We start from the raw sequence: 142,205 nt of genomic DNA on the forward strand, positions 1-142,205 counted from the left end.
TTTATAAAATAAACTTAAGAAAAGGGTCAGGCGCTCAATACCTTGGCCCTGACCTCGGCCGCAGCTTTCTCCGCAAGCTCTTTGCGGATGGCCGCAAAAGACCGCTTGGGAGTTTTCTCCGTCTGCAGCATGTTCAATGCTTCTTCTGCAAAAAGAAAGAAATTGGTCAACATCATAAATCAATACCGATAGAAAAATACTACAGACGGTATGAACTCAGGTGCATACGTTTATTAAACATGTGCCCTAGCCCGCAGGCGGCTAAGAAACATTCATCCCTGAACCAGGCGCTCTTGGGAATCCAATTCTTAGGGACTTTTATTGTTTCCCCGGTTGACAGAGTTGCGTCTGTGAGGCCGAAAAAGTCTGCCTCAATTATTTTGTCAAAGTCTTCCTCTGGGATCCGGGGAAGAGCGCACTTCCTGCCCAACAAGTCAGGCTTCTTATTGTACAGACGGATATCATAGTTTTCCCGTCTGGTTGGGGCTGACATCAGGTAGAACCTGTGTTTCCAGTCATCGAATTTGGAGACCTTGTCCAAGGTCATCATATATTGCGGCTGCGTGGTTAGAGTGTACCACGCCCTCCAGCCGCCTGGGCTCCTACTGAGGTAGTGCATGCTTGCAAAATCCTCCCAGCCGGGGTTAAGCCCTTGGAACTCGCAGGCGGCAACATACCCCAGAATGTTGGTCCAGGAGTTGGGGGTAAGTTGCCAGAGCCCCAGGCCGTAGCCTCTCAAAATTGCCTTCACCGCCTGGTGAAGGGGGAGGCGAAGGCCGGCTTTGAACGCCGCCTCATAACAGCCAAAATAGCTGTTGGCGTTCTCTTGATCATCCCCCCAAGCGATGGTGCCCAGCTCAGGCGGCACCCGGATCTTATACCCGTCTCCAAGCGGGTGCATTTTCTTAAAGTTCTCTAAGTTTTCCCCCATTTGGATCCGGTCTTTGGAGGAGACGTGGATGCTGAAGGGATCGTCCTTCTCACTCCACTTTTTCCTTTCTTCCTCCTCGCTATCCGGAAGAGGGGGCAAGTCATCGCTGCTCTCAGAGGTAGAGGCGGAGCTGTCGCTCTCCGTCTCCCCCTCACTTTGGTCCATGGGGGCAGAGGCGGCCTCGTCGCCGCCTTGGTCACACTCTTCCAAGAAAGAGTCAGCAGGGGTTGAAGGGGCGCGCGGAGGGGATCTCTCCAGAGCCGTCTGGTCTCCCTGACCAGACGTTTCTCCCTCAGGCGTTCGGCCGCCTGAGCCTTCGCTTCTGTAATTTGGATCAGTGGCCGTCTGCATTGTCCGAGCCATGGTGTCCTGCACAGACACATAACTGGTCGGAATCCATGGCAAAGGGTGGTCCCAACACCCCGAGCCGGCACTCCCAGTCCTAGACTCAGCCGTCCCTGGTGACCGGCTGGACTCTAACCTAGGCTGTGCCGTGTGTGTTGGTGATGCATCCATTTATTGCAAGAAATATGTACAAGCGGTGAAAAAAGAAAAGAGCTGAGAGAGACAGAGACGGTACCTTTGGATTTGATATCTGAAGGAAGGCGGGTCCGGCTGGGTTGCGGAAGAACAAAGTTTCTTGCTCGCGCCTGACTCAAACGGATGACTTCTGCTCTCTCAAAGTTTTTCTCTCTAGAAATTTTTTGTAAACGTACAAAATTATGAGGGTAAAACGGCTATATATAGAGGGTAAATATGGGGGCATTTCCGTAATTTACCTGGAAGGTGAACGGTTACTCTGTAACGGTAAAATTACCGCCAACCGGAGCGTGACATGTGTCACAGATGCCACGTGGCGTGCCACGTCACATCTGTGAGGGGCAAATGTTTAGGGTAATTTTACCCCACCACGTGGTCCCATCAGAGGATGACACGTGTCAGCCTCAGGATGGCCCAAAGTGGACCAATCCCTGCTCGACACGTGTCATTTCAGATAATTAGGGAAAAAGGCGGCCTTCAGGCCCAAATCCCGAGAACGCCGAAAAACGGCGCAGCCCACCAATGATTAGGGTTCAGAGACCTAATCAGGGGAAATTCCCAAAGACCCTATAAATAGGGAGATGTCTCTCATTTAGAGGACACGTTTTACCATTTATTACACCTGCATTCTCTTACATCAGAGAAACACCTGAGCTTGGAATCCAAGCAGATTCCCACCTAAATTTCTGTACTCTTTATTCCTTTTCAAGTTACTAACTTGATCGTTGGAGGCGGAGCACCACCCAACAGGTGTCTCCGTTTGTTTTGCAGGTACAGCTCACCCCAGATCAGTCTTCGTGTTGTAACTCTCCCGAGGGACAAAAACACCCAAAACATATCCCCTCTATTCTTATAGAGAGCACTCTGCATGACTTAATTTTTACCACAACTTGAATTCTTTCATATTGATGACTTACCTTTAATCCTTCGCTAACACCATTAATTGTTTAACCACTTTAAGTTAACCAGCTTATTTAAAGGTCGTTATGTAACTACATACCTTAAACTTTTCTCCTACCAATTGATTACATGAACAATAAATGAGAAGATATTTTAAAAAATGAATTTAGCGATCCGAGTAGTTTGATTCTGACTCTTTACATCAACGTTAATTAAACCAAAATTACCTATAGTAAATTTAGATGATAATAAAGTCTAAGGTGAAAAAAACAGAACAAAAGATGATAAAAGCCAAATATACTTGTATCATTGTATGACATAGAAGGTGGTAAGTATTACAATAATCAATTATATATAATAGAAAAATGTACAGTATAGTCCTAGCATTCACTCTCATTCGAAATCTTTTCTTACAAAACTTTCCTTTAGTAAATTTTGATATTCCAAATTTCCAAAAGGCTTCATTTTTAGAAGCACTACACGTACTACACTTGATAAACCAATGCACAAAAATCTGCATTACTATTTGCAATTTCGCATCAACATTTTTTTTTTCACTACCGAACCTTAATTTTTAACTCCTTTCTACTGTTATGATTTTCATCCACATCACCACGTGACCTTGATCGATTTCAGTCTTTTCAGATTGAGTATTTAATATGAGCTAGGATCGGATGATTTTCAGGTTAATTTCCGTTTGAGTCAATAGTCCCTTGACCATGACTTAAAATGTGTTTAATTAGCTTTTAGTTGATCCAATAGGTCAAGGGTACTAGCCCTGTTTTGTTGTTTGGAAAAAGTTATACAGAGTACTATGTTACCAAGTGTTTGGGTCCAATTTATCCAATTGGGCCTAGTCATTAAATGATCCAATGTTCCAAGGTCAAGGCCCAATCCTCCAATCAAGCCAAGTCAGCCGTGAGTCATTTGGTCCAAATTGCTATGGTCAGCCCATGATTATTTAAGGGCCCAATTACTCTCCTCTCCTCATATGCAAAGGTATAAAAGCCTTCAATTCATTCATTTATGTCATATATACTAAAGCCTCAAGCATTAAATCTCTTGCATAGCTTCCTCTCTAAATACACTGTTTGACTTCGGCATCGGAGGGGTCTTCCTCGGATCCACCCCGAGGCCAGTTTACGTGTGTCTTGCTGTGCAGGAAACCTTCGGCCCAGCATCTATTGGACCGGAAAAGTCTTCATCCACTTCATTGGACCTTCGGCAAGGTCCCATTGTTTCATCCGAAACAATTTGGCGCTGACTGTGGGGAAGACTTTCGAAAAATCTTTAAGCCAATCAAAATCATCTTGCAATCATCTTAGTAGCAATGGCTAAGAACCGCAAGAACAAAAGCCTACGTCAAGGAGCGGGCGAAAGGCCTAAAATTCCTACACCATCGCCTTCGCCGGACAGGAACTCTTCGAAGGGTGCCAGTTCGGGGGGAGGATCATACCGGGAGGATTCCCTTTCTCCCGTAATTCACAATTCTCATCATAAATCGAGTCCACCTCGATCTAACAGAAGTCATTCCGATCATGGGAATCATTCAGTGCCCCAAAGTCAACCTTTGACCATCCGCTCTCACTCTCACACTCAGCCGAGGACTCCTTTGACGGGGCCCAGCTCGGAAGAAGTGGCGAGAGCGCTGGAGGTGCTCATGGAGGCAATGAGGGCACAAAATATGCCTCCACCCCGTGATCGAACTCCTCCGCATACCAGGCATCAGCGGAGGAAGCTAGACCATGATGGGGGGAAGCCTCCCTCCTTCCGGGAGCTGGAAGAGTGGAAAGAGGATACTTGGAGAACTGAAAGAGAGAGAAAAAAGAACCCTCAATTTTTCAAAGGATCCTCAACCTCTCGGCCAGAAACGCACAAGAGCAGCAGCTCAGCCTCTCGGCCGGAATCTGCCCACCGAGAGCGACCTGAGACTGTTCGCCGAAGCGTACTCGACCGACTCGGCGGCAGGGAGCCGAGCGTGCACAGCCGCCTCTCGTTCCCTGTAGCCGAGGCCCAAACTTCCCAGCCAGGGACGAAAACCACTCCTACCTCTCTAAGAGGGCGGAGCGCGGTCCCTTCGGCCAGGAACAAAGGCAAGGCCGTTATGCTACCCACCAGTTCCCCATTCGAGCAATGGATTCTGGAAGAGCATGTGCCTACGGTTAAAATACCGTCACATATTACATATGATGGGACTTCAGATCCGAAGGACCATATCGCCTCCTACGAGGGGCACATGCATCTCTGCCCAAGGTCCGAAGCGACCTGGTGCAAATATTTTCCCACCACTCTCAAGGGGGTCGCGCAAGCGTGGACCTCCAAGGGAGTAAAGGAAGGATCTATAACAGGGTGGGACGACCTGTCCACCAAGTTTAAGAGCAAATTCTCCACGGCAAACCGCCGAGAGAATACCACTGCTGAGCTCATGGGCCTGCAGCAAGGGGAGACCGAGAGTCTCTGGGACTACCTGACCCGTTTCAGCAACGAGTCATCCAGCGTTTCTCAGTTGGACCAAGGGCTAGCTATTTTTACAATGCAGAATGGCCTTCAGCCCGGGAAATTCCTAGACTTCATGGTCATGCACACCTCGCAGACCTTGGAGGAAGCTCTGAACGCCTCGGATAAGTTCATCCGAGCCGAGGAGTGGAACAAAACAAAATCCAAACCCCAATCTGGGAATGGGAAACAAAAACAATCGTCCGAAGGCCAAGGCCAGAAGACGAAAGGAAAGGCGAAAGCCTCGGAACAATCTTCGGCCAACGAGCCGAAGAAGGAAAAATCTGCCCCATTCACAGGCAGATATGAGTCCTACACTCCGTTAGCCCTTCCACGCGCTAAGATCTACAGCGTGACGAAGGAAGAGCATTGTTATAGGAAGCCGAGACCACTCCCCGAGTGGTATCAGCGCAAAAATAAAAATCAGTGGTGTGAGTTCCACGAATCCCCGGGACACAACACTGAAGAGTGTATCCAGTTGAAGGACCAGATCGAAGACATGGTCCGGAAGGGATACTTGAAAAAATACATCGCGGATCACCGCGAGAAAAAAGAGGCCGAGAAGTCTGAAAAGGACTCTCGGCAGGACCTTGACTTCCCCCGGAAGAACAGTAAAAATGCGGAGGGAAAATTCCCTCCAATCAATGTTATCTCGGGAGGAATATGTTCTCGGAGGGAACACAAGCGACACCTTAGGGCTCTGACCCACCAGGTGAACAACGCTAGCATGCAGCTTCCTCAGTCGCCGGTGCCGAACATGACGTTCACAGCCGCCGACTGCCGGGGGGTAACGTTCCCTCATGAGGACCCGTTGGTGATCATCGCCACGATGGCCAACCACGACGTCAGCAAAGTTCTAATTGACGGTGGTAGCGGAGCAAATATTTTGTTCCGAAAGGCCTGTAATCAAATCAAGTTGAAGCCTAAACACCTCACGCCGGTATCCTACCCAGTATCCGGATTCAATGGGGCTTCAACTTATCCTGATGGGAAGGTGCTGCTTCCTGTCACCATCGGCTGCGATGAAGCAGCTAGGAACGTCATGACTGAATTTTTTGTCATCGACGCTCCTTCAGTGTACAACGTGATCTTGGGGAGACCCATAATTCACGATATCCAAGGGGTCGTCTCAACATATCATCAGCTGATGATCTACAATTCAGACGCCGGCTTCCCCGAAAGGATCCAGGGCAGCCAAAAGGAGGCCCGAAGGTGAAACTACCTCAAGCCATCCACTAGTCGCCCAGATGACGACGATGAGGATGAGGAGGAGAAAGAAAAAGAAAGAGAGCCGAGTACCAAAAAAACCGAAAGGTTTAAGTGCTTCGGCCCAAGGTTCTGTGCCCAGAGAAAAAGGGCCAGAAAAAGAAAGGGCTAGCTCTTCATCTGAGCCGAAAGACTCAGAGAGCCAGCCGAAGAAGAAAAAGTCTGGGGCGCCTGCTGACATAGACAACAGGCCAGATTGTGAAGAGTCCAGCCCATTAACAATGGACCTAGACCAGCAGACTGAAACGGTTGAGTTGACCGAAGGAGATGCTGAAAAATGTGTAACAATCGGGATGGACCTTGATCCGAGCACCCGTTGTGAACTTATTCAACTCCTTCGGGACAACAGAGATGTGTTTGCTTTCTCGGCAGCTGATATGCCTGGGATAAGTCCAGACCTCATCTCCCATAAGCTCAACGTCGACCCAACGTGTCAGCCAGTTAAGCAAAAGAAGCGGAGTTACTCCGCAAATAAGAACCGAGACATCGCAGCCGAGGTCAAAAAGTTGCTGGATGCGGGCTTCATCGAGCCCTGTCAATATCCAGAATGGCTGGCAAATGTGGTGATGGTTCAGAAGGCCAATGGTACCTGGAGAATGTGCGTTGACTTCACGGACCTAAATAAGGCTTGTCCGAAGGATTTCTATCCCTTGCCGAGGATCGATCAGCTAGTTGATTCGACTAGTGGCCATGCCTTGCTTAGTTTCATGGACGCATTCTCGGGGTATCATCAGATCTTCATGCACCCCGACGACCGAGCAAAGACGACATTCGTCACGAACGCCGGGGTGTACAATTATAAAATGACGCCCTTCGGATTGAAAAATTCGGGGGCAACTTACCAAAGGTTGGTGGATCAAGTTTTTTCCGATCAAAAAGGCCGAAACATGGAAGTTTATGTTGACGATTCAATCGTCAAAAGCAAAAAATCTGAAGACCATGTTAAGGACCTGGCTGAAACCTTCGCCACCTTAAGAAAACATCAAATGAAGCTGAATCTGAAGAAGTGTGCCTTCGGCGTGAAGTCAGGGAAATTCCTTGGGTTCATGGTCAGCAAGAGGGGGATTGATGCCAATCCCTCCAAAGTCAAAGCAGCGCTCGATCTTCATGAGCCGAAAACAAAGCGGGATGTTCAGCGGCTCACCGGAAGAATGGCAGCCCTCTCGAGGTTCATTTCCAGAGCTTCGGACAAGGGGTTACCTTTCTTCAAAGCGCCGAAACTCCCAAAAACAAAAGAGCTCATTTGGGAAGAAGAGCAAAAAGAAGCCTTCAAGCAGCTTCGGGAGCATCTGGCTCAACTCCCAACACTGGCTAGCCCAGCAGAGGGAGAAACTTTGTATCTGTACGTGGCTGTCAGCCCAGCCACCGTCAGTGCAGTGCTGCTGAGGGAAGAAAATAAAATTCAGCAACCGATCTACTTCTTCAGTCACACTCTGACGGATGCCGAGACTCGCTACCCTCTACTCGAGAAAGTCGCCTTCGCAGTAGTGGTAGCTGCTCGGAAGCTGAGGCCCTATTTTGATTGCCATCAGATAGTGGTCTTAACTGATCAGCCGCTGGAAAAAGTTCTCGGCAAAGTTGAAAAATCTGGTAGGCTGGCCAAGTGGGCTTTCGAGCTCACCGAATTCAGCATCAGCTACCAGCCGAGAGCAGCCATCAAGGCTCAAGCTCTAGCGGAATTCTTGGCCGAATGCTCGTACCAAGAGACGCTAGACGATGAGAAGAAAATCTGGACCGTGTTTACGGATGGATCCTCCACCGTAAATGGTTCGGGGGCAGGGGTAGTGATAATCTCCCCCGAAGGAAAATCCTTTGAGTATGCACTAAAATTTTCTTTCAAGGCTTCGAACAACGAAGCTGAATATGAGGCAGCAATCGCTGGCCTAGAATTATGCATCTCTCTGGAATTCGAGCATGTCTGCCTGAAAACAGACTCTCAGCTAGTTGCATATCAGATCGGTGGCAGCTACGAGGCCAAAGAGCCCTCCATGATAGCCTATCTTGCCAAGATCAAATCAGTCATTGCAAAGCTGAGAACTTTTGAAGTTCAGCTGATCCCAAGCGGTCAGAATGCTCAAGTCGACGCACTCTCCAAACTTGCCAGTTCAACTCTCACTGAGCTGAACAGATCTGTATATGTGGAAGTGCGCCGAGAGAGAAGTGTCGACGAAGCACCTGAAGTGTGCTGTGCCGACCCAGAGCCCAGCTGGATGGATCCCATCCTAGCTTTCAAGCTTCGGGGAGAAATTCCCGAAGATAGAATTTTGGCCTCCAAACTGAAGAGAACCTGCTCAAGGTTCATCGTCTTCAGAGGAGAGCTTCTGAAAAAGTCCTTCTCAGCCCCATTGCTGAAATGCGTGGGACCGACAGATGCCGATTACATCCTTCGGGAAATTCACCTCGGCATCTGTGGAAACCACATCGGGGGAAGGACCTTGGCCCACAAAGCACTAAGGGCAGGGTACTATTGGCCCACCATGATCTCAGACGCTAAGGAGCTGGTCAAAAAATGCGAAAAATGCCAGAAATTCGCACCAGTCATCCATCAGCCGGCCCAAGAGCTTCAGTCTGTGCTGAACCCACTTCCATTCGCCCAGTAGGGACTGGATATCTTGGGCCCATTTCCGGATGCCGTATACCAGAAAAAATGACTGATAGTCGGTGTCGACTATTTCAGTAAATGGATCGAGGCCGAAGCAGCCTCGAACATTACAGAACAAACTGTCAGAAAATTCATCTGGCAGAACATTATCACTCGTTTCGGCATCCCGAAAGTATTTGACTTCGATCATGGGAGGCAGTTCGATAACTTGCCGCTGAAGTGGTATACGGATCAGTTCGGCATCAAACTGGCATATTCAGCGGTATGCCACCCGCAAAGTAACGGACAAGCCGAAGATGCAAATAAGCAGATCCTGAACGCCCTCAAAAAGAGGGTGGAGGATCAGAAGTCCAAATGGCTGGAGGAGCTTCCAGGAACCCTCTGGTCCCTTCGGACAACCGAAAAAGAGGCAACAGGCCACACACCCTTCGAATTGGTGTATGGCGCCGAAGTCGTTCTCCCCGTGGAGATCGGTACAGAAAGCCTGCGAGTGCACCACTTCTCGGCTGAGAATGAAGACCTTATGAGGGAATCCCTAGATTTCCTCGATGAAGTGAGAGACTCAGCCCGAGTCAGAATGGCTGCATACAAGCAGAGAATCAGCAAATTTTACAACCGAAGAGTCCAAGCGAGACCTCTCAAAATTGGAGACCTCGTCCTTCGGAATGCTGCTGCAGTGCAGAAAAACAGAATTCACGGGAAACTCTCAACGGCCTGGGAGGGACCCTATGAAGTCTATGATGAGCTTCAGCTAGGAACATACCGACTTCGGCAGTTGGATGGAACTGAGTTGAAAAATCACTGGAATGCTGATGTACTTAAAAAATATCATGTGTAAACCCTTCGGGGCAGAACAATCTTTGTAAGTACATTTTGAATCATTAATGAAAGGCCTCAGAGCCACCATTTCTATAATTATTTGCAACTTTTTATTCTTTCAAGTTTTCTTTATTTTATCTACTCTTTAAGGGTTTTTATTCAGCCTCGTCTGAAACCTTCGCCTCTGGGTAACTGGGTTTCAGATTGCTGACAAAACTCGTCTTTTTAAAGAACTCTGGTCTTTCAGCTGAAGTCAAATTTCAGTAAGACTTGTTCTCTAAAGACATGAGTCCATGGACAAGTCTGGGATATTGCCTTAACTGAGCTTTATATCCCAAAAATCCATTATCTGAAGCATTGCCTTCAGTTGGCCTTGTGTTTCAGATATCCATTTTTAAAGATAGACAGAAAATCAAGGATAACAGCAACTGTTAGAAATTTTTTATTCAGCTTAGTCTGAAAGTTAAAGAAACAAAACCCAACTAAGCAATCCAAAGACTTGAGTCTTCAGATTTCTGGGGGGGGGGGCAAGAGGCGCTATCAGTGCAAGTTTATCTTCAGCAGAATTCTTCAAGCTGAAAGCTTTGTACTTAACAAATTTTTGCGAAATTTCTCAAGTTCAGAAACAGTAAAGCATTCAAAATAAGACAAAGCAATTGAAGAAAAAAGCATCAGATTAATGAAATCATGCTCGTATAACGAGCCACAAAGTTTAAGTGCTCAAATAAACTAAAAGATTATATCGGCAGCCGCCCACAAGCGGAAAATAACAGCTGCCGAAATATGTACAGAAACAAAAATAAACTGTTTGTACATCAAGGCAAGATGAAGCAAAAATAAGGCAAAAAGAGATTCAGAAAGCGGCAAGTCTGAAGTTAAGCACATGTTGATCCGCAAGACTCTGAAGACGACTGCCCGATTTCCTATGCTTCAGCCGGAGGATCAGGCTGGTCAGCTGGGTCTAGCCCCGGGGCAGCCTCGGTTCCAGCAGCAGAGGAGGAAGGTTGGGCCCTTGCCTGAGCTTCAGCGGCTCGCTGTTCAGCCTCCAACTCCTGCCGCTCAGCTTCCTCCTCGGCTTGTTCAGCCTGAAGGAGTTCATGCTCAGCAGGAGTGGCATACAACATGTGCGGATCCTCGGGGTCCTGAGCCCAAAGCGCACACTTAGCCCAATCCAGCGAAGGCTCAGCATGGAAAGCCAACCTCCGAGCCACCTTAAACCCATTTATGTAGCCCATTTCGTACTCTTCCTGGGTATAAAGGCGGACCTGGAGCAAGGCTTCAGCGTCAGCCAACCTCTTTCGACTCTCCTCCAAATCCTTTTTAGATTTTTCTAACTCTTCTGAGAGTTTGGAGGAGGAAGTCTTCTACTCATTAAGCTCCAGCTGGACGTTGGAAGTCTCGGCCTTGGCCTGGGTCAGCTCATCTCCCTTAACCTTCAGCTGATCTTCTAATTCCTTCAGCCTCTGGTCCTGGCTTTCAGCAGCAGCTTGAGCAGCAGAAAGGTGAGCATCCCTAGCCTGTTGAGCCTCTTCAGCAGCCATCCTGCTGGACTCCAGACCCTCCAGCCTCTGCTCCATCTCCCGAACTTGGCCAGCAGCCTCGGCAGCGATTCGGCGAGAGATAGCCGCCCTGAAACTGGGGATGTCAAAAGCCCCCAACTCGTTGATGACGCTTTCCCCGGCCATCAGAGTAGGGAAAACCTCAGTTTCCATGGCGTGGCAGAAGGTCCGAAGGGCCTCAGCAGCCTGTTTCTCATATTTTTCGGCCGCTGCCTGCCTCTCTTCAGCAGCCTGCTGTTTCAGCTCAGCCAGCTTCGCCTCCTCCTGGGCAATCTTCGCATCCTCCCAGGCATGCTCCAACTTGTCTTGAAGGGTGTCAATCAGCTCTACAGTGAGAGTCTGATTGTGCACAACCTGTTTACAGGGGCACATCAGAAAAAAGGAGAAGGAGAAGAGCTGAATAAAAGCAAAACAAATTAGCTAAACGGTTAAGTACCTGCATCAGCAAGCGCTGGTTGTCTCTTGCGGGGTCAGGGACCCTTCGGCTGGACTCTCCCATTCCAGCTGTGGCCTTCAGCGACCACACCCTTGCTCGGTCCACCTCCGACATACCAGATAGGTTGCCGAAGTAACCTGCAGCCCCTTCACGGTTCTGGCCCCAAATTCGTTCCCAAACAGGTTCTGGGACTGTGATGCGGGGGGCCGAGAAACCCAAATCTCCAGAGTTCAGCGTCTGGAATGATGGGAAGGAAGAAGAGAGAACCTCCTGAGCTTTCTCGGGCTCAGCATGTTCTTCCCTTTCGGCGGAGCCCAGCTGGTCTCCACCAGGGTCAGCAGCAAGGACCTCCTCAGCTTCCTCCCCCAGATCAGGTTGATGAAGTAGAGCGTCAACCTCCCTATCAATATCTTCTGAGAAACCTTCAGCGATTGGTTTCTCAGAGTCTTCAGCAGGGCGTCCCTGAACCCCCCCTTCGGATCAGGAGTTCGTTGGTCCACCTCCATCTCTTGAGTTTCGGGAGGTGGAGGGGGGGTTTGAGGACGCGGAGCTTCCGGCGGAGGGGGAGCCCTCGGCGAACGTCTACCTTCATCAGGCTCCCTTATTTGGATGCCCCCGGTAGGCCTCATCCCCGTCTGAAACTGACGAGGCCCCAGCACTGCTAACCTCCTCCTCCTCTTTGCTAAGGGCTGCTCGTCCATTTCTTCAGATTCTGACGAAGATGGATCCTCAGAACGAGCAGGCGCTTTCCCTTCTCTCCTTCCGCTCCCTTCCTCAGACTGCAGAAAGGGGGGGGGGGGGGGGCAGCAAAGTGTGAGTAAAAAAAAAAAAAAAAAAAAAAAAAAAAAAAAAAAAAAACCAGCAAGTCAGGAACTTACCGGAACCCTCGGCTGAGCTCTAGTTGCAGGGATATCCCTCTCAGCGGCACCAGATGTCCCAACACCTCCTTCCAAGGAGTCGATTGCTCGGGACACGTCCTCAGCTGTCTGAGCAGCCTGTGCTTCCTCGGGTAATAAAGGCCTGAGGGGATCTCGCTTCTCCCACCAAGGCTTCTGCTTGGTGTAATCGGCGGCAGCCTCAATCTGAAGGCCCGTTTCGTGCAGATGCAACGGACGGTTCTTCGGAGCCGTGATCGCCGGAGCCCGATCTAGAATGACTCGTTCGGCGTTCACCCCAAGCCGATTATAGTCAATACCCGAAGTAGCCTCGCTCAGCTCTGAAAAGAACAAACGAAGGTTAGACTGAGGGAATAAGCATAAAAAATAAGCAGAAAATTAAACAAGTCAAAGTCCTCGACCCCAGCCGAACATACTTACCATCCCTGTACTTTCGGCTGAGGCCGACAACCGCCAACATCTTCTCTTGGAAGACGTAATGGTTATCCGGAAGCCATCTGGCCGGGAGAAATCTCATTCGGCCAACTCCCCCAGGGTTATTCTGCTTCCCGAAGAAGCTCATTTTCTCGTAGCTGGGGTGACGAGCGGCATCAGGGTCCTCAGGGCCCAGATCCTGCATGTTCGGATTAGGCCTGGAGAGATATCGGGGAGCTCCAAAAAAATAAGGGTGCTCCGGATCAGCGGGAACTCTCACCCAGACCCATTGACCTCTCCAATCCTTATCCGAAGAATCGTTCGGCCACATAGTCAGATATTGGGGGCGGCTCTCTATTCGCCACCATCCTGAAGACCCGTGTTGGCCGTACACGCTCTGGATGTTCTGCATCAGCTGATGCATCCTCTGGAAGTAGTGCAAATTCGGCTCAACAGCAAAAAACCGGCACACCCAGAGATAAGTCATCACCTGCCGAATACTAACGGGTGTTAATTGGCACAGGGAAATCCTGTACTTTATTAAAATATCCCTGACGAAGGGATCCAAAGGGAACCGAAGCCCATATTGTAATTGCCGAGTGTACACCCCTATATATCCAGGAGGGGGACGGTGAATCCTGTCAGTCGGCGAGGGCATTCGGAACCAATACCCATCCTCTTCGAAAATGCCGCAGTGCAACTCTATTTGCTCGGCGAACCGGTAGGTTTCGGCATGCCGAACCCACCACGAGTAAGGGGCATTTCTCACCATGGCGTCCTGAGCCTCGGCGTCTTGCCATTCGGCATGCCCAGGGAGAAATTCCCAGAGCACAGGGGGCAAATCTTTAGCCTGCCCAGCCCGTTCTCTCTGCTCAGGCTGCCCCGCCTCGCCGGCCCCGGCGTCCTGCTGAGGCGGCGCGACATTTAAAGGAACGGCCGGAATTCCCCTCTCCGGGTCTTCCCCGACTCGTTCCCCGTTCCAAATATCGGCGCGGTCACGGGGATCCCCAGCCTGGCCCCGTCGACCCGGTTGACGCCCTCTTCCTCGAGCCATAACCAAATTCGAAGAAGAAAAGTAGGGAGAAGAAGATTTCTCTCAAAAAGGCAAGAAAATCAAAAGAACTCGAAGAAATTTACCTTCAAATAGGCCAGAATGCGCTGGTCAAGTCAGTGGGAGCGACGGATTTGAGTGTCGAACTCGGATTCGGGGATATTGCGCTAGAAATTCGAAGCGAAAGTGGGTTTATGCGAGAATTCGAGTGTAAGTTGGTGAAGAAGCGAGGCGAAAATGCGAATCAGACCTTATAATTCCAGGAAGGAGAATCCCAAAGGTCGAAAAGTTCAAATTTCTCTTAAATGCCTCCTTAATTAACCGTTAAACACTTTCTCACTTGATTAACCGCCCATTATCCACTCCACTTCCCATTAATTATCCAAATTACAGTTATTTAATTAATATCTGTTTAAAAATTTAAATCTTTGGATTCAATTAAATCATTTACTTCCCTCCATTTTTATTGGATTCAAACCCGACCCGTCATCCTTCCAAATCGGGTCTTGGGGGCAAGTTGTTTGGGTCCAATTTATCCAATTAGGCCTAGTCATTAAATGATCCAATGTTCCAAGGTCAAGGCCCAATCCTCCAATCAAGCCAAGTCAGCCGTGAGTCATTTGGTCCAAATTGCTATGGTCAGCCCATGATTATTTAAGGGCCCAATTACTCTCCTCTCCTCATATGCAAAGGTATAAAAGCTTTCAATTCATTCATTTATGTCATATACACTAAAGCCTCAAGCATTAAATCTCTTGCATAACTTCCTCTCTAAATACTCTGTTTGACTTCGGCATCGGAGGGGTCTTCCTCGGATCCACCCCCGAGGCCAGTTTACGTGTGTCTTGCTGTGCAGGAAACCTTCGGCCCAGCATCTATTGGACCGGACAAGTCTTCATCCACTTCATTGGACCTTCGGCAAGGTCCCATTGTTTCATCCGAAACACCAAGTATTAAAAAATTATCGATCAATTTGAATTTAGAATCGAACATACAATAAACAAAGAGAGGAGAGTGTATAGTGGGAGCATTAAAGAGGACAAGACACACATATAAGGGGGGTTTTTTTTTTAATAAAAAAATAAACGTAGAATTTGTTTTTTCTTATCAAGTTTAGAATTTTTTTTATTATTTTTTTTTGGAAAATTTGTAAATTACCACCCAAAAAGAGGTCCTGTTTTGATATTACCACCCATTAAAAAAGTTATTTTAAATTACCACCCATTAAATTTGAACAATTTTCAGATTACCACCTTTTTTGGATTTCCGGTGGAAATTCCGTTTGAGGGCCCCACATAACGGCTATAAACGGATAATTTCACTATTTTGACTCCCTTTCTCCCCGATTTCTGTTGTTTAAAAATTGTACAACTTCAAGTCACAAATTTTGCCCCAAATTTCATTCAAAATTCCTCAAATTTCAACTGCTACTGTGAGAAGAAGTTATCTACTGAAGATCGTACACTCAATTTGCATCAAAGGTATGATTCCACTACTTCATAATTTAGGTTTTTTTCGCCAATTTAGGAATTAGGGTTCATGAGTCAATTAAATTGGGGGTTTTTTGCAATTAGGCTATCTGTTTGCAATTAATTGTGCGATTTTGTTAGAATTCTGCTAATTGGAGTTGATGTTGTCCAAATTTGTAGAATGATTGTTTACTATGTTGAATAATTGTATCTTATGTGTTGTGTTTTGCGATTGAAAGAATTGAATGATTCATAGTTGCATGAAGTTGTAAGCTTGTTCTTTTTCTTTTTTTTTTGTTTTTGGATTTTGTTTTGCAGAAATGGAGGAGTCGCCATTGACATTAGCAATTGACAGAAGCTTCAACTATATGCATATGCCTCTGGTCCCATAGAACACTTCGAGATGGCGCAATCAACATTACATGCAAGTACAACCAAAGCATTCAATTTGCAGAAAAAAAAGTAGAGTTAGGGTTTTGATTCAATCCTAAATGGGTAGTTGAGAATTTGACAGAGAATTAAAGGAAGAAAGAGGAAAAAAAATTGATGATTTTGGAAGAATTAAGTGAAGGAATTGAGGAGAGATGAAGTTTTTAGAGTTTAATGTAACAGTCAGAATGTTAGGTCGAAGAAAAGAAGAAAAAAAAGGAGGGAAGTTAATAAGGTGGGGCCCACAATCGGAAATTCCACCGGAAAACATAAGGTGGTAATCTGAAAATTGTTTTAATTTAATGGTTGGTTATTTAAAATAAAATTTTTAATGGGTGGTAATTTCAAATTAGGACCCCTTTTTGGGTGGTAATTTACAAATTTTCCTTTTTTTTTGGAAAAGAATATTTTTTTGCATGTCTAAGATATTGATGTTTACATATCGAGTATATGGTTAGCTACATAAGAAACTAAGCTTGGCCTAATTAAAAGGAAAGTGAATTCACATTTAAGGTGGTACAATCTCCGCTTTGGGATAATTTGGGAGAGGAGATTTCCTTACCACGTACACCTCTACCATCCCACGATTTATGTTTTCGATATGGTGATAATCTTTTGGAATAGAATATTTATTTAACCGAATCCATCACACTTCAAGGCCATCTTGAATAATTTATTGGCCCGGCATGAAATTTAAAAAAAAGATCGAGGTCCTTAACAATAGAGTCGTATTTCATAAATAATACATCAGCAAAATAATTCATAAATTTTGAATTAAAAAGAAAGTCCATCAAAATTCTTCGTATCAAAAAGGTTTTTTTTTTTAAATTTTTTTATTTAACTTTTATAAATCAAATTATGAAAATAATTTTTTTAAAAAAATAGTAAAGGAATGGGGGCCAAAACTGTTGCTCAAGGTGCTCATGCTTATAGCCGATACCACATCACTTGTAATCTTTTATGTTTTCCTTTGAGGTACTCGACCATTTGCCTTATTTCAAATATTTCGATGTATTACAATGAGATAATTTTAGCAAGATCCAATATCACTATATTTTTTAATTTTTTTTCTTGTAAATTTGTGAGAATTCGTGGTTAAATTTTAAACTCTTGAACCAAGATTAGAATAAATATTTTTTTTCTTATATTATTTACCTCATACATTTTATCTTTCTATTTGGGTTCTACTTTTTACTTGACTTGTGGACTAAGTCAACTAACTATATAAAATCATAACTTGGGCAATTGGCATCCCAAAGTCAATGTTTGAAGTGGCCACATCAATACATCATGTTTGTCCACCAATCTCCAACCCACAACTAAGGTGCATGTATGATTTTAGCCCTTGTAGGCTTGTTAGAGACATAGTGGTAGACAATATAAATCCTTAAAACATGATATAATTATACCACTTGGAATTAACATACAAAATAAGCTAATAACGGTTCTACAAACCAAGTCATTGATCCGGGAATAAAATGAACTTTCTATTTGTGGACTGTCAACTAGTAGAAAAATATTGAAATTATTTTGACGACTTATTATGACCTTTTAGTGAAATGCACGTTATTTTAATTCGGAACAATTCGTACGTGCATACATGTATCAAAAACTTGGTCACGTCGTCCAGCCAAGCGTTACATCATGCTAAGTTCGTTACTACTTAGAAGATTTTCTCTATAAATACGAATCATTATTTCTGTTACATCATAATAATAACAAACACAAATATAAAAAATATTAAAAATATTTTCTTTTATTAAAAAAAAAAAAGAAAAAAAAATGGCTAGGGCTAGAACAAGTTCTTCCTCTACCGCGACACTAGCCATTGTTCTTCTCTGTATGACCCTGGTCGGTCAGTGTTATGGTCAGCTGAAGCAAGGTTACTACACCGGAAAATGTAGTGCCAATGTTGAGAGTGTTATTTTCGATATAGTTTCAAAAGCTTACCAAACTGATAAATCCATTGTTGCTGCTCTTCTTCGAATGCAGTTTCATGATTGCTTTGTTAGGGTATGTAATTTTATGCAATGTTACTTAACATGCATATTTATGTACACTAATATTATGAAGTGTTAAATTATTATTATAAATGATAGATTAACAAGTATTTCATTTTTGTTGAACAGGGATGTGATGCATCCATCTTGTTAGATGGAAGCACCGCGGAGAAAAATGCACCATCAAATGGCAGTGTTCGAGGTTATGAACTTATCGATGCTATCAAAACAAGATTGGAGCAATTGTGTCCTCAACTTGTCTCTTGTGCAGACATCATTGTCGTAGCAACTAGAGTTGCGGTTGCCTTGGTATGCATTACACACATTTGATTTAATAAATATGTTACAGCATATATTTAACATGATGATTTAATCCTGCCGGTAAGCTAAGACATAAACCAAGCAAAGCTTGGTAGAGTTGGTGGGGAACTCACCTTGTGACTTTGAGGTCATAAGTTCGAGCCCCATCAACTAGACAATGCTTGGGAGTAAGGGGATTCCCTTACCTTCCCCCTCTATTCTAAAGCATTGACTTGCGGAGCTGCTAGAATTACCGGTTCAGTAGGGTCTTTCATCTTACCTTTAAAAAAAAATTACGAGCTAAGACATAATATGTGGAATGAATCTTGTAGGCTCAAGGAAATTGGTACAATGTTGAAACTGGAAGGAAAGATGGATCATTTTCATCATCAACTGAAGCTGAAAATAACCTTCCTTCACCCTCAATCTCAGTTACAAATGCAATTAGACTATTCAATAGCAAGGGATTGAGCGCCAATGATTTTGTGCTTCTCTTAGGTATAGATATACTATCCAATGAAATACTTTAATTAATAAAATCAATTCAATTATTTCATATACATACAAACTATATAGCATGCATAATATTTATTAACTTATAATTAAAACGAGTTTTATATATACAACAGGAGGTGGTCACACCGTTGGAGTCATTCACTGTAGCAAATTCCTAGACCGGTTGTACAACTACCAAAACACCGGTAGAGCTGATCCATCAATGAACTCAGCAACTCTTACGTCGTTTCAACAAAGATGTCCTCGCAGTGGATCAAACAACTTTGTTTACGCGGACCAAACTGTAGGAAGTGAATTCAAGGTGGACAATGGATTCTACAAGGCAATTTCCCAAGGCAAGGGTGTGCTCGAAATTGATCAACGTATTGCAAGCGATTCACTAACCAAGAATTCAGTGAGTAGGTTGGCTTGGACTGGGGACTTTGCCACCCAATTTGGTACCGCTATGATCAATCTTGGTAGGGTTGGAGTCCTTACCCAGGGTCCGGTCAGGAGGAACTGCCGTCGTAACAACTAATACCACATATGTGTGTACCACAATATGCATGGTCGTTGTTCCTGGTGTTACTTTAATTGAATTTGACGGCTTAACTATCATTCTTTCAGTTCAAGCTATTATGAACTTGTTCGTTTTTTCATTACATTTCTTCATTTGTTTTTGATTTATATGTGATTTTGAGTATTATTAAGAGTGTTTGAATTATCTATGGAACTATATAAGTTCCAATCAACTTTCCTTGTTTTGTATTAACAAAAGGCTTATAATACAATGGGAATTATTACGAGTATTTTTATTTATATAATAATCTCTATTTCATCCCCTTTTTTTTTTTTTTTTTTGACAAGTCTCTATTTCATCCCTTTGTTTTTCATTAGTTCTCAAACAAATTCAAATAGTTAATGTACTCGTACAAAATACAAGTTTACATACAGAAATATGGGGAGGAATATGTCCTCATTAATTATACTCGTATCTACTTTCTCTCTTTCCAAATTTCCTCATTATTCTAGCTATTTGTTCAGTTTTCAAAAAAAATTATAAAAAAAATACTCCGTAATAAAAAAGACATCATCAATTAAACATATTTATTAGTTCATTATATTATAAGATTAATAAATATAAATTAAATTATTCAAATTTCAATAGTTAAATAGTTAATTCTATTCGAAAATAATCTCCAACTTGCATCTGATCATGCCTTAACTTTATGCCTCAAAAAAAAAAAAAAAAAAAAAAAAAAAGGGAAAAAAAATCATGCCTTAACTTTAGATTTTAAAAAATAGATCATTTTACTCTATCAATTGTTAGGACTTAAGATAATAAGTTCCCAAATTTTGCATGATGAATTCAAACTGTATTATTATTAATTAAAATTGACACATATTAATCAAGATTAAACAAGTAGTTGTACAGTTATTAATCAAAATTAAATTGAAGCTAGGATGATACATGTACGCGTACACTTTGGACGTACTTATCCATTGGATTGGACAAAAATAATAATCTAATTGAAGGGATGAATCATATAATGGTGTGACACAATAATGTTGGCTGTAGTTCACGTTTAGTTATGATTATGGAATGATTGATGATGCTAATTGAACATTTTGTTTATGTTTTAGTATATCCGCGTTATTTTAATACATTTGATAGATTATTAACTTTTAGTAATTCTTCTTTCGGTTATTATTCTATAGTTTTGCATAACACTGTCAAACAGCTTTTCCGCAATGTATTAAGGAGACAAGTCATATTATTGCAATCATGATCTGGTCTTAAATTATATACGGAGTATTCTACAAAGTTTTAATATATTGTTGCATTATTTTTATTAATCCAATAGTTGGAATTGATATGTTGGGATGACATTAATTTGTTGCAGAGCATCAAATCTCTAACTTTTAGATAATGTTAATCACTTATTAATTAATATAATCAAACATTAAGTAAATCAACCATCCAAATACATTAACAACATAAAAGAAAAAAAAAAATTTAACGCGTTTTGTGTGCGACTGGGCATATACCATATGGCCGCTTGTAAAAGAACAAAGTAACTCTATAACACTAACAAAGAAACCCTTTTAATACAGACCAAGTAACCTATAAAACACTAACTGAGTAATCCCTATAACACTGACCGAGTAACCCCTATACACTAATGATGTAACTCCCGCGATGGCTGGTTATAGGCCAGTGTGACCAGCCAAATATAAGAATTTATAAATAAAAAATTAGTTGAAATGAATTTCAAAATGTTTATTATATATATATATATAATTTAAATTCTCGAGCTAAAATAAAGCTTAGAATCTCCTCCAGCTTACATTGCTTATTTTTTAAGAAGAGACTCAATTAAAAATATTAAATATATAAATAACATTACAATTATGACAAAAAAATAACAAAGTAAATTATACAAGTATTTGTTAGAGATATGAGATATCGGAAAATATATCATACATATATTTTCCGATATCTCATATCTCTAACAAAATGAACAAAAAGAATTAAGAACTGCTTATTCCTCTAAAACAAAACGACAGGAATTTGCAATGTCGTCAATGTTTGTGGTGGTTAACAGCACCGCAGTATTTCCTAACCTCTCCTTGCTTTCCGGTGAGAACACCGATTCGGCCCATGTTAACCATGGCCGGGCCAAATCTACTCTCGAAGTAACCAGGAGCATAAGCTAGCTTTTTAACAAGGCTGTTGGTTAATGGAGAATTAGCAATGTTTGAATCGATCTCAAGAATTCCTTGGTTTACCAATAGGTTCTTGTAGTAAGTGTTGTCCATGCGATAATGAGTCTTGGGGTTGTTTTTGAAATAAACTTGGTTTTTACTCCTCCTTGGACATGTCTTCTTCAAGGCGTAGAGCATGTTGGAATTCATTTTTGCATCTGGTTTACCGGTGTTGTGGTAATTGTATAGACGGCTTTCAAACTTGTCACAGTGTGTAGCTCCAACAGTATGTCCTCCTGTATGAACAAACGACATTGTTATTATTATATATAGATGTACATGAGATTGTTGTACTAAGCTTGTTATATTTATATTGTGGATTAAATTGGTAAAGTTTAGTATGCACATACCTAGAAGAACAACAAAGTCCTCCTTACTTAGTCCTCTTGAAGCAAAAAGGTGGACGGCGTCACGTACTTGCATGTTTTCTGATGGAAGATTTGCAATGGCTTCACTTTGATGTGATTCAAAACCATCACGTCTTCCTGTTTCTACGAAATACCATTTACCTCCGGCCTAGTTTTGAATGTATGGGATAAGATTAGTTAATTATTTAAAATTCATTCAAAAATTATTGAATTAATTTGGTGTTGATAAACTAATTTTATGTTAATTAATTTCTTGTTTAAAGAGGTACACTATATTGTTACTTTACTTAAATAAATATATTTAGATATTTTGTATTATATATAAAAATTGATTAAAAATATCATGTTAATTTGATAAGTATGTGTTATGTTACTCACCAAAAAGACAGCACTTCTAGCAGCAATATTGAGTACATCAGCACAAGAGACAATTCCTGGACAAGCTTTCTCTAGAGCCGCCTTTGCGGCATCCACGACATAAAATCCCTTAAGGCTAAGATTGGGTGATGCTGTTTTCTCCGTTTTTGGTCCATTAAGTAGGACTGATGCATCACATCCCTATCAATAAGAAATAAACACAACATTAGTTTATCACCAAATCATTTAAACCAAATCAATTCAGGTTATTACTTACCCTAACAATGCAATCATGGAACTGTAATCGAATGAGACCAGCAACAATAGTTGGATCCCTAGCAAATTTAGCCTTAACTACGTTGAAAACAATCTCTTCGACATTGTAGTTCCAACATTTCCCGTTATAGTAACCAACTTGTAGTTTTTGCCCATAACCTTGGCTAACAAGGGTCACAAGAATGAGCCCTAGAGCTAAAGCTACAGAAGAAGAAGTACACCTCATCATTTTTTGTAATTAGCTTATTTAGAGATAAAGAAAAATGATCGAGATGATTATTGTGATCAATCAAGTGATGATGAGAATTGCTAGAAACTTTCCCTTATTTATAGTGAAGCTAAATATAATACTTAAAAGTAAAATTGTAGCAATTGGATTTAAATAATATGCTTATTAGTACTATAATTGGCTAATTTTATACATAGTTGAATAATGTTATGAACGTGAATTCTATTATCCCCTCATCAACTACTTATCATTATAGCTTAATTATCTTTAGAAAGAATAATTTTGGCTTATATCATGCCAAAAGTATGATTGGTACATCCAAAAACAGACATGCTTATTGACTTGACGAGTTTATTTAGCTATATTTCATTTGTTGGGTTAAGTTCATTGATCTTGTATTAGAGAGTTGACACGAATTTACTGTTTTTCCAAGTCAAATTATAATCTTAAAAATAATATAATTAGCAATTAGGCTTATGTGGAAGGGCAATGGCACATGGATTTGTGACAATATGTGAATTATTTTGTATATTATATGGTTTTATATCATTATATGAAAAGTACTTGGGTTACGAGTAATCATTATTGTACGTGTTTGAACGGTTCAACGGCTTCAACCCAGCACATATGATCTGCTAAGAATGTTTTTAACTTTTTCCTTTTATAATATTATCAGATAAAAAATTAATAATTTGGGTAAATTATACGTATTTTAGTTTATATCTAGCTTAGCTGGCTCAAAATTTACCTTGATTATTTATATATATGCGCATGTATAAAGTATCTATAGCTTGACTTTTCTAATCAAACTTTTTAATAAATTTGAGAGTTTTCCTATTGTACGTAAATTTGAGTAGTAGTTTAATTTCAACAGAGGTTTTTCAGTGCGGCAAGCCACATGGTGCGGCACGGGTTACTTGTATTTTAGGGTTACTTGTATTCTGGGGTTACTTGTAGGGTGTTGCTTGTATTCTGGGGTTACTTGTATGGGTTACTTGTATTATGAGGTTACTTATATGTGTTACTTGTATCATGGGGTTACTTGTATTCTGAGTAACTCCTATAAGTAACTCAAGACCAAAATCTCATACCAAACCAGTAATACCCTACAAGTAACCCCTGATCAAAACCAGTAACAGCCATACAAGCTACCCTATAATACAAATAACACATATAAGTAGCTCCTGACAAAACCAGTAACACCCTACAAGTAATCCCGACCAAAACCAGTAACACCCATACAAGTAACCCCAGAATACAAGTAACACATACAAGTAACCCCTGACAAAACCAGTAACACCCATACAAGTAACCCCAGAATACAAGTAACACCTACAAGTAACCCCTGACAAAACCAGTAACACCCTACAAGTAACCCCGACCAAAACCAGTAACACTCATACAAGTAACTCCAGATTACAAGTAACACCTGACAAAACCAGTAACACCCTACAAGTAACTCTTGCCGCACCATGTGGCCAGCCACATACAAAAATTTGTATAATTCCAAATATATAATGCATGGAAGTTGCAAAGAATGAATTTTAGCTAGTTCGTTGCCATATTATATCTAAACCTAACAAAATTAGCTCGGTGATATTTGACTATCAAAACCTAAATTCTTGAAATTGACTCGAAGTGAATTCAATCCGATCCTAAAGTCATATATATATAGCCTAACACAACGAATAATGTTTTAATTAATGTGTACGATTTTAACCTTAAAATGACACCTCCGCAATTTCATCATTTTCATTAAGACAACACGTAAAGCATTCTTAGGTGAATAGTAATATATACCCAATACATGCATTTTATTTGACACATATATATACCAAAAAAGAAAAAGAAAAAAAGGACTTAAGGACATGCATTACTACGACTCTAAAGTCCAAACAAATAAACGGCTCCACCTCTAAGCTGCGCCCCACTTAAATCCAAGATTATATCTCGAATAATAATCATCGTATATATGTATATATATATATATATATATATATATATATATAATATGCTTGAAAAATGAAATTAATTATTTCACGTAAATCATTATCAACGTAACTAACCTGTCTAGTGGTGTCTTCTAGCTTCACGTACTACTTGTCTTATTTCATAGCTTCACATGCATCGATAGATATCTCTAGCTTCTTATTTCATTTCTATTATGGACTATGACTTCTGAAAACACAATTATATTGAGTGCTTCACCGACACGGTTGCTATATACTTCGTATTATTAACCTAGGTAAATTATATCACTTTTCACTTTAATTTCTTCCTCGAACAATACGTGTTTTTTTATTCATTTTGACTTTTGACACAATTTATACGCTTGTATTTGACCATATGTTTTCACAAATATATATAAACATATGTTTAGTATGAATGTATTGTTGAGTTGGCTATAATAAATAATTTCAAATGTCTTATACAAAGACATTTTTGCTGGCTACATATCTTAGGGCCTGTTCACATTTACAGAACTGAGATGAACTGAACTGATTGGAGCTGAACTGAACTAAACTAAACTGAACTGAATTGAGCTGAAATGAATATTTTATGAGAGAGGGAAATTAGGAGTTGAACTGAAATGACTGATTGGAGCTGAACTGAACTGATTAGAGCTGAATTGAACTGGAATTAAGTAAATGTGAACAGACCCTTAGATAATTAATTTTGTTAATGATCAAGTATGTGTTTTAGTATATATGTGGCAGACCAAAATTGGTAATTAAGGTATCTTGAAAAGAGGGAGGCCACTTCTTTACAACATGTACGAGAATGAGATGTATTTATTTAGTTATAGTCGATTCATGTAGATGATGCTTTGGCTGTTTGGCTTAGGTCCCCAGTCACTATCAAATTCTTAATGTAATTTCTAGTAATCATGAATGGCACATGTAATAATTAATCTAAAATTGTGAAGATAAATTTTAATTTCAAAATTTGTTAATACTAATCTTCTACGGAGTATGTGCGTATTAAAAAGTGTTCCTAAACAGTTATATTCTAACTAATATTTGCGTAGCGACGTAGCGTCTTCTTTGGTAAAATTGGGAAGATTATTACAAAAATAACTATTATTAATACAGTATTAACTAGTTTTGTAACGCCTTTTTGCGTGCGTGTGACATGTTAATAGAGATATTTGCTTATAATTATTTTTAGGAGGCATCTCAATAAATAATTTAAAGTAAGGTTAGGGCGTAGGCTAATAATACTGTGATTGAATTGTCGATTCAAGAATTCTAATTAAATCATAATATCAAATGACATAATAAAACGTACATTTTTTTGAGGGAGTTGGAATGCAATTAAGATTAGAAAAGGAGAGCAAAAGGCAAAACACTATTTGTTTGTGTCGCGTACTTACGTACAAGCAAACACAATTTTAAAACTTTTTTTGATTATTCCATAGAATAATAATGGCACTTATAAAGGTTAACAAAATATGTCCCTACTTTTTTTTTTTCTAGGTAATGCAATGATGAATGAATCTAATTCAGCGCATTACCACATGGAGTTTCCCATGCATATCAACTTGCTACGACCCACCTTCTATTGATACAACAACGACAACCACAACAACAACAAATAATAACAAATAGCAAATGACAAAAATTAAAATTGGATTGAGAAATTAAACTAATTGACGGAACCACAAGATTTTCTTATCTCCCCTTGGTTGCCTGTGAGAACTCCAATCCTAGCCATCTTGACCATGGCCGGACCGAATTGGTCTAGGAATTGATTAGGGCTTTTGGCTAGTCCGATAACTAGGCCTCTAGTAGAGGGATTTGATGCCAAGTTTTGATCAATCTCCATTACGCCGTTGTGTGCTAGAATTTGCTTGTAGTAAGCATTGTCAATCTTGAAGTGGCTATTTGTTGTTTGGTCTAGGAATGTTTCATTGTCAATTTTACTATTTAGAGGACATATCTTTTGCAAAAGTTGGAGAAGAGATGGGCTAATAGTACAGTCTGGTTTTTTGGTATTTCGAAAATTATATAAACGCTCTTTGAATGAGTGACAATGTGCAGTTCCAACAGTATGTCCACCTGTAAGTAAAATGTATACAAAATTAACCATAAAAACAACTTCATTTTGATATAATAATTTTCAATTAGATCATACAAATGATAGTTTATATTTACCTAAAAGTACGACGAAATCATGCTTGTTGAGTCCTTTCTTAGCAAACAATTCAATGGCTTGAGGTACTGGCATTGTTGGTGGAGGAATGTTTGCTTGTGCTTCATCTTTACGTGAAACAACTCCGTCTCTTCTTCCGGTTTCTACTTCATACCATTTTCCTCCTGCCTACATTCACACCAAGCAAAATTATGTTGGCATGTCCTTTTATCATTATTGCTTACTTTACCCTTAGAAAGTCTAGAGCTTGAGCATCCAATTAAACATATATGAAGCAAAATCTAGGTATATATACGTACAACAACTAAACAAGTAATCCTTTATTAACTTACCAAGGAAATTGCAGCTCTAGCACCTATAACAAGAACATCTGTACAAGAGACGACTCCTGGACAAACCTTCTCAACTGCTTCCTTAATATCACTAACAGTCTTGATACCACCAAGCCCTTTATTAATTGGCGCTGTTTGTTCTGTATCTTTTCCATTGAGCAATATCGATCCATCACATCCCTTTATAATTGAATCACACAAGTAAGTGAAACATGTTTAATAAGCTATAAATTAAAATGAACAAGATTAACCTTGTAATAGATAATTAAAAGACTGAAGTAATTATGTAAGTTATAAGAACAAACCCTAACAAAGCAATCGTGGAATGATACACGAACAAGATCAGACACTGTATCTGGATCAGCAGTAATTTTTTGCTTAACTACATCATAAATGACCTTTTCAACGTTGTGTCCACCGCACTTGCCATTATAAAAACCAACTTTAAGTTGTCCATGAGGACTATGAGCATGACAATGGGCAAGGCCAACTAGGGTCACTAATATGAGCCCTAGAAAGAGCACTGAAGATTGCGAGGTTCTCTTCATTGTCTCTAAATATGCTCACTTACCTTAGTTTGTTATTTGAATCGACACAAAAAATATATATACACTACTAAGTTTAGTAGCTTGGTATAATGAAATTGAGTGAGCAACTTATCCACATTTTATAGTGAATTAAAGTAATGTTTGGAGGTGTTTGGGTTGAATTTTCCTAAGGGAGTTGTTATACAATTATAATCACGTGCTTAGCCATCAAGATAAAGTTGTCGGCTATGAATATTTAAACGTACGTAGCATGGTAAATATCAAACACTAGACAGCCGCCACCCTATGTACTATGTTAAATTTAAACCAATATATTGCAGTTTAATAAACGTTGTAATTGTGTATTTTTAAAGGAAGTGTCTTGTAATACTTGTAAAAATTAAAATTTGAATTATTTTCATATGCTATGTGTTCCTTGGTATATCGTACAATTTTGTCATGTTCGTTTCAGTATATCGTACGATTTCTTATGACAATTCATGTTAGTCGATCCCAAATTATTTTGGGAGTAAGACTTTGTCGTTGTTGTTGATATGTTCCATGGTAGTTGCATCTAAGGAAATACTAAACCGTATAGAATTTAACATGCCAAACTAATTAATTAATGATAATAACAATTCTTATCCGCTTTAATTGAGTGTACATGAGAAAATAAAAGGCTTCATACCAAAATCATTTGGAATTAAAAGTCGCATCTTAAGCCTTTTTGTTTAGAAGAACTCTCATCCTAAACATTTTTTCAACATACGTAATATGCAAAGACATTTGGAACTCAACAAACTATTGAATTTTGAAGTGACAAGTGAAGGTATAAAAATTAGTCACTCGACAATGAGCTATGATATATGAAGTATAATATACATATATAGTGCTAATTAATTCATTAATTATAAAATAATCTTGAAAATGGGATGTGCTAATTATAAGTTAGTAGCTAGATAAAACGTACACGTCGTGATTTCTGGCTGATGCTGAGTTTCTTCCTCCTTCGTTAAAGTTTGACTTGCATGGAAAGAATGAAAGATGAATGTACTTTAGGCATCTTTAGCCATCACCTATCGATCAAGACTTACTTGTTGCACAAATAACCTAAACTTACTCATAATTATTGGATGATGGTCATGATGCAACATTTAGGGAATTTTAAAGTGCCCTACGTGATATTGTTATGTTAATTAAATAAAAGTTACTAAAATTTAGGTCCGTTCAACTCGTCTTATTTTAGCTAAACTGAAATTATTTTTACTGAAGTGAAATTAATTTTGCTGAATTTAAATTAATTATACTGAACTAAATTTATTTTTATTGATTTTCTATTATATTTCTTCATTAAATTACTGATTTTTACTGAACTGAAATTATTTTTACCGACTTGAAATTAATTTTACTGAACTAAAATTACTTTTACTGAATATTATTTTTTTAAGGTAAAGTGAACAGGGTCTTGTTTCAACTTTTTGGACTAGAAGAAACATGCTTCCACTCCTGCTACTAAATACAGAATAAATTACTTTCATTCCAAATAAAATACCTCATTTGACCATAAAATGTCCAACGAAATAATCGTTTAGGATAGAAGAAGTGAAATTTAGTGGTCAAAGTTTGTTCTTAAGAGATAAGGGCGAGTGTCATAAATCATTTGCTGCATATGCAAACAATAATTGGTTTTTTAGGCAAAACTACTACTCATATTATGGAATCACACATCAATTGATTGTAACTGTTTTTTTTTTTTTCCTACAACTTGCAAATAAAATTGGTAATATAAGCTTTTTATCAATAATTGTAGACTCTACATTGATGCTTTAACTTTTGATTGGAAAGGGCTGCAGCACGCAAATACAACCTACTTGCATTTTCGAATAATAATATTCTGTAATCCTCTTGTGTTTATCTTGTGTAAGATAAATAAATAAATATTTGAATTGGCACATTGAAATTAATAGCCTCCAATGTACGCATCTAATGTTCAATTCGTTATAGCAAGTCCTAGTAACTTTTTTTATTAATAAAATTAATCAATAAATAAAGAGTCACAAGATATGTACATAAAATCATAAATATTCGAAAAAATAATATATTGAATCAAATAAAAATTTTATGTGTGGAACATCTTTTGCTTATATGGGAAAGCTTATAATATACAACAATTTTGGAGACAGACAATCCAATGATTATTTTAGCCGTAAGGATGTTTTCATCTGACTGTTATCGATAAATTTTATAATTCATCACCAATGAAACAATTTTAAAGTATCTAAAAAGGAAAAAAAAAAAAAAGGAAATTCTCTCCTAAAAGAGGAGAAGTAAAGTAGAAAAAAAAATCTTACTCTTAGAGAAGAAAAAATTAAAATCCTGTCTTTTGAGGAAGAATAATTTCTCCTTATCTAATTATTCTAATTAGGAAGAAGAGTTTCTCCTATGTACTCCCTCCGTTCTTTTATAGGAGCCTCATTTGTCATTTCTCTTTATTATGTGAGTATTAAATATTAAAAATGAAAATTTAATAAAAAGGAGGGAGTATTATTCTAAACCAAACAAAAGCAAAGCAAAAACAAACACAAAAAAAAAAACAAAGATGATTGGGCTTTGATAGAATCCGATCCCTCTAAATTTAATTATAGAGTCTAGTGTTTTAAAAAGAGTAGATGGGAAAAAGAGGTTTTGCCTAGTAACTTATTTAATACTCTATACTCCGTACATACTCCACATAAAAATCTGTAGTAAATCTGTTTATGAAATAACTACTCATATATACTACTCAGTATTTATTTAAGAGAAATTGTCAGGGTTATTGACTTACTCATATTTCTTATGCTCATTCATCTTTTTATATTTTCATTTTTCCTTAGCTTATCTTTTAATGAAAATAATACTACTTCACTTAATTATTATGTACAATTTTAGAATAAATCATATCTCATAATTGTTATAAGTAATACTCCAAAGTTGTACATACGATAATAATTAACGGAGGTACTATATGTTATTATCTACAAAGTAAATATAATACGAGTGTCATTAATCAATATTACTAATGTATCGTTGTCCATTAATTAATTAATATGGAAAAATCATGTATTATCAATCCTTAACTAATTTCTATTCTAATAAAGAACTTTTTACTTTTCAAATATTGCCCAATAAAGAGAGTAGTTTGGTTTTCTGGGTCCTAAATCCTAGTCGATTATTGCGATAATGAAGCTGCATGTTGACTAATGCACGTTCATCCAAAGGAACGTTCCATCAATCTATGTTTTACATAATTGATTAATTGTGATTTTTTTTTTCAACCTACCTTTATCATGAATTGTACTCCACCGTTTTCTGGATTTGTATATTCCATTCATGTATCAATCAAAATAACACATGTTTCCCATTCCCCGTTTTAGATCAATGATTACTATTAGCAAAGCAAGGCTTAGAAGGGAACGTAACAATAAAAATTGTTAAGTTGTACTCCGTATTCCGTTATGTATCTTTGTTTATATGTTTATAGCAACGATTAGGTAAATAAATTTGTTTGTTTGTTCTATAGTTTTTTAAGTATCCCGATTAAATTGACGTATTTGTTAGTGCAAAACTTTTATCAATAATATATTTGATTAACAATAAGTATAAATAATAATAATAAAAAAATAAAGATATTACAAAACTATGCTTATTATTTTTTTGTTCGGAAATTACTTCCTCCGGATCCGTTCTCTTAGTATTGCAACAAAGCATTATTTTGACTTTTTAAATAATTCATATATACCTGAAGTCTTACCATATTATATACAGCGCTCCAATATGTATGAAACATACCATTACTTTAGGGTTGCATTCTTGCAAATCAGAATCCAAAAGTATCACTCTCTTTATTGTTCAAATAATTGCAAAACACTTACCACCCCTTATGTTATTAGACATTTAGCCCTATAACCATCATTATAATTGTTATTGGCTTTGATGTCCATATATCAAATATGTAACCAAAGTTATTAAGGAGTAATATAGAAGACACTGGAATCTAGTGATTACTGTTAAGGTTCATGGGTATATCCGTACATAGTAAATTTGAAAATTTTGATAGGTATATTATAAATAACGTGATAACTCAAGGTATCTTGTGTGGAAAAAAAAAAAAAAAAAAAAAAAACAGAAAGGTACTACATTTATGTCGTGGGCTTTAGTCATCATTTACAGTATTGGGCTTCTGTGATTAATGAGCCCATCACAAGCCCAAGCCCAAGCCCATTACGACACAAGTATCAATTCGGTCTAACCTCTAATGGAGGTTGAAGAACAATAGCAACCATTACTCTCCATTTTAGGTACCTTTTCTTGTTCTTTTCTTTTGTAATTTTATATTTTCATGGTTTTCCTTACATATAGTCGGATTTCATTTTCTTGGAAAAAATTGTTTATTTTGTTGATAGTAAAATACGAAATTATAGTTCTAATTTTAGGTTTCTGGGTTTGTGACTGTTGTTTAAAAGTTTGTAACTTTATGTTTAGTTGGATACTGGTCTAATCCACCCAAAAAAAAAAAAGAGGAGAAATTAGGGAACTATTGGGAATTTAATATAAATGAATTTGATCATGTAATTGGGTAATGATAATAAGTTAATAACCTTTAAAGTAGAGTTTGGTATATCTGAAATGTTACTTAGTCATTTCTTGATTTCTAGTTTCAGGGTATTTCTGTTTTGGTATCTGTTAAATGACTACTCTGATCATGAGCTACAATTTGTGTCTGATAAAACTACTTTTGGTCAATCACACTTGATTTCAGCATATGCCTACTACAGGTATTTGAAAATAATAAAGATTACTGCCCCTTTTATTTGCCGATGTCTGGTCAAGAAATTTCGATTGTAAGCTGTCACCTTTATACTAGCATATTGAACTTGTTTCGATATGTAAGTCATCTGAGCAAATAATGCAGGACATGTTGATTCTGCTCTTTTCATTTCTCTACAGCAGTCTAGCTCCAAGGGTCTTTAAGTATTTTTGCTCTAGTTTATAGCCGTTATTTGCATAATCTTTGTAATAGTCATGGACTGGTAATGAGTTGTAATGTCTAGCTACTTTTTTGTCCTCTAGCTTGTATATATTCTGCACTCTCAGACTTTGGACAAATAATGAGAAATGACCTAAATTCTCTCTGCCTCTCTGCCTCATTCTCTTACATTCTCTGCATCATAAATTTCTGAGCTAATCCTCTTGCACCTATTGCAATATTTCACTCTTCATGATATCAGAGCCATAGGTGTGACATCGGGATTGAAGAACTCAGCCTTTGTTCTATTTCTGTGGTCATTGATTTTCTCATTTGATAATATTCATAAAAATCTTCTCTTTATTGCTCCTGTGTTTTACAGAGTGATTTCCAACCTGAAAAATTGTGTCTTTATTTCTCCATCATGGCAGCAGACACTACTAGTCCTTTATATCTGCATCCAAATGATGGATCTTATTCCATTTCTGTTGATAAGCTCACAGGAGCAGCTGATTACAGGTCGTGGAGAAGGTCGATGGAAATTGCTCTCTCCTCAAAGAGAAAGCTTGGTTTCGTTACAGGCACTATGCTCAGATCTGCATACACTGATGCAGCAAAAATGGAGCAGTGGGATACATGCAACTTTATGGTAATTTCCTGGATTCACTCTTGCTTGTCAGACACAATAAAAAAATATGTTCTTTATATTAATACTGCTAGAGAAACATGGATACAACTTGAAAAACGTTTTTCAATGGCAAATGGATCTAGAAAGTATAAACTGAACAAAGATATTTACAGTCTTAAGCAGCAACATGATTCTGTAAATGTGTATTACACTAGTTTGTCAAGCTTGTGGGAAGAACTAGATGCTATGAATATACTTCCTACTATGTCTGAAAGTTCAGCTGAAGTGAGGAACTTGTTGAATACAATTTCTAAATATCAAGAAGAGAGTAAACTGTTCCAATTTTTAAATGGCCTAGATGATAGTTATAGTGCCATAAGAAGTCAAATTTTGATGCAAACTCCTCTTCCTACTGTTGAGTCTGCTTGCTCAATGTTGCAACAAGAAGAAAGTCAAAGGGATGTGCTTGAGTTTGCTGGTATTGAACCAGGAAGTTCTGCTATGTATAGCAAGCAGCAGTCTTCACAGTTTGGTCAGGGAAATGAAAAAAATCTGACTTGTGGAGCATGTGGTGGCAAGGGCCATTCTCAAAAAAGGTGTTGGACTGTTGTAGGATATCCCAAATGGCATCACAAACACAAGTCCATGCCTGCCAAACTTGCATCAAAACCTCAAGAACAAAAATGGTCTGGTATGAAATTTTCTCCTAAGGTTGCAGCAGTTGCTCACACAACTGCTGGTGGCACTGTTACTTTAACTCAAGAACAGTTTGCTCAGCTCTTGAATCATGGTTCAACATCAAATTCTGCTGTACAGCAAAAGGGAGAAGAAACTGATGAAGAATTGGAAAATTTCTTTGGGATGGTATCCTGTCTGTCTGCAGCAAAAATTTCTGAAGACTGGATTATTGACTCAGGGGCTTCAGATCACATTACCTCCTCTGTGAACAAACTGTCAAATCCTTTGCCAGTTGAGTCAAAGCTGAAAATCAATCTGCCAACAGGAGATACTTCTCTCATTTCTCATGTGGGTTCTGTTGAACTTACCAACTCTCTGGTACTGAGAAATGTTCTCTGTGTTCCAAATTTCAGACATAATTTGCTGTCTGTAAACAAGCTGGTAAAAGACTCTCAGTGTGAAGTGGCTTTCTATGGGACTCACTGTGTGATCAGAGACATAAACACAAAGAGAATCAAGGGTCTGGGAAAGATGAAAAATGGGTTGTATTACTTGATTAACAGACCATTTGATCAAGAGTTGAATGAAAATCAACTGACTGGTGACTTGAATGCTAGAGATCTTGCTGGAATCAGTCACACTTCTCTCAGTGTGACAGCAAAGACAGAAAAAGTGCCATTTGCTGTCTGGCACCACAGGTTGGGGCATGCCTTAATCAGCAAACTGAAGCACATTGACCCTGTGTTGAGTCACTTAAGGTTTTGAGTGATGACAAACAGCTGACTAGCTGGTTCTTGTTGGTTTTATATTATATCAACTGACATTTTGAACAGGAACAGCTATCCCAAGTACTTGAGGCAATATGAAGTCCTTTTGAATCAAAGCATTCAAGAAATCTGTATCAGAATGTTCTATCAAGGAAGGCCGTCAAGACTTGAAGATTATGAAGTCTCTTAGATTAGGATAGTTGATCTTTGTAGTCTTTATAATGTTAAGTGTGCATGGATGTTTGTACGTGAGCTATTTGTATCCCTTACTTAGAGTATTTAGTGTTGTAGAGATCAGGAAAAGTTGACCTGATCCCTAGGACATTAACAGGTCAGGAAACAGCTGCTTCGTAGCTTGTTTCATGAACCTGGACATTAGTTCAGTAAATATTTTCTGGAATATATATTTCCTATCCTTAGAGAATATTTACTAAACTAATTGATTCAGTTTATGCAAAGTTGGAGATGAATTATTTCGCATATAACTTAGAATATATTATTCTACCCATTTATGGAAAGTAGAATAATATCTTAGAATATCTCTTATTTACAAAATAAAAGATATTCTATTTACCTAAGTTATGATCTGAAAAGATCACGAAAGATTTCATCTCCCAACCTTATAAAAGCATAAACTCGATCAGAATTTCGAGTGAGCTTTTCTGAAAAAAATTCTCTATCTTTGAAAGCTCGAAATACACTCTAAGGGAAATAGTTAGTTCATCTCTTACAAACTATTTATGCACACAGTAAGAATTGTTTTGTAATTATCTCTTGTAAGCTTTGAGTGGAAGCATTTAGAGGGAAACAAAGGGTTTGTATTGAATCACTAAGAGGTTAGTGATTGGGTAGCATTTACGAGTGTGAGTGCAAGTGCTTCTGAGTTCAAGTGCTAAGTGACACCTAGAGTTAGGTGTGGGGATCACGAGTGTGATCATTTGTAATTGCTTTTGTTTTTCAGAGTTGATTAATAAAAGTAATTAGGGTAGTGGAGGACGTAGGCTCAGAGTTGAGCTGAACCTCGTTAAATCTTTGTGTTGATTATTTATTGTATTTTCTGTTTCCGCTGCAGGACCAGTTCATCACCTGGTCCCCCTACATAAATAGAAGAAAATCCAATAATTCCTAACACTGCCCTGTACTCAATTCAACCCCCCCCCCTTCTTGAGTACCAGCTGCACTTTCAATTGGTATCAGAGCCTCGGCTTCTTGTAAGGGTAATACCTAGAGAAGTAGATCATGAGTACTCAGGAAATGAATGCTATGGGATATGACAACAAGACACCGAAGTTCAATGGGAAGAACTATGCATGGTGGAAGAACAGAATCAAGAACATCATCATTGGCATTGATTATGAATGCTGGTTGGTTGTTAAGAATGGTCCCTTGACCATTGAGAAGTCTGATCCAGAAGGGAAGCTAGTCCCAAAGACTGAAGATGAATACATCTCCACTGATTACAAAAAGCTGGAGAAAAATGCTAAGGCTATGTCAATACTGCAACAGGCCATTGCTGAGAATGAGACAAACAGGATCTCAGCATGCACCACTGCCAAGGAGATCTGGGATACCCTTGAACTTGCCTTTGAGGGTACCAGTGAGGTAAAGAGGTCTAAAATTGATTTACTTATGTCAAAATATGAATCTTTTAATATGTTTAAGGATGAAGATATTAATACTTGTTTTGGTAGATTCATGACTATTGTAAATGATTTAAAATCTCTTGGTAAAAGCTTTACTGATGAAGATCTTGTTAGAAAGATTTTGAGAAGTTTGACAGGTGAATGGACTCCCAAGGTTACATCCATTTATGAAGCAAAGGATCTTTCAATTCTATCAGTTGAACAGCTGATAGGTTCCCTCATGACCCATGAAATGCTGGTTGGATCTAAGTCAGAGAAGGTACCAGCAAAAGGAATTGCACTAAAGGGAACAGTCGAAGATGAGGATGATGAGATAGGAATGATGGCTAGAAGGTTTGAAAGAAGTTTCAGAAACCAGAAGGGAAAATTCATCAAGGGTAAGTTTAATAATGCATCAAATAAAAAATCTAACAACTTCTCTGCAACAGGATGCTTTAAGTGTGGTGAGAAGGGACACCTTGTGAAGAATTGTCCTCAATGGAAGGACAACCAGTCCAAGGAAGCAGACAAGATGGCCTACAAAAAGGCCATGGTTGCTGCTGTCTGGGGAGATACAGACAGTGATGAAGAGGGAGATGATTCAAGTCAGTCAGATGTATGTATGACAGCAATACTGAATCAAAGTTCAGAAGAAGGTACCAGGAACAGCAGAGAAACCAGCTCAGATGTCCACTGCCTCATGGCAAAGAAGCACCCCTTGGATCAACATCAGGTAAACATTGATCAGATCAAAAAGGATATGCTCTTTTATGATAGAGAAAACTTGATGGAATGTGCTAGTAGTGCTTTAGATCAATGTTTAGAACTTGGAATTGCTTATCATGATTTTAAGAGAAAGTTTAAAGAAAAGTCTAAAGAATATGATATTGCTAATTCAAGTTGTGATCTGTTGGAAAGTGTCTGTGCTAACTTGAAGCAGGAAGTAGCTGAACTAGAGATTGCTTTAGATCAAAGCAAACTTGAAATTCAGAGAATAAAATCTGATATGGGTTTGTGTGATGACAGTGATGATGAATGTGAGAAACAGTTTACAAGTTGTGTCATTAATGTGCTTGATTATAGTGGTGATGACTTGTATGACTTTGATAGTATAAAATCTAGGGCAAGTGCTCTAAATAGGTCTAAACTGTTAGAAGGATTCAACTTGTTAGTTGATGATGTAGAGGAACTATATAAAGCATATGTCCTAGTTAAGAACAGCAAAAGTACTGGTTCTGAAACTGTTTCTAGTAATATGCATGATGAATGTGAAGCTAAAATTTGTAGCTTGCAGGTTGAGTTAGCCCAGCTTAGAAAGACTAATTCATGTGATTCTGTAGTTTTGCATGATTCAAATATTTCAAAATTGCAAGCTGAGCTTGAAAGAGCTAAGCTTGACTTTGAGATAGTTGTTGACCAGAATTTATCCCTGCATGAGAAAATGAACTTAAAGGACAGAGATTTCATAGAATTTAAGAAGAGAATGGATAAAGTCCTCCAATCCCAGAACTCATTGAACCAGTTAACTTTAACTGCTAGAAACAGTGGTAGAAGGGGACTTGGTTATACTGGGAAGGGGAACAGGAGGAACTGGTCTCCCAGAGATACTACATGGTTACAGGAATATAAGAAAGGTAAGTATGTCTTAGCAAAAGACATGCATGTATGCTATCATTGTGGCAAGAATGGCCATAAGAAATATGAGTGTAAAGACAGGAAAAGTAGATTGGATAAAAATAAGAAAAATGTTAAGCAGATTTGGGTTAGAAAAGACTTGCTTGAATCTGTTGTTGGAAAGGGACCCAAAAAGATTTGGGTTCCTAAAGCTAGTGTTTGAATTTCCTGTGCAGGCTGAAGTGAGAGACAATACCTACTGGTATTTGGACAGTGGCTGCTCAAGACACATGTCAGGGGATAGGAAACAGTTTCTCTCACTTACAGCTCATGAAGGGGGAAAGGTGACTTTTGGTGATAACAGCAAAGGTACCATTCTTGGAATTGGTAAGGTTGGTAAGTCACTTTCCCATGCTATTAGTGATGTATATTATGTTGATGGTTTACAACATAATCTCTTGAGTATTTCACAATTATGTGATAAAGGTAATAAAGTTGAGTTCAAAGACAACCTTTGTCACATAGTGAATTTGCAAACAAATGAACTTGTCTGCCAGGGATTCAGACATGAAAACGTTTACATTACTTATTTAAACCAAATCCCTGAGAACAAGTCCATCTGTTTGAGTGTTGTTTCTGATAGGGACCAGTGGCTTTGGCATAAAAGGATGGGGCATGTCAGCTTTAGACTTCTCAACAAACTCAGGTCTCAAGAATTGGTGATAGGCCTGCCTAACATCAAGTTTGAAGCAGATAGAGTTTGTGAAGAATGTGCTAAAGGGAAACAGGTCAAATCCTTTTTTAAGCCAAAGAAAACTATCAGTACCAGCAGACCTCTAGAACTTATTCATATTGATTTATGTGGACCCATGAGAGTCCAAAGTAGAAATGGTTCTAGATATGTGTGTGTCATTGTTGATGATTATTCCAGATACACATGGACTCTATTTCTGTCTTCTAAAGATGAAACTTTTGATGAGTTTATTGTGTTAGTAAAGCAGGTTCAGAACAAGATCAATCATCAACTGGCTGCCATAAGATCTGATCATGGATCAGAGTTTGATAACTCTAGCTTCATAGAGTTCTGCAGGGAACATGGAGTTTCTCACAATTTCTCTGCCCCAAGAACTCCTCAACAAAATGGGGTAGTTGAGAGGAAGAACAGGACTTTGGAAGAAATGGCAAGAACAATGCTCATTGAGAGTTGTCTCCCCAAGTCTTTTTGGGCAGAAGCTGTAAATACAGCTTGTCACATGTTAAATAGGTTGATGTTAAGGCCTCAAATGAAGAAGACTCCATATGAACTACTTATAGGAAGGAAACCAAACATAGCATACTTCAGAACCTTTGGTTGTAAGTGTTATGTGCATAATAATGGTAAGAACAGCTTGGATAAATTTGATCCAAGAAGTGATGAAGCTGTTTTCCTTGGTTATTCTTCTCACAGTAAGGCATATAAAGTATTCAATAAGAAAACTTTGTGTGCTGAAGAAAGTGTTCATGTAGTCTTTGATGAATTTAACATGTGTTGTGAGAATGTGCAGGTTGATGACTTAGATGAGATAGGACTTTTGTATTTTACAGGAGAATCAACTGTTGTTTCCTTAGAAGAACCAGGTTCACCTACTGGTTCACCAGATGCTGCTGGTGAAGGACTTGGTCACAATGAAGGAGATCCTCAACAAGTAGATACTCATGAGGATGGAGATGAAGGCCCCCAAGTAAATGGAGAAAGCAACACCTCAGGGGGAACAGAAAACTTTCAGGACAAGTTTTCCACCCAGGTAAGGGAGGTAGGGGGAACATCTCAGCATACTGGTCCATCTGTGCAAAACCAATTCGATGGCACAAATGAACCAGGGATGCATGATGGTTCTGATGGATTAAATGAGAATGCACCTAGATCTAGCATTTTTAAATATAAATCTTCTCATCCTACTGAACAAATTCTGAGTGATATCAGTAGAGGCATTCAGACTAGGAGAGCTGTTTATGAAAACTTTTGTGCATTTTTCTCATTTTTATCTAATATAGAACCAACTGACTACAAGATGGCTTTAAAAGATCCTGATTGGGTTTTGGCTATGCAAGATGAATTAAATCAATTTGAAAGAAATAAAGTGTGGCATCTTGAGCCAAGACCTGAGAACAGGTCAGTCATAGGTACCAGGTGGGTCTTCAGAAACAAATTGGATGATCTGGGTACTATAGTCAGAAACAAAGCTAGACTGGTCGTGCAAGGTTATAATCAGCAAGAAGGCATTGATTATGATGAAACCTTTGCCCCAGTAGCTAGACTTGAGGCAATAAGGATCTTGATTGCCTTTGCTGCTCATAAGAACATTAAGCTCTTTCAAATGGATGTTAAGACAGCATTTCTTAATGGTTATTTGAAAGAAGAAGTATATGTTGAGCAGCCCCCTGGCTTTGCTGATAGTCAATTCCCAAATCATGTATATAAGCTGGACAAGGCACTCTATGGTCTTAAACAAGCTCCTAGAGCTTGGTATGAAAGGCTGTCCAACTTTCTGATGGAACATGACTATAGAAGGGGAACGGTTGATAAGACCCTCTTTATCAAAACCAGGAATTTTGATTTGATTGTAGTACAGATATATGTAGATGATATAATATTTGGTGCTACTAATCAAATTTTGTGTAGTGAGTTTGCAGATCTGATGCAAAGTGAATTTGAGATGAGCATGATGGGAGAACTAGGATTCTTCCTAGGATTGCAGATCAAGCAAACAGTTGATGGGATCATGATACATCAACAGAAGTATCTAAAGGAACTAATCAAGAAGTATGGATTGCAAGACAGTAAATCATATGCAACTCCAATACCTACAAATGCAAAGCTAGACAGTGATGATAAAGGAGAGAGTGTGGAAGCTACACTGTTTAGAGGTATGATTGGTTCTCTTCTCTACTTGACAGCTAGTAGGCCAGGTATAGTGTTTTCTGTGGGATTGTGTGCACGTTTTCAAAGCAATCCCAAAGAATCTCACCTAAAGGCTGTTAAGAGAATACTTAGATACTTAGTAGGAACAGATGATCTGTACTTGTGGTACCCCAAAGGTGGTTCAATTGAACTATTAGGATACACAGATGCAGATTATGCTGGATTCCTAGTAGACAGAAAGAGCACATCTGGTATGGCACATTTCTTAGGTCCCTGCTTGATTTCATGGGGATCAAAGAAACAAAATTCTGTTGCTTTATCCACAGCAGAATCTGAATACATAGCTGCTGCAGCTTGCTGCTCCCAGCTGTTGTGGATAAGGAACCAGTTGAAAGATTTTGGTATTTTCTATGAAAATGTACCTATTTTATGTGATAATACAAGTGCTATTAACATTTCTAAGAATCCTGTGCAGCATTCCAGGACAAAGCATATTGAGATAAGACATCATTTCCTAAGAGATAATGTTGAGAAAGGTCTTGTAGAGCTGAGTTTTTGCAACAGTGAAGAACAAATTGCAGATATCTTCACTAAGCCATTGGGTAAAGAGTCTTTCTGCAAGTTTAGAGTCATGTTAGGTCTGACTAGGTCAAACTAAGAGACCTCTCTCAGCTGTTTTCCCCAATGATTGGCTAATTAAGTATTCTTTAAATGTGTGCGTGCATCATACCTTTGCAATTTGTCTATTATCTCAATGTTAATTGCTTATCTCTATGTGAGCAATATTGTAGCTAATCACTTTCAGGATTGAAGGTCATATTGAACAGATAAGCAACTGTTTCAGTAACCCTACCAGTAGAGGAAACAGCAGCAAATACGAACGGATTAATTTTGAAATTAATTTCAAATTAAACCGTGAGAAAATATTTTTTATATTCTTATTTGATTTTAAAATCTTTCAAATATGGCAGTTATTTTCCTCTGACGGCAATTTGATCTGACAGTTGCAATTATGGGCAGTTGTTCATTTATGGAAGTTATTTCCAAATTAAAATAACTTCCAAATATCTTCTGATCCTCTGATTTTATTTCTGATTGTCTCTATAATTTCTCTTGCTATATATTTGCTTCCCTTTCCTTGCTCCGTGATTATTCATCATTCATCAAAAATTCTCAACTTCTCTCTCTACACAAGATCAATTCTTCGAAGCTTAGACTAGCAACAATGGTGAGAAAGGCTGGAACTGGAAGGAAAGGAGGAAGGAAAGGAGGTTCCAAAGGAAGTTTGGCTAGTTCCCCCTCTTCAAAATCTCAAGAAACAATCAAGGATGTTCTTATGAACGTCTCTGAGCAGACTCCTTCACAAGCAACACCAGAAATCAACCCCTCTGAAACTGAACCCATCAAGGCCGTTCCCTTGAGACAAACTCCTTCAAAAGAGAATGTCTTGAAGGAAAAACCTGTTTCACCATCAAAGACTAAAACTTTAACCCCATCTCCACAAAAATCCAAATCCAAAAAGGCCCCAAAAGAAAAATCCATCGAAACCCTCACTCAAATAACTGAAACCGTTTCTTCAAACCCCAAATCACCATCTGAGGGGGAACCTGTTAAAAAGATAGCCAAGAAACTTGAAAAACAGTTAGAGGAAGTGGCTGATGAAGGATTGGATGAGGAGAAGGAGGACAAGAAGATGGAGGAGGATCTAGATGTAGTGGTGACCAAGGTGGTTGCTGGTACCACTACTGGTTCTGTAAGGAAAAGGCAGACTAGGGCTGCTTCAAAGGTCATTAAGGGCTCAGAAGAGAAGGAGACTACACCATCTGAGCCTAAGAGAGAAGAGAAAAGGAAAGCAACATCATCTGTTTCCCGTATCTCCAAGGCTGCTAAAGGTAAACAACCTGTTAACCCCAGTACTGGTGCAACTTCTTTAAGTTCTAGGACTGTGTTATCTGGTTGTGGTGTTGAGAATGAATATTTTGTAATTCCTGCTTTGAGTCAAGTTAAGGAACTTCTTGAGTTCCAAGGATGGATGTCTCTGTTTAATGATTTAAATGATGCTTTTGCTGGTCCTGTTCGTAAGTTCTTTGTTAATCTGAAGCAAAACATTGATATGTCTGTGGTATCAACTGTTTCTGGTAGTGTTGTACATGTTTCTGAGTCTGTTTTATCTGAGTTGCTGGGTATACCTAGAGATGGTTTTGGTAGATATAGCAGTGATGGGTGGCCCCTAATGGGAGGAGTAACACCTGAGGTGGTTACTCAGTTTTTGTTTGGAAAGAAGGAAGAAGCTGGTTCCCCTAGTGACTTTAGGGAGGCAATTATGTTGGTTCTGCACTCCATGTGTTTGAAGGTCTTTTTGCCCAAGGGTCAAGGCAGAGGTACTGTTAGGATCATGGACATGGTCCTGATCTATCTGATCATGAAAAAGGTTAAGGTTAATCTGCCAGCTCTAATGATGGAGCACATGCTGTACTGCCATGCTTCATCCCACAACTCCCTGCCCTACGGTTCCTTTATCTGCAAAATCATCAAGGAGCAGAATCCCAAGTTTTCTTTTTCTGGTGAGGTGGTGAGTCTTCAGTTGTTCTCCAAGAAAATACTCACTCAGAAGAAGATTGACTACTCTGGAAAGAGGCTGACTTTTGTAGGTCAAGAAAGTAGCCCAAGGGATGAAGGGAACCAGGAGGAAATCACTCCTGAGGATGTGGCAATGCTTCTTGCCAAGTTGGAAAGGCAGGATGAGAGGATAATAAAGTTGGCTGCCAGTCTAGTGCAGGCTGAAGAAGAAAGGAGGCTTGATAAGCTTATGAACAACAGGAAATTCCTCACTATTTGCAGGGTGATTGATCACCTGTTGCCCCCAGAGTCTGGGATGAAGTTTGACCCCGCACACTGTAGGATCATTGAGACGGATGATGAGGAATCCTCCAGTGAGAAGGGTCCTGATGCTGAAGAAGGAGAAGGCTCTGAGGAAGAAGAAAATGAATCTGATGAGGAAGAAGAAGAAGAGAAAGAGGAAACAGAAGAAAAGGAGAAGAAGGAAGAAGAAAAGACAGATGAGGAAGGGTCTGACTTCGAGGAGGAGATCAACCCAGAGGGTGAAGAAGAGGATGAAGATGATGATGAATGATCACTTCAGTCTCCCCCTCCCCTTCCATTAACTGCCATAATATTTGCTGTTCCCCCACACTGCTAGACTGTTTTTAATGCAGTGTGGTTTCTATTATGTTTCTAACCTTCTGGTGTGTAATCCTGAACAGTTTTAAGCTTTTTCAGTTTTATGTGATTGAATAACCTGTTTGTGCTAACCTGCAGCATTGAGATTGATCAGTGGTTGAAACTACTGATTTTTGGCTTACTTGCGATATTTTGGTGTGTAATTCTATTTTTTGAATGCTTTTTAATGATGCCAAAAGGGGGAAAAGCAGGTTGAAGTTTCTGAAAAGGCCTTGTTAGACAATTAGATTGAGTCTTTTATTTCCTTGAGTCAGATAATCACAAAAACAAGTTAAAATAGAGGGAACAGTTAGATTAACTAACTGTTTCAGTGTCTTTTTACAAAAATCCAAAAACAAGTTGTTTCTTTTAAATAAAGATGGCTATCCTGGTCAGTCATCAGTGTCATAAGTCTTTTACACAAGATATCCCTTGTGTAGAAAGTCTAGTAGAAAGTCTTGTCTTCTTAAGTGTAGATTAGAACTTTCTTTACTTTGCTGTTTCTCACTAACGTGCAGGTGCAGGAAACTTCAAAGTGTTTGTCATCATCAAAAAGGGGGAATTTGTTGAGTCACTTAAGGTTTTGAGTGATGACAAACAGCTGACTAGCTGGTTCTTGTTGGTTTTATATTATATCAACTGACATTTTGAACAGGAACAGCTATCCCAAGTACTTGAGGCAATATGAAGTCCTTTTGAATCAAAGCATTCAAGAAATCTGTATCAGAATGTTCTATCAAGGAAGGCCGTCAAGACTTGAAGATTATGAAGTCTCTTAGATTAGGATAGTTGATCTTTGTAGTCTTTATAATGTTAAGTGTGCATGGATGTTTGTACGTGAGCTATTTGTATCCCTTACTTAGAGTATTTAGTGTTGTAGAGATCAGGAAAAGTTGACCTGATCCCTAGGACATTAACAGGTCAGGAAACAGCTGCTTCGTAGCTTGTTTCATGAACCTGGACATTAGTTCAGTAAATATTTTCTGGAATATATATTTCCTATCCTTAGAGAATATTTACTAAACTAATTGATTCAGTTTATGCAAAGTTGGAGATGAATTATTTCGCATATAACTTAGAATATATTATTCTACCCATTTATGGAAAGTAGAATAATATCTTAGAATATCTCTTATTTACAAAATAAAAGATATTCTATTTACCTAAGTTATGATCTGAAAAGATCACGAAAGATTTCATCTCCCAACCTTATAAAAGCATAAACTCGATCAGAATTTCGAGTGAGCTTTTCTGAAAAAAATTCTCTATCTTTGAAAGCTCGAAATACACTCTAAGGGAAATAGTTAGTTCATCTCTTACAAACTATTTATGCACACAGTAAGAATTGTTTTGTAATTATCTCTTGTAAGCTTTGAGTGGAAGCATTTAGAGGGAAACAAAGGGTTTGTATTGAATCACTAAGAGGTTAGTGATTGGGTAGCATTTACGAGTGTGAGTGCAAGTGCTTCTGAGTTCAAGTGCTAAGTGACACCTAGAGTTAGGTGTGGGGATCACGAGTGTGATCATTTGTAATTGCTTTTGTTTTTCAGAGTTGATTAATAAAAGTAATTAGGGTAGTGGAGGACGTAGGCTCAGAGTTGAGCTGAACCTCGTTAAATCTTTGTGTTGATTATTTATTGTATTTTCTGTTTCCGCTGCAGGACCAGTTCATCACCTGGTCCCCCTACATAAATAGAAGAAAATCCAATAATTCCTAACACTGCCCTGTACTCAATTCAACCCCCCCCCTTCTTGAGTACCAGCTGCACTTTCACCCTGTGAAACAGACAATTTCCAAGAATAGCCAAGTCTGTGTAACTTGCCCATTGGCAAAGTTCACAAAACAACCATATCAGTTGAGTAACTCACATGCAAAGACACCTTTTGAACTTGTCCACATGGATATATGGGGTCCATACAAAGTGTGCACCAGGGGAAAATACAGGTATTTCTTGACCTTGGTAGATGATTTTTCCAGAATGACATGGGTATATCTGCTGCAACACAAGTCTGAAGCATTGACTCAATTCAAGGCCTTCAGTAATTATGCAAACACTCACTTTGATAAAAAAAATTAAATTCTTGAGATCAGACAATGCTCTGGAATTTGAAGATGGTCACTGCCAAGAATTCTTTGCAAATATGGGCATTATTCATCAAACCTCATGTGTTGACAAACCACAGCAAAATGCAAGAGTGGAAAGGAAGCACAGGCATATTCTTGAGATTTCAAGAGCAATTAGATTTCAAGCTGGGCTGAATCTGTCATTTTGGGGTGAGTGTGTGATGACTGCTGTCCATATAATCAATAGATTGCCAACTGAAATTCTGAAAAACAAATCTCCTTTTGAAATACTGTTCAAAAGTGTTCTTGATTACAGTCACATGAGAGTGTTTGGCTGCCTTGCTTTTGCATATACTCACTCTGTTCAAAAAGACAAGTTTCACATGAGAGGTTTGCCTTGTGTGTTTCTAGGCTATCCAGCAACTCAGAAAGGATACAGATTGCTTGATCTATCATCCAAAAAAATCTTTGTCTCAAGAGATGTAGTATTTCATGAAACAATATTTCCTTTTCAACTTCACTCAATTGACCATCTCATGAAACCTCTGCCCATACCTTTTCCACAAAATCCAACTCAAAACCAGCATTCATTTGTTGAGTGCAATGATGCCAATGATGATCAAGAGAGAACTGACCGTTCAGATCATGATACTGAGATTGATCTTGACTCTTCTCAACCTACAAACACAACACCTCAAACAACTTCTCAGCTTAGCCCACCTCAACCAACAAGACAAAGTTCAAACCAATAAAAGAGTCAACCTGGATGAAGGATTATATCCAACCAGGCAAGAAAAACAACAAACAAATTGCAAATGTAACTCTACAAGGAATCTTTCCTGAGTTTCATTGCTTTCTCACCACTCTCTCTGATACTGCTGATCCTATACATTTCAAGCATGCTGTGACAGAATCACATTGGGTGGAAGCCATGAATCAAGAGCTTAGTCAATGTGAAAAAAACAGAACTTGGGAAGTGATTCCTTTGCCACCTGGTAAAAAGGTGATAGGTTGCAAATGGATATACAAAACCAAGTTCAAGTCTGATGGCACAATTGAAAGACATAAAGCAAGGATTGTAGTTCTTGGGTGTAAACAACAATATGGGATAGACTACAAAGAGACTTTTGCCCCAGTGGCAAAAATGACAACTGTGAAAGCTATTTTAGCTATGGCTGCAATGTATGATTGGCACACCACTCAAATGAATGTGACCAATGCCTTCTTGAACGGTTCTGCTCCATGCAAAAATGGGCAACTTGTTTGCAAATTAAAAAAATCATTGTATGGTTTAAAACAAGCCCCGAGGCAATGGTTCTCAAAGCTATCTGACACAATCCTCTCATTTGGTTTTTGTCAGTCAAAAGCTGATTACAGTCTATTCACAAAGACCATTGGATCTCAATTCACAGCTATACTTGTTTATGTAGATGATCTGCTGATAACAGGTAACAGCATAGAAGAAATTGAAAAAGTCAAGTTGTTGCTCTCTTCTCAATTTCATATGAAGGATCTGGGTGATGTAAGATATTTCCTTGGCCTTGAAATAGACAGGTCTAATCATGGGATGTTTATTTCTCAAAGGAAGTACACTGCAGATTTGCTGAAAGAGTACGGCATGCTGCAAGTGAAACCATTGAAATTACCTATGGATTCTCATTTAAAGTTGAGTGCAGACAAGGGTGATCCTATTCACAATCCAGCACCATATCAACAGCTTCTTCGGAAATTGATATATCTCACTGTAACCCGACCAGATATCTCTTTCACTGTCCAAGTTCTCGGCCAATTTATGCACTCTCCTACTACTACACATATGCAAGCTGCAAAGAGACTGTTAAGATATCTTGCTGGAACCAGAAATCAAGGCATATTGCTAACTTCTTCATCTGCTGCTCAACTTACAGCTTATTGTGACAGTGATTGGGCTAGTTGTCCATTCTCTAGAAGGTCAACTACAGGTTATTGTATCCTTCTTGGAGACTCTCCAATTTCTTGGAAGTCAAAAAAACAACCTGTAGTTGCTAGATCTTCATCAGAAGTTGAATACAGAGCCATGGCTCTAACAGTGTGTGAAGTAACCTGGATTAAGGCTCTGCTGAAGGATCTCAACCTTACTCTTCTAGCCCCTACTGTTCTCAAGTGTGACAACCAGGCTGCTCTGGCAATTGCTGCAAACCCGGTGCTTCATGAACGCACCAAACATGTTGAAATAGATTGTCACTATGTGCGTGACATGATCAAGTCTGGTGATATACAAACTAAACATGTTCCCTCAAATGCTCAAGTTGCTGATGCTCTAACAAAAATCCTCACTGTCAAACAGCACTCTGATCTGCTTCTCAAGCTGGGAGTTCGATCTTCATCTCCCTCTCAGCTTGAGGGGGGGTAATGCAGGACATGCTGATTCTGCTCTTTTCATTTCTCTACAGCAGTCTAGCTCCAAGGGTCTTTAAGTATTTTTGCTCTAGTTTATAGCCGTTATTTGCATAATCTTTGTAATAGTCATGGACTGGTAATGAGCTGTAATGTCTAGCTACTTGTTTGTCCTCTAGCTTGTATATATTCTGCACTCTCAGACCTTGGACAAATAATGAGAAATGACCTAAATTCTCTCTGCCTCTCTGCCTCATTCTCTTACATTCTCTGCATCATAAATTTCTGAGCTAATCCTCTTGCACCTATTGCAATATTTCACTCTTCAACAAATGATAAAACTCAACCGACATTATTTGTATTTGGAATTTACAAGATCATAGATTCATAGATTAACATCCATGCTGCTAAATGTATCAGACATCCATAAAGCATGTGAACTTGTGTGTGAATATTTTCTATCTTGATTTGTGGAAATTCAGCTTTTTTTGCTTGCCACAAAATGCTAGCACTCTATAGAGTAAATCGATGATTAAAAATTGTTGGTGCATTCGTTTGCATTGCAAATGTTGAACTTTAGTTTCCTACATATTGTTGCTGTTTGCTGATGGTTATTCTTTACCAATTGTCAGAAAACTAGATTTAATTTGCAGAGAATGCAGGATACCAACTGGATTCTGGAGTCACCACTTTTTTCCTCTCCTTTTATTTTTCCTCTTCTGTAACGTTCAGTTGGCACAATATCATTAGCGATTTGATTATAAGCTGGCTGCATTTTTCTAATTTGATGATGTTTACAGCTTCCTAATATTTCAATTAGTGAAGTAGTATAAATTCTATGTTTTGGCAGGATCAGCATACGAATCAGCAATTGATGACATTAGAGCGACTTATCCTATGGAGGATGCAGCTTGCACTCTATGTTTCTTTGTTTTCATTTTGGTTGGTCTAGGAATTGGATGGCTGGCATGAACTCGATCATTGCCTGTTGAACTTTTTCGCCAAATGTACTGCATATTAATGCATCTGTCAAGGCACACCCATGGATACTTGATGGCAGTGTAAATTCATCCCCTCTCAATAATATTTAAGCAAATTTCTTTGTTGTATCCTCTGCATCCCATCTAAACGGAATTTTTGGTCTTTTGTTTTCAGGGACCAACAAAAAGCCACTAAATTAATGAGTTGGTTCAGTACTCTATGGAATCTGTGTTCTTCACTTGAATACTTAGTATCTATCTGTTCTCTTCACCTTAGTTACACTTATTTCATGTCTAATAAGTTTAAATGCGATAAGGTCTAATAAGTTCATATATATGAGTATTAGATAAGGTCTAATAAGTATAGAATCTTTAGATACATAAGGTAAGAGTTGATGAGTTCAGATAATAGAAGGACTGTTAAATTCAAATACTATAAGAGGTAATAAGCTCCAATCTAAAATAGTATTCTCTAGTGCCTTTTGAAGAAGCTTGCAGAATTTCTTAAGCTCTTTCTGTGTCTTTTTCTGAAATTTCTAGTCAGAACTCGAAAATATGATCTACTTCTACTTACATGGAATGTGTAAAATTTGTTACTTAGTTGTTAGTTGAAAGGGAAACTTTTTTATCTGAATGCCAGTTACTATATCTAGTTTAGATCCTCACAGTTTCCCTTGTGCCGTCTTTCTGTATTATGTTTTGCTGCATTAGTGTTATAATTCCTCCGTTCTATTAATATTGCAACAATGGACTTTTTGCACTATTCATCACTCTCGTTTGACCATATAATATGAGTTATACATTAAGCAAAATATAGTCAAGTGGGATCTTGTTAGGTTCGTCTCATAAAATACTTTCACAATATCAACTTTTTATAATTTTTACTTTTACACAATTATAGATATTTAGCATATAAAATGTGTTTTGGGATGCGGAATTTCCTCCTTGTTGCAATATTAACAGAACGGAGGAAGTATAGTTTAAAGAGTGTGCTTTCCGTGAGTCCTAATGTCGTTCTCCCTATACGAAATCTTCTTATCTTCTCATACAAGTGGAGTGTCTTCCCAGATTATGGTTTGCTTTAGGTATTATCATTTTCCTAAATTTATTTTCAAGGCTGTCTTTCAAATGGCTTTGGTCCCTGTGTCCCTGACACCCGTGACATGAGGTCACTAACTTCCTCAGTTCCTTGATATAACAGCATTAGGCTTATACATGGTGTTGGCACCGTCTTGTACTCTTAGTATTCAGTCACTCGAGCCAGATCATTTAGCTCCCCTTCTGTGACGGGCATCCATTCTCATGTGTCTTCTGATATGGCTTCACTGAGGTAAGTTATCAGTTATGCAGACATTCAAAACCAATCTTGTAAAAGGTCAAATGAGGAGATATTGTAAGTTGAAAAGTTAAAATTTGTCTTAAACTTAATGTTACTTTTCTTCTGTGCAGGTCATATTTTTTTAGCTGCCTTGATGAAAAGTTACTAAATGGGAAGATAGTACTCCATAGTTTGTAGCAATACAGATGGATCCTGAATTAGTGAAAGGTCGAAATCTGGTGCACTTGGTGTCATGGCGCGAGCTGCTCTTGAAGATATGTACAATTCATCTTAATTTTTCATGGTCAATCAATTTTTGCTGATTTAGAGGTGGTATCAATTTATGGATTATCCAATATAATCAAACACAACTAGAGCAATATACAAACATATAACCAACTAATGACTTTGTAAAAATAATTAGTGATATAGGCAATATACGGAGTATATATCTTGGATTGTTTATTTTTAATTCAGACGAAAGAACAAATTAGACCATTTCTCCCAAGTTAATTACTGTATTTTCATAGCAAACTTGTAAAATAAAATAAAGCTAGTGTTATCTACTTAGATAAGACTGAGAGCACGTCAATAGGCACTTCTATCCCACTTTCAGTAACAATCGTGTGCACAAGTTAATAACAAATAAAAAGTCCACTTCAAATTTTGAATGAAGTTTAAGGCCGCTCTTAATTTTGCTATATATACTCAAAGATTTCATTGTTTTTCTCCACACTACAATACATAATACCAATTCTAGTAGTAAAACTTTTCTAAGTAGCAAGTTATGGCAAGAGCAAAATCATCGACAATGGCGCTAGCCCTTGGGCTACTAGTGATGACCCTTGTTGGGGAGTGCTATGGCCAATGTGGTGACAATTTCAAGGTTGGTTACTACGATGGCAAGTGTGGCAAAGTCAATGTTGAGGCCATTGTTTTCCAAGTCGTCAAGAAGCATTTCAATGAAGACAAAGATACCATTGCTGATCTTATTCGCTTGCAATTTCATGATTGTTTCGTTAGGGTATGTGCTTGATCATTCTAAGTTATATTAAACCCATTTCCTAAGCTTACTCTGTTATAACTTATTTAACGAGTTTCAACTTTATATAAACAGGGATGTGACGCCTCAATTTTACTAGAAGGTGAAGACACAGAGAAAACTGCACGTAACAACCTTAGTGTTGATGGTTATGATATCATTGAAGATGCTAAAGTTGTCCTTGATAAATACTGCCCCGGCGTTGTCTCTTGTGCTGATATTATCATCCTAGCAGCAAGAGCTGCTACGTACTTGGTAAGTCTATACCCCTTTTTGTTCCACTTGACTTATAAAATTATTTCGCGTATTTTATTAACTCTTCTTTACCATGCGTATACAGGGTGGAGCAGAATGGTACGCAGTCGAAACAGGAAGAAAAGACGGTCGCACATCACTAGCAAGTGATGCCAAGCAGCTTCCAAGACGCGATATTCCAATCCCTGCTGCTGTAGATTTGTTTGCCAGTTTTGGATTAGACACACACGATTTCGTTTATCTTTTAGGTAATTAATCACTCTGAGATTGAGATTTCAATGTAAGTTAATTGCACGGTATTTTTGTAACATATAATTAACTAACTATCGGCGAATGAATATATAATACAGGTTGTCACACTGTTGGAACTGCACACTGTGAAAACATCGAAGACCGTCTATACAACTTCAATGGAGGAGCAGACCCTAGCATGAACTCTGATTTGGCCTCTTCCCTAAAAATGAAATGCCCTCGCAACGCTAACTCGACCGAGGAAGCATTCCTTGACCAAACTTATGGTAGTGAATTCGTACTAGACAATGCTTACTTCAAGAGAATAATAGAAGGCAAGGGAATTCTTAAAGTTGATCAAGAATTGGCTCTAGATCCTTTGACTAAGGACATTGTCATCCAAACGGCTGCCGACGAGACGATTTTTAGAACTAGAATTGGTCCATCTATGCGCAAAATGGGTTTAATTGGAGTTCTTACCGAAGGAGAAGTTAGAATTGGAACTTGCAAGAAGGTTCGCTAAGGAGTTTTGTTCATCACAAATTGGCTAATTGCCTAAAGTGTCACTAATTATATTAACAATCATTTGATTGATACCTTAATTACTTCATTATTATTGCATGTTAATGAGGGTTTGTTGTATTTGTTAAAGTTTCTTTTGATGTAATGTTATGTTTCTCCCATGTTGGGAATTATTGGTGTCTCCTAGGTATTAGGGGACTAAGTTATTATGGTATGTAATTGTATTTCAAAAACTAATTCCAATCACGTCTATTGTTTGATCGGGTTAACAAGTTCTTTGAAGGTAGTTTTTCAAACTAATTAAGGTGACTTTATGGAAAGGGAGAACATTTTTTTATAAAATATAAAAACCTATCTTGGCCTTAGCACATTTCATGTGCAACAGGCCACACTATATATGTGGTCATTTGTAATAACAAAGTAGGGAGAAAAACTTTTTTTCTATGAGAAATTACACTTCAATACCTTTTTTTTCTTTGGTAAGGAGAATTTTCTTACAAATAGAGAGAATAAAACTCCTCTCACAGAGGTGGAAGGAGAGTCTCAAACTAATTAGGCCAAACTTAATTCTCATCATGGTAAAAATTGTTACAAAAGATGGTTTGATGATATTTATTTTTGTCCAACGAATAAAGTATTATTAGTTACATTACATATATAGATCAGTTCAAAAGAATTTGCCAAAAATGTAGTCCAAAAGTAAAGGAAATTGATTTATTGATTATTACAAACAATAACAATCAATTTATAAGAAATGATAGAAAGGCTTTTTTTTTTTTTTTTTTTTTTTTTTTTTTTTTGAAAACTTATACTAGAAATTAAATTAGTTCATAGATCCGTGACCAAATTATGTTAAACGATCTAAAAGTTACCATCTCAATGATGACGACTTTCTAGTAATTAATCAATTATTTTTTCTGTGGAGGCGGATGCACCATGCTTGGTGCATTCAGTGTTCTTTAAAAAAAAGCGGAATGAATATTTAGCTATTGAGTAAAGAACATATAGCTATTTTGTAAAGAACATATAGCTATTTTATAAAGAACATCCAGTTTTATATTTTTTTTGTAAATCTAAAGAACATTTGTAATATTAGTAAAGAACATGATAATATTAAAGAACATTATTCATATAATAAATGTACATTTGGTATAAATGATCATGTATGTATATGAAAATGTACATTTTACTGTATTATAATGTACATTGTATTATATTCTAATGAACATATATGTTATAATGTTGGTTACATGTTATATGTACATTGTATTATTTGCATCATATAAGTATATGAAAAAAGAACATTTTACTTTATTTTAATGTACATTGTATTATTTGGATCTACAACTTTTTCTAAATTTGTCTATTTGCTTGTTTTCTTCTTCCAAAATATATTAATCGGTTGATCTTCTTCAAGAATTTCATTTTATTTCTCATTGCAACAACAAAATTATATCAAAATCGCAATTAATTTTCAATAAAATCAAATATTACAATTTTCAATCAAATTTATAAAAAACAAACACTCAAACTCAAAATAAACAAGTATGAATTAATGTAATATTACAATTTTCAATCAAATTTATAAAAAATTGAAATGATTTGTAATTAATGTATGGTAAAAAAAAATAATTATAGTACTATTTATCAATTTCATTATACAAAATTTCTTTTTAAAAAAATATATATACAAAATTGTTGCATAAAAAACTAATGCACATTATAAATGAACACTATGTTCTTTTATGTATATGTTCATGTACATTATAAATGGCTACTATGTTCTTTTATATGACCATGTTCATTAGTATATATCTGAATGTTCATTCTGCCTTTTTGTATTTTGGAGCGGATGCACCATGTGGATCGTGCATCCGCCTCCACGAACCAACTGTTATTATGAATTTGTTCCTCCAAAAAAAAAAAAAAAAAAAAAAAAGAATTTGTTATTGTAATATTGTGAAGGGTAACTAACTCCTTTCTATGAATATTACATCACTTGCTAAGTTTCACAAATATTGAAATATCTCACTGACAATTTTCAACTAATTAATTAATAGAGAATTTAGCAATACTAAAAGAATATGTAATCCTATGTTTATGCATGGATAATTAATCGAAAGTATAGCTAATAAACTTCATACACTAATCTATAATTCCTCTTTGAATGCTTATTGGTAACCCTGATTATGCATTTTAAATAATCCCAATTTTTATTGCCAACAATCATATTATTTGAACATGTCACGGCATTGAATAATGGTATGGCGTGTGGCATATAAGAATGAGTATTTCGGTATTTCCTAAAGGAAAAGTTGGTGTATAAATAAATAGTTTAAGTTAGAAAAATAAAACAAACACTTACTAAATGATCATTTTTTGTTTAATTAATCTCATATTATTGGACCTAACTCGATCGGTCTAGATGACTTAATCAATGAAAACTAAAGTAACACCCTCTTTTGGCTACCATAATGAATCATGTCCGGAGAATAATTATATTTATTTAAGACTAGGGGTATTTGTCTCTTCGGAAACATCTGATAAAATTGGAATGATATAGAGAGTTAAGACAAGGATAATTTTAAAAAAAAATAAATAAATAAATAAAAAATTCCTCATATTATCTTAGCATTGATTGATCTTTCCGATTAATAGCCGGCTAAACTATACTTCATAGAAGCATAAAAGAATTGCAAAACCAATGATGTAGATAAAATATGATCTCAATAAATCTTGAGTAGTTACATTCCAATTATGCATTTATATAAACAAAAAAAATGGGCTTTCAAAAGATAATGATATCAGAATGCCGGTCATTTCACATAAAATTATCAAGCTGACTATTCTTCTTAGCTAGGCATTAGCTATAACAGCTATGTAATTGACCAAGTAGTGCGTATCAGAACTAGAGATCTTGGAGTAGGCATTACCTTGAACCTAAATAATGCACGTTAATTGTGGTACAACTAGCCAACTCTTCATTAAACGTGACAACAAGTTACCAAATTATAAAAGCTTTAAAATTCAGCTATATTTACCCCTAGAATTCATACATTTTCTTCGCACAACAAAAAATCAAAAAAATAATAATTCTAGTTTTAGTGTTAAAAGAAGATATGGCAAGAGTGAAATCTTCAACGGTAGTACTAGCCCTTGTCCTCCTTCTAATGACCCTTGTAGGGGATTGTTATGGCGCCCTTGAAATCGGCTACTACAAGAAGAGATGTACCAAAGTCGATGCTGAGGCCATCGTCTTCTCCGTTGTTAAAAAGCATTTCGATGAAGATAAAGATACCGTTGCTGATCTTATTCGCTTGCAATTCCATGATTGTTTCGTTAGGGTAAGTGACAATGCAACTAACGTTCATTAATAATTTAAATTAATTATTACAACCCTTGTTATATTTTATGTACGTAGTATAATAATGCATGTATTGATTAAAAATAAAATGTAGGGTTGTGATGCATCAATTTTGCTTGAGGGTCAAGGGACCGAGAAAACTGCACCCCCAAACCTAAGTGTTCGTGGTTTTGAAATCGTTGAAGAGGCAAAGGTTGCTCTTGATAGAAGATGTCCTGGAATTGTCTCATGTGCTGACATTATTATCCTGGCCGCTAGAGATGCTACATTCTTGGTAAGCCACTAAGCCTTAATAATGTTAAACCTAGCTACAACATTTAATTTTACCTTGTTAAATTATATATGGCCTCTCAAATTTACAATTTGATAAACTCAAAAGTTAAACATTATACTATAAAAGACTTAAAAGTAATTACATATTGATTGTTTAATTTCCTTTGCTAATTCAATTTTACTCTACTCCAGGGTGGAGCATCTTGGTACAAGGTAGAAACTGGAAGAAAAGACGGTCGTATATCAAGATCGAGTGATGCACTTCAATTGCTTCCAAAGCCAAGCATCCCAGTCCCCCAAGCTGTTAAATTGTTTGCTCAACACGGCTTAAATACCGAGGACTTTGTATACCTTTTAGGTAATTATTCGTGTTCATAGGAGGCATGTAACACACACAAGAGTTACATAATGAACATTACACTTTCGTACGTATAGCTTAATCATATACAACGATATATAGTAATTTAATCACGTCGTGTATATATATTTGTTATACAGGTTGTCACACTGTTGGAACTTCACACTGTGACAATTTCCAAGACCGTCTATACAACTTCCACAACACTGGGAAACCAGACCCAGCCATGTCCGGTGGCTTGCTCAAATCCCTAAAGAAGACTTGTCCACGTAACACCGTGTCTAACAACGAGGCATTCCTTGATCAAACTAAGGGAAGCGAATTCGTTATGGACAATGGTTTCTTCAAGAAAATAATGAAAGGTGAAGGTATTCTAGAAGTTGATCAGCAATTAGCTATTCATCCTTTGACTAAGGACATTGTTAGAAGAGCTGCTGAGGACAATAGGGTATTTACGACGAAAATCGGTCCGGCTATGCGCAAATTGGCCTTAGTCGGAGTTAACACTAATGGTGAGGTTAGACTTGGAACATGCAAGAAGGTCCGCTAGAAATATTCGAATATTAATTAACCACATTTTTAACTTACAGTCATTTGATTGTACCTTGATTATTTCATTGTTTTGCTTCAATTTCTATAAGGAATTTTTGTTTGAATTCATTATATATGTACTCGTTCAAGTGTTTTTTCACTGTTATACTAATGCAATATTATTAATAAGTTTACTATACTTATAGTTGTGTCTTTAATTACTTCCTAGTGAATAATGTAGAATTTTAAATCTTATGATGAAAAGTTTTTTTTATCTTGCTATTGATTTTGATAGGAAATAAAACTCAAATAACAACATAGGAACATCAGTAATTAATAACGCCATTATTTCTGATGCTAATGTCCTTCCAATAGTTGAAAGAGATTGTTCGAGGATTATTGGTGGTGATGAATGTGGTCAAAACAATACTTTTCTCAATTTCCTCGAACTATAACGGACTATATCTTTTGGCAAAGGGCGTAAATGGTTTCCTAAACTATAGTCATAAATGATGACACATGAAAGCTAAGATAACATACAAATGATACAATCATGTACACTATTAATTAATAGCTACCAATTTAGCAAGTTTGGCCTAACAAGTCTAACACGGTTATTAGGCCCAAAAACATGTGATGAGTTTCAGGTTAAAGGTTGTGAAAAATCGACAAAGACAAAACAACTATTCCGTAGTACATACGACTCTGTAGAACCTTCCTATTACATACGTAGTGTAAAATTTCATGTACCTAAGAGACTTGCCCTTAGCTAGAAGGCCTCTCATGAGTCATGACTAACCTTTGGACTTCTACAGTCCATTATTATTTTACTCTATTTTAAACTTATATTTTTAAAATAAGTGAAAATAACGTGAATAAATTGTAACCTTAGAGTAGCTCGTTTATGTTATCGCCCAATACATTATTTCAAGTTTCGATCAGTTAGCAAATAAATGTGAAGCACTGGGTGAGGAAATTCTTGTATAATGACACCACAAGTCCACAACTACAGACAGAACAAGTCACATGGACTAGTTCATGAAGTATCTTCCTCAAGACAATAACCCATTTTTTTAATCTTTATTTCTTTCGTATGTTATTTGCTCAGAGTATTCAGCAATAATTTAAAGTACTTCGTTTTTTTTTGGGTATTAAATTGTACAAGTCCTTCGTACATTACTTCCTGTTTTCTTGTGGAGAATTTGTAGTGCAATTGTGCGAATACTCGGCAAAATCTGAGTCAGATTAAACAATTGAAACACCAATTCAACAATCTACTTAAATAATGGGGAGCCTATTTCAAATGTGGTCTAATTTTATTGTGCTTTTTATTTTATTTTTTTATATGCAGTACAGTACAATACATTAATTTATTATTTTATACTAAATTAATCGAAATGTACTTAAATACTACCCCCTTCCTTTCTGAATGTCTTCATGCTTTGATTTTTAGCACAACTTTAATTAGTATTTTTATGCTATTATATAAATAAAATGTTAATAAGCTAAGTAACATTTTGGATTAATCTTGTTGCACATCGTTGTAAACTTGTAATATAATGTTCATAAGAACTTATTTTTGTTCTAAATTCAACTTGGATAGCTAGCTTTTATTAACCTTTATGGCAACTTATTTATCTTTCATGATCTGAACTTATCTTGTTTATGTAAATTTATTACTCCCCTCCGTGTTTTAATAAATGTGACACTTTGATTAGAGCATAATTTTAGGCAATTTAATTAACTTAGATAAAATAAGAGGTAAATGAGATATTTTAAATATTAAAATATGGTAAAAGAAATATAATGGGGTAAGGAGCATCTACAATGGCTAGTAACACCTCCTTACAATTTTGGGCTGATACATTATTATTCTCAAACTCCATTATTTAATGTACAACGTTTATTCAATCAAAAAGATATAAATATAAATATATATAAACAGTAAAAATAGGAGAAAGTAAATGCATAAAATACACAGTATCTAATCAAAGTGGCTTTGGGTATAGTGAAATTACATAGTTTTGCAATCCTTGTACCACCACATTGGCAAGGGAGCCCCATTCATCTTCATGATAAACAAACTTTGTTTATCTAATGGCATTTTCGTAAATATATCAACAATTCACTCCAGTCAGCATGACATTTTTGTAAATAAGTTAACAACTTTTATTAATATGCGAGTCCCACAAATGTTAACTTATTTACGAGAATGCCATGCTGACTGAGATTTTTTGTTAATTTATTTACAAAAATGCCATTAGATAAACAAATTTTGTTTATCATCAAGATGAACTTGTATTTTCTCCACATTGGCTAGGCTAGCTAGTAGCTCTAACTATTAAGAAATTTCAAGCAAAGACCTCTTATCAGCCATTATGGATATTCTAATAGTTTATTGAAAATTAATGAATGTGACATGAAATAAATAATAATAATAATAATAATAATAAGTAATGAAAAGAAAGATACTCCTTCCGTCCCTATATGATTTTCCCATTGACTTTTTACGATCTCCAAGACGTGTCTAAAAACGTCTATGTCTCATTTTTTCATACGAGTAAAAACTATAAAAATTTGATGTTAATAAAATTTACAATATGACGAATTCAATAAGATCCCCATGTGATGATTTGAACATATAATCCCTTATGATTAATGAGAATTTATGGTCAAAATTTTTAAAGTTTGACCCAAATATTCAAAATGGGAAAATCATATGAGAACTAAGGGAGTACAATATTAAAATATACTCATAGGTTTTTGTAAAAAAGAAAAGAAAAAAAAAATGTAAGATGTATTATAACACTTGTTAAACACACATAGCACCTATTTTCATTTATGTTCAAATTTTACATTAATATTTTATTTTATTTTTTGACGAGAAAATTTTACATTAATATACATGTAAAAGAAAACATTTCACTTATTTAAACATAAAGGGACCAACTCAAAATCACTCGCAAAAATTAAGATATAAGGCAACAGTAAGCAACGATGTGACTAAAAGAATTACTCACACCTTGTTGATTTGAAAAAAACCAACAAAAAATGGTGGGAAAGAGGGGAAAACGAGTAAAGTTGACCCAATAAAAAAAGGGTGGCTTAAACTTTTGTATAATTTTCCGTAAGACAGGGCCAAATTCAGAAAGTGTGACAGAGGTTTTTACAAAAAGGAAACCTGATTAACCCTCTCTCTTTCTCTCTCCTCTTTCTATCTCTTCTTCCTCTGAGAATTGATTGAAGAAGAGCTTCACTTTCTATCTCCAATTTGAATGACATGCTTCTTCAATTACTTTCCAACTGATTTTGGATATTATTTCAGGTTCTTTTTCTATTTTTATTATCATTTTTTCTGCACTTTTCTCTTCTTTTTGTTATCATTATACTCTTATTCTTGTCATTATAATTACAATTATTACATTTTTTGTTTCTTTCCTTTTGGATTTATTTTTTTATATATATACATAATCCCAAAAATACCCAACATTTTTATGTTTCTTCAGGATTTAATTTCGCAATTTCAGGTTTTGTTTCACATTTTGAGAATCACCCTCTAGATTTTAGGGCGGTTGTAAGACAATGTTCTATATTTTAGGAAGAAGGGTTTTTAAATTTTGGGTAGTTTCTTTTCAATTTAGATAAAATTAATAGGGAAATTTACCAATTTATTCTTAAATTTCTGATATTTATTGTCTTTGTAATTGCACTACTCTTAATTTTCACATTTATATACAAAAGTTCTTGTCTTTAACTTTTTTTTTTTTATGAACAATTGAACATACCCTGTTCATTTACCAGATTTTTCTGGGATCGGGAATTTTATTTTTGGATATATGAACAAAAAAAATAAAAAAAAATTTAAACTTGTAGAATTAATTATGGGGTAGTTGTCATTGACAAATTCTAGGAAACCATCGCATTTCACTGGGTTGACTACTCGCACGTTCTTTTCTTGATTGAGCTTTCTTATTTTATGTATTAATCTATACTTTCGGTTTTTTTTTTAATGTTAAAGAGATTATGCATTAAGATAGAATTAGATTAAATTAGTTTAATTGTTGATGATTATCGAGTAATTTGAACACTAATTGTGGACTGACACGGTCATTAGCTACTTGTTGGAGGCCACGCATGACACATGTAGTTGCACAAATGCCTGCGGTTAACGACGTTACTTGGTTTTATTGGACCTCTTCTATACGTGTTCTATCTTGTTATTCTTATCGTATAATTTAATGTTGTTAATCGTTATTTTATTGCTCGTTGTACTCCCTCCGTCTTTATTTAGTTGTCACATTATACTATTGATTTCGGGCTGAGGAAAGGGTTAATAGACTAGTAGGGGGATGTTGTATAATGAGGGAGAAATTTCCTTTGAACTCACTAGTGGAGACCTCGGATGATTGGATGGAAATAACTAGTAGGGGGAAGCTTGATTTTACACATGCACCAAACATTAAGATGTTAGAGAGTTGATAACAATAAGAATCCTAAGGAAATTGAAGAAATAAATGGGTGTTGTATATCCACAAATGAGTTGGAGCAAAATTTATGTGTGAAGCAACCATTTACGGCAAATTATTTGTTGATATGATGAGAATTTGAGGGAGACAACAAAGGGTCTAACTGTGTGTTTTCTAGATTGTTAATAGCTACTCTTGGTTGTACCTAATAGGCTAATAGACTCTTCTGATTATCATGTTCTCGAGTCTGTAGGTGAGAGTCGCGAGACTACTATTTGCTTGGTTTACAAGTATTTTGCCGGTATTTTTCCATGTTGAAAACAACTAATGAATATGTGTGCTCGAATATTCCCTGTTTATAAGCAACAAAATAGACACAATGTATCATGACTCATGAGTATATATTATCTTTTAGTTTATATGCTCTTAATTGCTTACATGTTAGAATTTTGAGTTGAAATTTGTGAAACCTTGATCTCATCTGCTTATATATGTTTTAACAAGAAAAATTGACTCACATCACAAGCTCATGTCTAGAGCACCCTAGCTAAATGAATTAATTTAAATAGCTGAATTCTTAACTGGTCTTAATTAGTGAGGGTATAGAAGGAGTGTTGATCTGCTTCTGTTTCCCTGGTTATTTCAGTGGTTGCCGAGGGGTTTTGATTTTAGTTTCTGTTTGCCAGATTTTGGTTTTGTTGTTTGTATCCCTGCTCGTTGTTAGTGATATTGTATATCATTATAGCTTTGTGCTGCAAATTTTTTACTGGTATTCTCTTTGATAATGATGCTTTTGTGAGTGCATATCACTTCGGGTTATGAGAACTGTATTTGCAACAATATGCACATGTGGGAATATTTTTCAAAAATACCTTTGAGAAGTTAATGATACATACTCGTATTACAAACTACTTAGTATTTATTACGGAGTACTAATTAATGACAAGGGGCTCACTAAAGATTTATAACATAAAAGGAACTGCTTTTTGTTTGTGTTATGAGAGATGTAGCTACATTCTTTCCTTTCTTATTCCCTCTCTTTCTGTGTTAAGTGAAGTGTGTGATGTTAAGTTGTTGAAATGCTTATCTGCTATTAATTCTGTTTGCAGGTTAAATTTCCAATAGCACATTTCCCCTTTATTGGATCTTGTTCTCTCTAGGATAGCTAATTGAAAGAAATGGCTACTTCATCGGTAAGAAGTTATACTTTTTCTGTTTCTTATTTGGATTTTCTATGTGTCAAAATTAACAGGATTCTCTCTTACCTAATTGTGAAGGTCCTTATCTTTGCTTTCTTTTCTTGTAAAACTCTGATGTACACCATTAGGTTTATCTTTTCTATCTATGCTACTGTATTACTCATCTTCAATCACTTATTAATTTACTATTATGGGAATCTACGACATAATTATTGTCTTTTATGGTAGCGTGATAATTCAACTATTGTTTTCATCCTATGCTCTACCGTAGTGTTTCATGATACTAGAAAAGTAGAAAGTGAAACACTGTATTTATGAGAGGACCCTTCAAGATATTTAATATCTGGCCAATAAGAATTTTCTTAAAAAAAAGGACCAAGAGTATATTTTACTCTTCAGTGTAGATGTTTCATGACAGATCCACCCAATTCTCATGTGACTAGTTATGATATTGATTTGTTAATGATCTTAGGTATCTTCAAAGAGTCCTTTTAAAGGATCAGAATCAAGAAAATCAAGTTCTTGGTGGTGGGAAAGTCATGTTGGAAGGAACACAAAATGGCTTGCTGAAAATTTAGAGGGTAAGTAACTTATGCACTTGGCTTTAAGCATTTTCTTTTATCACACATTTCTTCCATCTAGTTAGCTACGACACTTGATATACCACACAATATATAATCATTGGCATTTTAGCATCTAATTCCCTATGTGGTATCAAGTTATGCTGGTAACTGAAATGCGTTGTCCGTGGAAATTGGGATTTTATGCCTCAGCATATAATGCTCTGGCAGTATATAAAGTAGCATTGTGGAAGGCCAACCAGCTCATTCCCAAGACTGATGTAGTCTAGGAGAAATGCTAGGGAAGGGATTAGTTTGCACTTTGCAGTCAAGCACCACTTTTAACCTTCCCTTCCATGAGGTTGAGATAATGATTTTTGAGTCATCATCCTCATGTTTTTAATTTTTCATATTTTTTTGCTTTCCTGAAAACCATCATGGGAAACATGTTAGCTGGATACTGTGTTGTCAATCTATTTGGATGACCGGATTGCAAACTTGCAATTGACTACTACATTCAATTTTTTGTGCTAACTTGGCTGCTTTTGCTTCTGTTTTTGAAAGACTTGTAGCATCTTAATGCTTTTGAATCGCTTTTTATAGTTTAGACCTCTTTATTTATGTCAATTCACATTATGTAATCTCAAAGGTATAGCACTTTCAATGGCATGCTTCTCGTATAAATAGATGAATTTACTAAACTGATCGATGTCTTATTGTATTGTGTCCAGTGAGTAAATAGATGAATTTACTATATTGATCTATATGCCAATGATGTAAAAGATTCCAATTTAAAGATTTTTAACTTCTGTGGATGAGTGCATTTACAACTCAGTACATGGTGAGAACTGAACAGTTAAGTCTTAAGATAGTTGTAATGATGACTTAGATCCTTTTCTGCAGAGATGGAACAACATTACAAACGTATGCAAAAGTTGATTGAAGGGGATGGAGACTCGTTAGCAAAGAAGGCTGACATGTATTATCAGAAGAGGCCTGAATTACTATCTCATGTAGAAGAGTTCTACCGGATGTACAAGTCACTTGCTGAGCGTTATGAACATTTGACTGGAGAAGTGCGGAAGAACATTCCGACTGACCTACAATCTCAGGGGTCCATTGGATCAGATGCCAGTGCTGATGTGACTTCTATATGGTCCCCTCAGGATCAAAAGTTTATCCATCGGAAATCCGGTCCTCGAGCTGCTGGCTTTGACTTTTTTCTTGGTCCTAAGAAAAGTAGCAACGATCGATCTGCAAAAGGAGATGAAACACCTTCAGTATCAGACTCCGAGACAGAATTTTCAGAATCTGATGTGTCCTCTTTATACAGCTATACTGGAATATCAGTGAACACTGGTGAAGAGGAGGTGCAGTCAAGGCCTTTGGAATCAGAAACTGAGAGTTGTGATGTGGAGAAGATACAGGTGCAGCAGCATGAGAATCGTAATGGATCCTTGAGGAAAATCAGTAGTGGCAATTTTGATGATGTGCATTCTAAGATTGCAGATTATGAAGAAGAATTGAAATTGGCAAGGCTTAAAATTTACCAATCAGAAGAAGAAATAGCTAACTTGAAAATAGAACTCCTGAAATTCACCAGCAATTCGCTGAATGAGTATCCTGGAGTGGAAAATATTGATTCCACGGAAAAGTTTGATCAGGAAACGGGTGAAAGTAATGTGCTAGAAGTAGATGTTTCTCAACCTGAACAAAAGATCCGGACACTATCTGAAGAGTTGAGAATCACAAAGGGGAGACTTCAAGCTTTAGACAAAGAGATGGCACATTTAAGAAAAGAGAACAAAGATTCTTCTGACAACATACGGAAAATGCAGGATCTGCTTAAAATGGCTCAGAAGGAAGCTGCTACATGGAAAGCGAAGATTGAATCTGAGAAACGACAGGCAGCCAAGCTGCAAGAAAGGATTGCGAGGTACAAAACTAGTTTAACAGATCGAGAAAATGAGGTCCGGGATTTGAAAGAAGTGATCTCTGATGCTAATCGTAAGTATCAGCTCCATGCTGAAATAACTAGATTGACTGACGAAAAGACTCGCTTGGAAGAGAAGCTTAGGGAATGGGAAATGAATTGTCATTCTTTAGAAACCCAGCATGGGGCGCTGGAGAAAAAATTAAATGATGAAATTGAACACCTGAAAGCGGATATTACTGATAAGACGCATAGGCTAGAAATGCTGGAAAGTGACCTTGATGCATACAGGCTAAAATATGAAAATCTATCAAGTGAAAAAGATGAGCTCAACACTGAACTGAGTGCAAGAAATGACCAAATTGCTGAAATGGAAAAGCGTCTGCAACAGCTGGTTGCTGAAAAGGAAGAAACAAGTATAGTGGTACAGGATTTAAATTTAAAAGTTGAGGAACTGCGAGAAGAGGTTGAGAGACAGAAAGCCTCGATGTTGGAAACTGCTGAAGGAAAAAGGGAGGCAATCAGGCAGCTATGTTTCTCCCTTGAGCATTACAGGAATAATTACCAGCACCTTCGACAAACTTTCACAGGGTTCAAGCGGCTTCATGCTTTTGCATCTTAATATTTTTCGCTTTCCTGGATAGAGAGATGTGAAGACCTCTTTTTTCCTGAGGGTTTGCATATAGATCTATAAGATGGATTTCCATTTCTTCATTGATTTTTGTACATATATCATCAAGGAATCGGTTTTGGTTTTCTTCTTGTTCCTTTCTTGTTGGGTTTGAAGAATCAGAACTTGTCATGAGCATGCTCACTTGTTAGGTTAGTCATGGCCGGCTTGCTGACCGTCATCTTGATGGAACTCAGTTTAGCGTGGACAAACAGCAGCTTTTACTCATTTAACTATATAAGGTTGGTGATTCTTTGTCACTGGTATATTTTGGATGTTTAATACAAAGTACTTGGTATTTCTGAGACCTTGAATTAAACTTGTTTCATTTTACAGGATGTTTCTACTCTTTGTACTCTGAACTTCTGAGAGGTGAAGTGGAGCTGTGCAGGTCCATACCCACCGATGGAGGCTGTAGAACTGGTCTCGTTCGTTTGGAGCCTCAGCAATTATATAATTTGACAATAACCTTAGCACATTGAACATCAACACTGTATATTTTTATCTACTTTCTTTGGTTTGCTCCTGTTTTTAAACGGAGGTACTTTGTTGTGTGAGATTGATGTACCTTGTAAAAAAAAATATGTTTATGAACGTTGACATAGCATGAATAGAAATGGTTCATTTCCGGTGCCCAGCCCTGCATCTTCCCTATCTGGCGTGTTAATGTGTGGAAGTGTACATGAACATTGCATGGGAAGCCTGAGCTTCTTTTTATTTTCTTTTACTTTTTTTTTTTTAAATGTGGTGAAGGCTCGTCTAAAGTTCTAAGGGCTTATTCTCTTCACCTTATTGGAGAAGGCTCTTCTAAGGGCTTGTTCTCTTCACCTTATAAAAATAAGTGTCGGGTTTATTAAGTTAGATCAGTTCAGGTTAAAGTCTAATAAGTTTAATAAGGTATAATAAGTTCATTAAGATTTAGGGTCTCTTCTGTTCAGCTTAATTTTAGTTCAGTTCAGTTCAGCTTCAATCAATTCAGTTCAATTCATTTCTTAATTTCCATCTCTCATAAACAATTCATTTTAGCTCTATTCAGTTCAGTTCATTTCTTAATTTCCATCTCTCATAAACAATTCATTTCAGCTCAATTCACTTTAGCTCCAATTAGTCAGTTCAGTTATTTTCAATAGATTATAACAAACCTTTAATAACTTCCAATAAGTTAAAGAAAGTATTATAAGTTCTAATAAGGTTTAATATGTTTTAATAAGGTTCAATAAATTCTAATAAGTGCAATAAAATCTAATAAATTTAATAAGGTATAATAAGTTCTATTAAGTTCAAATAATTTTCATAATGTTTCTCTAGCTTTTTATATCATCTCTGGCTTTTTCTCTCCCAAAACCCTACCCTTCTCGCAAAAAACTTCTTCGGCCATGAGGCTCGCCGGCGGGCGTGTGGCTCACCGCCCATGCCACATCGTCGGCGAGCTTCCGATCTACTTTCTTAGGGTGTTTTTTTCGTTTTTCGTGTTGATTTTTTGTCTGATTGGCCTAGCAACAAGCGCCGCTGCCCCTTTTCGGCCGCCTCTTATCCTCACTGGCCTTGAAGCCGGCATGCCACCGATCTTCTATTCCGCTTCCCCGCCGTTTCTCTGCTCCACCGCCTCGCTCGCCTCGCTCGTCGTCGCGACATTTTGTATGAGAATGGAGAGGGAGAGTTATCTCCCTCTGAGTCCCTCGCGTAGGGCCGTTCTAAGTCTGGTGCTTCCAGCCGTCGCTGCCGCGGTTCAGGGGTTTGTGGGGTTTGGGCCTCTCGGGCGGGTCTCTGCGGTTCGGGCCTTACTGTCCGGTGGTGTGTGGTTTGGGTTGGTGAATCTCGGAGAATTGGTGGTGGTGCTCGGATGGGCTGCGGAGTCGGTTGTTATGTTTACGTTCTTAGTTTTCTTTTTTAGGTTTTCTTCTGTTTTTTCTATTAGTGGTGTGTGCGGTTTTTGGGTCTCTTTTTTCTCTGTTTGTGTGTGTGGTTTATTCGGACTTGTTATTTTTTCTTTTTGTGTGGTGCGTTTGTGTGCTATGGGGAGTGCAGATCGATTTCCCGATCTTCTGGTGCAGGATTTGAGCCGGGTTTTTTGGCTATGGGGCTTTGGTTTGATCTTCTTTTGGTTTGGGCTTAAGGGTTATGCTTCCAAGCCAAAATCCGTGTTTGAATCGGAGATTGTTTTGTCATTGATAAATTGTACGACACCAAATTTGAATTCAGGTCGAGGAGTACAGGCTTCTGAGTCAATTAAGGTTCACGTCAGAAACTACAACTTATTGCTAGACCCCCTTGCAAGAGGCTGCATAAGACAGCGTTATATGAGACAAGGGTATTTCAAGAAGTCGATTTGCGCGTGCAATTGTAGTTTATTTTATTTCGAACTTGTAATTGGTTCAATTGTCTTAGTAATATTCGATTACGATTTCTTATGTAAGTGCCGTATGGCTTATTATTAATAAATTTTAATCTTCCCCCTCAAAAAAAAAAAAAAAAAAAAAAAAAAAAAAAAAAAATCAAATAATTTCAGTTTGGATAAGTTCATGTCCAATAAGGTGAAGTGAACACACCCTAAATTGAAATTTAACACGGAGCGTCATTGCAAACCGGACTGGATTAGTGGGCATGGTCCATGAGGGAGGAAGAACCCCTTATGGGATTTATCCCGAATTAATCAGGTTGTGTGGCGCATGGAAAGCCGTAGCTTGACAAGCTCACATTCCACGTTGGTGGGAAATTGTCTGGCTTAAGCCATAAACCGTATGTATTATGTTGCCTGTTTATTTTTGGTCCAAGTAAACATAGTCTAAAATGGCGTTGAAGATTATCTGATTATTACTACGGAGTACCTACTTCCAAAATCCAAAGACCATCGAAGAGGCTAAGACATGTCAAATACAAAGTCATTTAGATACAGCCACCTAGTAGTCCACACGTGCGTGATGGCTCGCTGACGAAGCTTAAACTTTATTAGCTGATGTTTTTATGACGTCATTCTTTTTTTATGAATGTCGTGCCGACTGCCGAGTATGAATGTCGTGCATTGTTTTAAAATTCCTACAAAAATTGTACTCTCTAATTCTATGCCTTAAATTATTTGGCCTTTTTTTTTTTCCTTCCAAACTAATGTAATCTATCTATCTATATATTATACTAAAAGACAAGCGCCTCAATGTGAGGATGACAAATGTCACTCTCTCATTGGCTTATCTTATGTATAAAATATATCTATATAATTACTGTTTACATATTCAAGCATAGTTATTTTTGTTAAATTTCAAACAATAAAAGCAAGTTTCTATACATGCATAAGATTTTCATGATTTCCTAACATAAATATTGATATAATTTTTTTTATAATAAATATATACTTTCCAATACTACAAATAATCCATAAAGTCTTTCCAATCTTTATTTATACTTTCCCAAAATAGTCTACAAGTTATCCTAAATTCAATTCAAGTAATCGGATGAATACAAAAAATTTTGATAAAAATACAAAATAGTGTAAAAATTACTTTTATCGTTTGTTGTACTCCTTGACAAATACTGAATAAGTTAAATTTATTTTCTTTAAGAATAAAAAACATCATGAATAACGTAGGCAAGATACAAATTTAACTTACATCATGACTACGTAGGCAAGATACCTTCCTTTTCTAAGGGTCTATTCTTATAACTGAACTAAACTGAGCTGAACTGAACTGAATTGAGCTGAACTAAGCTGAACTGAACTGAACTGAACTGAACTGAATTTCAACGTAAGAGAACAGGCCCTAAGTGTTTGTTTTTCTAATTAAACGTCTTAATATATCTATCTTTTATTTTATGTACAATTACCTACATACCCCCCCCCACTTCATACATACTACCTTCGTTACAGGTTATGTGCAACGATTAGACATTTTCCCTCTCTGCTTTATGTCAAATCGTTACACATAGTCTATAACGGAGGTAGTATTAATATACTCCGTACTAAACTTCTCTTAATACCTTCTAAGTTGGTACCTACATGTACTGATAAAGAAATAATTGTATAACCAACAAAATAAAGCATTTTCATTATATCTCCACTAAAAAAACAAAATATTGTACTCTTCGTGATTATCTCAATGTACTTCACGCATAATTTTATACTTCATTCATTTGCATTAAAACTCGTAAAAGATAAAAAAATATAATACACACTTAATAAAGGATTCGAGAGAGTATGTTTTTATGTTTAAGTAATACTCCATATATCAATATTCATCTAACTATTGCTGTTTTTCCAAATTTGGACTCCTTCATAAGGAATACTATTCAATTAGTACCCCTCACCTTTTTTTTTTCGGATAGGCCAGGGTCATATACTCATGTGACATCTAAGGTCATATAATTAAACAAGTTAGACTTAAGGGAAATACAAGTATAAACAAGATTTTTCTCCTTTCAATAAGTTAGGTTTATGTTTAAATTCTAAAAAAAACAACATAAATATAAATTCGAAACAGAGAAAGTATATTCAATAATTTCAAAGTTGGGAATTGAAAGCTTTAAAGGGGAACCACTCATCAATATAGTTAAAGTATGAATTGTACAAGAATGCGATGGCTTAAGTTGACTAGTGAAGTTGGGTTAGCACGGTGGTAGGAGAAAAGGCACACTCATCAAACTATAGAAAATTCGATTTAGTGGGACTACAATGCATTTTATTATATTGGCTTTATAACATAAGCTAAGATTATCATGAAAATAAAGAAATGTATTTGGATCTCTCAACAATTCTTCATGCATGTCACTATTAACGGTGGTAGGTAAGATTAAAGAAACCAAAAAATAAATCTCACTAACACTTTTCCTATCTCTTTTGTCTATGCTTGTTTTTTACCCATTATTGTCGTTTTCAATTAGAAAATTTGAAGTTTTTGATGATGAGTTAGGTTTGAATAATTTCTTTTTGGTTATGTGTTTATTACTCCGTACTATTGTATCTTTTAAAAGATAATGTTTTTATTTTCCTTATAATTTTCTCGTTTAACTAGTCAATCCCTATAAATCGAAAAGAATTAACACAAATATTAGTTTACGTCTTAAAAGACAAAATTATTGTGTTCGTCTATAGGTATAATAGAAGAGGACATAAACTCATACAAAATGAGCAAATTGTCATGTGCATTGTAATAATATTCACTCACAAGTTGATCAATTGATCATAGTTAATTAGTTACTTGCTCACATTATTATGGGAATGAAAAGAGTGAGGTGCACAACGTTGACCGATGAGGGTAGAGACGTGGCCAACGTGGAGACGTGGAGTGCATGTGAAGTGTGAATAAATAATTATGTGTTGCATTACAAAACACTTATCTAACATTAAAGTCAAAATTAAAACATAGTTTCCTAAGTAATACAAATAGACTTGTGTCACAATAAGAGAAATAGGATAATACGAGTAATAAAATTAACACTAGTTGCCCATTCTAGCTTTAGAATTCTTCTTTTGGATCGTGGATGCCAACGATTACATTGTCTCAAATTCTTCAGTTTTAGAATGTATGGTTGACTTATTTCAAAGCTTATACAGAGTATGAAGATGTACAAAAATCTTATAATAGACCAAGAAGCTATGTTCCACTTTAATTTTTTATTTTTTTTTTAAAAAAAGAGGTAATATTAGAATTTAGAAAGCTATTTACGACTATATAAAGTTATGAGTTACCATTCTTGCCATGTATGTGTCGTCAAATAGTTATGTTATGAAACAAGCTATGCTTGATCTAGTAATAAGGATTGTATATTGTAATCTTGAGGTTGAGGATTCAATTCCTGGCTTCCTGCTAAAAACACATTAAGAATGGGGATCATTTACCCTTCCCTCCTCACTCTCAAAATGTCTAATCTATACAATGCTATGCATTTTTTTTTTTGAGAGAGAATTATGCATTAATTAATACCTCATTTAGTTAGTGATAGTTTTGTCATTTCTCCTTCTAATAATTTTTTTAATTTCAATTCTATTATCTCTTTTTGAAGCATTAGGACAAAATTGCAGGTAAAAAATAACGGATTCAAAAACATTATTGTATCAAGTGGAGTTACATACAACCAATTATAGGGCTATGAATGGGGGAAACTGTCAATTTTGTTTTATAAAAATAAAAAAAAATGCAAATCTAGAGAAATCCACTATTTATATTTTCATTCAATGGGCTCAAGTGACCCCATTTTGATGTATGTGACTCTGCGGAAAACGAATCCAGAAGTAATGCAATAGGGGCCAAAATCAAGTTTATAGATTTGTATGGAGCCAATTAGTCAATTTTGTTTTAAAAATTGAAATAATGCAAATCTATGGTAAAATATCAACTATTATTCTATTATTATAATAAATGGAGGAGAAACAAAGGAGAATAGCCCAAAAGTCCACTATTAGACTACTAGTGCTCAAAGTAAGGTTTTAACCTAAAACCAATTGACAATAAAAAGTGTAGCCCGCTTGTGTTATTAGTCAAAATCTCTTTGTTTTATTTTTCGTGTGGAACAAATCATACTCACACTTACAATTAACAATCTCCCCATTGAATGTGAGTTTATACGTTCTTCCTCTTTGAACAAAAATGCACCCAGACCCTACAGAAACTAGCTTTACACTGACATATGAGTCTTATCGGCTAAGGCCTAGCACACAGTGTCTAACAGATTGTGCGATCAAACCTAGATTTTGACATATATTAGATTGTTAGACATATTGTTCTCCTAAAGAACTCAAATGATCATGATCTAACGAACCTTGCATATGCATAAACCATAGACGAATATAAAAAGTACTCCGAATAACAAATTGCGAACTGAAGCGAATAACCAATTTAAGCATTTAGTGTCGCTTGCAAATTTAACTTGTGCCACCTACAACAGTAGTAGCACGAAAGTTGTAACCACCTCCGTCCGGTCTGATTGAACAACCTTGCCCGACTTGGTGTGCCAACGAAAAGTCTGAGACTCCAGCTCAAATGTACAACTAAGTAGCTTCCCTTGCTCGCCCTGTCTTATCATGGTGAATTTAAGCAACCTGTAGGACGATCACGAGCAAAACATATTCCAAGTCCAATAATCCAATTCAAGGTTATGATTTATGAAAAATTATGGTCAAAGTCTCTAAAATTTGACTTTAAAAATTACAATAAGGCAATCTTTAAGAGACAGAAGCCTGAGTTATAATATAGCCGTATCATATCACATAAAAGTTTGTGAGAGAGGAACCAAAATCAAAGTAAATAGAACCAAACCATCTGTTTCATTGCATGACATTTAATGAAGATCATCTACCATATTTGGTATTTTCTCCTTGAATGAAACTAAAACAAACTCCATCAAAAAAATAATTTCCTTTAAATTAATTTAAGTGTTGAAAAAATAAGAGCCTTTTCTTAAGCTCACCAACCCGCTCACCTACTCCCTTGTCACTCTTCTGATTCACCACACAACCACGTCAATCCTCTCCTACCCATATAACTCTCACTCCCTCACTCAACTACAACTCTCACCGTTTTCTTTAACGCCGTTTATTATAAACGCCGTTAAGTCAACTCAACTCAACTATGGTTCCTCTTCCTCTTTTTCCCGAACCTCCCACCCACCCACCCCCACTTTCCCTTCTTCTCACGCGCCTTTTTTCTCTCACCTAACTAACCTCCTTTATTATTTTGTTTTTTTTTTTATATCCTAAGTTCCATCATAATTAATTTTTTCATCAAATTTGGTCCCACATAACATTAATCCTCTCTATAAATAACGTTCCATCTACTCATCTCACATTTCAATTTCAACCCAACTTTTCATTTGTTTGTTCATTCTCATTTTAAAAAAAACAAAGTGGTAATAATATTTTGGTGGCCCAGGGCAAAAAGAGAGGAGAGAAAGATGGATCTCCTTCTACTCCAGAAGGCATTGTATGCTATATTCTTCGCAATAATAGTTGCGATTGTGATCTCAAAGTTAAAAGGTAGGAAGTTCAAGCTTCCACCCGGCCCAATCCCAGTTCCCATTTTCGGGAACTGGTTACAGGTCGGGGATGACTTGAACCACAAGAACCTCACCGGTCTTGCCAAGAAATTCGGTGACATTTTTCTATTGAGAATGGGTCAAAGAAACTTAGTCGTCGTTTCTTCCCCCGAATTAGCCAAAGATGTTCTCCACACCCAAGGTGTCGAGTTCGGGTCACGAACCCGAAACGTCGTTTTCGACATCTTCACTGGGAAGGGTCAAGACATGGTGTTCACCGTATACGGCGAACACTGGAGGAAGATGAGGAGGATAATGACGGTACCCTTTTTCACAAACAAGGTGGTTCAGCAATACAGATTCGGGTGGGAGGCCGAGGCCGCAGCCGTTGTCGAGGATGTAAAGAAGAATCCAGAAGCTTCCACAAATGGTATTGTGTTAAGGAAACGGCTACAACTTATGATGTACAATAATATGTACAGAATTATGTTTGATCGAAGATTCGAGGGTGAAGACGATGAATTGTTTAACAAGCTTAAGGCGTTGAATGGGGAGAGGAGTCGTTTGGCTCAAAGCTTTGAGTATAATTATGGTGATTTTATCCCAATTTTGAGACCTTTTCTTAGGGGTTATTTGAAGTTGTGTAAACAAGTTAAGGACAAGAGGTTGCAGCTTTTTAAGGATTACTTTGTTGATGAACGCAAGTATGTTTCTCTCAACCTATTCTTTAATTGCTTTCTTTCGGTTTCATTTTTATTATGACTGTTTAATTGATTTTGTTTGTTGGGATTAACATTAATGGGACCAATATTGTTGGTTGATTAAATTTGACTTTTAGTTTTACTACCTCCGTTGCAAATAATATGAAATAATTAGTCGGCTCTTTATTTTTTTTTATTTAATTGATTAAGAGAGTGTTTTCAACTTAACTAATTGCTCGAGTTGAGGAAAACATGTTACACCACACTCTCTTTATCTTAATTTATTTTTACTTAGAAGGATTAATATTTTTGGTAGGGAAATCATTATCTTATAATTAGAAGCTAAATAAGCTCGAGTTTTTTTTATTAGTCAGAGTTTAATAGATTTTAAAATTCGGTTACTGTATGTAGTTTTCGTACAAGTGTCTCTGACTGATAGCAGTAGACAAATATTACCGTCCTAGAATTTAACCTTTTAGTGACAGAGATGTTACATGTGGCCGAGTATATCTGATCTGTCTTTTGGATTTTAGTACCAAAATTTTAGAACTTACCTTTACATTTGTAATTTAAGTTAGTAGTCGTAATTTTCAATGGACATGACATCATAGCTGATGAAACTTGGTGAATATTTTTTTGTTAATAAATAAAATATCATGCTCCGTAAAAGAGGAGTCATAATGTAGAATTGGATAATTAGCCTTCTAAGTTAAATATATTTGTCAGACATTAATACATATTCAGTCATTTTGTGTGTAAATTGAGGTGTTGTTTGGTTGATGTGGGAATTTAATTTTCTAAGGAATTTATACTTCATGGGAAGTTAATTCCTTAATGAAATTCCTAAGAATTTCTTAAATGTGTTTGGTTGGCAATAAGGGAAATTAGAATTCCCATGAATTTTAGTTTACCTAGGGGGGGCTAGGTAATTTACTTCTCATGTTTTGTGGGAAGTTGAAATTCCCATGAATTTTCAATTCCCCCATTTTAGAATGTCAACCAAACAAGGCCTGAGTTATAACAAAATTTGAACTCATTGATCTCGATCTCAAATTCTCAAACACGGATCCTTAAGACTTTAACTAAATAAAATTTACCTACTAATAAATTAATAAAAATAAAAAAGTGACTAGGATGAGTAATATGAAGTACATATTAGAATTTAAATTTTAAATAAAATTCAACATTAGCATTAACATTAATAATAAAACACCTTTACAAGTTGAATGACCCTACATTTATAAAGATGGATTAAAATGATATTTTCATGACTTTTAGTATAATATAAGAACAAATTGCCTAAATTGAAAATGTGCATATGCTCACCTAATAATGAACAAGATTCGTCTCATAATGCCGCCCACATGATAAATACGGGGTATATTCACTATTTTGTGATGGCTAGGTAGAGGCGGCGGTACATGCGAGGAAAATGTTTAGTTGTGCCTAAAAACAAATAAGTTCCAATCACTACACTAAGTGGCTAGAAAATCTCACGAAATAACGCTAGATATACGGTATACTTGAGTATATAATGAAAATAGTCTTTCTAACAAAGGTGAAAATGTCGACAGAAGTCTAGTTTTTGGATGACATTTTTAGAAGTGAAATTAATTGTTAACTTCTATAAATTACAATTGAATCATAATTTCTCTAGGACAAAAATTAACTTCAATAATGAATGAATGAATGAATTAATTAAATCAAAATTTATTGTTACATTTCAGGAAACTAGCAAGTACAAAGGCACCAAGCAACAATGACCTTAAATGTGCCATTGATCACATTCTGGAAGCACAAGAAAAGGGAGAAATCAATGAAGACAATGTCCTTTACATTGTTGAGAACATCAACGTTGCCGGTAAGTAATGAACCTATAATTCATTCTCGTGAAGGATTTTCTAATGTTTTTTTTCTTCTCAAATCTCACTCGTAAATGAACATTAAAATTGATTGGCACACGTAGTACACACGTCTGTTACTTATAAACACGACAAATGTCGTACATGCGTCTAAGGGGCCGGGGTGTGTACTCTCTAGTGGGAAGGCAATCCCCCGATTACAAGTTAGAATATTTTGGCAATAGTACGCTTATCATTGATATCGTAGGAGCCCACAACAAGTTGAGTTTGGCACGGGTTGACAAATTCAACGATGTTGGGATTGGGTTGATTTGACCCAATCCCCCAAGTTTGGTGGTGAATTTTTAGCTCACCTACTGGCTGCTACACTCCTCCTGTCGTTATTGTGAATCATGATGCCGATACCTTAACTTTTTCCTTTTAAAGTTTGTAGTTGATCTATCCTATTCCTCATCTTTTCATCTTTCCAACAATTTGAGATAATATTATAAATAGTGAATTGGTACTCCAACAATAATGATAAAGTTATAAAGTTGATTTTAACTTTTAATGAGTTAAAACGGGTCGGATATCTTTTGTTTTACGGGGGGTCTTATACAGTTATAGTTTCTACAATACTCCATGCTACCTTAGTTTATTTTAAAATCTCGTAATTTTCATTTTGAATTATTGTAGCTTGTGATTTTTGGGATTGTTTGCTTTCTAATTTCATTTTTCATATTTTTCCACTCTCTTACTTATTAATGATCATAGATCACGTTGTAATAGATCAATAATACCAGTAGAGTGTAACCATTAAAATAAAACAAATGGTTGTACCAAGTGTAATTAAAATAAAAAACAAGTAAGCGTACAAAGTCTACAATTCTTATGATAGTCATTTTCGGATATTGGTGTATAATATTGTGAATGATCTAGCGTGTAAAAGTAGACACCATTGTATGACTTACCAACTCCTATCACTAAAAAAAAAAAAAATTAAGAATAGTGGAGCTACCAACCCCACTGAAAATGATAGAGGTGGCTTTTGATAAATACTTTATTATAAATTTATAATATAATGTTCAATTGGTCATATACTATGTTAGGGTGCAATTCTATATTGGTACATGTTTGAATGTTACTAATGAAATTGAAATTTGAATATGTGCAGCTATTGAGACAACATTGTGGTCAATTGAATGGGGAATAGCCGAGTTGGTGAACCACCCAGAGATCCAGAGGAAGCTAAGGGACGAGCTAGACACCGTATTAGGCAAGGGTAACCAAATAACCGAGCCAGACATGCACAAGTTGCCATACCTAAACGCGGTGATCAAGGAGACCCTAAGGCTACGTATGGCCATACCCCTCCTCGTCCCCCACATGAACTTGCACGATGCCAAGCTAGGCAGCTATGACATTCCTGCCGAGAGCAAGATCCTAGTGAACGCGTGGTGGTTGGCTAATAACCCCGCACACTGGAAGAACCCTGAGGAGTACAGGCCCGAGAGGTTCTTAGAGGAGGAGTCTAAGGTTGAGGCCAATGGAAACGACTTTAGGTTCCTTCCCTTTGGAGTTGGCCGTAGGAGTTGCCCTGGCATCATCCTTGCCCTCCCTATTCTCGGCATTACTATTGGTCGTTTGGTCCAAAACTTCGAGCTTTTGCCACCACCCGGTCAGTCTAAGCTCGACACCTCCGAGAAAGGTGGTCAATTCAGTCTGCACATCCTTAAGCACTCAACAATCGTACTTAAGCCAAGGAACTAAATATAACCAACTTCTTGCAAAATAATCTTTTTGCTCTGATCTTTTTTTATTTTTATCTCTGTACTTTCACAGTTGAATTCGACTTTCGATCTCCAAACGTTTCAATCTCTCTTCTTTGATTTTGGCACTCTTGTTTTGTTAATTAGTCCAAGTGCTGTTTTTATTTATTTTTATTTTGATTACAGAATGTGTAATGTGACAAGAACAAGAATTTTCAAGCATAAAAACATTATTATAGTTTATGCGATTGTATACCTTTCTATATGGCTCCTTAATTATAATCTCTGCTTCAAAACTCTTACTGGGCTTTCTTTTGTTTCTTCATAGAGTGCAATTCAACATTTTGCAAACTTCCTTTTATAGCAAAAAGGTTACAGATTTGGCTTAAGATCAGAATATTTTTCATTCCAATTTCTGTCACTGGTAAGTGTCCTTGTCCATAATAGAATTTGTTTGAGTAAATTTTAAACCAATCATGCAACCTTAAGGATGCGTTCTTTTTACATATTTATTACGTATTTATTTTGAACATATATAACTTGTCTAAATTACACTTCAATCCTATTCTCTTCAGCTTATTTTCAGTTCAGTTCAATTCTTAATTTTTTACCCTTAATATTATATATGCCATGAACGGATGAATTTTTTTACTACGTATTTATTATTTATTTTTGCTCGTTACTCCGCCTGAAATCCTAATTAATTCCCAACATAATATAACCCATTTCAAGAATCAAAGCTTTCAAATCACATACAGAGTACTTGTTATTGGTTTAGAAGCCCAACCTACATCACCATATATTGTAATATTCTAAAAGATAAAGTTTATACCATGCATACAACCATTGGCCATTTAATACCAACAAGTAGTTTAATGGACCATAAGTAATTTATGATTGTATTAAAAGTGTTTAAATAATACTGATAAAATCCAATCCTCACCCCTATTTTTCTCTCTAACATGCATGTACATATCCTCTTGCATTAATATGTGCCCCTCTTATTTGTACAGTGTTAGTGGACCAACTCGCAACACAGGCACACCTATACCTGGTGCGAATTAATTCCACTTTGAAGGAGGGGCGGATGAGATTCGAACCCGTGACCTTTGTGTCACGCTGGCTCCGATACCATGTTAGTGGACCAACTCAACCAAAAGCTTAAGCTGATGGTTGAGGCCCATGAATATGTTTTATACTCTATCATACAGACTCTTTTTCCCAAAGCCTTTACACTTTGGCGGAGATTGATTTAATATAGACATGCTTATTTGGCTTCAAAAAAAAAAATCATTTAATATACATTTACAATAAAACGTACATTTGAAGTGAGCTTAATATTTTACCCTAATATGAGTTGTATCTTAATATATAATCTCATAACAAGGTCACTCAGCTCATCACCAAGACACCAATAAGTTATCACCCTCCTCTCTAGATTCTCATCCATCTACTACTTAACTTGTACATTATTTTTCCTTTCTAACCACCGTTACTTTTTGTGTTGCACAAAAATCATTTTTGTCTGATGATTGAAAGAGTAAAGGGGAGACAAATTAATAATGGACCATCTTCTAGTATAGGGTGGTGGTTGACCATGTCAAGATCAAAATTAATTTACTTTATCACTAAAGTTCTAGACAAGAGAATTGAAATGTTAAGAGATCGAGTAGAGGATGAGTTTAACTAAGCTAGGTTAGTTTTGGATGTGGGTTGTGAGCTCACGATGTTGCTAATATAGGGCTAGTCCATTCGAGTGTATGACATTTAACTTGATTTGGTACAAAACTAAAGATTGATGTGGTTTTTTGTTTCAAAAAAAAAAAAAAAAGATATATAAAATTTTTAATCGGATCACCATATACTTCGTATATTTGATAACAAAGCATCCATTGTAGTACTTGTTAACAAATTGTGATGATGTAAACTACACATATATGTGGTGGTACTCCATAGGCTCTTTGGTGCAGCACTATAGCTGGTTGAGTGATGCTCCGATCCTATGGTGGTGGCTTTAAGTAGGTTTGATATGATCATACCGCCGGTTATCTATAATTAATTTAATTTCTTACCTTAGTAATCGAATCTGACTTACTGTTTTATACTTAGATAATCATATCAAACATATCAGTGCGTTTCTGGTGTGGCCAACCGCACGGTGTGGCAATGTGCCACATAAGTAACCCCTCTAGTAACCCTCGAAGCAACCCCTGTCTAGTAACCCCCGAATAACCCTTGAAGTAACCCCTCTAGTAACTCCTAAATTAACCCCTGTTTAGTAGCCCTTGAAGTAACCCCTAAAGTAACCCCTCTAGTAACCCTTGAAGTAACCCCTGTCTATTAACCCCTAAAGCAACCCCTCTAGTAACCCCTATCCGACCTAGTAACCCCTAACCGGATCTAGTAACCCTTGGCCGAATCTAGTAACCCCTAATCGGATCTAGTAACCCCAGGCCGAATCTAGTAACCCCTGACCTAACCATCAATTATTCCACCGCTAAAGCCGCCACGAAACCACCAATTCCAACCACCACAACAATCATCCACCACCCATTCCAACCAAAATTACCGGAAGAAACTAACTTAATAAATAATAACCAAATAATTAAAAAGAAAAGGATCAAAACAAGTTTATGAGTTCGAAATCAACGACGACGATCTAATCTGGGTAACTATAAATCAATGCTTTTAAACGTAATTTAATGTGCCTGCCACCAAAAAATACAAATAAAGAAATGGACTAAATTATTTCACAATGTTACTGTAAATAATTGGTCAAACCAATTCAATGCTATTATCGATGGGTTGGTTTGGAGCTTTGAGGACCTTCGACAATGGCTAACACGAAAATGGTGATTTATATCTGGGTTGGTTAGGGGGCTTCGAGAACCTTCGACAACGACGGATGGCGAAAATCAGTGCTCTGGCGGAAGACGACGGTTAGAGATAGAAAGTTTGAAAGAGAAGATGAGGAGAGAGGAGAGATAGAAATTTTATTTTTATTTTAAAAAAAAAATAGAAATTGTGACTGGTAACACGGTGTAGCTAGCAACACATATGAAAGTTTGTGCATACATATACGTACCCTATTAACTCACATCACATTTATTTTTTTATTATTAAAATAATAACAATAAATAACTCAACTAAATAATGTGGGACAATGGAAATAATGAAAAATTGCTAAAACTTTTATTTATCATGCCATAATTCATTAACTTGTAAAAAATAATCTTTATTACAATACTAGTATTATATTATACACAATGCAATCACACTTTCATTGCCAACTTAATTATAAATGAAATGAAGTTTGTTTTTTTTTTTTTTTTTTTTTGATAATCTAATTGAAGTATATTGTTGGTTAAAGTTATGGAAATGGTATCCAAACTTTAAATTGAATTCCGTCTACATAATTCGCACTTTATGACTTTAAAAAAAGAAAAAATCTATTCGATTTCCCTGTATCTATTAGAAGAAGGCCGATTTTTTTTTTTTTTTTTTTTTTTTGGTGAAGCCGTGGGGCGAGCCCCCAAAAGGAATTATGCAATAGAACTTTAAAGTTTCTCAAATAATAATAGTATAGTATATCTACAATTCTACGCTAATCTTACTTTTTGAGAAAGTTTTATTAGTGAGATAGACAATTATTATTGGAGAAGTTTTTGAATTTTTAGACGGCGGGTCAAATTCGGGTATTGAAAATTTGGAAAGTTCTTAAAGATTTTGGGTTTTAAAATTTTATCTAGATATCCTCATTTTTTTTCGAACGAGGTACAAACTACAAAGACCAAGAAATAAAAATAAATAAATAAATAAATAAATAAATAAACAAACAAAGAAACACCTATTCCGTAAGTATTATCTATGTAAAAGGAATGCACTGAGCTCAAAGCTCTAATTAGTCGTCAAGGTTGGGAGGTTAGGTTGGGTCATTGCTATAGAGAAGCCAATATGGTGTCAGATTGGCTTGCTAACTATGGTATCCCTTTGGAGTAGCGAATGATTATGATTGAGGTGATCTCGAAGGATTTTCTTGCCGTTTTATTGGAGGATCTAAGTGGTGTCTCTCGGGCTCGGATAATTCCAACGATGACAGTTTAGCTAGCTAGTTTTATTTAAGTTTTTGTTTTTGCCTTTTGTTTGTGTGTTTCTTTAGTTGTTTGCGGTGTGTTTCTTCTTTTTAGGGGCTTGCACCAAAAAAAAAAAAAAAAAAAAGAAATGCACTAAGCTCAAACATATATACATAGGGTCTGTTCACATTTACTTAATTTCAGTTCAATTCAGTTAGCTCTTAATCCCTCTCTCATAAAATATTCATCATTTCAGCTCAGTTCAGTTCAACTCCAATCAGTTCAGTTCAGTAAATGTGAACAAGCTCGTATATAGTATGTATATTTTTTTAATCTTATTTGAGTGTATTGCTATATGTATTAATGTATTATGTGCCCAATATTAATGATGCAAAATCAACAAATGCATTCATGCCGAAATATATACTATGCGGTGTACCTTTATTAAGTTCAAATGGGGCACAATTGCATAAACAATAACTACGTCACATGGTCCGGCTATTTGTTGTCTTTCAACCTAATACCATTTTCTTAGAATGAAGACTCCGTAATATTTTTCTTAATTATTTGGTTACGGTGACAATATTATATATTTTATTTAATAACATGTCATAAATCAATAATAAAACATACGGCAAAGTATAAGACAAGGATTTGTCATTTGTGTGTTTCAAGTTTTTCCTAGCTTGTTATTCACGTGACACATTTTAGCACATGAAACAACATAATTTACATAAGTTCAAAAACTACCAAAAAATATGTTTCATATGTACTTTGTACTTGTAATTAAGAATATGTGTGTGTTATACATATTTTAAACGTATCTACTAAACTAATTAATAATTATATATGTATGTACTCTCTCCGTTTTGCAAACCAAAAAATAAGTAATACAGAGTATAATATAATAAATATAAAAGGGGATACTCATACATTCATAAGCGAATTCTTCCCTCTTACATCATCTTTAATTTCTAAGAATATCTTAAATGTGAAAACTTAAAAATGCACAAAAGAAAATGTTCATGATCTTTAGGTACGTATTCTTTGTGGGGTAATTGTTGTGTGCCTTGCTTAATCTTATACTTCGTATCAAAGTATCAAATAAAGACTAGTCATCCCAAACTTCCTACTTGCAAGTGTAGGTTGGTTGGAAGTCATGGAATTGAGCTACTTAGCTACATATAGAGAAATGATCTTCTTTTTTTTTTTTTTTTTTTTTTTTTTTTTTTTTTTTTTTAGGGGGGGGGGGGTGTGTTTGGGGGTTGCTAAACCTGATTGCTTATTTAAGTGGCTAACCTTAATTTTACAAAAATAACAACAAATTTAAATAATCACTAAAAAACATAGGTATTAGGGGTCTGTTCTGATTGACTGAACTGAACTGAACTAAACTAAACTGAACTTATTGGAATTGAACTGAATAATTTATGAGAGAATGAAATTAAGAGCTGAACTGAACTGAACTGAAAATAAGCTGAACAGAAACAAGCCCTTAGTGAAGAAAGATTTCAAAAGTCGACTCTTAAGGCAAAATTTTAGAGATTAAAACTGATGCTGGTTTCCTACTTTAGAGTGTGATTATAGAATAAAAGAAAATTTTTATCATATAATTTCGTTATTAGCTCATCAATACTCACTATCTTTAAATATAGATGACCAGGCTAATAAAAATAATGTTGTCAAACGATAATGAATCTTATATTCAAGGTTACACGTTAGTTGGTTACACTCTATTCATGTAGTCTTATTATTGTATTTATTACGCGATGCATATTTAAGTATTCATAAAATTAATTCTCATTTACTTTGCCTTCACATATATTGCAAGTTGACACAATATGTACTTCAAATAATCAAATATTGATCACTTAACCTTCACGGCTTCACACGTTAGACATGTATGATAGAGAACATTATGTATACAGAATTAGATGATAAAATGCATAGAGATACAATTATCTCTCATATGCAAGCATGCAATGAGCACACGTATGTAATTCAAATAATCAAATATTTTTATTCCGCTTTCACATTCCGATACAATATTTTTGATATATATGCATGTATAAAGAAACAATTGTTTCATGTTTACAAATCGATACAAGTGTGTACGTATATATTTAGATACAAATCTTGGTTAATTTACACCTGCTTTTATGTGCCAGACATTTAAAAAGAAAATTAAAAGATAAAAGCATGCATGCATAAAGATTAATAAAGATACAATTATGTCATGTGTACAAGCTAAGTTGCCACAAGCTAGTATGTATTCAGGCCAGGTTATCAAATATTATTTTATTTACTTTGTTATCACACATCTAATATTTAAAGATTAAAGATATATAAAATCATGAATGCATGTATGGGAAACAATTGTTTCATGTCTACATTACATATTGGGAAACAAGACAATTAGGTTTGGCTTTTAGGTGCCAAATATAGCCACCCACTACTTCTATTATGTACTTGTATGTTTTTTTTTGGATCGTGGACTCAAGTAGCAAATGAAGAAGTCTTACAAAAGTCATATCTTTCTCTCTCCTCTCAAAATTACTCCAATGTAAAAATTTTAAAACGGTGTGTGTGTCGTGCATGCAAATTTCCTGAGGTTGTAATTTTTTTTTGACAAGATGAGGTTGTAATCTTAATTTCTTGCTTTTGTTATAAATGGGAATTTTGATTCTCTCATAATTTCATCAAATCAAACTTTATTATAATATTATTGTATCTCAATTATTTTTATTACCATATAATACAAAGTAATAATAATAAATAATATAAATATATAGATTAAATATTTTACTCGTTTGTTAGCAATTTGCATGCACACCACGCTTTCTCTCTCTTCTATAGTTCGTCTCCCTTACCCTCTTTGCTGTTACTCGCTTTCATTTCTTGGGTAATTCTTTGAATTCTCTCTCCCCTAAATTCATGAAAAAATGATTATTAGATCTTTATTTTTATGATTTTTGTAATTTGACGACCCAGATTTAGTTTAATCTCGTCAAATTATTATAATAAATTTTTTTAATTTTTTGAATTGGGTGATTATGATTGCTCAACTTTGACTCTACTTAAATGTCACTGTGAAGAGTTACTCCGATTTGTACGGTAAAGTTGATTAATTTCTTCAATTCTTCTGTTTTTAACGTTGACATGGTTATTATTTCGAGTTTTGCGATGATTTAAGTTAGCGGTTTCAATTAAATTTATCTGGGTTTTTTTTGGGTTTTATTTGCATGAGATTTAATAGTGTAAAGTTGTTATTAATCTAAAGTTTTAATCTTTAATATTGCAGATTAATTGGAGTGGAGTTTTGGTAGTTTTTTGGGTTTTAAAATTTAATGGGGTCAAGAATTTGCATGAACACGTCTTGTGGGGCGAATTCTACAGTCCAATGGAAGAAAGGCTGGGAATTGAAATCTGGTGAAATTGCCGATCTGTGTTTCAACTGCGGGTAACTCCATTTTGCTAATCTTTAATTTGTTTAATTCTTTAATTACTGCCGTTTTTTTGCATTGATTTGTATTGTTTTCAACTAATTCAATTCATGCTTTCGTGTTGATTTCGTGTTTGTGTTCGTGTTCGGTTTGTGTCGTGTCGTGTTATTACTTTGTAATTCGGATTCTGGATAAATGGCTGCTGCTGTCCTTTGCATTTTTGGTTTTGAACAATTTGAATTTTGCTTGTTGATTTACGTTTGGAAAGTTTTGGGTTCTTGTTGAGTGTTTGGCATTATCCCAATTTCGGGTTTTGTCTTATACATTCATAATGTATTGTTGATTGTAGTTACTGACAATGTTCATTAGTGTAAAATTGGATGGTTGCTGCTGTGATGTGATGAACTGCTGATTGAGGATTTTAGTTTTGTTAAAGTTATGTTAATAGTAGTAAATAAGGAGTGGAAGTGACTTTATAAATGAGTGGAATGATGGAATTAAGCACATGTTTGTGCCAAAGTAGTAAGGTGAGTAGGGAAAGAGGAAGATAAGGCATGCTTTGGAAAGTTTATTCCTTTATATACGTAAGAAGAACTCTTTCGTACTTGAAAATTTTATTTGAGCGCAACAAAAATGTTAAGAGTTTGGTAAAACCTTTGCTGCTTTTCTATTGCCCCTAATAGATGATTGGTAAATTTTTTTAGCAGAAAAGGGATGTGTATCTAAAATTTCTGCATTTGTATCTGTATGATTAGTGTTGTCGCTATTACTCCGTGTCTTTTTGTTAACATATCTGGTCAATATTACTTACCATTGTTGCATGAAAATTTGAACTCATCAGATTGTTTAGGTTCGTTAGAGTTAAGCTATACGCGGCTTCAGTTGTCAAAAGTTTCTCATACAGGCTTGGTCTTTTGTTTTGATTGCTTTAGTTCCAATTCACATGCAGGCTAACTTCCTCCTTTTAAGTGTTTGCTTATGTTATGATATTTCTCTTGGGGATTGGCCTGAAAATATGATTTGATTTGTATGCCGAACTGTTGACTATGTCATACTTGGTATGTCTTGGTGTTCTAGGGTAAACCTTGACTTGTTTTTTTTTCATCTTGACGTGCATAACATGATATGGAGTACAGTAAAAAATTTTGATTCTGTACTCACACAGTCACAATTTTGACTGTTAATACTTGATGTGTAGATCTTCCTACGAGAAATCAGTCTACTGTGATACATTCCATCCAGAGGAAACTGGTTGGAGAGAATGTAGTTTGTGCAACAAGGTATTATCTGGTTGCCCATTGTTTTGCCTTAGGCTTTCTTGCTGCAATATATTGATATGACTCTGTTTGGATTTCTCGCTACAGCGACTCCACTGTGGTTGCAGTGCTTCAGCATCACTGATTGAGATTCAAGATTTTGGAGGTATATGGTGTATTAGCTGTGCTAAGAGTGCTTGTTGTCCTCCGGTAAGATCACTTAAATCCTAACCGAAGATTCAGATAATCCAATGTGATTATTGATTAATATTGTGCTTGATAGAATAAGTACCAAAAGTTGTTTCTGATGCGAACTGTATATTGTTCTAGTAAAATGACGCTGTCAACATCTCAGTCATGTGCCTACAATGTTATTGTGAAAAAGAAATTATTTCGGATACTTAAAGTATTTTAGTAGAAGGTCAATGTACAATCAAAACAAAATTAGATCTTGATTGTTTTCTTTAATGATTTGGCCAAGTTTTTGCTGTCAGTAAGGACAGTAACTAGCAAATTTGGTTCTTTTTGTTTTTTTTTTATCCCATTAAATTCTGCAAGCCTGTATCAGCTGTATGTTAATTAATCATATGGAAACGAGCAATCGAATGCATGGGTTCCTGGACTGAGTTCAGATGCTGGTTTTCTAGCTATAAGTTCTGAAGTCTTTTTCCCCGTCCGTTTTTTTTCCCTGGTGAGATGGTTGGTTGGGCTCTTGTCACTTTTTAATCATCAATTGATTTTTGGTGACTTTCAGCAGGTTATTGGAGTGAAACTCCAACCCCCCCCCCCCCCCCCCCCCCCCCCTTTTTTTTAAAAATTAATATAATGGACTGTTTTAAAAAGATTTAATAAATTGTCTGCACTTCATATTCGTTGCAAAGTAGCAAATGTTCGATGTATATCAGATCCTAGATCATGTATATTCTGAATTTTAATCGAATGCTAATATTATTTATATGAGTGACTAAATGAAAATTTGTTCTTCTATGTTATGCAGATCAGGAAAGATAAGTTCTCTGGTGAAGCTCAATCTTCAGAGAAGTACAGTAATGCTAATGATCTGCAGAACAATAAGCCAGAAACTAATGCCATTAGTAATGGGAATCTTTTTAGTTTGGGCAACATCATCGATACTAATATTCCTAGATTTTTGCCTCAATCTCCCCCTGCTCTCACAAATGGACCTTTTGGGCAAATCAAACCAGAGGCCAAGAATTCCTCAATTGGAGTTGCTGGCTTGGGTTTTTCAAAATTTTCTCACTCACTTACTGGACCTACCCTTTGTGCTCCACCTAATGAAGATAAAGCAAACACAGGGGCCAAGGATGTGCAAGAATCACAAATGCCATCACTGAATATAAGCTTGCGTTCGCCTTCAGAAACCTCAAACTTTGGCCTTACTTTTTCTGGTGGAGTTGAAGAAGGAGATAATAGCAGATCATCCCTCTTTCAGTCAGGGCAAAGGCCTCGACAAATATTGCCCAAGCCTCCAAAGAACAACCTTGCTAAAGTTTCTGATGCAAATAAAAGCTCGTTTTCTCCTATGCGAGTGGCAAGACCACCTGCTGAAGGCCGTCTGCGGAACCAATTGCTTCCGCGTTACTGGCCTAGAATTACAGACCAAGAGTTGCAGAAGCTATCTGGAGAGTATCCATCATATTTCGTTATTCAATCTGTGCTTTAAAGTGTTTTTGATCAATTGCCTGCATTCTACAATGCAATGGGTTGCTTTTTCTTTGACTTTATTTCTTTTTTTTTTTTTTTTTTTTTTTTTTTTTATTTATTTTTATTTTTTGTTATACTCCTTTCGTCCCTTGTCTACATGCCCGTATTCCATTTCGAGGTAACCAAAACTACATGCCTATTTCTATTTAAAGAGTGTATTTTTTAACAATATTACACTCTTTTTTATGAGTGGTCATCATTTTTCTTTAATGTTGTGTATTTTTGACATCATTTTCCAACACTTTCTCTCTCCCTTTCTTCAATAATTACCAACTACCTTTTCTTTTTCTCTATCTCTATAACTCCACATGCATATTTGTACTCCCAATCATTAGTTTTAAGAAATCTACAACTTAATATTTATGAAAAAACCCAAATAGGCATGTAGACAAGGGACGGGGACAAGATTATTTTAGCCTTATTCTTCAATATTCACCTATTGTGTGTATGTTGCTTATCTTAACTGCATCATCTTTTAGCTTGAAAACTACAATAGTTCCGCTTTTTGAGAAGATTCTGAGTGCTAGTGATGCTAGTCGAATTGGCCGCTTGGTTCTTCCCAAAGCTTGTGCTGAAGTAAGCTTCCCATCATATTCTGTAATTTACAATATGGTTAGATTTATTACTTAGCTATAATTTATGCAGAGAGTTTCTCGGTTTAAAGTTCTTTCTTTATGCAGGCATATTTTCCTACCATTAATCAATCAGAAGGTCTGCCCTTGAAAATTCAGGACATTAAGGGGAATGAGTGGACATTTCAGTTTAGATTTTGGCCTAACAATAATAGTAGGATGTATGTTTTGGAAGGAGTAACCCCTTGCATACAGTCTATGCAATTACAAGCCGGCGATACTGGTATTTCTTGAGCTTACCTGTTGCTTCAATCTCTATCACTTTGCTAAATGGAGTATTTAGGCTGTATATAAACTTTTGTGTTTAAATCTTTTCTTTTAATTAATCGTTTGAGGGATAACTTTGTGCTTCTCCGTGTTATCTCATGTTCCTGTTTTCATAAAGTCAAATCAAGCTTGAATGCTAAAATTTAGTTGCAAGGACAATTGTCCATGTTCTAGTCTTTGCGTAAAAGCTTTTTAACAGTGTAGGATATTGAGGAAATTTGTTAGATACTTGGACGGATTGTGAGTTGATTGGGGCATAAAATCAACCCATCTTTTTTAATGGTTTAACATAAGTCTAGTTGGATGGTAATCCGATGATCATACCATGTACTAATAGTGGCTTAAAAGATTGAAGCAGAATTGCAGAAGTTTGAAACCCAGATTGGAAGTTGGAGGGTTTGATACCCCAAAGTAGAAGAAAAGTAGCATTTGGATAGCTGGATAGTGTTCAAATTTACTTCGCCTATGTTGGATAGTGTTCAAATTTACTTCGCCTATAATGGATAGTGTTCAAATTAACTTAGCCAGCATTAAGTTATTGAAAGGTGAGAATCGAAGCTTTACTGTAACTCTTGGAAGCCTTCCTCTTACACATTAATCCTCGATCGAACTCAGAACCATTCTTAAGTGATACCTCTTATTCTGTTTTATAGGTTTCAACTCCTTTGTTTTCATAAAACATGCATAAAAAATGGTTTAGAATACTCCAAACCCATTCCTTGTGTATGAGGTTTAATGGTTTTTCATAATGAAATAGGCTCAACCAAAAATGTGGAGAAAACCAGGTGTGAAACTGTACAGACTCATGCATTTTCAGCCTTCGCTCACCCATTCCACTGCTGGATTTCTCATTCCCCTTTTGTTTCCATTCTTTTATCCATATTGCCCCTCTTAGTCTCTTACTGTCCACTCCCCTTGCTTCCTCTTCCCTGACCCTTTCAATTTTGTCTTCCTAAATCCAAATAAATCAATTGACCGTTGTTTATGTTGCCCTTTTGATAGTCAGATTTTTTCTTAAGTTGAAGTTTTGACTTATATTCTATGTGAAGTAGGCAAATCTTACTTGGATATCAATCCTCATCCAAATGATTATTCGACCATGGGTTCCGCCTTGCGTGTGGATTGTAGGATGCAGAGAAAGATTGAGAAGGCTGATGGGGGTGAAAATGGTAGCCACACATCAAGGAAAGAGAGATAGAGAAGTAGACGGAGGCTTGACCGCTTGAGGGAGGAGGAAGAGTAAGGGTACATAGGAGTCACTGGCCTTTCAAAGTTAATTAAGAGTATTAGAAGGAGAGAGCTAGATTGAAGGTTACTAAAGATTTTCATCCATGGAAAGAAAATGGGGGAAGGGCCGACTTTATTTGACTTTTAGCCAAGCAACCTATTGAAGCTTTTTAACTTCTAAGTAACTAACTAATTAAATGTTATCAAAATCAGAGCAGGCATGATTTCTCACACTTAATCACCACTTTATGAGGGTAGTGTTATTCATTCTATTAGTGAGATGGAAAGAGGAGGGGGAAAGAAAAAGGATAAGCTTATTTGTTTTATGAAAGTAGTCGATAGTACAGTGAATCTTAAAACTCCCTTCGTTTTTGAACTACTTCAATACCTGTCTTCCACAGTCCGACCATCAATTATTCTATTTCTGTATTTATAAAACTGGCAAACTGTTAAAGACCTTATAGTTTCAAACACACGTTATTAGTCAAAGTTGATTAATTTTGACCATCAATTCATAAAAGGGCAAGTGCTGTTAAAACGGAGGGATTATGATTTGTTAGAGTGACTCCTTGATTACATCTTAGCCTTTTGTTTCTTAGCATTTTGAAACATTTTTATTATTCCATGCTGGTCTGAAAATGAGAAGTTCATTTAGTGCTTTGTGAATTACTATGGGTATTCATGGATTTTGAGTATTCTATTTCCTTGAGCTTTGTGGTTTGTCTTTAGCCAGATAACTATCTAACTCTAATTTTGACTTCTTCTGTATAGTTACATTTAGCAGGATTGATCCTGGAGGCAAACTTGTCATTGGATATCGTAAAGCATCAAATACTCTTGAAGTACAGGTATTTCATTCTGAATTCGGTCAAAAAAAATTTGTGCTGTGTAATCATGGTGTCAGCTTATACTTTGTTCAAATACCAGGATACCCAAACATCATCAGCAAATCCTAATGGTGTTGCTCCTGGAGAAAGTTGCTACCCTGATGTGGCTGACAGCCTGTCTGCTAGAAATGACCGTAGTGGCCTGCAATCGATGGGTGGTGCCAAAGATAATCAACCAAATGTATTACCTGAACAGTCAAATTTGGTGAGTGGGAACACTTCTTGGGGCAAGAGTGAGAAGCTGAAGAACAAGCTGAAAGAGGATGTGTTGGAGCAACCTAAACCATCTGACAAGAAAAAAATGCGAAACATTGGCTCCAAAAACAAGAGGTTGCTAATAAATAATGAGGAAGCTATGGAGATTAGAGTTACATGGGACCAGGCACAGGACCTGCTTCGTCCACCACCAAATGCCAACCCAAGCGTTGTCATAGTTGACGATTTTGAATTTGAAGAATATAGTGTAAGTTGATACGAGTATATTAGGTTATTCTATTTGTCTTTGTCTCATCATTATACTTGTCGTGTAACAGAGAAGAAGCTTGTCCTCTTTAGACTCTATCCCCCGCTTTTGTTACTCTGGAATATTCAGCATACTAAATTTATAGTATCTTCTTATAAAAACCCTGGGCATATGCATTTTCTTTGTTAATTTTTTTTCCCTCCTTTTTTTCTTGGAGTAGAAAAAAGAAGAGAAGGGGGGGGGGGGGTTATCAGATCATGCAAAATGTGCCCAAATTCCTTTAGTTTTTACACCAAGTACTTTTGTAATATAGAAAAATTAGCATAATGTTCCTTTCTTTGTCCCAATAATAAGCATGGGCCATTGTACATTACCTTATAATTCAGGGTTACATGCTGATTCATTTTATTTATTTACTACGTATTTATTTATAGATGCATGATTGTGATTATCATTACTAATTTGTGTGACTTAGGAGCCCCCTGTTTTTGGAAAGAAGACATTATTTGCCACTCGACGTTCGGGGTGAGTATTATTCTATTTTTTAATTAAAAAATTCTGACAATAATTTCTGTATGTCCATTTGTGATACTATTATGCTGCCCTGCCGAGTGTTCTCTGAGTCCCAATATTTTATCTTCTTTTAGACTGAAATATAAAAAAATTGCAATGTGATTTAATTTGTGTTACACATCATCTACATCACCCCAATGCCAGTAAAGGAGCTCCGATGCTATGTGGGGTAGGAAGATGGGATGTATGCAGCCTTTCCCTATGATAAGACTTACAAGAGAGTTAGTTTCCAACTGACCCTCAATCTGATATGCAAAAACAATTTGTTACTTCGCAGAAATTAAAAGTGCAGGAAATTGAGCAAGCCATTTATATTCATAAATATGAATATATGACAGTATATGCTGTATTGCAGAACTCTCAAAGAGAATACTTTTTAGTGTGCTTACCTTTTCTTACTCTAGAATTTTGGATGCTACCAAAAACACATGCCTCATGACTTATTTGCTTATGTTGATGTCTTCTTTACTTAAGCCAAAGCATTCTCAAGTGTGAAACTCATTTTCCTTATTTTGTTTGTAATTATTCCTGAGATTGTCCACCTTACTCCCCCCCCCCCCCCCCCCCCCGGCTCTCATTATAATGGTCATTAAGGGTCAAGGATTAATGCTCTGCTTCATAACATAAATATCATTCATTTTTTATACTTGTTGAGTTATTGAAGATACACAATCTCCTTTGGTTCAGAATGATTAAAGTCTTATTTATTCAGGGCGCAAGAGCAATGGGCTCAATGTGATAATTGTTCAAAGTGGAGGAAGCTGCCCACAGAGACTTACCTGCCATCAAGATGGACATGCTCAGAGAATTTCTGGGACTCTACCAGGTTTATGACATACATTGTATTCAGTTTATCATTAGATTTGATGGAATATTGATGAAACGGTGTGTTTACTCTCATTTATTTTTATTTGCTCTTAGGGCTTTGTGTACATCACCAGAAGAGACATATCCAAAAGAACTTGATAATCTTATCAAAGGAAGTAAAGGTTTGTCAGAGAATTTCTTTCTATTTTCAGATTATTCCTTATTTCACCTTGATATGCCTTTCCAGTCACCCTGTGTAAAGATCCTATGGATAAGATGGCATTACCGAAAGATTTGCAAAGACATTTGCTAAATAAGCCTCCGGGTTGAATAAGCACACATCATACATGTACACAGATGTATTCACACATGCACACTTAGTGTGAGTGGGAGTGGGGAGGGAAGGGTTTGCATGGTTTCCCTATCTCGGATGGAATGGAAGTTTAAACTTGTTTGAATACTCTGCATTACCTACGTTCATTGGGTTGCCTTTGTTCAGCCTTCTAAAACCAAAAAACATTGCTAATCAGTTGGTGGCTTGCTCACTTGCGTGAGGGTATAGGACACCAGTATATGCAGTGTCTGTGGACTTTGAAAGATTGCCTGATAGATAAAACTTCTGAGGATTAGTGGATATTTATGTTTTATGCTACACACAAGAACTTTGCCATGTGGCTTTTATTTTCTTATAAGTCATCCAATATATTCTTACTGCTCCATACCTCGTGGTTAAAAGCAGGGTGCCAGACTACCAGGTCAACTGAGTGACAGTATGTGACACTTTTCTTTCCTTTTGTTTCAGAGTCCAGGAAGCGAAAAGCTGCAGAAAGCCCTGAGCAAAGATGTGAGCCTTCTGGCCTGGATGCTCTGGCTACTGCTGCCACCCTAGGGGACAATGACGAGCCATCAGCTGGAGCCACTACGAGGCATCCTCGACACCGTCCCGGATGTACTTGCATTGTGTGCATTCAACCCCCAAGTGGAAAAGGCAAGCACAAGCCTTCATGTGTATGCAATGTCTGCTTGACTGTGAAACGCCGATTTAAAACACTAATGATGCGCAAGAAGAAGCGCCAATGTGAACGTGAGGCTGAAATGGCACAACAAAAGAGCAATGAACTGCAAGTTAAAGGACCTCAACTTCCAAAGAAACCTGCTGCAAATGATGTAATGCTGAATAAAGATAATTTGGAGAATGAAGTTAGTCAGGAAAAAAGTCAAGAAAGAATGCAGCTAGATGAAGGCGAGAACAGTAGCAAGGGTCACATAGATCTGAATTGCCACCCTATCCGTGAGGAAGATTCAACGGCAGATGCTCAACCAAGTGCGGGCATTATGGCTCTTGCTCAAGCAGCTAGTGCTCCTGATATGTACATGGAGCCAAATGGGCTTGCAAATCTTCTGGGAAAGCAGCCGATGGACACTGATTCTTGTTTGCTGCTAAAAACCTGTGATTATGTTGACAAATGTTTGTCAACTAAGGAGGAACATCACCTGTCAGTTGCGAAGGAGCAGGAGCAATGCAAGGCAGATGGTGTGGGTTCTTCCAAGTAGCATGCTTTAGATTAGTGAAGCAATCTTATCTACTCAGTCCTCAGTTAGCTACTTCTGCTTCAGCCCTGACTCAACATTTGGTTTGTACATTCATCAGCTTCTGGTTCTTACAAGCGGCGTACACCTTTAGTTTTTTTAGTTGAGTCTTTATTTCAACAACTTGAACTACAGTTACATAAAGAGTTAGTTAAGTCATAGCGTTCGAGTCTTTTTTTGGCATGAGTTGGAAATTTGGAAGAGACATTTCCTTACTCAAAGAGGTCAATACTGCAAGTTTTATGAGCCATCTTTGACCTCTCTGTGTAGTATCTGTCATTCTGTGTTCCAAACATTGTACTGTATTATATAGGGATGCTGATGCAGAATGTCTCAAGTGTTTCTCAATTGTAAGGAACAATCATAAATCATGATTTAGCAAAAACTTATAATTTTCGTCAATTATACTAATATAGTAATATGCAACTCCTGCAATTTCCTTTGTCTCATGTAGTATTTTACAAAGAAATTTGATGATAAGCTCTTAAGAATTTTATGATTTGTTTCAATTGGTGGTTTTTGGGAGTTTCACTAACAAAAAAAAATAAAAAAAAATAAAAAAAAAAAAGGAAATTTTCTTTAATGACTGTTTAATGCTTAATGATCAAGAGGTAATTTTGTTAGTGAAGCGAAAAAAAGTTCACAAGGCCATAATATTCTTGTTCAGACAATACATCTATTATATACCATACAAAGGATTTTACAAGGAAAAAAAATAAGACTCTACTCTTCAACCTTTTTTTTTTTTTTATGTTTATTTTGTTATTAATATCAAATTCTTGTAATTTAAATTTCAACTAAAACCGATCATATAGAACAAGTACGTGCAAAATCCAAAACTTATGGATGAGAGATGGCGACCCTTGTACATCAATGATCACTTCATAATCATAATGCGTGGCCGGTGGACTTAATCACTTATTCATCCAACCAACATCTACTTCTAGTTTTACCTTTACTATCAACTTTTTTTTTTTTTTGAAAAATCTCCGATTCTTTTTTTTTTTTTTTTGGAAAAATCAAATTATAAAAATAAATAAAAACCTAAAATATTACTAACCCTTACAATGCAATAAAAAAAACAGAGGATTACTTCGTTAGTCTGTGTTACAGCGATCACTTCATCAGTGTTATTCAATTAGTATTACAAAGATCAATCAATAAGTGTTGTAAGAGCTGCTTATTCTTTTATAAAGTCCTTAGTAAGTGATTGATTAATACATGATGTTTTATAGTGATCTTGTAACATATGATGATCGTATGTGTATCAACTCTCTCGATGAAACCCAAATAAAATAGGGGCCAATGGCGTAAATATAGACAAAGAAAATGAAGGAATGAATAGAGAGCAATAAATAAATTTTGGTGTAATATTAGTGGTAATTAAGTTGCGCGTTTGTGTGTCCGTCCTTTTCTCTCTCTTGAAAAAATCTCTCTCCTAAAAATTGATTCTATCTCTATCCAATTTCCATGGCAATGAAACCAGATCCATCAACCTCCATTCCTAATCCCGACATTAATGCCAAACCTCTTTCCTCCATTTCCAATGGCATTCCCAATTCCAACCCAAACCCCAATCCTTTCAGAGGTCCCCACCATCGCCGCGCTCACTCCGAGCTCAGTTTCCGAATAACCGACGACATGGATCTCTCCTCGGATCCCTTCACCGGATCCTCCACCGAAGAGATCGGATCCGAGGACGACCTCTTCACCACCTACATTGACGTCGACAAGCTCGGTTCCGCTTCCGGATCTGCTTCTCATCCTTCCGACGACTTCCAACCCAATCCCGCCATTGCCACCACCGGCCTTGCCCTCGCCGTTGACGCCGCCGATAACAACAACAACAACAATCGTCCTCTTCATCGGTATAGTAACTCCGTCGATGCCACGTCATCTGCTTCTGCTAGCTTCGGTGAGATCATGGATGCTAAGAAAGCTATGCCTCCTGATAAACTTGCTGAGCTTTGGACCATTGACCCTAAGCGTGCTAAAAGGTTTCCATTTTTCCCTCCCTTTTTTCAATTTTATTTACTTTTTATTTTTATGAAATTATGAAATTGATTTGTAGTAGAATAGTGTAGTACTAGATCATTATCATGATAACTTTTTTTTTTTTTTTTTTTTGAGTAATTGTGATGTAGACTTTACTAGTTTAACTTGCTTATATGCCCAATTATAGTATAAAAGAGAAAAAAGGTTGCATCATTCTTTCATTTTGCCTTTGATGTTGACTGATTTTTATTTTTTTGGGTCATTCTAGATCTTGTGTAATGTGAATTATGTAATGTGGGTTTATTGCATTTTATATATCTGATTTATTAATTGTACAAAAGCTTTGTTTTTGATGTACGAAGTATTATTGGATTGGAGATGGAAATCATACCAGTTTCAGCTTGTTACATTGTCTTTGATTTATAGAAATCTGTTTTTGATTACCCTTTACATTGTCTTTGATATATAGAAATTTGTTTTGAGTATAGGTCCGGTACAGATCATCGGAAATTAGTTTTAATAGGTAAAATAAGGTGAAGTGAACGGCACCTTAGTTTTAAACTTGTGAAAATCAGTTGAGAGAAGTAAGAGTGAGTTCAAGACAGCAAGATCTTTATCATGGCCATTTGTATGTTCGTGGCATGCTTCGTATCTTATTTACTTTTCCGATTGGTAGATTGGCTTTTTAGTGACATTATTATCAATGGTTTTGGAGTGCACACTGTTACATTGTATTGCAAAGTAATGAGATGAGACTTCAGTGTTTCATGGGAATTTAACTGGTTGTTGTGGCTTTTTTTGTTGTTGGTGTTTCATATATCCAATCATTGCAATATGCACACTTTAGAGTATGTTTGCTTTATAATCATATTACTTTTGGAAAATTAGGGCCCTTAATTGGTGGTTATTATGTTGCTTTCCTTATTTAATGTACTTGTGCCTCACAGTGGTTTACTTGTTGCTGCAGGATTTTGGCAAATCGGCAGTCTGCTGCACGTTCTAAAGAGAGGAAAGCTCGATACATATTGGAGTTGGAGCGTAAAGTACAGACTCTTCAAACTGAAGCAACCACCCTTTCTGCACAACTCACCCTGTATCAGGTATTTTTGCTGATCTCACACCATCAGTAACTTAAAAGATCCGCTCTTAAATTTAGATCCACTTGTTCTTTCATTTAGATTACGGAGTACAAGGTTTTAGGATCTGGAAATTAAAGGTACTTTAAGGATTCTCTTGTGTGAACTTGTTGTGCTTACGTTTCTTTTATGAATTTATTGTTTAGAGGGACACAACTGGTTTGACATCTGAAAACACAGAACTTAAGCTTCGGTTACAAGCCATGGAACAACAAGCTCAGTTGCGAGATGGTGAGTCTCATGCCCTGTACAACATTAAACATGGATGGGATCAAAATTTAGGTTTGAACAGTTGATTTAGTTCGGAATTTAGCTGCCAATATACAAATTTAAGTTTTCAACTATCAAAATATCTTGATTTCCTTGTTTCAAGTCAAAAACAATATCACTAAATATATTGAACTTGGCTTGACAGGTCTCTTCTTTTTGAATTTTGTTGGGGTATAGATCTTTAAAATCTGCACTTGTCTGTTTATTTTTTCAGCACTCAATGAAGCATTAAAGCAGGAAGTGGAGAGGCTTAGAATGGCCACAGGCGAAATGATGGGTCCTTCAGAATCATTTAACTTAGGGATGCCTAGCATGCAATACAATCCTTCTCCCTTTTACTCGCTACCTCAGCAACATGTCTCTCAAGGCCAACATAGTATGCAAATGCCATCATTTCATCAATCTCAGGGAAATAATAATAACATGCACCATATGCATTCATCCAATTCCCAAAACCCTTCAGAATTTATGCCGAATGATCCCCTGGGAAGATTACAAGGGCTTGACATTGGCAGCAGAGGAACACCCGCTGTGAAATCTGAAGGTGCCTCGATGTCTGCCAGTGAAAGTAGCACAACATTTTGACGTGCGCTCAAGTTGCTGACTAGCTGACTTCTTCAGAAAGTGTGTGTTTGGTAGATTGTCTATAAACTGACATCATTCAATTAGATAAGGTACTATTGATTTGTTCCATTATTTATTCTATTCGTATCCTTTTCTCTGGGATCACGTCTATTTAAATTGGTCTCAAGGATGATCCCCAAAGAGGGGATCGTTGTAGGTTACTGAGTTGCTTCATCTTCCTCCCGATTTTTTTAGTTCTGCTGTGAAATGTTGTAGCATGTGCGACTGAAAGGTCATTCGGCATGCCAAGAAAGGCTTCTGTATTTTATTTTATTTTTTAATTTTTTTTTTCTAGTAACTTTTTTGTGTACTCAAAACCTGTATTATTCTTCTCAATCCATTTTTTTTTTATTGTAGCTTTCTTACACTTGTTAATGATGAAGCTAATTTGAAAGGTGGGCAATCCTGGTTGTTAGGCTAGGACCCAATGTTCTGTTAGGACCAAGATTTCTTTTATTTCCTATGATGACTCGCGCTATTTATTGTTAGCACTTCAGCATGCCAATGGCACCTAAGCTGCATGGCTGCTACTATTGAAGCATCATCATTAGCCTTTTGAATTTTTTGGTGGAGGCAAGAGGAGCATCTAAACAAAGTCAATAGCATTGTCCTTTTTAAACAACAAAGTAGCAAAGTCAATTTAACATTAAAATTATTTCTCTAAAATCAAAAAGGCGGAAAAAAAAAAAAAAAATTGCGATCAGAACCTTTAGGTTAAGGGACTATGTTTTTCAAAAGTACTTAGGTCCTCAATTGGATCTTGGAAAGGTTTGTTTAGTTATTAAGAGAGCAATGATTTGTGTACATGTGAGAGCATTTACACTCATGGGAGAGCTGAGAAGTAATGAGGAAATTTATCCTCTCACGTGGAGAATTTATGAGATTAGGAAAATTGGATTTTCTCATTAAATCAACTCATGTGCTAGTGTCAATTTGAAATAAACATATCATTAAAGTTAGAGGTGTCAAAAGCACACCCGATCCGAAAAATATCCGATTCAAATTAAGACTCACATGAACATAATAATTTAGCATGACTCAACTTTAAAAATTTACCCGACCTGACCTCGTCAGAATTCCGATCATTGTGGGTCATTGTGGCAACATTGATAGATTTTTTGGAGTTAATGGTGTTAATTGATATTCATCATCTTCTTCCTCCCACCTTCTTCCTGTACATCTTCTCTTCTTCCAACCTTCCCCTTCTTCTACATCTTGTTTTTTCTTCCTCCCACCCACTTTCATCTCCTTTTCAAGCCGTTTGACTCCGCAAACACCAATCTTTATAATGGGAAAGACTATAATTTTCTCTTTGCTTCTGGTCCTAGTGTTATTTTGTATGTCTCTCGGTGAGTGCAACCAGGCTTTCTTTTTTACTACTCGTATATAAATTGATGTAAAAGTGTGTATTATTGTGCATGAGTTTTTCTCTGAGAAATATAATACAATTAATTATTTAGCGTTAAAAAATTAAAAAAATCATGTAAAACAAAAGTATGACAACTAGACTATACTATAAGTTTTTTTTTAGTCAAAACTATTTTCATGTTTATTCTCCTACTAGATTAGTGCCCGTGCGTTGCACGATGGTTGATTAGTAATTTTTTCTATAATTTTTTTATCTTTTTTTTTGAAAGAATAATTTTTTTTTATCTTTTGTAGCTGATAACTTTCTAATATGATTTGGCTCGTTATTTTTTTTTAAAAAAAATTTGTTATATAAATATATAAAATAAAACATGTACTTAAAAAAAATTAGTTAAAAAATGATGCATCATAATGTAATATTTACTATGTTATTAAAAATATACTAAAATGATGGTCAGATTAAATATATTAATGTTGTAAATGTATAATTCATTAAGCTTATACGTTTAGAGTGGAAGCTAAATAAATGTGTATTTACTATTAAAAAAAAATAAAAAAAAATGTGTATTAATTTGTTCAAAAAAAAATGTGTATAATTAGCTAGTGTAGAGTATATACAACAATATTGATGTCAAATTCAAATTTCACGGGAAATTTTTTATAAGAGTTTGACACGTAAGCACTTTAAGAAATTAATGACATCATCAATGTTTTGTTTTAGTAATAGTTAATAGATTTATTTAATCAAAACTAAAAAGGGTAATATTGAGGGGTTTTTTTTTTCTTATTTTTTTTTATTTTTTTTATATATATTTATTTAGTAAGAGTGAATTGGCAAATCTAGCTAGTTTTCGAAAAAGTTTAATAAATTAATGGTTATAATTAACATTCTTTAACCCTTGTAATTTGTTATTTATAGAAAATGGCAAAAGCATTGGAATTGGAGCTACTATGCTCATAAACAAAAAGGTATCGATAATTCTAAGGTTGCTTTGCTAGAGTCCCATTGCGAACCAGCAAGCCCATGTAGCGATGATAGTTGCAAAGGAAATTGTATGATCCAATGATAATTCCTTAAGTTTTTTTTTGGTGCAAAACTGATAATTCCTTATGTTGTTTACATAAGGCATCATTTTTCTTATGGTGATGCATTGAGGGTGTCATTTTGATTTCGTATAGTACCGTAACCTTTAATAATAAACTCGTTCTTGTTTCTTATATTTATTAATATGATCTACTCTTTCTTTTAACATTTAGTTATTTAATCAATTATTTAACGAATATAGTAGTACACTAGTACATAATACAACAGATTAGATTAGATGGGTCAGATCATGCTAGCGAGACAGAGTGATGTATGATCACCTCTAATGGACCTACACATGCATATCTTATAAATAAAATAATACTCATAATTTTTAATGTATAAACTAATTAATTTAGAACTATACTAGAACTTCACAACTCCTTAACTAATTTCATTTATACTTTTGAAAATGTCTATTTTATTTACTTACTTACTTTTTATTTATTTACATTGTTATAGGTTGTGTAATTCATGATTGTATTAAAAGGCCTATTCTAATTAACTGAACTGAACTGAACTTATTAGAGCTGAACTGAATAGTTTTATGGGAGAATAAAATTAAAAACTGAACTAAACTGAACTTATTGGAGCTGAATTGAATAGTTGAATTGAGCTAAATGGTGAGCTACAAACTTTTATAATTTCTTATTAAGTTAAATATATCCGAGTAACCGACCTAATCTAAATCAGCCAATCAGATATCAATAATACATCAATCAAAACATAGTAGTAATAATATCCAACGCTTCAGGACGTTGGTTAGCGAGAAATGCAAGATCTTTCTAATTAACACGAGGGAAAAAAATTATTCCATGAAATAAGGGTACGCCGCAGTGGAAATTAGGAACCCTCTATTTGAAGAAAACATATTCCTGTCTAGCGGCGGCGAACCACAGTGTGCGAGAACATCTCAACCTCCATTTCCGAATCTATCGCCGACGAAATGACGGTCGGAGGTGTGACATTCTCGTCGGATAATCTTGTTAAGAAGTCGCCCAATGACAGGCGTTTATACAGATACCTTCATCTTCATAATGGTCTTTGTGCTTTGCTTGTTCATGATCCTGAGATTTATTCTACTCCTGATGTTGATGGTTCTGAGGAGGATGACGATGATGACGACGAGGAGGAGGATGATGACGAAGATTACGACGACGATGAGGAAGATGATGAGGAAGACGATGAAGAAGAGGATGAGGATGATGATGATGATGGGAGTAGGAAGGAAAAGGGGAAGAAAGCTGCTTCTCAAACTAAGAAGGTTTTAATTTGATTGAATTGAATTGGATTTTAATTTGGGTTTTTTAATTTGTTGAATGTGGGTTTTGAATTTGTTAAATGGGGATTGTTTAATTTGTGGAAATTGATGTTGCAGGCTGCTGCAGCAGTTTGTGTTGGGATGGGGAGCTTCTCTGATCCCTATGAAGCACAGGGTCTTGCTCATTTTTTAGGTATGAACTACTCCTATAAAATATTGGTATCATTTTTATGGTTTTCCTGTTGATTTTGATTGGCTGGTTGGTTTATTTATATATTTTTTTGGTTCATAGAGCACATGCTGTTCATGGGTAGTACTGAGTTTCCGGATGAAAATGAGGTATGCAAGGCCATGTGTGTTGTTGCTTAAAGTTTTTGGTTTTACGACTTGTACTGGCGTTGTCGATAGTTTGTAATTCTGTTGCTGATTTATGCCTTGTGCTTGTTGTTTAAGGCACTATAGTTTAGTGACTTACTTGTTCGATCATCTTCTAATAGGTTACTAGTTTCTGCTGGTATATCATTAGCAACCATCCAATAGTAATTTCGTTGGAGGAAAGATTGGGGAGGTCTGTGTTTAGATTGTATGGAAGATACGTTTTCTCAGTCCATTAAAAGTGCGTAGTATTATAGTAGTAAGACTTCAAAATTACAAAATCAATTTATATGACCAATTAAGCTTAAGTGATTTACTGAACTCATTCACCCTCCTTCTGTCCTTCCCGAAACTTTCTTTGTGTTCCACTTGTCAGGTTTCGGCAATGGACATTTTTACTTTTATGTAGAAACCACTGAATCTGATTTTCAACTGGTTACTGAAAAAAATCATAGGGGAGTTTGAACTTTGGAGTTCCTAATCAACATCAATAATATCTTTGCAGTCTCGTTGATGTCTGCAGCACATGGTTGCTGACAGTAGACTTCATGAATGAGAACTTGCTGACCAGCTACGTTGCCTTCCCAACTTGGCATTATTGCTGTCTTCCTAGTTCCTAACTAGGCATTATCGCTGCCTTCACAACTTGGCATTACACCTTGAAATGGTGTATTGGAAATAGATAGAATGATGGGTGTTTTTAGGAACAAGGGACATGGGGATTGTGGGTATGTTTCTTGCTATATTAGGATTCCAAAACTTCTCATTTCAGCTTAGTATATGCTAGTTAAATGGTTGATAAAAAACTTAAAATACAATGATTTTGTGTATATCCGTGCAATTTTTTGTGTCATCATTTCCGGATGGACAATCACATTGTTGCCTCATGATATACATATATGTTTAAAGTTATGCTCTACTGGAGTGCTTTTCCTATTTTTTTATTAAGCAAACAAATCTTCTCTTGTGTTTAAAATCTTGCTGCCTTTGCATTGACTTTTCCTGCCTTAGTATGATAGTTACTTGTCCAAGCACGGGGGTTCATCAAATGCGTACACAGAGGCAGAGCATACTTGCTATCATTTTGATGTCAAGCGAGAGTTTCTCAAAGATGCCTTGAGAAGGTTAGAACCCTTTGCTCTCTTATATTCCTCATTGCTGCTTTAAGTCAGCTAATTATAATTCACACTGCCTCTGAATGTTATGGGTTTAATATTCAATAAATAAATGCCGTTTGATTATTTGACTTATTATGCATGCTTGCATTGCTCAATTTATTGTATGCAAGTATGGTGAAGATTAAGGGTGCGTTCTATTCACCTGATTTTTACTTATCTGAACTGAGAAGTTATCTGATCTTATTTTATCTGAACTTATTACCCTTTGTTAGAGCTTAATCCCTCCGTCCCCGAAAGAACAACCCTTTTGGGTTAATTTTGCGGGTATTTATAAAGTTAAATAAAAAGATTTTATATGGGGAAGCTAATTTTGCACAAATATTGTTGCAAATTGGTGGGTATTTTAATGCTAATGGGTCATTCTTTTTGGGACTAAAATTAGGCCAAATGAGTCGTTCTTTCGGGGACGGAGGGAGTATTTTAGTGATAAAATAAAATTGGGCAACCCTGATTAACGCTTATCACAACTTTTCTAAACTTATTTTTCAAGAACTTATCTTATCTGAACTTATTAACCCTTATTTGACTTATTTGAATTTATTAACCCTGAAATAAGTAGAACAGGGCCTAAGTATGGAAAAAAGGTCTAGCTGTGCTTATTTATCTGACTGCTTATTAGGATTTAGGCCATTAGGGACACTTTGAGACACCTTGGTGCCTTATTATAAATGAGCAGAATTTTATTTGATGGTATCAAAGAGGGTTTACTCCTTTGTATTCTATGCATATGGATAGGAATGCAAGTATGTCTGCATGTTTGATTTTGTACAAAAGGGGGCAATTTTAGGAGAGCAAATAAACTTGCAATTATTTATTTTTGTATTCAAGATGTGTTGGTATCCAATTGTCTAACAAGAGACACTTTGGGGTCACTATGAGGGTGTCTGTGTATACTGGTATTAGTACCTAGTTGATTCCTACACAAGAAATTAGGGTTGTAGAACTTTATTCCTTTTACTGCTAACACAAAGTGACAATTTTCCTATTGTACATTGAATTGCACCTCATTTAGTAACTAATGTAGAGGTGGTTTGGTAGAGCCATAAAAATATGACTTTTAGAATATAAGTGTAAAGCTCAACCTACAAATGTTATTTTTGCGATAAATGTTTGGGACATATACAAATTATACACGTGTACAAAGGATCAGTTTTGTTTTTTTCCTCTCCAAACTTGATCTTCTTTCATGCCCATATAGACAGTCAAGTTGCCGCCAGAAATATTTGAATAAAAGACTTAGCATCATTGTGGCAAAGATAAAAAAATGGTAAGAGCAGAGGAAAGTAAGACATTGGTTGATTTTGTTCATTGATTGACTTTATTATTATTTTTTTTTCTAGCGTTATTTGTTTGATTGATTTCATCCTCCTTTCACAGTTCATATAGTGACCCACTTCAACTCTTTATTATGTCTTACATGCCTTTGTGACTTTAACTTGGTATTGGACCTCGTACATTACCCTTTCATTATCAGTTCGACATTTTCCATCAACAACATATCCATAATGGAAACTTGTAAATTGAGAGGATAATAGAAGTGGCAGTTTTGCAATATATGCTCACAAATGCGCTTGAGATAAGAATTTTATTGTTAATTAGAATTAGCAGACAAGTCTATCTATGTGTGAAAAACATATGTAGCAAGTCTTTTGAGGCCCGTTTAGTATCATTTCTAGTTTCCAGTTTTTGGGTTTTTACATTGTTAGAGTCATATAATATAAATTGTATTTTTAACTTATTATTAGTCCTACTTATACATGTATACTAATCATCTAAATTTTGAAAACCGACAACAAAAATGTGGAAACTACTTTTTTTGGGTTTCCATAACTGGAAACTAGAAACCAAAGGCGATAACAAACAGGCCTTTAGTTTTGGATTATGTTTAAAAGCCACGGGGATATTAGAACAGTGTCCCCACGTCTGAAATTTTTAACCTATATATGTGTCTACTTGCCTATACTATAACTCCCATTATGTCTAAGTGAGCAACATAGAGTTTCTCTATTACTTAAGAAAAAGATTCAGCTCTTTATATGTTTTACAAGTTGTTAACTGCTAGCCTCTGGAGTTTTCAAAAAAAAAAAAAAAAAAACTGCTAGGCTCTGGGATATTATTATTTGAAAGAAACTGATAATGTTTGCAGTATGTTATTTCTGCTTCCATGTGGGTCCTGTTTTTTAATTAGCTATTTGATTCTTGCAGTAACTCTTCTTTTGTATTCTAGATTTTCTCAGTTCTACATCTCACCATTAGTGAAAAATGAAGCCATGGAGCGAGAGGTACTGGCAGTTGATTCAGGTAAATTAGAGATTTGCCATCATTTCAAGATGTTGCAGAGTTTCTTATCTTTCTTCTATATTCATTCTCTGTGCTGCTATCACTATATTCTTTCTTGTACTTTTATTTAGAGTTTAACCAAGCTTTGCAAAGTGATACTTGTCGTCTTCAACAACTCCAGTGCCATACTTCTGTGCCGGGTCATCCTTTTAACAGGTTCTTCTGGGGTTAGTTTTTTATTCTCCCTTGCCTTTGTCTTCCTTGTCTGTGTTCCTTTCTTTTTAGTTGACATAGGTTTTATTTATTTATTTATTTTTTATTTGAGAACAGGGAACAAGAAGAGTTTGTATGATGCCATGGAAAAAGGGATTGATTTGCGACAAAGGATTATGAAGATGTATGAAGATAACTACTGTGGCGAAATTATGAAATTAGTCATCATTGGTGGAGGTAAAGCCTTTGCCTTTTCTCTCATGTAAATTATGTTTAGATCTCCTGTAAAAGCTGTAATAAAACTGAGTTAGTGTTAGGAAAAACAGAGAAACAGTGCTGCTGGTTGTCAGCTGTACTGTAGTGTTTAGTGCAGTATACAGTTATTGAGGAGAAAATTACAGGTACATCAAAGATTTATATTTTTCAGACCGTCACCAGAGGTCTTTGATTTTGGTTTATGGTACTTAATTGACCCCTAATTTTTTCATCTGATGTGTTCTGTAGTCCTTTTGTCCCTTTTAATGGAAGGAGAAGGCAAAATGGACTTATCGCCACTGTTAATATTCTTAGGTTGTCAACCTTCACGAATAGTTTATGTATCATGATCGCATTATTTTAAAATATAGAACAAAAGGGGAAAGGTTGTAATAAAACAATTGTGGTTCTTTCAAAATTTGCAACCATTTTGGTGCATAATTATTTTAAAAATACAAAATCATTAAATGATACATGGTGCAATTCCAACTCTTGACATGTCCTTTGTGCAATACAATAAGGTTACCTCATGGATTGTCCTTATTTAATATTGAGAGAATAAAAAAAATATGTTATTGAAAAATTGGAATACCCTCTCCTACGTACTGGCTTAACGACGGGCTAAAGCCCTCCCCCTCCAATGGCCTTCCAGTCCATTTGCGGGGCGCATCGGGTTTACGCGTGACCTCTCCGAGTCGTACGCTAGAACCCGCTGTCCAATCTCGTCTGTAATTATAAGGGAACATCCATTCAAGTATATCAATGTACATCTTCAACTTGGAATTAATTGTTTACCTCCAACTTGGTTATGGCTGTCTAGTCTTTATCTTGTAGAATTTTGAGGTTATATATAGGCTTTAAATATTAGGGGTATATACTGCTATAGCCTTATGCCCTTATAAGGATTAGTCTTGAGTTCTCTATCCTTGAAGAGTGCTTCTCTTGCGTAGGGTGTTACTCAACAGTCTTCTGCTTACCTAATAGAGAATTTAGGGGTAGTCTTGGGCATTTTCTTTGGGATCTGGTAATTAAGTGTGCTTCTTGGAGAATTGATGTGTGGAGAAGAGGTTTTTTTTTTAATTTGTGCCGTGGGGTCATCTAATCTTTCAGTCTTGTCTTTCTGTACAATGCTGAACTTTATCTTTTAGTACTTCACCACCCTTTTAAGGTGATTTCTTTCTAAACCAGGTTTTGTGTGACTTGGTGATTGGTGGACTATGCTGTGTGTATTAGCACTGCCTTCTTTTTTAAACCCTTGATAAGGGATAATAGGCAGATAATTCATACTCCGTGGGTGTTGTAGCAAGAAATTAAGGATATATGGGTGTATTCTCTCTCTCTCTTTCTCTCTTTTTAATTAACTATGTTTCTTTACAATGTGGCAGAGTCGCTTGATGTACTGCAGAGTTGGGTCCTTGAATTGTTTAGTGACGTGAAGAAAGGCCCTTCCTCTGGACTGGAGATTAATCATGAAGGTCCTATCTGGAATGCTGGCAAGCTATACAGACTGGAGGCTGTTAAAGATGTTCACATCCTTGAGTTATCATGGAAACTGCCATGTCTACGCAAAGACTATCTGAAGAAGTCTGAAGATTACTTGGCTCATCTAATAGGACATGGTAAGATTTTGATGTGTTATACTTTTGACTGATTATTGTGATAAGAAAATGGTTTGATTTTTTTGGTTGAACAAGTCTCTGAGCTTAAATTGCTCAGCTTGTGAAAGTTGAGATTTGTGTTGATATATTTGTTAAAAGAAATATGCTGGTATAACGTTTTATAGATCTTTTAAATCAAGATTACATCCACTCTTTTCAGCTCTTTGTTGCTTTTTTGTTGTTTTTGGCAAATTTTCCAACTGTCTTTCTAGGATATATGCCTGTTCCCCTTTCTTTCCTTGTTTTCTAGTTGCAGATGAAGATTATAAATGACTTGTTTAATCGATATATTTATTAGACATGGGATTCAGTTATATATGTCTTATTTTGTAACAGAGGGTAGTGGAAGCTTGCATTTCTTTTTGAAGAGTAAAGGATGGATAACATCCATATCAGCTGGTGTAGGAGATGATGGAATGCAACGATCTTCTCTAGCCTATATATTTGGCATGTCTATATACCTTACTGACTCTGGATTGGATAAGGTTCTGTTTTTTCTTTGCAAGTTTTAACCTTTGTCTTTGTTATGTTCTGCATCATTGGTCTTGCCATTTTATGATGTTTCCCCTTTTTCTCCTTACTTTGCATGGCAATATCAAATTAGCAGATCTATGAGATTATTGGATTTGTGTATCAATACCTCAAACTACTGCGCCAAGCTCCTCCTGAAGATTGGATATTTAAGGAACTCCAGGACATTGGAAATATGGAATTTAGATTTGCTGAGGAACAGCCTCAAGATGATTATGCTGCTGAACTTGCAGGTTTTGCTACTGGTTTTATTTTCTAATTGCTATTTATGTTTGATTTTGTATTGTAAATGTTTTTGAAGGTGTCAGTCTTTCCTTTAATCCTCCAACTTAAGAATTTACTGTCTCAACATTTGAATCCATATTTGAGGCCTACACCTTTATGTCTCTATCCATGAATCATAGACATTTTGTTTCGAGCATTCCGACAATTTTATTTTATTTTTTGAAAATTTTGGTTTAGCTAAGTTGGAATGTACTCCCCTGGCGTTTTATAGATGATATTTATCTGTTTACTTTAGTAGTGTACCATTATGTACAGGTCCATTTGTCACGTGTTATACGAGGCTCACTTCTTGAAGAACTATGAAGTGATCACATATGTGGTATTTTATCAGTTTCTTGATCCAAAGGCACATTTACAGCAAAATAAAAATAAAGTTGTGAACATTGCAATTGCGGGTATCAGTATGTGTATCTGTTATGGTCATGGTTTCCACTGTTGTCGTTTTCTTGGAAGCAACCAATTTATCATTGAACTATTTGCAGTAAACTTAACTTGCTTGACATTCCTAGAGTCTGTTAACTTTGCTTACGTCCTGACCTACCTAGATTCTTACTGTGCCGAGTGCTGTTGTTTTATGTGACTAATAACTATATGTCTTCTTTAATAAGTTCATGAGCAAGTGGGCAATTTAATTCTTCATGTATGCCATCTTTTTTTATTTTTTATTTTTATTGCAGCAAACTTGCTTGTATATCCACCGGAGCATGTTATCTATGGTGAATATGCATTTGAAGATTGGGATGCTGAAAAGATAAAATTCATTCTTAATTTCTTCGTCCCAAACAATATGAGGGTTGACATATTATCCAAGTCCTTTGGCAAATCTGGAGGTATATAGACATCCTTCCTTTAAGGACAGATGAGCGCATTCATTATTTGTACTGTTGCTCTTCTGGGATATTTTTCTGCTCATGTTTTAAAGTTTTATTGTTTGATTTTTATAATGAAAATTGAATGAAATGCTTGGTTTAAGTCGTTTAACTCTTCATTTTTTATTTTCTTGGCTGTAGATGTCTTGTGTGAGCCATGGTTTGGAGCAAGATACACTGAAGAAGATATTGCTCCATCTATGATGGATTTGTGGAGGGACCCTCCAGCAATAGATGGATCTTTGCATCTGCCTGCAAAGAATGATTTCATTCCAGTTGACTTCCCTGTGCATGCTGATAGTGTGTCTGAAGATTTTGTTGGTGGATCTTATCCAAGATGTATACTTGATGAAGTATCAATGAAACTCTGGTTCAAGCTTGATAAGACCTTTAAACTTCCACGAGCAAATACATATTTCCGTATCAATTTGAAGGGTGCTTATGCAAGTGTGCGAAGCTGTCTCTTGACCGAATTGTTTGTTCTTCTTCTGAAAGATGAGCTGAATGAAATTATTTATCAGGTTAGTCTTATTGTACTAGTGAAGTTCCGTAATGTTATTTCTGTATGAATAAATTTCACTTTCCTGGATTTTTTGAAACCCACTTTCCTGGATTGTGGTGTTCAAGTTTTCTTACGTCAAGGAAAAATTATAAGAGCTTATATTATTTATTTATCTCGTTTTTACTACTCTTTTGAAACTTGTTAAAAGTTAATTCTTGGTACTCTTTTAAAAGTCTCTTAAATTTTACTTGAATGTTCTTTCTTTTTCTCACTTTACTCACTTTTTTTTCAAACTTTTTCGATTGGTTATCTTGTTATCTCATTTTTTTTGTCGGACGGTTCCTTATGATGATTCATGTTAACCGACCCCAAATCATTTTGGGACTAAGGATTTCTTGTTGTTGCCGGGGCCCGGGGGGGGGGGGGGGGTGGGGTTTATTGCTATGCGCCTATGCATAAGAATCTCTGAGTAATATGCCTCTTAATATCTGTATATGGAAATTTCATCATCATCAATTGTATTTGTTTATTTACTCTCTGTTACAAAGGATCCATCCCTATTTTTCTTTATGGGAGCTCTGATTGCTTTGTGTTCTTTTGTTTTTTAATGTACTGGTTTCCTTGCTGTCGTCTGAGATTTTGTAGTTTTAACTTTTTAGAAGTAGTCTACAATGTTGAAGCTTGAAGTTTATTTTTACCTCTCTATTATATGACACAATGAGTATTTTTGAATATTTTTTTATATGTATTAAGCAATATGTGATATTGTATATTATCTTTCATTGAGGTTGGGAACCTTCAGGCTGAGAAGAGAGACTTTTTGATGAAAGTTTTGTCAAGGAAGTTGCAATTCTTTCAAAAATGGCAAAAAGTAGAAATGGACTAGTTTTTTTTAATAATTTTGTTTATGAAAATTGACGAGTCAAGAGTCTCAAGACTGCTTAGAGTAAGTTAGCAAATAGATATTGACTGCTTATTGTGGGTGATGTTGGTCGATAATACTGTGATGTTAGTATTTAATCTTATCAGTGAGCTAAGAAGGCCTATTAAGGAACCAATTTTATCAGTCAGCCCAGAGCGGAGAGCCACACCTATTGTGGGTTCTCTGACTATCAGACAATATTATGTGGAAGCAGCATTCTTGTTCTTGTTGGAATAGAATCTTGAAAGTCATATATGGGAGATCCTCCGTTCCAAGAGAACATGCTTGAATCTTATATATTACAGAATTATAAATAGGAGAACCTAAATGTGTGCCAAAGAGTGAATTTTTTTGACGTTCTTTACCTCTCTTCTTGTTGAACTCCACTTAACTTTGTCCTGGCAAGCTTTCCAAAATTCCAGCATACCCTACTTTGTCCTTGATGTGGGCAGATATTATGAAGATTTCAAGTGCTAATGTAGAAATTAGATAAAGAAAATTTTGAGAGATATTACCTTGAGGTGATCAGATACTTGTACGACACTGGTGGATGAGGCTTATAGGCAGACAGATAAGTTGCACACTGTAAAGGGTGTGAGCTGCCCCTTATGGTTGTTCAAGATTGTTTTACCTTTTATGCTCAAGGAAGTGAAGTGTTTGAAGTTTTTTGGGAGAGAAAGTGCGAGGCAGTAGAAATTATTGGCACAGAGAATTGATAGCGTTCTTACTCTAAATAATGTAAAAATTTCTGGAGTCATAATGTGTTTGGTATTTTTAATCAATCTAGGCCGCAAGCCCCACCAAGATTGGTTTGAGCTAGGGAACATCCTTTAGATGCACCTAGTCATTGGCTATCTTTTATCCAATATACATGCAGATGTTGCTCAGATATGGATGAGTCCTGGCTGTGTTTATCTATGCTCAGGCTGTTTAGCTAATGCAAGGTGCTCAAATTCAGCCTTTCCACAAATTTTCATGTATTTTCTTGTTAGATATTCAATGGTTATGATTTGGTCAACCAAATGAACTTATAGCTCAATGTTATGATTGCCATATTTCGTCAGAAGTCTACCTGTGCTTAGCTCCGGAGGTCAATTCTCTCCTATCTTATGCTGCGTTTTTCTGCTACTACGCTAAGGCTCGTGAAGAGAGTACTATCTTACAGCAATGAACAACAATCCTCCATGCAGCCTGCTCTCAGTTTTGGCCCATTCAAGAGTTGGATTAAGGATCGGTGTTGCCGGGGCCGGGATTCAAGTGCCGATTATAAACCACCTTGAGGACAAGGTGGAACTTTACGGGGCCGGTATTGTAATAGATTGGCTTTAGGAGGGGTAATTTGGGAAGTCTAGTATTATGATTAGGTTTGGTCAGTACTCAGTAGCTTTAGTATAAATAGAGGGAGGGTAGAAACAAGAAGGTAGGCAGAATTTTGGAGTAGTTTCTTAGGAGAGTTGTGACCTAAAGTCACTATTGGAGCTTTGTAGGCTAAACCTACTACTATCGTTGTAAAACCATTAATTTGTTTAATCAAATTTCTGAGTTTTCTCTTTCGTTGTACTGTTATTACACCGAGTAATTTCAGTTTATTACAGGAGGGTGCATTAATCTAAATGTATACTTCTGATCTGATTTTGTGAGACTTGATGCATAATGTCCTATATTTTTGTTGATGTCAGGGTTTTAACTCTTTACTTGATGGCTGTCTTGACTTGTTGAGAATTATGATTTCAGTCCTTTTGTATTTAATACAAACACGTTTTCTTTGTATGTAGGCTAGCATAGCCAAATTAGAAACTTCAATATCTGTTTACGGCGATCAACTTGAGCTAAAGGTTTACGGTTTCAGTGAAAAAGTTCCGCTTTTACTTTCAAAGATATTGGCTGTAGCAAAATCTTTTTCACCGAAAGAGGATCGATTTAAGGTGAGATCTCTGGTTCATTTACCCTACAATTAAACCCCTCCCTAAATAAAGAAAAGAGAAAAAGTCAATGCAGATTGAAGTACTCTTTTTTGACGGAATTGGGAGCTGGCATATTAACACTTAATTAATTACGATGTATACCTGGAATTTTGTAGGTCATTAAAGAGAATATGGCGAGGAATTTCAGGAACACAAATATGAAGCCTTTAAACCATGCATCATATCTGAGATTGCAAATCCTATGCAAAACTTTTTGGGAGGTGGATGAGAAGCTACAGTGCTTAGCTGATTTGTCCCTTTCTGAGTTGCAGGCTTTCATTCCAGAGCTTCTTTCTCAGGTATGAAATTGTGAATGTCCGGCAATTATTTTATTATTATTGCCCTCTAATTTATATCAGAAGATGTTTATGTCTAAAGTTGTGCAAAATTGAATGTTAACTGAGATGAAAAATAAGGTTAACGACTAACTTACTTTAGGCACTATATTCTGCATAGAGTGGTACAAGAGAAAAAGTGAAGGGGTAAATTGCAAAATTTCTTTATTTTTCTATAACCCTTTATTTCCTGAAGCAAAAGAAAATCTGTTATATTCTTCTACAAGGCATGAAAAGGATTAGTTTAGGTAGAAAATATACTGGCAAGACATTGATAGGGCTGTAAGAATGTTGTTTATGTACCAAAGGAGGATTAGAGGACTTAAAGCGTGGACTATAATTCTCTAAATCTCTTGTACTATTATGCTTGATTTAGTGCTACGAAATTTGACAAAAAAATAATTAAGTATTGTGAACTGCAGCCTGCTGCGTAGATGTCCCCTAAAAATGTACTTCCTCTATTTCATATTATTTGCAACGATTAGACATTTTTCTTCTCTGCTTTATGTCAAATCGTTGCAAATAATATGAAACAGAGGTAGTATTTGACATTCATAAGCTTTTTGGTGAAAGATCCAGTGTTTTGATTGCTTCTATGAACCTATAACTGTATAGACCACTCAAGACTTCTGCTCTCTTTTCTCCAAAGCTTTTCATGTGGCTTGAAACTAAAACTAGCTCATACCAAAGAGAATTTTACAAAGGACATATGAGGTGGTGAACTAATATCAGACAAATAAGCTTTTTTTATTTTTATTTTTTATATACATCTCAATTTCAAACTCTAGACGGTATGTAAGACCAAGAAAGAAAGTTCTGTAGTTTATGCATATGAATATAAGGAAAGGCTAAAACTATTTTTGTGTACTTGTATTTTCATTGCTGTTTTTTTTTTTTATATATATATTTTTTATCTGTAAACACTTCTGATATTCTCATAGATATGGGCCTGTTTAGTTTACCTTATTTTTGCTTATCTGAACTTTTCTTTTCTGATCTGATCTTATTTTTTCTAATCTGATGTGACTGTCAGACTCAACTTTGACCTTATATGTCTGCTAATCTATAAGGAGAAATTATATCAAGTGGGGTCTGGTTAGATTTGTAATAATGTGTATTCTATTAATATGTAATTTTTATAATTTTTTTCGTCACAGAATCATAGATATTAGCAATAAGAAAACCGCACATAAAATGATTAAGTATGTCAAAACTTATTTTTCTGAAGTGATCTGATCCGATCTTATTTTTCTTATCTAATCTGAAATAAGTAAAAAATAAGGTGAAATAAACATAGCCTTATGATCTTTCAGGTTTAGGATCTGAAATTTGCAGACAATTTTTGCATTAGCAAGCAACATTCTTTAACCTTTAAGTTTGGGTCCTATGGGAGTACTAATTTGGCCACCTGGCCATTATTATTTTTTCTGCAGTTATATTTTGAGGGTCTCTGTCATGGTAATTTACTAGAAGAAGAAGCCATCAATGTGTCAAAGATAATTAAAAGCTACTTTTCGGTACCCGCGATTCCTGTGGAGATGAGGCATAAAGAACAAGTTTTGTGTCTTCCTTCGGCAGCAAACCTTGCTAGAGATGTCCGTGTAAAAAATAAGCTGGAAGTAAACTCTGTGATTGAGGTATGTTAGACTTGGCAGTACGTATTACAGTCTATATATATATTGTAGGCTTTCTCATGCTATCTTGTGGGTATGTGCTGCAGCTTTATTACCAAATTGAGCCAGAAAAGGCTGTGGATTCACTTAAGCAGAAAGGCTTCTCTGATTTGTTTGATGAGATTGTGCAAGAGCCATTTTTTAATCAGCTAAGGTAGGTTATCATGCTTAAGTGATATTAGGCATTTCTGCAAGTATTTATTGTCGTAGTATATCTGCTTTGAGGTGCATTCCTGGCTTGGTTTAGTTCTTGTTACCGTCTATGTCATGTCATTTGACTTCTCCTTTTATTTGCCTTGTTTTGATTGGGATATAGGACAAAGGAGCAGCTTGGTTATGTTGTTGAATGCAGCCCACGGACTACATATCGTGTCTTTGGTTTTTGCTTCTGCATTCAATCTTCAGAGTATAATCCCTTATATTTGCAAGGCAGGATTGATAACTTCATCGATGGCGTGAAGGACATGCTGGTAAGAAAGCTTTTTCAGGCTTCTCAGCTATGTTTATGCCATGACAAAATCTGTAGATTGCCAATGAGATGAGTTAAAGCAGAATTAGGACATAATATTTTGCAAAATTTGGGTTTTAGTACTTAGCTCAATTCGCTTATTATACTGCATACCCTTGACCTTATCCCAGAAGTCACCCTTCATTTCCCTTTCCCCCTGTTTTGCTTCTTTGATTTTTCGAAATTGTTCTGTAGATGACAAAGTTAGAGCTTCGAAACTATCCTGACTTGTGTTACTCTTTTTTTTGAAAATATATATATATATATATATATATATATATTGATCTTTCCTTTAAACCATATGCTCGACCTATTTCTGTTTCGGAATGGTAATTGATTTTCTGATGAAGTTGTTTTATTAAAATGGTGTGTGGAGGTTGTAGACTGATAAATTGATATTACAAATTATAGAAAGCATAGGAACTAACTCTATGCTTGGATAGAGAAAATGGAGGAAAAGGAAGAGAAGAGAAAAGGAGGAATGGATCATGCTTTGTTTGGATATTTAATGCAAAGAGGGAAGGGGAGGGAATTGAAGGATCCATTTTCCCTCCTCTTTAATAATAAACCAAATCCGTCCGTTGTTGGAGAGATTTGGAAGGAGCATGGAAGGTCACCTTCTCCATCTCCTCTCCTCACCTCACCTCCACCCCTTCCCTCTTTTTTCTGCCCCTTTCTTTCCCTTCACTATTGTTATCCAATAAAGGAGAGAGGGATTTTTAATATCTACGCATTGTTTAGATAGAAAATAAGGAAGGAAAGGAAGGGTAGGGAAGGAGAAGGAAGGGTGGAAAAGAAAAGGGAGGGGGGAGGTGAGCTCTATTTTGTCTCCAAATCTCTCCAATTTTGGAGGGATTATGCTTAGTAAATAGAGAGGGAAAATGGATCCCTCCCTCTCCTTCCCCTTCCTTTCCCTCAATTATTTACCCAAACAAGAGAGTTTGTCCTCCTCCCTTTCTCTTCCCTTCTTTTCCTTCCATTTCCTTCTATCCAAACAAAGTGTAGCAAAGTACAACGGTAAAGGAATATGAATTACAACAACGAAGGAAAGAGGGATTTTTAATATCTAACTGATGAAGGTTGATCACATAAGCTCTAAGCATTGAGAGGCTTAGATTTTCTCCAGACAAGGAATAAACATTTCATTTTCATAATGCCTCTTTTCACCTCTTCATTTCCTTGTAAAAATCACAGCTTTTCTACTCATCTCTCAAATGTTCCCTGCCATCTCCCATTTTCAACAGAATTACTGTGACTTACCTTTATTACCAGTATCCCTATGCCTGGCATACACTCGTTACATAAACATTTAAAGGTGGTTGGTCAGGTTATAATCGAGCTTGGTCTGGTGGTTTTTTACTGATCGGGTTTTCATTTTGGGTAAAATAAGCCATAATCCAAAGCATGCTTAGGTTTGACGTTTTCTTTAACATATGAATTAAACCGCTTGGATTATCTGCAACTGTGCTGACATGTTTCTGCATTGAGAATTTTGTCAACATGGCAACTCACTGAATTGTGATAATGATTATCTGGGCATTCTGTTATTCTAATATCATTTTTTTTCGGTTGCCTTGGTTGTATTGCAGGAAGGACTTGATGATGGATCCTTTGAGAGCTATAAAAGCGGGTTAATTGCAAAATTACTAGAGAAAGATTCATCATTGTCATGTGAGACTAGCCGGTTATGGAATCAAATTGTAGATAAGAGGTATACCATTTCAAATTTATGCTGATTTTTGTTGATGTTTTCTTCGTGGAACGAGGCAGTGGTATTCATACCTTGAACATGCTCTGAGCTATTATCAGCTATGGGAGCGAATGCTCTAAGATTCAATTTCCTTCCACAGTTTACAGAACTCTGTATTCACCTTTTTAAATTGTTAATTGACATGCAAAATGGTCGATCTTCAGGTATATGTTCGATTTTTCAGAAAAGGTGGCAGAGATCGTGAGGAATATTAATAAAAGTGACTTAATTGACTGGTTTAGTAAATATTTCCGGAAGGAATCCCCCAAGTGCCGGAGGCTTGCTATCCGAGTTTGGGGTTGCGACACAGACTTAAAAGAGGCTGAAGCACAGGGCAGATCTGTGGAAGTCATTGACGACTTTGCTGCATTCAAAACATCTTCCAAGTTCTATGCAAGTATTTGTTGAACAAACTGGCATCAAACATGATAAAGCATTTGTTGACTGGGAGTCCCACTATTAGCTTTCAGTCAGGTGCTGAAAGATGAGGTTGAAATCGAGGTCTTGTGTATGGTAGTGAATGTGCACAGGAATGTAAGGGTAAAATTGGGCTCAGAAGCAGGGGCCTCGACAATGCGCTCCATCTTTCCTTTCACTGCTTTGCATAGCCATGCAGAGGGTCCTGACCATCCAGAAAAAAAAATGGTTCTTGTACTGTGAACTATACAGTATTTCAGAGTACTGTTTTGCTTGAAAACTTCGGACAGACTTAAGACGCAGAGTTAGGACTTTGTTTTTGATGGGAGTAATACAAAATTTTGAGGTGTTAATGGAGGTGTACAACACATTTGTTAAATATGTTATCATTGGTTAATCTAAAAAATTTGAACCATAAAACTTCAACAATTTTTCCTTATTGATATAATTTTTATTTTAGAAAAATTTGGTTGTTTGCTTCCTCAAATATCAAGGCAAGAGGTGTTTTGCAACTATAAAGAAATTGAAGTGTTTTTTTTTTTTTTTTTTTTTTTGGAAGGAAAGAAGAGCAAATAATATAAGCTCAAGAAAAATCAACCTCCGCCAAGGCGATTGAAGCTTGTGGTATGGATTCAACATACACAGCTTCCCCCAACACAATTGCCACCTCTCTTCACATGAGATCAATTGGGGCTCTTCCCTTTCTATCTTTGCTAATAGCTGTGGCTACATTGATAGCATCGCACTCCAGCTCTACCTTTCTATACTCCATTCTCCTTGCCAGCAAAATCCCCATCCTTGCAGCCATTGTTGGCGGATGTTGTTAATTTGCATAATTGATAAATAATAACCTATCCCAACCATAGACGGGGGAGGGAACAAAGAATTTTGTATTAAAGTCTGATGTTTTTGCACATTCATATTTATTCTCATTATATATATATATTTTTAATATATACGTAGTATATTTTTTCAAAAATGAAAATTTTTAATTAGGTAAGAGTATTGACAAATCTAGCTAGTTTTCTATAAAACTTGACAAATTAATGGTTATAGTTTTCATTATAGTTAATACTACGTAACTAGAGCTGTCAAGTCGGGTAAACGGGTCGGGTTTGGGTCGGGTAAGAGTGGGTCGGGTCAATTCCGATTATTCCATAACCTATGCGGGTCGGGTTTGAGTTAGGTCATGCTTGAGTCGGTCACGTCAGGTCATACTTCTTATCGGGTTTAGGTCGGGTTAATAACAGATCGGGTTACATTCGGGTCGGGAGAACAATAGGTCGAGTTTAATTCGGGTTTTCACGGGTTAAAACAGATTAGGGTAATTCTCAGGTTGGGAGTCAGGTTTAGTTCAAGCAAATAATTTGCGGGTTAGAATCAAGTCGAGTCATTCTCGGGTTCGGGTTCGGTTCAAGTCAATAATTTGCGGATTATAATCAGGTCGGGTCATTTTCAAGTCGAGTCATTCTCGGGTTCAAGTCGGGTTCGGTTCAAGTCAATAATTTGCGGGTTATAATCAGGTTGGATCATTTCCAAGACAGGTCATTCTCGGATTCAAGTCAGATTATGTTCAAGTCAATAATTTGCAGGTTACAATCAGGTCAGGTCATTTCCAAGGCAGATCATATTTGGGTTCAACTAACTATAAATAGATTATTATCATTTTTATCAAGCTAATTATTTCCTTTGACTATAATATATATGACAATATACTAGGGAAATATAGTCTATAATTTAGGAAGATAATTAACTCCTTTAACCATACAACAAATATATACTATATTTAACTCTTAAATTTGAGGATGATGCTCCTTTCTTTTCCTGGACCGACTTGGTCTCCCTAGACAACATGCTTTGATCTACAATAATAAGGTGGTCTAAATTGCTTTTAAGGTGATTTGAAACGGGTCAGGAACAATTTAGGTTTAATTTAGTTTGGGTCAATAACAAGTCGTGTTAATTTCGAGTCGGGTTAGTAACAGATCAGGTTGAATTTTTGGGTCGGGTAAGTAATATGTCTTATAAAATTCGCTTTGGGTCAATAACAAGTCGAGTTTAATTTTGGTCAAGTCAATAACAAGTCAAGTTGATTTCGAGTCGGGTTTGTAACATGTTGGGTTAAATTTGAGTCGAGTTAGGAACCGGTCAGGTTGAATTCAGGTCAGGTTAGTAACAATTCGGGTTAAATTCGGATTTTGACGGGTTAAAACGGGTTTGGGTCAATTTCGGTTCAAGTCGGGTTTGGTGCAAGTTAGTTAAAATGGCCGTTGTAAACCAGTAAATCGTTATAATTAAGTTGTAAATCGAAAAATTGACCGTTTAAAGGTAAATTGGATGGTTCCACACACCCAATTGGACTCCCAGAGGGTATTAGACACCATGGTAAACATTTCGGCAATTTTTATTTTCGAGCGAAAAAAAAATCAAAAAATTTCAAAATTGAAGGCTATATCCACGCTTTTTGAGAAATTTTGGAGGTTTCAGGGCCCGATGTCGAAAAGTCTTGAAATTATATGGGATACATCTGGGGGTCATATAATGCCGTTTGGAACCATATAGGACCATTATTTGTTGTCATAAATGTTCGTGGTAGGCTTGAATTAATGAAATTGGTGCAAGTTGTAAATCGGTAAATTGGTCGTTTGAAGGCAAATTGGATTGTTCTACACACCCAATTGGACTGCGTGAGGATATTAGAGACCATGGTAGACATTTCGACAATTTTTATTTCCGGGCGAATGAAAGTCAAAAAATTCCAAAATTGAAGACTAATCTCCACGCTTTTTGAGAAATTTTGGAGGTTTCAGGACCCAGTGTCAAAAAGTCTTGAAATTCTAAGGGATACATCTCAGAGTCATATCATGCCGTTTGAAACCATATATGATTATTATTTGTTGTCATAAATGTTCGTGGTGACTTGAGTTAATGAAATCGGTGAAAGTTGTAAATAGGTTAATTGGTCGTTTAAAGGCAAATTAAATGGTTCCGCCCACCCAATGAGACTCCCGAACATTATTAGGGATCATGGTAACATTTCGGCAATTTTTACTTCCGGAAAAAAAAAGTCAAAAAAATTTCAAAACTGAAGGTTATATCCACGCTTTTTGAGAAATTTTGGAGGTTTCGGGGCACGGTGTCAAAAAACCTTGAGATTTTAAGAAATACATCTCGGGGTCATATAATGACGTTTGGAACCGTATATGATCATTATATGTAGTCATAAATTTTCGTGGTAGGCTTGAGTTAAAGAAATCGGTGCAAGTTGTAAATCGGTAAATTGCCGTTTAAAGGAAAATTAGATGGTTCCACCCACTCAATTGGACTCCCGGAGGTTATTAGTGACCATGGTAAACATTTCGGTAATTTTTATTTTCAGACGATTTTTAAGAAATTTTTAAGGTTTCGAGGCCCGGTGTCGAAAAGCCTCGAAAATTTAAGAGATACATCTCGGCGTCATATAATGCTGCTTGGAATCATATATAATCATTACATGTTGTCATAAATGTTCGTGGTAGACTTGAGTTAATGAAATCGGTGCATGTTGTAAATCGGTAAATTGGTCGTTTAAAGGAAAATTTAATGTTTCCATCCACCCAATTGGACTCCTGGTGGGTATTAGGGACCATGATAAATAAAAATTTCGACAATTTTTATTTTTAGGCGAAAAAAAGTCTAAAAATTCAAAAATTGAAGGCTAATATCCACCTTTTTGACCCGGTGTCTAAAAGTCTTGAAATTCTAGAGAATACATCCCGGGGTCATATAATGTCATTTGGAACCATATGTAATCATTATTTGTTGTCATAAATGTTCATAATAAGCTTGAGTTAATGAAATCCGTGCAAGTTATAAACCGGTATATTGGTCGTTTAAAAGCAAATTGGATGGTTCCACCCACCGAATTGGATTCGTGGAGGGTATTAGAGACCATGGTAAACATTTCGGCAATATTTATTTACAGGCAAAAAAAAGAATAAAAATTCCAAAATTGAAGGCTATCCACGCTTTTTGAGAAATTTTGGAAGTTTCGAGGCCAGGTGTCGAAAATCGTTTAGATTTTTAGAGATACATCTCGGGATCATATAATAGCGTTTGAAACCATATATGATCATTATATATTGTCATAAATTTTCGTGGTAGGCTAGCTTGAGTTAATGAAATCGGTGCAAGCTGTAAATTGGTAAATTGGCGTTTAATGGCAAATTGGATGATTCCACCCACCCAATTGGATTCCTGGAGGGTATTATGGACCATGGTAGACATTTCATCAATTTTTAATTTCAGGCGAAAAAAAGTCAAAAAATTCCAAAATTGAAGGCTAATATCCACGCTTTTTGAGAATTTTTTGTGGTTTCGGGACCCGGTATCGAAAAGATTTGATACTTTACGGAATACATCTCGGGGTCATATAATGTCGTTTGAAATCATATATGATCATTATACTTTGTCATAAATGTTCATGGTAGGCTTGAGATAACAAAATTGGTGCAAGTTGTAAACCAGTAAATTTGTCGTTTAAAGGTAAATTGGATGGTTCTACCCAGCTAATTGGACTCCCGGAGGGTGTTAGCTACCATGGTAAACATTTCGACAATTTTTATTTACTGGCGAAAAAAAGTCAAAAAATTCCATAATTGAAGGCTAATATCCACGGTTTTTGAGAAATTTAGGAGGTTTCAGGGCCCGGTGTCGAAAAGACTTGAGATTTTAGGCGATAAATTCTAGGGTCATATAATTCCGTTTGGAACCATATATGATCATTATATGTTGTCATAAATGTTTGTTGTAGGCTTGAGTTAATGAAATCAGTGCAAGATGTAAACTAGTAAATTGACCGTTTAAAGGCAAATTGGATGGTTCCACCCACCCAATTGGACTTCCGGAGGGTATTAGGGACCATGGTAAACATTTAATCAATTTTTTTAACAGGGGGAAAAAAAGTCGAAAAATTCAAAAATTGAAGGAAGGCTTGAATTAATGAAATCGGTGCAAGTTATACACCGGTAATTTGGACGTTTAAAGGTGATGTGTCTATTTTATATAGCATTTTACCCCCGTCCCTTGGTCGTAATTAGTAGTGTTTTTGGCTCTTTAGAGCCATTTTTATTACTAATTAGTGTTTTCTAGTGTTTTCGTAGATTTGGTTGACTTTTGCAGGGATTTATGCTTTTGGAGTATTTTCCCGAGTTATTTTGGAGCAATCACGAGCATTGGAGAAATACGACCATCTTTGAAGCCCAAGGCCGGTTAGAGTCATCGAGCCGGTGATTAAGGGCTCGGTAATTGAGATCCCGAGGTATTTGGACCGAGTATTCAAGACCCGAAGAGGAAATTCGGATTGGGCCGAGAAATCAAGCCCAATCGAAGTCCGAGCCTCAAAGTGGAGCAAGGGCCCGATCGGGCAAGAGGTTGCACGATCGGGCGCGGCGCGGCGTTGGTGTTGTGCGTGCTTATAGCGCGCCCGATCGTGCGAGCGTCTAGCACGATCGGGCGATGCTGCGGAGAAGGAACGCGAAGAAAAAGGCGGGCCCGATCGGGCGGCCCTTCGCCCGATCGAGCACGTGTTTCTATAGGACCTGATTAGTTAGTTTTAACTTTTGTTTTAGGAAACGTTTGTATACGAGTTTTGTACGGAATTTTGATTATCTTCTTTCTCATACTTTCTCTCTCTATTTAGGATTTTTCTCTCTCTTAACTTTTCTCTCAACTCTTGTTCTTAATACTTCCATTAATACAGATTAGTTTGGTAACTATTTCTCTTCTCTTAATCTTAGTTGTTTACTTTATTCCTTTAATCATGTCTTGCTTTATTGCTTTGATTAGTTTAGTTTCTATTATGTGTGAGTAGTCTTATTTCTAGGGTTTATGGGGATCCATGAATAATATGAAGGGGTAATTTATTGTTGTTTATTATCAATGCTAGATTAATTTCCTATTGATTGATTTAGTGCTCTGTGACTAGATTAGGCCTGATCTTTTATGCATGAGTTTGACAATATTGATTCGAGATTCGACAGATGAGAATTGATGTTTAGGTCTAGTTTCAATAGACAGATTAATTTATAAATGGTTAAGTCAAGATTCGAGAGATGAGATTTAATACCGGTAGATTAATTCTGTGATTGTAATACGTAGCGAAAGCCCTTTAAAATCTGGTTAATTGATTCATTGATGATTGACTATTATTGATTATTGGTATTGCATGATAATTTCTTATTGAATTGTTTTAACGCTTTACAATTACGGCTTGTAAAAGTATAGCAATATTGAATTGATGAATCGAGCAGATGTTAATTTGATATTAAAGGCTTTTTTCAATAAGGACTTAGATCTAGTAAATTGCGAGAGCCTGTTAGATCTATGTTGTTTAATAAATTGTGAGAGCCTGTTAATCATGTTATTTATGCAATGTCAATGATTGATTATTATGTTTTACCCTGGAGTATTATTTATTGGTGAACCTATGCCCTAGATCCTTTTATATATTATTTTCTCCCTATTCTCAATCTTAGTAGTTTAGTTTCTTATTCAAATATAAATATTGGTTACTTCATAATCTAGATTATTTTAGTTAATTAGGAATAAAAAGTCTTGTTTCCCTGTGGAGATCGACCCTACTTCCCTATCTACTTTAGTTAGAGGACTTAGAAATTATTTTTGATTAGGGGATACGACTTTACCCAGTCAAAATTTGGCGCCGTTGCCGGGGAGACGGTTTTATTTTTATTTCTGATTGTTTTTGTAGTCTAGATTATTTTCTTTTTGTCTCAGAGAACATTAGTTCTCTGAGGCAAATCTCATATTTGCTTCTAGTTTTTGTTTATGCCCAGGTGTTCCAGATCAGGTTACATCCCATTCGATCCTGAGATCGAACGTTCCTTCCATAGACAGAAAAATCTCTACAAGCAAATCCTGGCGGATTCTGGTGATAATAACAATAATCACCGAGACCCTCCAACTGGTTCTAGCGATTCAAAGGTATCATCAGATCCAGAATCAGAGATGACGGCTCCAAAGAAGCTTAGTGATTATTCACAACCAAAGCTTACGGATTTTCCACATCTCACCCCTACTCCGGCTCTTGATGGGGTTCAATTTGAAATTAAACCTCAATTTATAACGATGATAGAGAGGAAGCAATTCAGTGGAGCTAAAGGTGAAGACCCAAATCTTCACATTGCCGACTATTGTCAATATTGTAACACCATCAGGCAAGCCGGGGTCACTCAGGACCAAATCAGGGAGATTCTCTTTCCCTTTTCTTTAACTGGAAAAGCTAAATTGTGGTTTAACGGCTTAAATAGAACTACACTTGGTATAACTGACTGGGAAACTCTTGTTTTGAATTTCTATAACAAGTATTATCCTGCAGAGAGAACAGCCGTTCTACGGAGTGCGATCCAGAACTTTGCCCAAGAAGCCGATGAATCTTTATATGAGGCTTAGGAGAGGTTCAAGGATTTACAAAGAGATTTCCCTCACCATAATTTAGCGCAATGACAGTTAATCCAAGCCTTTTATAATGGCCTTGGAAATTCTTCTCGAATAATTTTAGATTCTGCAGCTAGTGGGAGATTTATGAATCTTGATGTTGAAGATGCAGGTCAAGTTATTGAAGACATGGCGATACACAATTCCCAATATGGGAATCCTAGAGGATTTGCGAACAAGGGGAAACATAGTGTTGACTCTGTATCCTTTTTGCAAGCTCAACTAACCTCTATTTGCCAATAATTAGATAATCTGAGCACTGTTAATGTAGCTAATGTTTCTGCGATTAATAATAATTCTAATGAGGCTTTCTGTTAAAATTGTGGTATTGTAGGTCATTGGGAGAAAGATTGCAGGAGTTCCGTGGAACAAGTTAATGCCTTTCAAGCCTATAGGCAAAATAACCCATACTCCAACACCTACAATCCTGGGTATCGGAATCATCTGTACCTTTCCTACCGGAGTACTAATGTTCAAAATCCACCACCATAAGAACCACAGACACCACAGCAACATCAGCAGAAATATTACCATCCCAATGCTAGTCAGAAGAACCAACCACAACAACCCTCCTCATCTTCTGACCCTTCTCTGGTGGAAATTAGAGCAATGTTGGTTAATATGCAAAAGCACATGGAGAGTAGAGATGCGACAATTGATCAAATTCTAGCACATAATAAAATTGTAGACAATCAAATTGCGCAACTTTCCGCTACTCTACAAGCCGGCCAACAGGGTGCTCTGCCGGCACAACCGACCCGGCCTACGGATCAAGCATTTTCAATTACTCTAAGGAGTGGTTCAAACTATGAAGGGCCCCCTATGCCCAGAGTTGATGAACCTGTTTTATTAAATAATGCTAATCTTGATTCCGTTAAACCAAACAATGTAGTTGATAGCCCTGCAGGGCTAAAGGATAATACTAACATATCTAATTCTACATTGCAGGGTACAAATCCAGAGAAGGTGGCTACTCAAGATAAGAGCAACAATGCTCCTAAGCCAATTATCAAACTTCCATTCCCCAATCGTCAATTGAAGACAAACTTGGATAAGCAGTTTGGTAAGTTCCTAGAGGTGGTAAAAGATTTGAAGGTAACAGTTCACTTCACTGAATTAATCACACAAATTCCCTCATATGCAAAATTTATGAAAGAAATATTGACGAGGAAAAGGTATATTAGTGAGGTAGAGACAGTAGCTTTCATTGCAGAGTGTAGTGCCGTACTTCAAAATAAATCTCCACCTAAATTAAAAGATCCGGGTAGTTTTTCTATCCCTTGTCATATTGACAATCTCTTGATTGATAATGCATTATGTGATTTGGGTGCGAGTGTTAGCGTCGTGCCATTATCTGTGTGTTCTAAGTTAAATATGGGTAAATTAAAAGCTACCAATATAACTCTACAAATGGCCGACCGTTCTTTCAAATACCCCTTAGGTGTTTTAGAGGATGTCCCCGTTAGAGTAGGTAAATTTTATATACCTGTAGATTTTGTTGTTCTTGATATGGCTGAGGATACGCAAACCCCAATTATTTTTGGTAGACCATTTCTTAACACTGCAGAAGCAGTCATAGATGTAAGAAGTGGTAAGTTAACATTATCAGTAGGGGATGAAAAAGTTGTTTTTAATCAGAATAATGCCCCTACAAGCTCCATGACTGAGGAGAAATGTTTCAGTGTCAATGTGGTTGAAGATTATTCTAACAAGCCCCAAGCTCTTGAAAAAGATCCCTTGAAGGCGGTATCTTGTGTTGCATCCCTTTCAGATGAGATAGACAAATGGCAGAAGGAAGTCGATGCAATAGAAAGAGCACTTTACACCGTTGGTCTTGGTTTCGAAGATGAAAAGGTGGAACCGATCGAGCAAGTTGTGCAAATCGAGCCTACGGTAGGTATCCCGCCAGATCGAGTTGCTAGTGTTGAATGCAATGACAATTTGAAGCAATCCTCGATCAAATAAGGATCTTTGGTGCGTACCATTGAAGATCCCCCAGTCCAAGTTAAGGAGGATCCACCAGATAAGGTGATCTGGCGTCCCACAGGATATGTTAGGAAGCCGCATCGCAGCCTAAACACCGCTAGACCGGGTGAGAAACCACCCGATCAAGCGTTAGGCCAAGGGCCCTAGTTATTGTACTTGGTAAGAAGGTCGTGCGGGACCTTGATAAACCAGCGCTTTGCGGGAGGTAACCCGTATTTCTTGCTTTCTAGACTAGTTTTCCTTTTTCTTTATTTTTATTTTTATTTTAGAGAGGCGAGGAGAATGAAATTTTACCATTTATAAGTGTTTTTGTACAGCCATAGGTTTGAGAGGTCAAGAGATTTAGAAAAATTTGAAGACGAAAATAAATCAAAGAAAAGCTAAGGACATCTGACTGGGCACGGGCCCGATCGCCCGATCGGGCGAGGCTTGCCTGATCGGGCGCGCCTTATTTGGCCGTCCCCTATATTCTTTTCCCCTTCTTTCTTTCCTCACTTTCTTCTTCTTTCATCTTCTTCTCCATTACTTTCTCTCTCTAAAACCTCCATTTTTACACCTTCAAACTCACTTATTCTCAAGATCTTCTCCACCTTCCATCAAAACTCAAAATTTTTTGCATATTTTTAATCCTTTCATCTTTCTCTACAATCTACACCTAATTTCTACCACTTTCTCTCAATTTTCTCTAAACCCTAAGAAAGAGAAAGTCTTCAATTCCTATATTTTCTAATCACAATGGCTCTCAAGAGATCAAGAACCGTAAGGGGGGAAAGCTCAAGGCAACAAGAGGCCAGAATTGACCCGGATTTGCAAGTTCCGGGATGGGAGAGGGTGGTCATCACCACCCAAGAGCAAAAACAGAGGATGATCAACCTCACTTCGAGGCAGGTAATTCCCACTCGTTTTATTCATCACCCCACCCTTATTAGATTAGGAATTGATAAGCATGTAGAAAAGTTGTTCAAGGGAGTTGGCATGAGTGGTTTCTTTAACATGCATTATGATACTTATGATTACTTAACCTTAGAATTCGTTTCTAGTTTTAATGTCATAAAATCTAATGCTTTAATTTCTCATGTTCAATTTAGATTATTCAATAATGATGTTAGATTGACATTGAAAGAATTTGGTAAAATTTTTGAGTTAAAATCGGATAGGCCAATTGAACCTCCCCAAGACAACATCGCCGTTGTCTATCAATCCCTTACGGGGGATCCTAATTTGAACCTCCAACATGCCAAGGGCACTTGGATACAACATCCCGTGCCAAAGCTTTGGCAACGGTTTGTTGGCCTTACCATTTTTGGAAGGCATGAACCCGCCAATTTTAGGCGGGATGAGCTTGAATTGCTAGGGTCATACATGATCCCTAGGAGTGAAAAGCTCAACATAGTCCACAAAATGGCCAACCACTTCCAACGGGTGGCCAATGCGGCCGAGGCGGGTAGGTCTAGGGTACCCATTTATTTTGGTGGCCTAGTAACACACATAGCGGTCAAACACCTTAACTTTGTCCCTAACGATGACGGTAAGGTAGCCGGCCCAACTATTATGGACCAACCCTATTTAGGTGGCCTTAATTGGATTAATGTCATGGGAGGTGAGACTTGGTGGGTGATTCAACGGGAATCGGGTAGGAGGGATAATGCTTTCACTTTACCCAACCCCACCTTGACCAAATTTGAGAAGGGGAAGCCTTCTTACACTTTCGAGATTAATGGTCAAGGTGAGGTTCGTTCAACCACCACACCCTTCACCACAACCCCACCAATCTCCCCTAGACCACTCCCCCACTCACCATTCACCACACTACCCACCACCTCCACCCTTCACCTATGGCATACTCACTTCCTCGGTCGACTATAACGTTGACCCCAATGCCCCTTATGAATTTTCGGCCTTTAAGATCCAATTAGACCGTATCGAGATGGGGCAAGGGAGAGTTGAGGGTATGATGCACAACCTAGATTCTAGGTTAAGCGCCTTGGATGGGCGGGTAGGACACATAGAGAGGAACCTCGGGAGGGGTCTATACCCCATGTATGATGATTATGCCCGTCGGGGGGCTATCCCCCCCGATTCCCTTGCTCCCGATTGGTTCCAATACCCCCAAGGAGGGTATTCTCACCCCGGTGCGTATGGTACTTATGTGGACTACTCTTCAGTCCATGGTTATGGGGGTGATGCTCATTGTGGGGGTATGGGGGGGAATGTGGACCGTAACTACTTTGCAGGTGGTTCGGGTTATGGTGGTGCTGGACCGAGCCAGGGTGGTGCCGGCTCGAGTCATGGAGGAGGATATGAGAGGATGGATGACGATGAGGAGTAGCTCCTCCTAGCTACCCTCCCAAGTCAATGAGGACATTGTTTGATTTTGCTTTGGGGGAGATTTCTTGTATATATGGTAACCTTCTTTCTCTTTTCTCTATTTATTGCTTTCCTAAGTTAGTTTTATTGCTTTCTTATATATGAAAAATACAAAAAAAATTGAAAAATAAAAAAATTCAAAAATACGTTCCAATGAATTGTAAATCATGCTTCCCTGTGCCCCTTACTTGAGAAAATTGTTTTGATTCTTGGTATTTGATGATAGGCATTGTGGATTAGTTGATCATTGATTTGATGTTTGATTGCCTTGAAACTTTAACATGCGTCAATTTTGTCCAACTACTTGTGAATATAGTGCTTGACTAGTTGATTTGGTAAGGAATGTGTGATAGTTCCATATTTCCTGGTATGTCAATGAATTTGAGTATTGGTTTGCAACTATTAGTAATATTTATATGATTCATTATTATGCACATTGTGGAGGACGAAGACACTTGTTCTTTTAGGTAGCCTCCAGATATTGTAGATACATTTGTTCACTTTTTGCTACCCATGTTGCTGCCTTGACTTTTTTGTTGTTTATTAGCCATATTACAAGCCTATTTTGCCCCATTGGTTACTAGTCCCAAGCTTGGCTTGGGGGAGCTATTAGTGAGTGAGGTGAGGGAGTTTGCAGTGTGCTTATTATTTGCACAATTTGGGTGGGCTTTTGAGAGTTTTTTTTGTTGTTGATCATGTTTATTTTTGATGAGTTTGAGAGTTATATTTTCTTGAAAAAATAAAGCATGATGTTATGAAAAAAAAGAGAAGTTCAAAGAAAAAAAATATGTTGAAAAAAAATTAGTGAACTTCAATAAAAAAGAAAAAAAGTGTTCAAATGTTCTAGTTGGAGGTTGATCAAAGAAAAATAATTTTGAGCCTCAATGAAAAATTCGAGTTTGGAAAATAAAGTTTGTTTATTCACTCTATTTCTTCATTATTATATTCTTATGAGTGAAATTGTAAGTGTTGAGTTTATTTATTACGATTGGAGTATATTTGGTTGATGTTAGATTTGGTTATGTAGGAGATGTTGATCATTATTTATTTTGATCATGGGTTTTGATAGGATTTGCTCCCTTAAGCATAGCTTTTCTCTCACTTGTTCCCAAATGATTCCTACCCTTTACCCTAGTCTTACATTACAAGCTTTAAAGACCTTCCGACCTTTGTGCATAGAATTGTATGAATGTGAAAGTGTTGTTTATCAATGCAAGTTATGATTTGGCATATTTCGAGTCGACTAGTAAGATTGAGCGTTCATTGTTTTATACACACGAGAGTGTGAGTTGGGAGGGCATTGTTCACATAAAGGGGTTGGATGGAGAGAGATCGATTACATCTTTTACTCGCCACAAAAATGAGAGTTGAGTGCGTGAGCACAAGTCTTGAATTCTATATGCTCTTGTGGTTTACTCTATTTGACAATTGTTAGGGAAGATTGGTCATTAGATGGATTTGATTGGTTGATTTTGAAGCATGTTTATTTGATTTACCCTGAATCGTTTGTGTTTGATTTTTACTTTTGGGGTGAAGCATATTTATTGATTCATTGATGAGATCTTTGCTTAGGGACAAGCAAAGGTTTGGCTTGGGGGAGTTTGATGTGTCTATTTTATATAGCATTTTACCCCCGTCCCTTGGTCGTAATTAGTAGTGTTTTTGGCTCTTTAGAGCCATTTTTATTATTAATTGGTGTTTTCTAGTGTTTTCGTAGATTTGGTTGACTTTTGCAGGGATTTATGCTTTTGGAGTATTTTCCCGAGTTATTTTGGAGCAATCACGAGCATTGGAGAAATACGACCATCTTTGAATCCCAAGGCCGGTTAGAGTCATCGAGCCGGTGATTAAGGGCTCGGTAATTGGGATCCCGAGGTATTTGGACCGAGTATTCTAGACCCGAAGAGGAAATCCGGATTGGGCCGAGAAATCAAGCCCAATCGAAGTCCGAGCCTCAAAGTGGAGCAAGGGCCCGATCGGGCAAGAGGTTGCACGATCGGGCACGGCGCGGCGTTGGTGCTGTGCGTGTTTATAGCGCGCCCGATCGTGCGAGCGTCTAGCACGATCGGGCGATGCTACGGAGAAGGAACGCGAAGAAAAAGGCGGGCCCGATCGGGCGCGTGTTTCTATAGGACCTGATTAGTTAGTTTTAATTTTTGTTTTAGGAAACGTTTATATACGAGTTTTGTACGGAATTTTGATTATCTTCTTTCTCAGACTTTCTCTCTCTATTTAGGATTTTTCTCTCTCTTAACTTTTCTCTAAACTCTTGTTCTTAATACTTCCATTAATACAGATTAGTTTGGTAACTATTTCTCTTATCTTAATCTTAGTTGTTTACTTTATTTCTTTAATCATGTCTTGCTTTATTGCTTTGATTAGTTTAGTTTCTATTATGTGTGAGTAGTCTTATTTCTAGGGTTTATGGGGATCCATGAATAATATGAAGGGGTAATTTATTGTTGTTAATTATCAATGCTAGATTAATTTCCTATTGATTGATTTAATGCTCTGTGACTAGATTAGGCCTGATCTTTTATGCATGAGTTTGACAATATTGATTCGAGATTCGACAGATGAGAATTGATGTTTAGGTCTAGTTTCAATAGGCAGATTAATTTATAAATGGTTAAGTCAAGATTCGAGAGATGAGATTTAATACCGGTAGATTAATTCTGTGATTGTAATACGTAGAGAAAGCCCTTTACAATCTGGTTAATTGATTCATTGATGATTGACTATTATTGATTATTGGTATTGCATGATAATTTCTTATTGAATTGTTTTAACGCTTTACAATTATGGCTTGTAAAAGTATAGCAATATTGAATTGATGAATCGAGCAGATGTTAATTTGATATTAAAGGCTTTTTTCAATAAGGACTTAGATCTAGTAAATTGCGAGAGATTGTTAGATCTGTGTTGTTTAATAAATTGCGAGAGCCTGTTAATCATGTTATTTATGCAATGTCAATGATTGATTACTATGTTTTACCCTGGAGTATTATTTATTGGTGAACCTATGCCCTAGATCCTTTTATATATTATTTTCTCCCTATTCTCAATCTTAGTAGTTTAGTTTCTTATTCAAATATAAATATTGGTTACTTCATAATCTAGATTATTTTAGTTAATTAGGAATAAAAAGACTTGTTTCCCTGTGGAGATCGACCCTACTTCCCTATCTACTTTAGTTAGAGGACTTAGGAATTATTTTTTATTAGGGGATACGACTTTACCCTGTCAAAAGGCAAATTGGATGGTTCCACCCACCCAATTGGACTACCGGAGGGTATAAGAGACCATGTTAAACATTTCGGCAATTTTTATATTCAGGCGAAAAAAATTCAAAAAATTCCAAAATTGAAGGCTAATATCCACGATGTTTGAGAAATTTTTAAGGTTTCGGGGATCTGTGTCGAAAATCGTTTTTTGGTAATACATCTTGGGGTCATAAAATGCCGTTTTAAACCATATATGATTATTATATGTTGTCATAAATCTTCGTGGTAGGCTTGAGTTAATGAAATCGGTGCAAGTTGTAAACCGGTAAATTAGCCGTTTAATGGAAAGTTGGATGATTCCACCAACCAAATTAAATTCCCGTCGGGTATTAGGGATCATGGTAAACATTTCTCCAATTTTTATTTACATGCGAAAAAAGTGAAAAAATTCCAAAATCGAAGCTAAGGCTAATATCCACGTTTTTTGAGAAATTTAGAAGGTTTCGTTGCCTGGTGTCGAATGTCTTGATATTTTATGAGATACATCTCAAGGTTATATAATGTCGTTTGAACCATATATGATCATTATATGTTGTCATAAATGTTCGTGGTAGGCTTGAATTAATAAAATCGATGAAGTTGTAAACTTTTAAATTGATTGTTTGAAGGCAAATTGGATATTTATACCTTCCCAATTGAATTCCTGAAGGGTATTAAGGACAATGGTAAATATTTCGGAAATTTTTATTTCCAAGTGAAAAAAGCCAAAAAAAAAATTCCAAAATTAAAGACTAATCCATGCATTTTGCGAAATTTTGAAGGTTTCAGGGCTCCGTGACGAAAATTCTTTAAATTCTAAGAAATAAATCTCGGGGTCATATAATGGCGTTTGAAACCATATATGATCATTATATATTGTCATAAATGTTCGTGGTAGGCTTGAGTTAATGAAATCGGTGCAAGTTGTAAATTGGTAAATTAGTCGTTTAAAGGTAAATTGGATGATTCCACCCACCCAATTGGACTCCAGGAGGGTATTACGGACCATGGTAGACATTTCAACAATTTTTATATCCAGGTGAAAAAAAGTCAAAAAATTCCAAAATTGAAGGCTAATATCCACGCTTTTTGAGAAATTTTTAGGTTTCAGGACCTAGTGTCGAAAAGATTTGAAATTTTACGGAATACATCTCGGGGTCACATAATGTCGTTTGAAACCATAAATGACCATTATATGTTGTCAGAAATGTTCGTGGTAGGCTTGAATTAAAGAAAACACTGCAAGTTGTAAACCGGTAAATTGGTCGTTTAAAGGCAAATTGGATGGTTCCACCCACTCACTTGGACTCCCGGAGGGTATTAGGGATCATGGTAAAAATTTCACCAATTTTTATTTATGGGCGAAAAAAAGTCAAAAAATTACAAAATTGAAGGCTAATATCAACGCTTTTTGAGAATTTTTTTTTTAGGTTTCGGGACCCGGTGTCGAAAAGATTTGAGATTTTACGGAATACATCTCAGAGACATATAATGTCGTTTGGAGCCAAATATGATCATTATTTATTGTCATAAATGTTCGTGGTAGGCTTGAGTTAATGAAATCGGTGTAAGTTATAAACCAGTAATTTGGCCGTTTAAAGGCAAATTGGATGGTTCCACCCACCCAATTAGAATTCCGAAGGGTATAAGGGACCTTGTAAACATTTCACCAATTTTTATTTTCATGCGAAAAAAGCCAAAAAATTCCAAATTTGAAGGCTAATATCCACGTTGTTTGAGAAATTTTTGAGGTTTCGGAGCCTGGTGTCAAAAAGTTTTTAGATTTTAGGGGATACATCTCAGGGTCATATAATACTGTTTTAAACCATAAATGATCATTATATGGTTTCATAAATGTTTGTGGTAGACTTGAGTTAATGAAATCGGTGCAAGTAGTAAACCGGTAAATTCGCCATTTAAAGGCAAATTGAATGGTTCCACCCACCTAATTGGACTCCCGGATGGTATTAGGGAACATGGTAAATATTTCGGTAATTTTTATTTACATGCGAAAAAAAGTCGAAAAAATTCGAAATTTAATGCTAATATCCACGCTTTTTGAGAAATTTTGGAGGTTTCGAGTCACGATGTTGAAAATCCTTGATATTTTAGGGGATACTTCTCGGGTTCATATAATGCTGTTTGGAATCATATATGATCATTTACTTTGTCATAAATGTTCTTGGTAGACTTGAATTAATGAAATCGGTGTAAGTTATAAACCTGTAATTTGGTCGTTTATAGGTAAATTGGATGGTTCCACCCACCCAATTGGACTACCGGAGGGTATAAGAGACCATGGTAAACATTTCGGCAGTTTTTATTTTCAGGTGAAAAAAAGTCAAAAAATTCCAAAATTGAAGGCTAATATCAACGGTTTTTGGGAAATTTTGGAGGTTTCGTGGTCCGGTGTCGAAAAGGCTTGAGATTTTAGGAGATAAATTTGGGGGTCATATAATACCGTTTGGAATCATATATGATCATTATATGTTGTCATAAATGTTCGTGGTAAGTTTGAGTTAATGAAATCGGTGCAAGATGTAAACTAGTTAATTGACCGTTCAATGGCAAATTGGATGGTTCCACCCACCCAATTGGACTATCAAAGGGTATAATGGTAAACATTTCAGCAATTTTTATTTTCAGGCAAAAAAAGTAAAAAATTTCCAAAATTGAAGGCTAATATCCACGCTGTTTGAGTAATTTTTGAGGTTTCGGGGCCTGTTGTCTAAAAGCTTTGAGATTTTAGGGGATACATCTTGGGGTCATATAATACTGTTTTAAACCATAAATGATCATTATATGTTTTCATAAATGTTTGTGGTAGGCTTGAGTTAATGAAATCGATGCAAGTTGTAAACCGGTAAATTCGTCATTTAAAGGCAAATTGGATTGTTCCATCCACATTATTGGACTCCCGAAGGGTATTAGGGAACATGGTAAACATTTTGGTAATTTTTTTATTTACATGCGAAAAAAGTCAAAAAAATTCCAAAATTTAAGGCTAATATCCACGCTTTTTGAGAAATTTTTGAGGTTTCGGGGCCCGGTGTCAAAAAACTTAGAGATTTTAGGGGATACATCCCAGGGTCAAATAATACTGTTTTAAACCATAAATGATCATTATATGTTTTCATAAATGTTTTGTGGTAGGCTTGAGTTGATGAAATCGGTGGAAGTTGTAAACCGGTAAATTTGCCATTTAAAGGAAAATTGGATGGTTCCACCCACCTTATTGGACTCCTGGAGGGTATTAGGGAACATGGTAAACATTTCGGTAATTTTTATTTACATGCGAAAAAAAGTCAAAAAAAATTCCAAAATTTAAGGCTAATATCCACGCTTTTTGAGAAATTTTGGAGGTTTCGAGTCACGGTGTCGAAAATCCTTGAGATTTTAGGGGATACATCTCGGGGTTATATAATTCCGTTTGGAATCATATATGATCATTATACTTTGTCATAAATGTTCATGGTAGGCTTGAGTTAATGAAACCGGTGCAAGTTAAAAACCGGCAATTTGGTCGTTTAAAGGCAAATTGGACGGTTCCACCCACCCAATTGGACTCCCGGAGGGTATTAGGGAACATGGTAAACATTTCGGTAATTTTTATTTACATGCGAAAAAAAGTCAAAAAATCCCAAAATTGAAGGCTAATATCCACGGTTTTTGAGAATTTTTGGAGGTTTCGGGGTCCGGTGTCGAAAAGGCTTAAGATTTTAGGAGATAAATTTTGGGGTCATATAATGCCTTTTGGAACCATATATGATCATTATAAGTTGTCATAAATGTTCGTGGTAAGCTTGAGTTAATGAAAACGGTGCAAGATGTAAACTAGTAAATTGGCCGTTTAATGGTAAATTGGATGGTTCCACCCATCCAATTGGACTCTCGGAGGATATTAGGGACCATGGTAAACATTTCAGCAATTTTTATTAACGGGCGAAAAAAATTGAAAAATTCCAAAATTGAAGGCTAATATCCACAATTTTTAAGAAATTTTGGAGGTTTCAGGGCCCGGAGTCGAAAAGGCTTGAAATTTTAGGGGACAAATTTCGGGGTCATATAATGCCGTTTGGAACCATATATAATCATTATATGTTGTCATAAATTTTCGTGGTAAGCTTGAGTTAATGAAATCGGTGCAAGATGTAAACTAGTAAATTGGTCGTTTAAAGGCAAATTGGATGGTTCCAACCACCCAATTGGACTCCTGGAGGATATTAGGGACCATGGTAAACATTTCAGAAATTTTTATTTACATGCATGCGAAAAAAAAGTCAACAAAACTCCAAAATTTAAGGCTGATATCCACGTTTTTTGAGAAATTTTGAAGGTTTCGAGTCACGGTGTCGAAAATCCTTGAGATTTTAGGGTATACATCTCGGGGTCATATAATGCCGTTTGGAATCATATATGAGCATTTTACTTTGTCATAAATGTTCATGGTAGACTTGAGATAATGAAATCGGTGCAAGTTGTAAACTGGTTACTTTGCCGTTTAAAGGCAAATTGGATGGTTCTACCCAGCCAATTGGACTCCCGGAGGATGTTAAGGATCATGGTAAACATTTCGACAATTTTTATTTGCAGGTGGAAAAAAGTCAAAAAATTCCAAAATTGAAGGCTACCATATGATAACAACGCGTGTTGTTGTACACTCGTACTTCTTCCTAACGATTATTGATAATGATTCACTCTCTCTTTATAATTTAAGTTTGATTTATTTATTTGTTTGAATGTATTATGAATATAGTAATACATACTAATATAGATGGTATACTTGGTACAATTAAACTCTCTTGGATACACATTAAGAGATGTATCCTTTAATGTGTATCCGATCTCAATAATAAAAGAAATCCTTCTCTTGTGTGTATAATAAAGATCAAGGAGGATTCTATATATCTCAATAATAAAAGAAATCCTTCTCTTGTATAATAAAGATCAAGGAAGATTCTTTGTTTATATCGAATATAATTTTTGATATGATCTTCCAAGAAAAGAAAAGGAAAAAAAAAAAAAAGTTTCACTATAAGTAGCTAGCAAATTAATGTCTTCCTTCTAAATCTTAAACTCCTAATTCTTTACTTTCTATTCAACAAAAAATTACAACTTTTGATATAAGAAAGGCTACAATTTTCTCTATGCTTTTGGTCATAGTGTTGTTTTGTATGTCTCTTGGTTAGTGCAAGTGTGCAATCACTCCCAACCAATCTTTTTCTTACTACCCATAGTCGTATATGAATTGTTTGAGAGTACTAGACAGTGTATTATACGGAGTACTATTATGTGAATTAATTTTGCACACATAGATGCAACACAATAAATCGTTTAGCTTTAGAAATTAAAAATTCATAAAAAATAAAAGTACGACAACAACCAAAGCCTATACTCAATGTTTTTGCACATTAGAAAAAAAATCTCATATTTATTCTCTCTCTTTTTATTACTCCGTACTCCATATATATTTTGTCAAAATGAAAAAGGGTGATATCGTAATTTTTTAAAATTAAGTAATCTAGAGTAAATTGACAAATCTAGCTAGTTTTCTAAAACCTTGAGCAAATTAATGGTTATAGTTTTATAATTAACATTATTTAACAGCTTGTAATACGTTGTTTTTATAGAAAATGCTAGTAGCATTGGAATTGTTGTTGATAGCTTGTAATACATTGTTTTTATAGAAAATGCTAGTAGCATTGGAATTGTTGGTGGTGATGATAAATAATGTTGGCGGTATTTTAAGAACCCGGTCGTTTATGAGAAGTTTTAGACTTGATTCAATATCAAATTCCGAATCCACCCTTATTGGCAATGTTATGGACATATGGTGAGTTTGAAATGAGAAAACAATAAATGTTGACACACATACACGCATTGATTCACTGTTATTACACTGCACACCATTCTCTGCTTCACATAATTCCACCGTAATATCCCGATTCTCTTGCTATTCAGTGATCCCAATGTTCAACAGGTACAATCTCTTTCTCTCTCCTTCCTCAACCCCAATAAATTTCACCCCACCTTTCCGATTTCTCTGCAAAAATATTTCATCTTTTTCATTTTTTTGATTTGATTCACAGATCTAGGGTTAAACCCATTTGATCAATTTACAGATTGAGCTCCCCTCGAAGCTGATTGCCCTCATTTCAATTCAATTTATTTTTACCAAAGAAAGCATGCATTTTTGAGGGATTTTTCAAAGATTGAATATTATATTATTGTGGGAATTTTGAAAGATGGGTGAGAAATCTGAGAACCAGCGGTTTCAGCTTGGAACAATTGGAGCATTATGTTTATCAGTGATTTCTTCAGTTTCCATTGTTATCTGTAACAAGGCTCTTATTAGTACTCTGGGCTTCACTTTTGGTTAGTCCCCACATTCTTATTGTGTTATATTGTGATGTTAATGTAAGTGTAGGATAGAAATTTTATATGATCAATATATGCTGGTTTAATTTGCTGATGTGTTTTCAAGGGATTAAGGGTGACATTCGTGGGTTTTTTTTTTTTTTTTTTTTTTTTTTTTTTTTTTTTTTTTGTAGAATTCTTTCTTTTTTAATTTGTGTTGGGCTGCAGTTTGCTTATATTGTTGCCAAGTACATTATTTAATGTTATGAAGTTGAAATTGCGAAATTTAAAATAGAATTGCTTTGAATGTGGACCACTTTGGTATTGGACTTGGGATAGAGATGGGGAATTATGGTATAGATGGTGATATTTAGCACGCTTGACCTTGTCGATGTTTTGTCATTTCAGTAAAGGGATGCGCTAAATTTATTTGAACTTTGTTGATTATGGATTATGGTACAACTTTGCAGCAATTCTTGTATAACACGGGTGTATGGTTAGATAATAGATATGGGCGACTTTAATTGATCGATTGTTGCCATGTTTCTGTCTCATGTAAGAATTTGCTTGTAGAAGAAGAACGTTTTCAGTGCATATTTTGCATTGAAATGAGTCCTACCTTAGATAGGGGCTGCGGTTACAGACGAAGTAGAAACAAAAAGCTATAAAGGTTTAGTGCCTTGGTTGGCCTTTCATGGGTTATTAATCTTATTATGATCCATGCATCACTATCTATTGGATTTAGTTTCCAGCTGCTCATTGTTTGGTGAAGTGAGATTATGGAAGAAAAGAAGAGTTTAAAGGAAGAGGAGGGAGCAAGATGAGTCAAGCTCTAGACTTATTTTAACATACATTCTCTGTGGCTAATATAGTACCTAAAATCCATGTCGTTGATTTTGGCCTTTGGTTTGCTCATTCCCTTGAACAGATCTAGCATCCTTGATGAAGACAGTATGACTGAAGAGCTACATATTAGTGCTTCCTGGAAAACTCGTCTCAGTTCAATGGTTTTGCAATCAGTCTGTGGAAAAAACTGAATTGGTCAGGAAGGGGGAGTGTCATTGGGTTAGAAATTGCACTTAATTGAAAGAATACAGGGTACAGAAACTATACAAGATGGCAATTAATTTGTTGATTTCCTATTGAAGTTTTTTGATGATAAGTACTAAAGGGAGAAAGCTACACAATGCATAAAGAAACCATACTAAAAAAAAGGTGGGATAGTGATTTGAGTGTATGGGAAGATAGAGTAACATTATCAGGAGGGATGCATAATAGATTTTGTGGTTGAATAGGAATGCTTCAATGCTTATTTCTTCAGTGATAAGTAATAGGCCTTTTATGTAATATTCTTCACATTAATTTATCCAGCCTTGTTTTCTGATGTTGTATTGAATCACTTATTGGGATTTGCAGCTACTACTTTGACCAGTTGGCACCTTCTAGTTACATTTTGCTCGCTTCATGTTGCACTATGGCTGAAAATGTTTGAACATAAACCATTTGATCCAAGAGCTGTGATGGGATTTGGCATACTTAATGGAATATCTATTGGACTCCTGAATCTTAGCTTGGGATTTAATTCTGTTGGTTTCTACCAGGTACATCTTTTGAAGCATTATCTCTTTCAGCATGTTGCTATTTTTCCTATTATCAACATATAAGTTACTCAGCTGGTCTGAATTTACGTAAGTTACAATAAAGTCTTTGGTCCCTAGTTGTCTCAATTTTTTTTTTTAAGTTGTTGATTGCCTTTTGACATACATAGTGCTTTAAAGTGCATTGATATCCCCTTTCCATTTATAAATTTTTTTTTTATTTGTTTTCCTCTTCGAATTTAGTGGAGATAATTTTTAATTTCATCTTTTTGTAAACTGCAGA

The 142,205-nt window shown here is 36.4% G+C and overlaps 12 protein-coding genes and 1 non-coding gene across 17 annotated transcripts in view; 10 read left to right on the forward strand and 3 right to left on the reverse strand.

Moving 5' to 3' along the window:
* The first annotated feature begins 17,531 nt into the window (after positions 1-17,531).
* On the forward strand, positions 17,532-19,406 carry LOC145619507 (peroxidase 60-like). The gene is made up of 4 exons (XM_081674213.1): positions 17,532-17,821; positions 17,938-18,117; positions 18,441-18,606; positions 18,738-19,406. Exons 1-4 carry the CDS (start codon positions 17,591-17,593, stop codon positions 19,139-19,141), a joined length of 981 nt encoding a protein of 326 aa, XP_081530339.1. The 5' UTR covers positions 17,532-17,590; the 3' UTR covers positions 19,142-19,406.
* Positions 19,407-21,088: 1,682 nt separating this feature from the next.
* On the reverse strand, positions 21,089-22,652 carry LOC145619514 (peroxidase 57-like). The gene is made up of 4 exons (XM_081674224.1): positions 22,372-22,652; positions 22,116-22,295; positions 21,720-21,885; positions 21,089-21,605 (listed from the first exon to the last, which is right to left on the reverse strand). Exons 1-4 carry the CDS (start codon positions 22,597-22,599, stop codon positions 21,187-21,189), a joined length of 993 nt encoding a protein of 330 aa, XP_081530350.1. The 5' UTR covers positions 22,600-22,652; the 3' UTR covers positions 21,089-21,186.
* A 3,298-nt stretch (positions 22,653-25,950) lies between these two features.
* On the reverse strand, positions 25,951-27,759 carry LOC145619522 (cationic peroxidase 2-like). Its single transcript, XM_081674236.1, has 4 exons — positions 27,389-27,759; positions 27,084-27,263; positions 26,754-26,919; positions 25,951-26,657 (listed from the first exon to the last, which is right to left on the reverse strand). Exons 1-4 carry the CDS (start codon positions 27,629-27,631, stop codon positions 26,245-26,247), a joined length of 1,002 nt encoding a protein of 333 aa, XP_081530362.1. The 5' UTR covers positions 27,632-27,759; the 3' UTR covers positions 25,951-26,244.
* A 5,010-nt stretch (positions 27,760-32,769) lies between these two features.
* LOC145619529 (uncharacterized) lies at positions 32,770-50,219 on the forward strand. Of its 3 annotated transcripts, XR_014108154.1 has the most exons (4): positions 32,770-32,885; positions 33,135-33,264; positions 49,337-49,547; positions 49,642-50,211. XR_014108154.1 is itself a non-coding variant. In XM_081674248.1 (2 exons), the coding sequence occupies exons 1-2, from the start codon at positions 33,040-33,042 to the stop codon at positions 49,436-49,438; spliced, it is 327 nt and encodes a 108-aa protein (XP_081530374.1). In that variant the 5' UTR covers positions 32,776-33,039; the 3' UTR covers positions 49,439-50,219. The 3 variants fall into 3 exon arrangements, 1 of the variants encoding a protein (XP_081530374.1); XR_014108149.1 differs by having other exon boundaries at positions 32,776-33,264; positions 49,642-50,213; XM_081674248.1 differs by having other exon boundaries at positions 32,776-33,264; positions 49,337-50,219.
* A 227-nt stretch (positions 50,220-50,446) lies between these two features.
* On the forward strand, positions 50,447-53,088 carry LOC145619544 (cationic peroxidase 2-like). 2 transcript variants are annotated; one of them, XM_081674259.1, is made up of 5 exons: positions 50,447-50,796; positions 50,916-51,808; positions 51,902-52,081; positions 52,167-52,329; positions 52,432-53,088. In XM_081674259.1, the coding sequence occupies exons 2-5, from the start codon at positions 51,572-51,574 to the stop codon at positions 52,833-52,835; spliced, it is 984 nt and encodes a 327-aa protein (XP_081530385.1). In that variant the 5' UTR covers positions 50,447-50,796; positions 50,916-51,571; the 3' UTR covers positions 52,836-53,088. The 2 variants fall into 2 exon arrangements, with proteins under 2 accessions (XP_081530385.1, XP_081530393.1); XM_081674267.1 differs by lacking the exon at positions 50,447-50,796 and having other exon boundaries at positions 50,887-51,808.
* A 2,823-nt stretch (positions 53,089-55,911) lies between these two features.
* Positions 55,912-57,483, forward strand: LOC145619559 (peroxidase 57-like). Its single transcript, XM_081674278.1, has 4 exons — positions 55,912-56,178; positions 56,293-56,472; positions 56,664-56,829; positions 56,970-57,483. Exons 1-4 carry the CDS (start codon positions 55,954-55,956, stop codon positions 57,377-57,379), a joined length of 981 nt encoding a protein of 326 aa, XP_081530404.1. The 5' UTR covers positions 55,912-55,953; the 3' UTR covers positions 57,380-57,483.
* A 2,939-nt stretch (positions 57,484-60,422) lies between these two features.
* On the forward strand, positions 60,423-67,028 carry LOC145619566 (protein NETWORKED 4A-like). The gene is made up of 5 exons (XM_081674284.1): positions 60,423-60,685; positions 62,936-63,019; positions 63,498-63,606; positions 64,489-66,430; positions 66,525-67,028. The coding sequence occupies exons 2-4, from the start codon at positions 63,005-63,007 to the stop codon at positions 66,138-66,140; spliced, it is 1,776 nt and encodes a 591-aa protein (XP_081530410.1). The 5' UTR covers positions 60,423-60,685; positions 62,936-63,004; the 3' UTR covers positions 66,141-66,430; positions 66,525-67,028.
* A 6,936-nt stretch (positions 67,029-73,964) lies between these two features.
* LOC145624474 (trans-cinnamate 4-monooxygenase-like) lies at positions 73,965-78,724 on the forward strand. The gene is made up of 3 exons (XM_081677516.1): positions 73,965-74,854; positions 76,579-76,712; positions 77,867-78,724. Exons 1-3 carry the CDS (start codon positions 74,070-74,072, stop codon positions 78,460-78,462), a joined length of 1,515 nt encoding a protein of 504 aa, XP_081533642.1. The 5' UTR covers positions 73,965-74,069; the 3' UTR covers positions 78,463-78,724.
* A 6,635-nt stretch (positions 78,725-85,359) lies between these two features.
* Positions 85,360-95,839, forward strand: LOC145624475 (B3 domain-containing transcription repressor VAL1-like). Of its 2 annotated transcripts, none has more exons than XM_081677518.1 (13): positions 85,360-85,436; positions 85,836-85,994; positions 87,176-87,257; positions 87,342-87,443; positions 88,231-88,880; positions 89,438-89,534; positions 89,639-89,813; positions 91,856-91,932; positions 92,012-92,434; positions 92,910-92,959; positions 93,720-93,833; positions 93,929-93,996; positions 94,617-95,839. In XM_081677518.1, exons 2-13 carry the CDS (start codon positions 85,882-85,884, stop codon positions 95,366-95,368), a joined length of 2,703 nt encoding a protein of 900 aa, XP_081533644.1. In that variant the 5' UTR covers positions 85,360-85,436; positions 85,836-85,881; the 3' UTR covers positions 95,369-95,839. The 2 variants fall into 2 exon arrangements, with proteins under 2 accessions (XP_081533644.1, XP_081533643.1); XM_081677517.1 differs by having other exon boundaries at positions 85,374-85,648.
* A 940-nt stretch (positions 95,840-96,779) lies between these two features.
* On the forward strand, positions 96,780-99,785 carry LOC145619575 (transcription factor RF2b-like). Its single transcript, XM_081674291.1, has 4 exons — positions 96,780-97,401; positions 98,367-98,499; positions 98,682-98,766; positions 99,020-99,785. The coding sequence occupies exons 1-4, from the start codon at positions 96,875-96,877 to the stop codon at positions 99,388-99,390; spliced, it is 1,116 nt and encodes a 371-aa protein (XP_081530417.1). The 5' UTR covers positions 96,780-96,874; the 3' UTR covers positions 99,391-99,785.
* Positions 99,786-102,700: 2,915 nt separating this feature from the next.
* Positions 102,701-119,236, forward strand: LOC145624476 (nardilysin-like). Its single transcript, XM_081677519.1, has 19 exons — positions 102,701-103,145; positions 103,260-103,335; positions 103,435-103,481; positions 104,529-104,641; positions 106,923-106,996; positions 107,107-107,202; positions 107,306-107,425; positions 108,829-109,062; positions 109,438-109,586; positions 109,709-109,865; positions 110,595-110,747; positions 110,928-111,307; positions 113,986-114,135; positions 114,291-114,473; positions 115,943-116,146; positions 116,230-116,336; positions 116,499-116,652; positions 118,280-118,401; positions 118,605-119,236. Exons 1-19 carry the CDS (start codon positions 102,828-102,830, stop codon positions 118,846-118,848), a joined length of 3,081 nt encoding a protein of 1,026 aa, XP_081533645.1. The 5' UTR covers positions 102,701-102,827; the 3' UTR covers positions 118,849-119,236.
* A 7,007-nt stretch (positions 119,237-126,243) lies between these two features.
* LOC145626032 (small nucleolar RNA R71) lies at positions 126,244-126,350 on the reverse strand. Its single transcript, XR_014110915.1, has one exon. It is a non-coding gene; the product is annotated as a small nucleolar RNA R71 (small nucleolar RNA).
* Positions 126,351-139,854: 13,504 nt separating this feature from the next.
* LOC145624479 (UDP-xylose transporter 3-like) overlaps positions 139,855-142,205 on the forward strand; it is a 4,812-nt gene continuing 2,461 nt past the window's right edge. Inside the window, exons 1-3 of the mRNA XM_081677522.1 lie at positions 139,855-140,342; positions 141,741-141,925; position 142,205. The exon at position 142,205 is cut by the window's right edge and continues 67 nt beyond it. Coding sequence (XP_081533648.1) covers positions 140,213-140,342; positions 141,741-141,925; position 142,205 — 316 coding nt within the window. The 5' untranslated portion in view covers positions 139,855-140,212. The remainder of the gene's footprint in view (positions 140,343-141,740; positions 141,926-142,204) is intronic.

The sequence above is a fragment of the Chenopodium album genome, chromosome 3 (genome assembly GCF_948465745.1).
Source record: "Chenopodium album chromosome 3, dcCheAlbu1.1, whole genome shotgun sequence".
In the NCBI taxonomy this organism is placed as follows: Eukaryota; Viridiplantae; Streptophyta; class Magnoliopsida; order Caryophyllales; family Amaranthaceae; genus Chenopodium; species Chenopodium album.

Bases quoted from the DNA above. Each gene is read 5' to 3' on its own strand.
- LOC145619507 (XM_081674213.1), top strand. From the start codon at position 17,591: ATGGCTAGGGCTAGAACAAGTTCTTCCTCTACCGCGACACTAGCCATT. The intron at 17,822-17,937 runs GTATGTAATTTT...TTTGTTGAACAG, and splicing joins TTCATGATTGCTTTGTTAGG to GGATGTGATGCATCCATCTT. The intron at 18,118-18,440 runs GTATGCATTACA...TGAATCTTGTAG, and splicing joins CTAGAGTTGCGGTTGCCTTG to GCTCAAGGAAATTGGTACAA.
- LOC145619514 (XM_081674224.1), bottom strand. From the start codon at position 22,599: ATGATGAGGTGTACTTCTTCTTCTGTAGCTTTAGCTCTAGGGCTCATT. The intron at 21,886-22,115 runs GTGAGTAACATA...ATTCAAAACTAG, and splicing joins CTAGAAGTGCTGTCTTTTTG to GCCGGAGGTAAATGGTATTT. The intron at 21,606-21,719 runs GTATGTGCATAC...TTGTTCATACAG, and splicing joins GGACTTTGTTGTTCTTCTAG to GAGGACATACTGTTGGAGCT.
- LOC145619522 (XM_081674236.1), bottom strand. From the start codon at position 27,631: ATGAAGAGAACCTCGCAATCTTCAGTGCTCTTTCTAGGGCTCATATTA. The intron at 27,264-27,388 runs GTTTGTTCTTAT...TCAATTATAAAG, and splicing joins TCCACGATTGCTTTGTTAGG to GGATGTGATGGATCGATATT. The intron at 26,658-26,753 runs GTAAATATAAAC...TTTTACTTACAG, and splicing joins TGATTTCGTCGTACTTTTAG to GTGGACATACTGTTGGAACT.
- LOC145619529 (XM_081674248.1), top strand. From the start codon at position 33,040: ATGGCAGCAGACACTACTAGTCCTTTATATCTGCATCCAAATGATGGA. The intron at 33,265-49,336 runs GTAATTTCCTGG...ATGTTTTGGCAG, and splicing joins GGGATACATGCAACTTTATG to GATCAGCATACGAATCAGCA.
- LOC145619544 (XM_081674259.1), top strand. From the start codon at position 51,572: ATGGCAAGAGCAAAATCATCGACAATGGCGCTAGCCCTTGGGCTACTA. The intron at 51,809-51,901 runs GTATGTGCTTGA...TTATATAAACAG, and splicing joins TTCATGATTGTTTCGTTAGG to GGATGTGACGCCTCAATTTT. The intron at 52,082-52,166 runs GTAAGTCTATAC...ATGCGTATACAG, and splicing joins CAAGAGCTGCTACGTACTTG to GGTGGAGCAGAATGGTACGC.
- LOC145619559 (XM_081674278.1), top strand. From the start codon at position 55,954: ATGGCAAGAGTGAAATCTTCAACGGTAGTACTAGCCCTTGTCCTCCTT. The intron at 56,179-56,292 runs GTAAGTGACAAT...AATAAAATGTAG, and splicing joins TCCATGATTGTTTCGTTAGG to GGTTGTGATGCATCAATTTT. The intron at 56,473-56,663 runs GTAAGCCACTAA...ACTCTACTCCAG, and splicing joins CTAGAGATGCTACATTCTTG to GGTGGAGCATCTTGGTACAA.
- LOC145619566 (XM_081674284.1), top strand. The intron at 63,607-64,488 runs GTAAGTAACTTA...CCTTTTCTGCAG, and splicing joins GCTTGCTGAAAATTTAGAGG to AGATGGAACAACATTACAAA.
- LOC145624474 (XM_081677516.1), top strand. From the start codon at position 74,070: ATGGATCTCCTTCTACTCCAGAAGGCATTGTATGCTATATTCTTCGCA. The intron at 74,855-76,578 runs GTATGTTTCTCT...GTTACATTTCAG, and splicing joins TACTTTGTTGATGAACGCAA to GAAACTAGCAAGTACAAAGG. The intron at 76,713-77,866 runs GTAAGTAATGAA...GAATATGTGCAG, and splicing joins TGAGAACATCAACGTTGCCG to CTATTGAGACAACATTGTGG.
- LOC145624475 (XM_081677518.1), top strand. From the start codon at position 85,882: ATGGGGTCAAGAATTTGCATGAACACGTCTTGTGGGGCGAATTCTACA. The intron at 91,933-92,011 runs GTATTTCATTCT...TTCAAATACCAG, and splicing joins CAAATACTCTTGAAGTACAG to GATACCCAAACATCATCAGC. The intron at 93,997-94,616 runs GTTTGTCAGAGA...CTTTTGTTTCAG, and splicing joins TCTTATCAAAGGAAGTAAAG to AGTCCAGGAAGCGAAAAGCT.
- LOC145619575 (XM_081674291.1), top strand. From the start codon at position 96,875: ATGGCAATGAAACCAGATCCATCAACCTCCATTCCTAATCCCGACATT. The intron at 97,402-98,366 runs GTTTCCATTTTT...TTGTTGCTGCAG, and splicing joins GACCCTAAGCGTGCTAAAAG to GATTTTGGCAAATCGGCAGT. The intron at 98,500-98,681 runs GTATTTTTGCTG...TTTATTGTTTAG, and splicing joins CACAACTCACCCTGTATCAG to AGGGACACAACTGGTTTGAC.
- LOC145624476 (XM_081677519.1), top strand. From the start codon at position 102,828: ATGACGGTCGGAGGTGTGACATTCTCGTCGGATAATCTTGTTAAGAAG. The intron at 106,997-107,106 runs GTAAATTAGAGA...ACTTTTATTTAG, and splicing joins GGTACTGGCAGTTGATTCAG to AGTTTAACCAAGCTTTGCAA. The intron at 109,063-109,437 runs GTAAGATTTTGA...ATTTTGTAACAG, and splicing joins GGCTCATCTAATAGGACATG to AGGGTAGTGGAAGCTTGCAT.